Source organism: Tachysurus fulvidraco, chromosome 7, assembly GCF_022655615.1.
Source record: "Tachysurus fulvidraco isolate hzauxx_2018 chromosome 7, HZAU_PFXX_2.0, whole genome shotgun sequence".
NCBI classification, from domain to species: Eukaryota; Metazoa; Chordata; class Actinopteri; order Siluriformes; family Bagridae; genus Tachysurus; species Tachysurus fulvidraco.
This window is the reverse complement of record NC_062524.1, coordinates 1504054-1648232: the sequence shown is the minus strand read 5'-3', so window position 1 is coordinate 1648232 and position 144179 is coordinate 1504054. Positions and strand designations below refer to the sequence as shown.

General features: G+C 40.2%; 9 protein-coding genes, 2 long non-coding RNA genes and 1 pseudogene across 16 annotated transcripts; 7 read left to right on the top strand and 5 right to left on the bottom strand.

Annotated features, from left to right (window-relative positions):
- Nucleotides 1-24189: 24189 nt before the first annotated feature.
- Nucleotides 24190-26148, bottom strand: LOC113639262. The gene is made up of 4 exons (XM_027141004.2): nucleotides 26064-26148; nucleotides 25766-25788; nucleotides 25131-25615; nucleotides 24190-25027 (listed from the first exon to the last, which is right to left on the bottom strand). The coding sequence occupies exons 2-4, from the start codon at nucleotides 25786-25788 to the stop codon at nucleotides 24591-24593; spliced, it is 945 nt and encodes a 314-aa protein (XP_026996805.2). The 5' UTR covers nucleotides 26064-26148; the 3' UTR covers nucleotides 24190-24590.
- On the top strand, nucleotides 25963-29286 carry LOC113650537. Its single transcript, XM_047816082.1, has 2 exons — nucleotides 25963-26343; nucleotides 27927-29286. Exon 2 carries the CDS (start codon nucleotides 27943-27945, stop codon nucleotides 29284-29286), a length of 1344 nt encoding a protein of 447 aa, XP_047672038.1. The 5' UTR covers nucleotides 25963-26343; nucleotides 27927-27942.
- Nucleotides 29287-38875: 9589 nt separating this feature from the next.
- Nucleotides 38876-39975, bottom strand: LOC113650538 (DNA-directed RNA polymerase II subunit RPB1-like). The gene is made up of 2 exons (XM_027158934.2): nucleotides 39744-39975; nucleotides 38876-39427 (listed from the first exon to the last, which is right to left on the bottom strand). The coding sequence occupies exons 1-2, from the start codon at nucleotides 39745-39747 to the stop codon at nucleotides 38943-38945; spliced, it is 489 nt and encodes a 162-aa protein (XP_027014735.1). The 5' UTR covers nucleotides 39748-39975; the 3' UTR covers nucleotides 38876-38942.
- Nucleotides 39976-48497: 8522 nt separating this feature from the next.
- On the bottom strand, nucleotides 48498-53594 carry LOC113650551. The gene is made up of 2 exons (XM_027158962.2): nucleotides 53468-53594; nucleotides 48498-51232 (listed from the first exon to the last, which is right to left on the bottom strand). Exon 2 carries the CDS (start codon nucleotides 51217-51219, stop codon nucleotides 49171-49173), a length of 2049 nt encoding a protein of 682 aa, XP_027014763.1. The 5' UTR covers nucleotides 51220-51232; nucleotides 53468-53594; the 3' UTR covers nucleotides 48498-49170.
- A 134-nt stretch (nucleotides 53595-53728) lies between these two features.
- On the top strand, nucleotides 53729-55676 carry LOC113650552. The gene is made up of 4 exons (XM_027158964.2): nucleotides 53729-53747; nucleotides 54153-54187; nucleotides 54348-54832; nucleotides 54936-55676. Exons 2-4 carry the CDS (start codon nucleotides 54165-54167, stop codon nucleotides 55412-55414), a joined length of 987 nt encoding a protein of 328 aa, XP_027014765.2. The 5' UTR covers nucleotides 53729-53747; nucleotides 54153-54164; the 3' UTR covers nucleotides 55415-55676.
- A 13953-nt stretch (nucleotides 55677-69629) lies between these two features.
- LOC113650553 lies at nucleotides 69630-78851 on the top strand. 3 transcript variants are annotated; one of them, XR_007143565.1, is made up of 3 exons: nucleotides 69630-69922; nucleotides 74953-75112; nucleotides 77679-78851. It is a non-coding gene; the product is annotated as an uncharacterized LOC113650553 (long non-coding RNA). The 3 variants fall into 3 exon arrangements; XR_003442446.2 differs by having other exon boundaries at nucleotides 69631-69922; nucleotides 74943-75112; XR_007143564.1 differs by lacking the exon at nucleotides 69630-69922 and having other exon boundaries at nucleotides 74160-75112.
- A 2752-nt stretch (nucleotides 78852-81603) lies between these two features.
- LOC113650525 lies at nucleotides 81604-87758 on the bottom strand. 2 transcript variants are annotated; one of them, XM_047816475.1, is made up of 2 exons: nucleotides 87672-87758; nucleotides 81604-84077 (listed from the first exon to the last, which is right to left on the bottom strand). In XM_047816475.1, exon 2 carries the CDS (start codon nucleotides 84062-84064, stop codon nucleotides 82013-82015), a length of 2052 nt encoding a protein of 683 aa, XP_047672431.1. In that variant the 5' UTR covers nucleotides 84065-84077; nucleotides 87672-87758; the 3' UTR covers nucleotides 81604-82012. The 2 variants fall into 2 exon arrangements, with proteins under 2 accessions (XP_047672431.1, XP_027014721.2); XM_027158920.2 differs by having other exon boundaries at nucleotides 81604-84080; nucleotides 87672-87753.
- A 62-nt stretch (nucleotides 87759-87820) lies between these two features.
- LOC113650579 lies at nucleotides 87821-142529 on the top strand. Of its 2 annotated transcripts, none has more exons than XM_047816488.1 (4): nucleotides 87821-87951; nucleotides 88326-88348; nucleotides 88509-88975; nucleotides 141877-142529. In XM_047816488.1, the coding sequence occupies exons 2-4, from the start codon at nucleotides 88326-88328 to the stop codon at nucleotides 142353-142355; spliced, it is 969 nt and encodes a 322-aa protein (XP_047672444.1). In that variant the 5' UTR covers nucleotides 87821-87951; the 3' UTR covers nucleotides 142356-142529. The 2 variants fall into 2 exon arrangements, with proteins under 2 accessions (XP_047672444.1, XP_027014803.2); XM_027159002.2 differs by lacking the exon at nucleotides 141877-142529 and adding an exon at nucleotides 89079-89706 and having other exon boundaries at nucleotides 87826-87951.
- On the top strand, nucleotides 106218-111039 carry LOC125145228. The gene is made up of 2 exons (XM_047816489.1): nucleotides 106218-107564; nucleotides 109910-111039. The coding sequence occupies exons 1-2, from the start codon at nucleotides 107083-107085 to the stop codon at nucleotides 110220-110222; spliced, it is 795 nt and encodes a 264-aa protein (XP_047672445.1). The 5' UTR covers nucleotides 106218-107082; the 3' UTR covers nucleotides 110223-111039.
- Nucleotides 125462-126764, top strand: LOC113650580. Of its 2 annotated transcripts, none has more exons than XR_007143567.1 (3): nucleotides 125462-125605; nucleotides 125677-125797; nucleotides 126506-126764. It is a non-coding gene; the product is annotated as an uncharacterized LOC113650580 (long non-coding RNA). The 2 variants fall into 2 exon arrangements; XR_003442452.2 differs by having other exon boundaries at nucleotides 125877-126764.
- Nucleotides 132174-138708, bottom strand: LOC113650577 (annotated as a pseudogene).
- Nucleotides 138842-140739, top strand: LOC113650578. Its single transcript, XM_027159000.2, has 4 exons — nucleotides 138842-138924; nucleotides 139222-139268; nucleotides 139430-139914; nucleotides 140018-140739. The coding sequence occupies exons 2-4, from the start codon at nucleotides 139222-139224 to the stop codon at nucleotides 140494-140496; spliced, it is 1011 nt and encodes a 336-aa protein (XP_027014801.1). The 5' UTR covers nucleotides 138842-138924; the 3' UTR covers nucleotides 140497-140739.
- Nucleotides 142530-144179: the final 1650 nt, after the last annotated feature.

Sequence of the window (144179 nt, the reverse complement as noted above, 5' to 3'; positions counted from 1 at the left end):
CAGGTAGATATGCTAAGACTTGTGCTGCAGGTAGGCGTGATAGTATCGGGTGGTTGGTATGCAGTTAGGTGGGTGGGTTGAATAAATCTTTTAAGCACAAAAGGCACCTAAATGTCTAAACAACATGCAGCTAATTTTTCAGATTTAATTGTGTGACAAGGTCAACCCCCTGATGAGTCAGACACTCTACAAACTCGCCAGTGAAATATAATAATTGTATCAAGGCTGACAGATCTATATTTTGAAGAGTATTGTACTGTTTTTATATCTGTGTATTGACCTAGTTTCAGTTTCACGTTGATCTCACTTTTTTCTTTGGACTCTTCCCTTGTGTTTATGTGACTTCTGTCTTTTTTTGCTACTCTGGTTTTGCCTGCCGTTTTGGAGTGTTTGCTTTTTGTTTTATTAATAAGTGCCACTTATGGATCTCACTGCGCCTCTGTCAGTGGATTAGTTGCACCTGGCTGCTGTCCTGACCAGTTTGTGAAAAAAAGAAGATAATTGAGCAGAATGGTGGGTAATCTGAGAGAGATAAGCTGAATACAGACCACTTTTTAAATCAGAGGGGTTGTTTTGGTCATCATTGTGACCAAATATGTTTGAATATGTTTTGGTTGTTTTTAAAAAAATAAATAAATGCTTTTTTAAATAATTTTATCTCAGGAAAACTACCCCGATTGATGAAATGGTAAGAACAGAAGTGATTTGGGGTACATTTCTGTGATGATAAAATCCTCATCAACATGATTGTAAGCCAACAGGAAGCAGATGTTCATCACAGTTTACTACAGTCTACTGTTTTCACCAAATATACATTTTTAAAATATAAATCCATATTATTTGAGATGACTTTATAAATAAATATTACTCATGATCGACAGGACGAGCAATATTAAAGATCTGCAAAAATAAGCAGTGTAGCACAAACCAGTCAGAAGACAGATTTTTAATATATTTCTAAAGCTATCTTTTAAGTTTAATATTGATTTATTAAAGTGTGTCTTGCAACGTGAGGTAATTCACACATGATAACTTGCAGAGACATGTTTCCCCTCAGGCAACAGAATACCAAAGATTTTCTGGGAACTTCACAAAGAGTTTTGTAACTTAGTTCAGGAAACATTATTATTGATTCTAACAAACTAACACACTAAGTCCAGCTCGTTATTTTATTATCAACCTGAAGTGGTGTGTGTGTTTGTGTGTGCCAACCAAACAAACTCATGCACTGGTCCGCACACTGCCATGAAAAATGCCAAATGTTGACCCTCCACCTTTCATGTAGAACCAGTACCATTAAGAGCCCTGAGCCCAAGTTAACCATCAAATACCCACTGAATACTAGGACCTGTTAGACAATTTTAACAAAGAGAAAGCCACCAGTTACCACCACAGCAGGACGGTGCTACAGAACTATTAACCAAGAACTCACCTCCTAAGAGTAAAGTCTTTCTTTTTATCCCTGAGTGTAATGCGTTTTTTTTTTTTGTTTGGTTTTTTTTATTTGAGTTTTGCTTGAATTGATCAAAATATGCTTTTTGAAACATTGAGAGGTTTTTTTATGAATTAATATCAATCATTAGATAAGATTAGATTAGATTAGACTTTATTGTCATAACACATGTAGAAGTACAAAGCAATGAAATACAGTTTAGGTCTAACCAGAGTGCAGTAGTAGCAAGTGCAGGATATACAGTTTGTACAAGATTTAAATAAGTTAAATAAGTGGCAATATGGAGTAATTTACAGATGTGTGCATACAGTACTATGAAAAAAATTTACAGATTTACAGAAGGATATGTGCTGTAACAAAATATATGGCTATTATTATAAACAGTAATTTATAGATATGTATGTTCTGTGAATATAATATACAAATTAATATATATGTATAGATGAATATATATATATATATATATTGTATGAATATAATATACAGATTAATATACTGTATATGTGCTACAGTATAAACATAATATACAGATGTCTATTACTATAAAATAAAATTTACAGAATTTATAAACAAAATATATTGTTAATATGATAAACAGAAATATACAGGAGGATATGTACTATGATCATAATATAATATATTGCTGTTATTATGAACAGAAATTAGGTGTGTATATACAATTGTAAGGCAATGGTGAGCAGCAATGCAAAAAAGGAGAGCAAGTGTGCAAATGAGCCTGATTTTATGTAACAGTCCATTAGTGCAATTACAAATTGTGGGGTGTGATTGATCAAATGTACAAGTGATCAGAAGTTTTAGTTTAGACAGTCCATTAGCACAGTAGTGTAGTGTGAGGTGTGTGTGTGTGGGGGGGGGGGCAGTAGAATGAAGGACAGTAGGATCAGCGAGTGGCAGAGTTCTGTAAAGAGACTGTTTGTTGCGTGGAACGTGCTGTCAAGTTACATGAGGGAATGAGTCTGTTTGGGCACCCGGGTTCTGCGTGTGCTGGCTGGCTGGTGCAGGTAGATATGCTAAGACTTGTGCTGCATGTAGGCATTATAGTATCGGGTGGTTGGTATGCAGTTAGGTAGATGGGTTGAATAAATCTTTTAAGCACAAAAGGCACCTAAATGTCTAAACAACATGCAGCTCATTTTTCAGATTTAATTGTGTGACAAGGTCAACCCCCTGATGAGTCAGACACTCTACAAACTCGCCAGCGAAATATAATTGTATCAAGGCTGACAGATCTATGTTTTGTTGAACTGAGTAGTGTATTGTTTTTATATTCACTAGTATTATTTTTTTATTATCTGTATTTTTATTCTTATAATGTTTTTAATGTGTGCATTATGGCCATTCATAAAAATTGTTTTTATAAGGAGTAGTTTTTAAGATTTTTACATTTACAATTATGGCATTTGTTAGACATCTTTATCAGAGTTTATACTTTAGGCTTTTGAAATCACTGTCAATGGACACATCAATACTAGTTCACTAGGTTATGGGCTAAGAGTACCATCAGTCTAAAACTCTTTGGGGAGATAATATAGCAAGAAAAGCACAGACTACACCATGTAAAATAAATCGCTAATTTAATTTTGTACAGAGCTAGTGTGTCGATGTTTTGGTGGAGTAAGAATTCCAATTAGAATCTGGCTCAAAATATTTTACAGTCAGTAATTGAACCCATTGCTTTGTACCAAGGTGAAATCCTGCATGCAGAGTTTTGCAAAAACATCCTACAGGTACAAAGAAAAGCCCCAACTCTACATGCAGAGCTGAATTAGCCAATACTTCTGTAATAAAGCCCTGAATTACTAATAACTGAATGTTGAAAGATCCCCTTTCTGCCACTTCATCCTGAGACTTACTGACCCATCTGCATCTGATCAGCAAAACACTTTAATATTAAGACACACATAATCAGAAATAGATTACATAGATTATTGGACAGAACTAACCTAATCCCAAACAAAACTTGAAACCTGGGGGCCATAAATTGACAATACACTGTGGCAATGTACATCACCACAGTAAGCAACCCAACACTGAGGAAGAACCTGACAAAACACTGGGTGAGCAAAAGAGGAGAGCTGTCAAACACAGCAGCTCTAGAGACAATATACTATGTTCCAACTCTGACCTCAGAGACCTCAGTAGAGACAGAGCTGCATTTCCTAACCCAATGCAATAGATATATACTACTTCCAGTCATTAGGAGACATCATACCTGGGTTATAGAGCTAGAGTACAGTAGAATAGATAATCAATCTGTGCTGCTGGGAGAAAACATATATGATATACCTATATATACCAATATGAACACTTACGTCACACCCTCTCCCCGGCCTTTATTATCAGTATTGCTTCCGGAGTTATGCCGAGTGGATTACTTACCCCTGATTCCAGCCCAGTGCCGCACTTCTCAAAAACACGCACGTTTACTTTCTTTCACGGACTACCTCTCGTCAGTTCAGGACATTGTGGGCCGTGCCCTCAGAGCACACCACCAGATTATTCCTGCGTTTGCTGCAGATATTTGTGTTGGCTTTGCCTAGTTTGTTTATGATTAAACTTTGTTTGCTGCCACTTCGGCTTCCGCCTCTGTTTTCACATAACACCCCATCCTGCTCTGTGGGAAGAAGTGTGGCAGGTTTAAGAGTTGTATGTCATTTAACTGTGACATTCGGCATTTAAAAAAAAGTGTTATATCTCAACCATCTTGCGGCTGTCATACAGTATGTACTGTTTTTTGTTCCAAAAGCTGTTGTGACACTGCGTGTGGTACAAAAATGTCTTGTGAGGCATTGACAGCCTTTTCTTTCTCTTTGTGGCTTTTTGTAGCGAGATGACAGAGCAATTTAATAGTGCTTTTCAAGCACTGTTTTCTAGTTGGTGTTTCTAACAGAATGTCATCTACATACTGAAGCAACACAGATTTGTTAGGTAACTGCAGTGTGTCTAATCTATTCTTCAGTGCTTCATTGTAAATCGTGGGGGATTCACAATAGCCCTGACATAAGTGTGTAAAAGTATAAGCTTCACAGTTAAAGGAAAATCCAAACCAAAAGTTGACAATTTGGGTGTACCAGTACGCCAAAGAATGCATTGGCCAAATCGACAACAGAAAACCATGCACTGTCTGCTGGAATTTGGGACAAGATTGTGTATGTATTTGGGACATTTGGTGCTCGTTGAATCACACCATTATTAACCGCTTTCAAATCTTGAACAAATCCCTGCTCCTTTGGCTGCCCTGGAGCGCTTATTTTCTTTGGGCAGTGGTGACTTGGGCAGTGGTGGCTCAACTGGTTAAGGCTCTGGGTTGTTGATGGAGGATCGTGGTTCAAGGCCCAGCCCATCCAAAACTACCACTGCTGGGCCCTTGAGCAAGGCCCTTAACCCTCCCTGCTCCAGGGGTGCTGTATCATAGCTGCCTCTGCACTCTGACCCCAACCTCCTCATTTGGGGTATGTGAAGAAAAGAATTCCACTGTGCTGTAATTTATATGTGGCGATAATAAAGGCTTTTATGCCCCGTTCTATGTTCTACTGGGAATTGTGGGGTTTGCACAGGCGATGTCTCACATGGCACAATAACTCCAGCTTTTAACAGGGAGTTGAACACCAGTGTTATACTAATTGTAGCTTCTAGTTTTAGGGGATATTGAGCATTTTTTGGCCTTTAATCAGATTTTGGTGTAATGGTTAATGGAGGGCAAGTGTGGTTTTTTCCCAATCATGTCAGAGTGATAATACAGGTGTAGCTATGCCCAGTCCTCGTATCTGCCACCTCCACCGCTTCAACCCTATATGTGCAATCCCTGTTCTCATATTTACCAACCCACTTTCAGTGTTCAGCCTGCAGGGCAATGATTGATGAGGCACATGCTGTAGAAGACTTATGAACCCCAACTTCACTTTGTGCCCATATGGCGGTAATACCCAATACTCTCTGAGCATCACATGTGGCACAAGCTTTTAAATGATTCCCATCCCATGGCCCACATTCTCACCTATGCTTACATGGTCCTCTTCATTGGTGCATGATTCATCATCAGCGGGAGGCGGCCTTCCAACTGGATAAGGGTTTAGACCTTAAAGTGTATTACTTCGCCTTGTGTCATTCTATCACTTTCGCTCAAGCTTAGGGCACATAGCTATCTGCTCACAAAATATGTTACTTAGCAAGCCTTTTTGCAATTTGGGAGTCTTTGGCACATTTTTTCCTCTTCAACGTGAAGTCCACTTAAAATACTCTGTCATTCATAATCATACACATACATGTAATACATCATTCGAAACTGTGAAGTGTCTACTTTTATTTGAGTGCCTTCATAATAACAACAAAACACTGTGCTTTTGTAGAATAAAGAAAATAAACAGAGTGCGTCCTCTGCCATCTCGGTCTTGGTCACCACTTTTCACAGACACATAAATAAAACAGCCCGAATCTCAGCGAATACTTGCCTCAAATACAAGATAAATATATGCATAGAAAGCTTGAAATGTCTACTTTTTAATAAACAAATTCAAGTCATAAAAAATGTCCTCTGAGCACGCTGTTCATATGGAAATGAACTGAGGTGATTAGTGGGTAATCACGTACACACCCCCAAGACACAGGAATGACTCAGTACATGAAATCCAGGACCTGTGTGCTTGGAAATGCCTTGGAAATGTCAGGCATAATGTTCACTTGTGTGTTCAGCTGAAAAGGAACTGTTTCCTAGAGTGGCACAAAGATGTATAATTCTGGGTACTATGTGACAGAGTAGGTTAGTGGGCTTTTACAATCCTTAAACCCTTTTTTATCTTGCACTCTTCCTGTTGACACTTTTTTTTGTTGCACAGATTTGCCCTGATTGTGTCTTCTGTGTTATTACTAACTTCTAAAGTGATTTTGTGTGGTAGTTAAATATTCTAAATAAACTACAAATAAAAATATACAATAATTTATTTTGTCCTCACATTCTTTCTTGTAACTCCTCTCCAGTCACACACTTACCTGTAAGGCTCATTATGCAGCTCGTTATGCAGTTTATTATGCAGGCCTTTGTCTTCTCAGGTGTGAATCATACTAATATTCATGATAGTTGACACCTATCAGTCCTGTGAACCACTGTTCTGTATGTGTTTCATGGCCTTATTCAAGTGATTTATAATGTTTCATTTTTCACTACCCATGCATAAACATTGTTTTCTCAAAAACACAATCATGCTCATACATGCTGCTCACATATTATTCTAGTCCAGTTTTCTGCTGATTACAGTCATATCAGCAGTCAGAGTGGGAATTTTATCTCAAACTTGGTTTTCGGAGTGTTTTTCACCCACTCCTTGTAAGGGGACAAGGAGTTCTGTTCTCTTTATGGACCTATGCTCTGCAAACTAATGTTGCAGAGGGAGTAATGTTTATTGTTTATTTAGTACTTGAGTGAATTTTGAAAATTGTTTATTTTCAGTAATATTGATTGTTTAACATTTTAGCACTTAATGTTGACTGTTTATTTAGTACTTTAGTGAATTGTTTCTTTTATTTAGTAATTCATTCATTCATTTTCTATGGCTTATCTGAACTACAGTACCTCGGGTCACGGGGAGCCTGTGCCTATCTCAGGCGTCATCGGGCATTGAGGCAGGATACACCCTGGATGGAGTGCCAACCCATCTCAGGGCACACACACACACACACTCTCATTCAATCACGCAATCACACACTACGGACAATTTTCCAGAGATGCCAATCAACCTACCATGCATGTCTTTGGACCGGGGGAGGAAACCGGGGTACCCGGAGGAAAACCCTGAGGCATGGGGAAAACTCCACACACACACACAAGGCGGAGGTGGGAATCAAACCCCCAACTTTGGAGGTGTGAGGCAAACGTGCTAATAAACTAACCACCGTGCCCCGTTTATTTAGTAATGATTAGTGAAATTTTAGTGCCATCAACTACTGTGGATTGGTAATAGGTAATTTTTATTTTCTATAATTTCTTTCTTCTTGTTTTTTGTGATATAAGGAAAATTGGTTAAAGTAAGTGATGTTGGTACAGATTGTTGTTAATCGATCTAATATGCAGGTTAAACATTAGAATGTGAATTATAGGTACAAAAGCTAATGACCAAAGCAATTGTGTAATGGGTACTGGTCAGAAGTTAAATTGACATTTGAATGTTTTTGCTGTCTGGCAAAAGCAAGTAAGTAGATGATTAATAACGAAGTATAACTATTAAACATATAACCGAGAGAGCTAATTAGATGGGCTTGAGACTTGACAGTCTCAGAGGAGGGAGTAACGTTGAGATACACCTCAGAGGAGGAGTATGTGTGGCATAAAATAAAACATAAAATATGTAATCTACATAAATAACTTTACTTTGAACTAATATTAGACCCAAACTTAAGCTTTTAGGTGTAGTGGACAAAATAGTCAATCAATAATAATAATAATAATAATAATAATAATAATAATAATAATAATAATAATAATAATAATCATAATCAAGCAACAATAAAAATAATAATCACTCAGAGAAACAGGGATGGTATAAAAAAAAAAGTATATGAAAGAAATAGGCCTAGTTAATGTTAGTGTAAGAACAACCAGGGAAAGGAGAATTAGGATTAAGGGAAATAACAGAAGTATTAGAGAGAGGAGACAGGAATCTCAACTTCAAGACGAGACGGAGAAATGAATGGGAAGTAACTGGAACCGGGAGAAACAGCAGCAGCAGTGGGGTCATGGTGGCTGAACCCATCAAAGGCCCCACATGCACAGTTTACATTCCATGGATGTCTGAGTGCCTTGAGTAATGGATGTGGAAATGGTTTAAACTGGATCACTTTGGGTGGAAACATCACAGGTGAGTAAATGGTCAGAAATAGTCAGAGGTTAGAAGAGTGGTTGGAGGGTTCAGTGCTGTAAAGATGATCCAAGAATGCAAAGAATATCAAGATGGCAGTGCGGCAGTAGCATGTAGCGGCCACTCCGGAGTCAATTTGGTGCTATTTACATTTTTTATGGTTTTCTTTAGACTACCGGCCAATCTATTCTACACTGTTTGCTTCATGGACAATAAACTGGACTACATCTGACTTGAATGCACTACACTGTGAGAGTTTAGAAACTACTGCATGGTAGTTTTCATGGAGACGTTGCTCAGCGACAGAGTTCTGGTCGCCGCCATTCAGCTAGACGGGCTCACCTCATTTACCTCATTTTTGAGCGGTAAGACTCAGGATGGTTGTGTGTGTGTTTACATCAACAAGGAATGGTGTAAGAACTCTGTGTTAGTTATTGCTCATCGTTAGTAGAGTTTGTGACTGTTAGATGCAGGCCATTTTATTTACCAAATTAATAAATCACCTCGGTTTTCACTGTTGGAGTTTACATTCCACCTAGCACTAATGCTAAAGAGGCACTAAGTGATCTATACAGGGCTATTAGGGATCTGCAGAATGTTCACACTGACGGACTGTTTATCATCGCCAGAGATTTCAATCATGTAAATCTCAAATCAGTGCTGTCTAAATTCCACCAGTATGTGGACTTTGCAGTGAGAGGGGAAAACACGCTGGATCTGTTTACACAAACATTTCCAGCATGTATCGTGTGGAGCCACGCCCCACTTCGGCTACTCAAACCACATCTCTGTTATGCTACTTCCAGCATACAGACCACTCGTCAGATGCTCTAAACCGGTTCTGAAGCAGGCGAAAACCTGGCCAGCAGGAGCCACCTCTACTCTTCAGGACTGCTTTGAGTGCACTGACTGGAACATCAGGGAACGATTGGTTGCTCAGGGAATGCGCAGAAAAGCTAGCGGATGTCTTCACTGACATCTTCAACCTTTCCCTGAGCAGGGCTGTTGTTCCTACGTGCCTCAAGACAACCACCATTGTCCACATCCCAAAGAAATCTACAGTGTCCTGCCTCAATGACTATTGTCCCATTGCACTCACACCTATTGTTATAAAGAGCTTTAAGAAGCTTGTCATGAGGCACATCAAGACCCAGTTACCACACTCACTAGACCCCCTACAGTTCGCGTATCGTCCAAACTTCTCAATGGATGATGCCATAGTTGCAGCCGTACATTTAGCCCTCACGCACCTGGACAATAAAGACACTTATGTACGAATGCTGTTTATAAACTTTAGTTCAGCATTCAATACAATCATCCTTCACCACCTGCTTGGGAAGCTGAGCCTGCTGGGACTGAACATCACCCTCTACAACTGGATCCTGGATTTCCTGACTGAGAGACCTCAGTCAGTCTGGATCGGGAACAGCATCTCCAACACCACCACACTGAACACTGGAGCCCCTCAGGGCTGCATGCTCAGTCCATTGCTGTTCACCTTGCTGACTCACGACTGTGCAGCAGTGCACAGATCAAACCATATTATCAAGTTTACCGATGACACAACCTCATTAGCATGGCTCTCATCAGCAAGAACGACAAGTCAGCATACAGGGAGCAGGTGCAACGGCTAACTACCTGGTGTAGAGCCAACAACCTGTCTCTGAATGTTGATAAAACTAAAGGTTGGTTGTTAACTTCAGAAGAGCACAGAGAGACCACTTTCCGCTGAACATCAGCACTGAACATCTGATGGATCATCTGTAGAGATCGTCAAGAGCGGACCTTTGAGAGCATTCTGAGCAGCTGCATCACTGTCTGGTTTGGGAACTGCACCATTTCGGATTGCAAGACCCTGCAGCGGATAGTGAGGACAGCTGAGAAGATCATTGGATTCTTTCTTCCCTCTATCACAGACACTTGAAAGCCAACAGCATTGTGGATGACCCCACACACCCATCACACACACTCTTCACCCTCCTGCTGTGTGGAAGGTACCAAAGCATTGGGGCCTCACGACTAGGGACGTACCGATACCACTTTTTCTCTTCCGATCCGATTCCGATACCAGCGTTTTCCAGTATCGGCCAATACTGATACCGTTCAGTATCAGTATATGATTGGGAACAACTTTTAACTAGGGATGTACCGATCCGATATTTTGGACCAGTATCAATGCCAATCCAAGCAATTTGAGTGGAACAAGTTCCAGGGCAAGTTCTTGGTGATCTGTGACTGGGGAAGCATACGCAGTCACAGCGGAGACCAGTTGAATCCATTTATTTTGTATATTAACACAATACAACTGTGTATACATGCTTAGCTGGCTGTTGCAACTTGTAATTCTCTGGGTCTATCCTTAAAAGGGCTGTGGATAGGCCCTGCCATTTCATCAGACACTTGCAGGAAGCATCGGGGAGGTGCTATTTACATTTTTTGGCCACATCCAGCCATCCCAGAGGTCACCGTATGAAGAGGAGTTTAAAAGGGTTGAATCCAGTTGATGTCTGTTGAATATCCCTGATGGTGGAAATAAGGACGGAGTAGGTAAAAGTCTCAATCACTCCTTGTCTTCCACCTTCTGTAACATCCTTCTCTGCATCTGATTGAACAGCTCTACAATCTACAAGACGTTCTGTGGTTGATGAATAAATATCATCAGCTGTTTGACGTCAAACAGTCGACACAGATTCACTATTAGTTTAGAAATAAAGAGCATACCTTGGTCCATGAGCACATTTCCTGACCCAGCTGAAGAGCATGAGGAGCTATGAGGAGCTATGGTGATATTCCTGGAGGTGGCCTTCTGAAGTGAGACCAATTTGGGGTACCAGGTAGCTTAATCTACAATTACAAGGATGTACTCATAGCCCCAGACTGACTTTGATAGTGGCACAACGATGTCAGTGGAAGACATCCTTCCACTGAGGAAGCAGAGGCCGAGGGCTTAGTTTTGGACTCGTCGATCCCCCAAGCTGAGATCACTGAGGTAGTTCCTTGGTGGCAAGGCACCGGGGTTGGATGAGATCCACCCTGAGTACCTCACGTCTCTGGATGTTGTGGGGCTGTCTTAGTTGACACACCTCTGCAACATCGCATGGCAGCTGGGGACAGTGCCTCTAGACTGGCAGACTGGGGTGGTGGTCCCTCTGTTTAAGAAGGGGGACCGGAGGGTGTGTTCCAACTACAGGGGTATCACACTCCACAGCCTTCCCGGAAAAGTCTATGCCAGGGTACTGGAGAGGAGAATTCGTCCGATAGTCGAACCTTGGATTCAGGAGGAACAATGCGGTTTTCGTCCCGGTCGTGGAAGACTGGGCCATCTCTATACCCTCACCAGGTTGCTGGATGGTTCATGGGAGTTTGCCCAACCAGTCCACATGTGCTTTGTGGATCTGGAGAATACATTTGACTGTGTCCCTCGTGGCAACCTCTGGGGGGTGCTCTGGGAGTATGGGGTTCGAGGCCCTCTGCTAATGGCTGTCCAGTCCCTTTATGACCGGAGCAGGAGTTTGGTTCGCATTGCCGGCAGTAAGTCAGACTTGTTCAATGTTGGTGCATGTTGGACTCCGGCAGGGCTGCCCTTTGTCACCGGTCCTGTTCATTATTTATATGGACAGGATTTCTAGGCGCAGTTGTTGGGGACCACAGGATTTCGTCTCTGCTTTTTGCAGATGATGTTGTCCTGTTGGCTTCCTCAAATCAGGACCTTCAGCGTGCACTGGGACAGTTTGCAGCTGAGTGTGAAGCAGCGGGGATGAAAATCAGCACCTCCTAGGCCATGGTTCTCATCCGGAAAAGGGTGGCTTGTACCCTTCAGGTTGGGGGAGAGTTCCTGCCTCAATTGGAGGAGTTTAAGTATCTTGGGTTCTTGTTCACGAATGAGCGAAGGATGGAGCGGGAGATCGACAGGCGGATCAGTGTATCCTCTGTAGTGATACAGTAGATATACTGGTCTGTTGTGGTGAAGAAAGAGCTGAGCTGCAAGGCAAAGCTCTCTATTTACCAGTCGATCTATGTTCCTACCCAAACCTTTGGTCATGACCGAAAGGACAAGATCCCGGATACAGGCGGCTGAAATGAGTTTCCTCCGTAGGGTGGCTGGGCGCTCCCTTAGAGATAAGGGGAGGAGCTCGGTCACTCGGGAGGAGTCAGCTGAGGTGGCTCGGGCATCTGGTCTGGATGCCTCCTAGACACCTCCCTGGGGAGGTGTTCCGGTCATGTCCAACCAGGAGGAGGCCCCGTTGAAGACCTAGGACACGCTGGAGGGACTTTGTCTCTCGGCTGGCCTGGGAATGCCTCGGTATTCCCCAAGAAATGCTGGAGGAAGTGTCTGGGGAGAAGGAAGTCCTGCTTAGACTGCTGCCCAAGCGACCCGGACACGGATAAGCGGCAGAAGATCGATGGATGGACAATGACGATTCTCTTGAAGCTTGACAGAACACCAGGACCTGGGTGGCCTGTTTTGTCCAAGTAGCTCAGGGCTGGGAAGAACAGGGATAAGCCAAATGAGGAGCAGCCTGAAAGAAGTGTTCCATAACCAACACCTTTCTATCCAGAAAGGCCTCAATGTCATCTTCTGTTATTAGTTTACAGAGCCGTCTTTGAGCTTCGTGGCCGGGATTGGGGGAGGGGTCACCTAGCTCTTGGGTAGCACTTTTAACAATCATAGCCAGCTCCTGTGTCTCCGCATGCAGATAGAGGCTGGAATCCTACAGGTGCTGCAACACTTGCTGCTGGCGAAGCCCAGGGATTTCCTCCAATCTAAAAATGTATAATAATCTGTCAGATAAGAAAACCCAAACAACATTTTCTAGCTTATTAGGTACAATAGCATGGTCAATGGGGTCAAAAGCTGCATTAAGTTCATATCAGTAACAGGTAATTTACCACTTTAACTAGTCCTGTGGCTCTGTGATTTGATGAGGTCTAAATCTTGACTGTTACATATCTTGAATGTTATTCCTATGTAGGTTTGATTTTGTCTTATAATTGGACAGCTGACAGGGGTCAAGTTTGGGTTTTTAATCAGAGATTTGATAACCACTAGTTTAAAAGATTTATGCCTATAGGTTTAAATTTACAGCATTTGGCATGATCTAGTCATGGATGATAATTCTGGAAGACGACTGGGAAATCTCTCTGCAGTATCAAACATAAAAGTATTTTTAACACATTCATGTGTGTCATTTAAAATATTATGTCTAAGACAAATTAATATAATATAATGGTCTACTGCATCGTCTGGCAGGTCTACCTCTGAATGTATGTAACTAGTCTTCTAACATGTTATAATCCTTCGCATTCTCTGAAATCACAAAAATCAGGACTTCAGGTAGTTCCCAGAATATCAAAGTCTACTAAATGCGGTAGAGTGTTTTCGTATTTATATCCCTGCTGAAATTAATTTTCTTTATTGGAAATAAATTTTTGTGCTTATTTCATTTTCTTTCCACATTTCTCTTTCTTTGTCGAAAGGAATTGTTCTTGATTTGAGTCTATCCTGTTCTTTTAGTGGTCTTGACAGGATGAAGAAGACAAGATAGTTTGACCTGCTTGTCAGATTACTCGCAGGACACAGTTTCTCTTTGCTCATGTACAGGCTTTCTGACCATCAATGCTTGGATAAGAGTTGTGAGGAAGCAGCATTCTGGCATACCCCTATCTATGTTGATAAAACTTAGCCCCCGCCTTATCTCATACACCATAGCTTACTGTATTTCATTGCGTATATATTCTGCTCTGTCGCTCAGTTCTTTGAGCAGCTGTTTGGAATAAACCACATTTGATTTCACTCGTGTGGTTTGTTCTCTCAGTGCTCTGGAGCTCCTATTGTTTTGCAGAGGTAAAGGGACGCAGACAAGTGCGAGGAGGAATCTTTCTTACAGTTTGGTGACCCCGACGTGATACTCTCGATCAGGTAAGACATGTCTGATTGACTACCTGGTCGGCAGTATTACTAGGAAGAAGTTATCCCATTTTGACGGGATATTTATCCTTGGCTTCGTTTGAGAAGGCCAAGAAGGTTATCCTTGTTTTCGTTTGTGAAAGCCAGGAAGGTTATCCTTAGTTTTGACAGGAAAAACTAAGAAGAGTGCACTATATATATTTCCTCTCTTGACTTCTCCGTGCCTCTTTTCTTTGCCTGTTGTAATATTTTTTTTGTTCATAATGGGGAACTCCCAAGCCTATGCCTGGTGAAACACCGTATGATTGGATGATACGATGTGGTTTAGGATATTATGCACAACCATTTGTTGAATATTTGGCTGGCTGGACTGAGGCCAATCCTCAGATTCCACCATACTCAAGTGATGGTACCTTTGATCCAGGTTATTTAGCCTCCACATACCGCATGATTTTTGAAGGTATAGGAGATCCACAGTGGGAGTGTTGAACCGCCACCTTAATCTAAAGAAAAAGAAAAAAGGTCCTGTTGGCCTCTAATCGGCCTACCTCGCCAGATAACCATTACATTGTTCAAATGCTAATTAAGATTTCTCATAACTGTTAGCTTACAGGAGCAGATTATCTATTTATTCTCCAGAATAAATTAGGCAGCCAGTATAATGAAGAGAAATTGATCGAACAAGTTCCTGTGTTAAAACCTCAGAATGATGAAGTAGTAAATATAACAAAAAAGGAGGAAGAAAAAAGAACTCAAACTCAAGTTGTTTCCACATATTTTTGGAAGGATAATAAAGATGCTTTAGACCAATTGCGTCGGCAGCTCACTAAATATCTGCTTAATATTAAACATGCTAATCGTGATCTCTCTCAGGTTACTAACTGTAAGCAGGAAAAGGGAGAGTCCACCTCTGTGTTTTGGACTCGATTTAGCCAGGTGTGGCAACATTTAGGAGGTATGGAGCTCGACCTTTAACCTCCTTGGCCGTGATCTTATGAGTCTCCTGGGACTCTCTATAGCTTTTAGAGGTTCCCACATGACTGTACAAACTCTCGATAACTCTGTTCCGTATATTCTCACTCTCTCTGTGTACTTCCACATAACGCTGCTGCAGTTAACGCTGTCAGTTCTCTCCCTGCTCTCTCTCCCGCTCTAGAGTCTGTTCCTTCTTCTTTGTGGGCGGAACACAAGGATGACGTGGGCTGCGTTTCCTGTCCTCCTTATGAGGCCAGAATTAAACACCTTACACCTGTTTATATTAAACGGTATCCTCTGTCTCATGAGAAAGCCGCTGGAATTGACGTTATTCTTCATTCTCTTTTACAGCAGGGGGTGGTAACGTGTTGTGGAAGTTTTGAGGTTCGAGAGAATTAAAGCATAAAAATATCACACCAACAGGCACGGGCAAGAGTATAAAGGTTTTCACGGTTTATTGTTTTCAGCTTTGCAGAAGGACCCAACACTCTACGTGTAAAATCAGAGAGGAAGGGCCACCATTATTGATAACACCAGCATTTTATAGACAGGAATAAAATAAACAGGACATGTAAAACCAAAACATCATCCACCATTGGCTTAGAAGCATCGCCTGTTCATCTTCTGACCAAGCTAATCCCACGGGAACAGAAAAGGTCTCATGGGAAAGCTCTGATTAAATGCAGTTTTGGAAAGAAACAACTGAAATCTCTAGTCACAATAACTACCAGCCATGGGAAATACAGAAGCCTAGAAGGACAGATTCATGTGTTCTTCTCTAAAGTAAAAATTTAAACTTAAGTTAAAGTCTCCCAGAGCGCCCATCCTCCGCCACAGCGACCATTTGAACACCTTCAGATGGACTTTATTGAACTGACACCCAGTGAAGGGAAAAAATACTGTTTGGTGATAGTGGATATGTTCTCTAAGTGGGTGGAAGCTTTCCCCACTTCCAAACAGGATGCAAGTGCAGTAGCTAAAGCACTCCTGTCTGAAATTATTCCTCGTTGGGGAATCCCTGACAAAATCAGTAGTGACAATGGGACTCCATTTGTAAACCAAGCACTTCGACGGGTGGGAGAGTACTTGGGTATAGATCTCAGACAACACTGTGCGTACCACCCTGCCAGCGGAGGGGCGGTGGAGCGAGAAAATGGTACGCTAAAGAATAAATTGGCCAAGTGCTGTGATGAAACAGGTCTATCATGGGTAAAGGCCCTTCCCACTGTGTTATTATACATGAGAACGAGAACTAGAGGGAGAGTGAATTTAAGCCCATTTGAGATACTGTTTGGCAGACCCCCAAATACAGGAATTGAGCCTGGACACACACCCAGATTAACCACAAGCCAATGTGAAGATGAAATGCTGTGTTATTGTGCAAACTTGTCCTCTGTTTTGTCTAAAATCCATAGGCAGGTGAAGGAAGCACTGCCTAAGGTGACGCAAACAGATCTGGACAGTCTCAAACCAGGTGACTGGGTGGTGGTGAAGGATTTCAGGAGGAAAAGCTGGAGAGCCAGGCGGTGGCTGGGACCATTTCAGGTACTTCTGACCACGCAGACTGCGGTGAAGGTTGCAGAGAGAGCAACGTGGATTCACGTTAGCCACTGTAAGCGGGTTCCTGAGCCAGAGGAAAAACCAACACCCGACAGCTGCAAAGAGGAATGAGAAGGGGCATCAGGGCACACGGTGACGTGCTAGTAACCTCTCCCGTGAGCTCCAACTGACTTTCCATGACGGGTATAGTGTCTGAGTCAGAAGAAAACCCTGATACAACGCAGCAGCCGACACCGAGAAGGAGCAGCATCATCTGAAGGAGTAACATCGACACACACACACACATGTGAATGTAAACACAAATGTAAATGAAATTAATGAACTGAAAAAGGTAAATGTGAAAGACACTTACGACAGCAGATGACGACGGCATTACACATTTACGGCAGCCAGACTCCCACACAAACACAAATATAAGACCTGACTTGTACAATCGATCAACATTGATGAGTAAAAGCTCCTGTTAAGATGAGGAGCCTGTTTGACTATCACCCAAGAGTTTTAGGGAACATTGGCATCCTTATGATCTGCCTGTTAATTAGAGGGAATGCAGAAAAGACTTCCACCTTTGGTAGAAGTCGCAGAGACGTGCATGAAAACACTTACTGGCAATTTGCCAACTACACTGCCAAAATGATACAACACAGCACTACAACACAGCTGTGCAGTGCAGATCATGTGTGTTCATGTACTGTGTGCGTGTAGGGTTAGTAACATCATAGGCCTTATCCAAGAGTGCTTGATTCACTGAATTCACAGAAGAGGTGCTGAGTTCCCACTCATACACATACAACAGAGGTCTGGGGTCCCACTTAACGCCCTGAAATTCACCTATTTGACTTCTACACACTTTTAATCCGTTTGGGGTGCTAATTAGGTTTATTCCCAATTCGCAGATCAAATCCCTGCCCATCAAATTAATCGGGCAGCATTCAGAAAGCAGAAAAGAAAATGTGAATGACTGTTGGTTATTCTCAACACACCTTAAGGGTGCTGTCAATTTTTCTTTCACGATAATCCCAGACGCTCCAACTGAATTCAGGGATCTACCACTCATTTCTGGCATCTCACTCAACTCATGTAATTTGATCACAGAGTTTCCTGCACCAGAATCTACTAAAAACAACATGTCTTTCTCTTCTACATTCAATGTGTGCACTGGCATGTGCTTGTAGGCATCTAAACTGTATTTTGCATATGTGCCTTGTGGAGTATATTTCTTTTCAAGAAAATCAATAGCATTCAAAACCTTAAAATTTAAGTCGGAATCAGAAGTTAGCTGAAGCATTTCCTCATTGCATAGCATCAAAGATTTTGACTCACCCATCCCTTCAGGACTGACCTTCTCGACCTGTGATGTTGATGGTCATGCAGTTTCCTCATCATGTCTCTTAGGGCATTCCCTTGCCCAGTGATCTTGTCCTCCGCAAACAAAACATCCACTCTCTCCCCCTTTTTCTTTTCCGCCTCTGGCTCTTCCTCTTCCTCTCCCCCTTCCTCGATATCGCCCTCTTCCTTGATATGTGGAAATCCCTCTCCATTGTGTATGAGATCTCGTCATGGCTTGCATCATCGTCAGCTGAACTTTGTGTGTTTGTTCTTCTCTCTTTTTTCCCTGATCTTGCTTGGCTTGTGTGAGCAGCTTTTCCGCATGCAGAGCATGTTGTTCGATAAGGCTCAGCTTTCCAGTGTCCCACGTGATGCATAGGTTTTTCACCTTGTCAGATATTTCCGGAATCAGTCCATTCATGAAACTGTTTCTCAAATGCGCCTCGTATGCGGTCACTACCCCCTCACTCATATTCTCGGGGGCAGTAAGGCCGCTGTGCGCGTTGTGTACTTCCGTGAGGCGATGAAGATATTGCGCAACTGTCTCGCTGTCCTGTTGTTTGCACAGCGCAATCTTTGTCATATCCATCTTCACTGGAAAAGCTTCATAACACGCTTCACGTAATTCCGTTACGAAGTTATAGTACGTCGCATTCCTCCCGCTCTCATGATCTGGATGTCTCATGCACAGATTTTCATCCGGCCATTCATACTTAATCCGCGTTATGTCAGATGCTAGTTTTCTTCCCAGCAGGCGCCTCAGTTCAAGAGAGGTGGGACGAAATTCTTTGCAGAAACGTTCCAACTCCACACCAAACTCCCCCCCCCCCACTTCTCTCGGGTCAGGGAGGTGCTCATGAGCATGCTCAATGTCCTTTAGTGTCCACGGACGGTGTACTAACATAGGGTCTCCATCCGGCCCTGCTACTTCCACCATGGGCATTGTAATCACACTCTGAAGTTTCTCGTTGACCTCTGGAATCGAAGCCTCTTCTCTGACAGGTTCAAGATCCGTAGTCTCCTTTTGCTTGTCTTTCTGGCGTGTACGATCCGCGATCGGTGGAGAGGATGGGTCAGCCTTAACTGCCTTCGGTGGAGGCAGTGGACTCTCCTTCGGCTCCACACGAGCTGGCTCCGGATCTGCGCACACCTGTCGACATGACGCAGCCGCTGCCAGACGTGGTCGAGGAGGCGGTCCATCCAGGTCGGGATCATCTGAAAAAGACTTAAGACACTGGAGACTTTGTGAGTTACTTATTGTACTTTGTGTATTCTGTACATATTGTATAGATGCTCTCTTTGGAGTACATTGTGCTTTTTGAAACCTTTTTTCAGCCTCTAACTTCCACAAGTGAAAAGCTGTCCAGTTTATTTCTACCCTGCTCTTCTTCTTCTTCCCAACATTATCTCTTTCCATTTGGGTCAGGTTACCTTTCAGCAAATCTAACTGCTTCAAGCTAAAACTGCCGCCATCTGGGAAGCCACACTCCGTCACCCACCGCAGCAATTGTGACACAGAATCAGGACCATAATTATTTCTCATATAATTCACGTTAGGTCCAGTGACACACACTGGGTTTTTATTGAGCATGCTCTTAGAAATACTGTTGCCCATGACTATCTTAGTTTATTGTTGACAGTCTCTGCACCAGAAAGCCTGTGCTATGTGTGTGTGTGTTATCTTTTGTTTTGGCCTTTTCTCTTTTCCCCAAACCTGCTTTGCTCTCCGGAGAGTCTACACCGAGCTCGTCAGCTCTTAGCGGCGGGTTTTCTCAAAACCTCGCAAACAAGACACCTTTAGCACCTAATCCCAGATTAGTGCCGTGCTTTACTTTTGTATTTTAGGCCTTGCACTAGGTGCCTATCCAGGTCACTGACCTGTCGACAGATCCAGGTTTAAATCCTGTCTTTACAGCACTTTCTACACAGAGACAACCAACAATATTCACTATTCAACACTAATGAATTCAACTATGGTTTTCAAAATAAAACCCTTACAACTTTAGCAGATTAATCAGTGTTCTTTAACACGAATAAAAATAGATTCTCTCACCTTCCACACATCCAAGTACTTTTGATTCCAGCGTTGAGGCGGCTCACGGTGAACTCCCGAGTCCTCTCACGCTCATAGCCAATTTTGCGGTCGAGGTGAAGTTAACAGCCTTCAAGGCTCGAGCGCTGCAAGCCTCCCCGGGAATCCCCGAAGTCGACTCTCAAACGCGGAATCCTGCCGACAACGCCAGCCTTTTGTGGAAGTTTTGAGGTTCGAGAGAATTAAAGCATAAAAATATCACACCAACAGGCACGGGCAAGAGTATAAAGGTTTTCACGGTTTATTGTTTTCAGCTTTGCAGAAGGACCCAACACTCTACGTGTAAAATCAGAGAGGAAGGGCCACCATTATTGATAACACCAGCATTTTATAGACAGGAATAAAATAAACAGGACATGTAAAACCAAAACATCATCCACCATTGGCTTAGAAGCATCGCCTGTTCATCTTCTGACCAAGCTAATCCCACGGGAACAGAAAATTTCTCATGGGAAAGCTCTGATTAAATGCAGTTTTGGAAAGAAACAACTGAAATCTCTAGTCACAATAACTACCAGCCATGGGAAATACAGAAGCCTAGAAGGACAGATTCATGTGTTCTTCTCTAAAGTAAAAATTTCCACTACAAACATCATGTGTTAGTCCCTACAACAATCCAGTTCCAAAACCAGATGGCTCTTGGAGATTCACCCAAGGTCTGAGTAAAATAAACAAACTTGTTGTTCCTGTTGCTCCAATTGTCCCCGATGTATCCTCAATTATAGCCTCTATTCCATGTACATATAGAGTCTTTTCTGTGAGTGACATTTGCTCTGCTTTCTTTAGTGTTCCTGTAGGGAAAGGCACACAGCCACTCTTTGCCTTCACACACAGGGGACAGCAGTATACGTGGACCAGGTTGCCACAGGGTTTTTTCGACCACGGTCAAGAACGCCCTGTCAAGCCTCTGTCTTCCCCCAGACTCAGTGGTCTTACAATATGCAGATGACATCTTGGTGGCTGCGGCCGATTATGACACCTGCCAAGCAGCGACCCTACTCATACACCTGGCTGAGAAAGGTTTAAAGGTGTCCAAGTCAAAACTCCAGTTCTGCCAGAACACTGTCCGCTACCTGGGCTATGAACTCTCTCAGGGCTAAAGGAAGTTAACTGCTGAACGAATACAAGTTATCATGGACACTCAGCGGCCTGCCACTAAACAGGCTTTACAGGCCTTCCTCGGCCTCATCAACTACTGCCGCCAGTGGATCCCAGACTGCTCTCTGTATGACAAATACATCCTTCATCCGCACCTCTCTCATGGACTCCAGAAATGCAGGCTGCTTTTGAGGCCTTGAAACGGGCCCTGTGTACGGCTCCTACTCTGGGACTCCCCGACTACAGCCTCCCTTTCCACCTGTATGTTGCGACTCAGCCAGGAACAGCCTCTGGGGTGCTGGCCCAGGAACACTGGGGGGGTGGGGTATATGTGACCTTGTGCATTTCTTTCTAAATCCCTCGACTCTGTGGCTCAGGGTTTGCCTGCCTGTCTATGTGCTGTTGCCGCCTGTGCTCTGATGGTAACTGATGCTGAAAAGATCGTTTTATCTCATCCTTTGATCTTACACACCTCACATCAGGTAACACAAATTTTACGCAATTTAAACACACAGCACACGTCATCCCAGTGACGTTCAGGATATGAGACCGTGTTATTGGCCACTGAGCATTTAACTGTACGTCCATTATCCTCTCTTGACACTGTAGCACATGCCCTGCAGCTCCTTCTTAATGCACAGGATGATTGTATGGGTGACTCTGATCATGATTGCCTTACTAAAATAGTCAATGCCACTAGCATTCGCCCTGACCTCTCCTCCGTTCCCCTACAGACAGGTGATGTCCTCTTTGTAGATGGCTCTTGCTCCAAACCTAGTGATGGTGTTTATCTTTGTGGCTATGCTGTTTGTCGGTTACATAACACTGTCCATGAATCTTTTTCTCTCCCTTTCTCCTCTGCGCTGGCAGCTGAACTCTTCGCTCTCACTCGTGCCTGTGTTCTTGCTGAGGACGCTGATGTCACTATTTACGCTGACTCTCGTTATGTCTTCGGAGTAGCTCATGATTTTGGCCGCATCTGGCAATCTCGTGGCTTCACTGCAGCTGACATCTCCCATGCCTCATTAGTGCAGGATTTAATCACTGCCTGTCATCTGCCTCGTTCTGTGGCCATTGCTAAAACTAGGGCGCATTCCTCTGGTGACACCGATGAAGTGCGGGGGAACAGTTTCGCTGACCAAATGGCTAAACAGGCTGCGGCCTCACGCCCACTTCCCCCAAACCTATCTCCAACCATGGTCTCTGTTAACACCATGATCAGTGCTGTTCTACCTGACATGGATCTTCCTTCGCTGCAGGCTTCAGCTTCACCTGCTGACCATGAATTTTGGACTAGTCAGGGTGCGACTGATTCCTATGTTATTCTAGATAACAAGGGCTGTGTCTGTCTACCGCGACATTGTACTCCTTTTCTTGTCCGCGAGTTTCATGGCCCGACTCATCGCAGACGAAGAGGGGTGTTACAAGACTTATCTGAGGTTTTTTGTATTTTCCGCTTACACACAGACATGAATAGAATATTAGACGGATGTTTAATATGTGCGTAGAACAACATTTCAAAATCAGGTGCCACACATCAACACCTTCCCACGCCTGACACTCCCTTTGAAGAATGGCAGATCGATTTCACACACATGCCTAGACACGGTCCTTTCAGATATCTTTTGGTAATGGTTGATAAGTTCTCCAGATGGGTAGAAGCCTTCCCATGTAGTAAGGAAAATGCTAGAGTTGTGGTACAGAAGCTAACTACTGAAATAATTCCTAGATATGGCATCCCTGTAGGAATTGATTCTGACAAGGGAACTCCATTTACATCTAAAGTCACTCAGCTTCTGTGTAAAGAGTTAAAGATCAATTCGCATTTCCACATTCATACAATCCCAAACTTTGGAATAGTCTTCCTGATAGTTTTCAGGGCTCAGACACACTTTCCAAGTTTAAATGTAGATTAAAAACTCATCTCTTTAGTCTTTAGTACACTTAATACTTCCCAAAATATTGTGCTCTAATAAATCTGACCAAATAACATTATCATCTAGTGCTTGCTAATATTATGAACAGCAGCTAAGTTAATCCCATTCCACTGCTTCTCACTTTCTACCCATCCTGAGGCATCCAGAAATTATTGCAGCTCTGATTGTCTTTGTGCAATGAAGATTTTGGACCCCCACTGAGATGAGGCAGACTCTGTGAAAATCCTGAGGTATCTAGAGATTTACCAGCTCCATGCTTACCTACAAAACCATATATGGACCAGCAACCGCTTACCTCAAACCTCTTGTCACTCCTCGCACTGCACCTCGCACCCTCAGATTTAGTAGAGGGCAAGAGTCTTCTCTGTTCCAGCACCAAGGTGGTGGAATGAACTTCCCCTAGATGCCCAAACAACTGAGTCACTTAAACAACAGCTGAGGCATTTAAACAACGGCTGAAGACCTACCTCTTCCTAAAAAAACTAATATTTTTCTGAATATTTTCCTAAGATATTATTATTATTATTTTTTAATACTATTCCTCCCAGCAGAGTTTCTAGGCTTCTAGCATACTAAGTCTGTAACAGTAGTACATTACTCATAAGTAGTGTACCAGTGTAGATGTATTCATTGCTGGAGGCTTCAAAGCATTTTTGTATGTGTCTATTTATTTATTTATTTATTTATTTATTTATTTATTTATTCATTCATTCATTCATTCATTCATTTATTTATAAATGGTATATAAATACAACGATCAAGGTTATGTATATATAAAAATGTATATAATTTATTTTATCTATAAATAAAAAGTTTTAATCTAATTTAAATAATTTGAGGTCTGGCTTGGTGTGCATGGGTTGGTAAAATATTTCAATGTCAATTATTATATATTGATAATCTTTAATTATCTAAATCTACATATATTGAAAGGATGTTAAATAAAATCTTTTTATTTCATCATATTTGTTATAGTCATTTTTATTTCAATATTTAAACAGATTGTATGAAAGTACTGAAGTTATTACATGTAACATTGTTTTCCACTTAAAAAAAAAAACAGGACAGAAAAAAATCAGCATGCAAAATGATAACCTTGTCACAGGGTTTATATCACTTCTAGCTCACAGATTCATTGGTTGTTATTTACTGCAACATTCATTTACTACAACATCCATTTACTGCTTTTTATTTATGTTCATGTTTAGTGGTTTTTAATGCTCTTGAATGACATAGAATCTAAAAATTTTTTAGTACTTTATTCTTATTTGAACAAAATCTGAAGTGCTACAGAATATTTATTTTTCTGTGTAACTCTGTTCAAAACAAAAGAAACAGCATGTTATTGTGATATTGAGCTGTTCTCTTAGGTACAGATGGCTGCCAGACGTTGGTTGTTCTCCTTCATCTGATTGATGAGTCTTGGCAGGTCATTGCGATAGAGGAGCTCATTCCCTGTAATCGGCTCCTGGAGGATGGATCTGCGAGTCAGACCATCAGCCACACTGACCCTCCCACTGAGGACACCCAGAAGATTGACAGCTCCTCTCAAATTCTGTTGGAACTTAGCTACAGACTGACTCTGTTTCTTCACTTTCTCGATTCCTTCACCTATCTGATTTAGCTGGACATTTTTCTGACTGATGTCACGTTCGGTCTGAGAAATCATAGACGCGTAGTGAGATACTTTAAGTTCATAGTTTCTCACTTCATTCTCAGACTTTCTCACCTCCTCTTGAGCCACTTGGACAGATTTGTTTGCTTGATCCAGTTCAACTCCACCACCAATCATCATGGCAGGACCTGAAGAAACAAAATACAGAGTCAGAACAGACACTCACATGAAGGTTATGATGATGAAACAGTTCAGATGTCATTATTTTTATCTGTATGCTGTAAGTCTTACCTGCAATCAATCCAATGAAAGGTATAAACAACACTCCTGCCCCAACACCTGTGACAATTGCAGCATCCTGTTTCCTTTTCTTCTGAGCCTGAAGTGTGTTTATTGCTGAATTCAGATTTCTCCTGGTCTGATCCAGAGCTCCCTGAACTGCTCTGAGTAAATTTTCATTTGATTGCTTCTTTTGTTTCAAGTTGTCTAAGGTTAGATTTGTGTCATTTATCTCCTGCTTGAGTTTCCCCTCCTCTTGTATCAGCCGCTCTAAGTTTTCATCCAGACTCTTTAACCCTGAACTGGCTTCCTGTTCTGACTGCTTCATGAGCTGATGAGCCTGTACTATCTGCTTTCTGATGTAGTCGTAGTTGGAGCATTTCCCAGTTACAGGATCTACATGTGCCTCAATAAGAGCCTTATAGACTTCATTCAGGGAGGAGACCCCACCTTTCAGTGGAATGAGAACAGCTTCAGCTGTGTTCTTCAGAACAGCTCTAACAAAACAAAAGAAATAAACAAAACATTTCAACATAGAAAATCAAAAGTCCGTAAACAAATATTGGATTAATTTTTGTTTTGGTTGATTATTTTTAAGTGAATTAATTGTTATGAATCATTTTTGTTAATTATGGAATTCAACTCACTCCACTGATGAAAGCTGATTCATCTGAAACAGGAAGTAAACATGTTAAAGGGGAAAAACTCAAACCTGATGATAAGATCATTATAAAAATCTCCTTCAGTGTCTCTAGTCATATGTCATCTGTTACAGAATGATTTTTATTAAATAAAGTCCTCTATAGATAAAAAGGAAGATAAATAAAAACAAGTTTGAATGAATCCATGAAGTTATTATATATTTAAACACAGTAAAAAAAATAATAATAATTAAAACATTTTTTAAAAAGAATCCAGCACCTATAAAGCCTGAAACATGATTACCTTGTCAGAGGGTCTCCTGAAGATAAATCTGGAATCAGAGTGTGAAAGTTTAACTCTGTTGCTGTACTTTCTCTTCTGGATCACCACAGTCACTTATTATGTGAGATTTATAAGATGAACTTCTTTTATAAGTGCATCACAGGTGGGTGGGTGAAAAGGGGAGGGCAGATTACACATTATAAATACACCAGGGCTTGTATTCTTGAGGCAGTGCACCACTTGGATCACAGAGCAGACAGAGAACCTCCACACCTTCACTGAAGACTATCAGCATATCCAGGTAGGAAGAATCTGTTCTCAACAATTACTTTTAAAGTTTTGTCACACTGCAAACATTTAATCCTTTTATACAATTCAATTCAAATTTATTTGCCTAGCATTTGGACATTGTCTTAAAGCAGCTTTACAGAACATAAGAAACATCTCGCAAAAAGTTTATTATACAAATATTAATATTAGACAAAGTTTAAGACATTTAAATGTGTTGTATTTATCTACATATAAAAATATAAAATCTTTGTCTTACAGTTATGAATGCAAGAAACAGACAATGATATAGATGATAGATGCCATTAAATTCTTAATATTGAAGGTGTGTGTGTGTCTGTTTCTGTGTGTGTCTGTGTGTGTGTGCACATGCACTCATTATGCACATTTATGTCATCTTGAAATGTTTCTATTCTTGCTTTTGTAAGCTTCCACTTATCTCTTCAAAGCGATGTTTCCTCTCCTCACTTGGATCATAGAGTTTCTCCACTTTGAGAAGCCTATAGCTTGTCTACACCTTTTACTTCATCTCACTCTGAAACTTTATTTCACTCTGAGGCTCATGAAGTTTAATGAACAGGCCTTTAAAATCTATGTTCTGTTCATTTACTTTAATATTCTCTAGTGTAAAAGGTATTTATGAGTTTACTCTATATCATGTGCTTATGATACTATATCATACTCTACAACAGTATACTGTGAGGGCTTACTTTTAAAGAGGTGATGTTTCATTCATGCATCTTACCATGATAAAGTTCTGACTCGTGTGTGTGCTTTCAATTCCTTTTGGACAAAACATGACCCCAATATTTCCTGTGTGCTTTTGGGCTTTATCCAATAAATTTGTACTTAAACTAACTTTCCTTTTTTGCACATTTATATTGGGCAACTTCCTCTTAAAATTCATTCACTTTTTACAGTCAGTCTGAGTGGCTCATAGCTTTTGTTGTTCAATTATATTTTACTTCTTTAGTTTATATTAATTGTTGTTATTTAAAATTTCCTAAAGTCTAAACTGATGTCTGGTGTAGTTGTAATTATAGCATTGCTCAGTGAAGAAGCATGAGATCTGGGATTCTGGGGTAATTTCTTTTTTACAGCACATTTTAGCTGAATGCTATAAACAGATCTGATGAGAAATACAACAGTGAAACATCTGTACCACAGTTAAGCTTGGAGGAAGAGGTGTGGTGGTGCTGGGAACCATTTCAGCTGTTGGTCCTGATGAAATGTGCACTAATAATATAGTTTATAAAAAGCTGCACATAGGTTTACCCACAAGGCATAAACATAAAGAAACCAAGGGGTAAATGTATTCCATACTAAATCACTAACTATTTATTTAATCTGTTGTAATTTTCTGACCACTGATTTGACTTTAAGATACCTTTAAGATACCTTTAAAATATTAAATTAATGGTTCAGCACTGACATAACACCTAATATTTAACATACTGATAATCTTAAAGTGTCTATAATATTGAACACAATCACATCTAACTCGTCCAGTGTTCAAGCAAGTTGAGTGTTGAAGTGTTGAAACTTTTTATTAGCTATGGTGATGTCATTATTAATTTATTTTCTTTTTGTTTTTAGTAGGACAAAAGAAGCCATGGATTCGAAAATTGCAAATAAAACTCAAAGCCTCACCACAGCCGAAGAGATGAGGAACCAAACCAAGCTTGTGATGCAGCCGTACGCCAACTGGGAGGAGTATCTGACTCCTGCTCCTCTCTCCATAGCCATCCTGGGAGAGCTGGTCTTCATCTCCTCCAATACAGATTTCTCCATCAACAAGAACAAACCTATAGATGGCTACAAGTTCATCAAATACCCAGAGTCATTTCGTGCCTGCCTCATGCAGGTGTGTAACTCAGGCTGGTGCGCTTTCAATGAGGCCCATAAGAACATGGATCAGATTAGACTCCACACCATTAAAGTTCCTGATTACATGAAGTCAGCTGTGAAGATCCTGTTCCAAGGCAGTGATGAGGCTGTCGAAGCTCACCTCCCTAAACAGCTGGAGAACATCCGTGTTGTTGCAGATGAATGTCTTGAGCTGGCCGATTCAACAGAAAAACGGTTCACTGATGTCATCAACATTATCCGAGAACTGCTGGAAGCATGCTTAAATGCTGAGCACTTTTATGGAGAGGAGCTGGAGGAAATCAAGAAGAAACTGGAGGAAGCTAAGCTGAGGAAACAGTCATCAGAAGAAGCTGCTAAACGCTCAGAGAAATCAATTAAGGACATGCAAAAGCATCTGAATGAAGCCCATGAAAGTTACAGCAAAGCAATGGATTCTCAGTCCAGTTTTTACAGCCATGCTCAACTGGACAAGACCAGAGAGATGTATGAGAAGAGTGTAGATAACATGAAGAAGAACCAAAAGGAGCTGACTGACATCCTGATCACCATGAGGAACTGTGAGATCAAAGAGATAGACTTTAACACCACTATAAAAATGTTGGTTCGGGGTATGGATGTCATGGGGAGAGTGAAGGAGCAGTGGAAGGAGATGGTGCGCTTCTTTCAGATGGTGTCTAACATTGTGAAAATCAGTCTGACCCTTAAAGATTTTGTATCCACATCTGAGGAGACACAGAAGCTTTCCTACAACACAAAGCTCTTCTCTAAAGATCTGCTCTACAATCAAGCCTTTCAAGCCACTAACATCACCAACCTTGTCAACATGATCGCTACAACCTACACTGAGGTGTTCACCAAGCACATCATGTATTCTGTCAGCATTGTGGGAAAACTGATGGTCATGGACAAGGAAAAGCCAGAGTTTCAGTTTGAGGTTGGTCAGTTACGGAACGCCTGTGATGGGGCTCACAAAGCCATCTTAGTCCTTGTCCTAAAGAACAAGAGGGAGTTTGAAGAGAAGAGTCTTGCAAGACTGGAGAAGATTTATAAAGAGTTGCTCGCCATTCTACCTGCTGCTGCTCCATAAGAGATAAAGCGCATTCAAGCAGCTGTTAAAAGTGGATTCACAGAAGAAGATGAATCAGACTACGCCTGAGTGAATGAACAAAAGTTCTTCTCTACAATTATATCCTATAAAGCTCCTAAAGTATAAAGCAAGTGCCTTACACTGTAATTAGCACAGTGTTCGTATTCAAGCTTCTTGTCACATGTGATCATAAATATCATGTGAGCATCATATCATTCATTTTTTGTCACTTTTAATTAACTTGTTTTTTTTCTAATTACATTTATAATACAAATATAATACACATGTAATATTCTTGTGTATGTTAATATATGTGTATGTATTAATGCTCTGTCTTAACAGCAAAGTCACAAATTTATTCTGAATTCAATTCTCTAATACCACAATATAACGTATAACTTTTTCCATTAGCTTTGCATTTAACAAAAAAATAAAGATTTCTTACTTATGTGTATTATTTAGTACTCAGTAGTTTCTTAAGTGATAAATTTCTAAAATGAAAAAAGTCGTTTACTTCACCTCCTTCTTCAGGTTTACAATTATAAAGACTAAACTCTTATAAATGGATGTATTTATTATTTTTTCAGTGTTAGTGTTGATGTTAAATTGGTCCTCTATCACTGTACCAACCCAAATGTACCAGAAAAATCCACTAGAAGATTCTGACATAAAATAATTGCCTTACAATTTGGATTTGTTTGTTTGCACTTTACCAGAATAAACACTCTCTGCAATTTCATTCATTTCGTCTACTTTTCTGATTTCCCCTTGGGGATTAATAAAGTTCTCCACTAATAATACTTTGTTTTAACACGTGTTAAGCTATAGTAAGAGGGACTATACACTCTCAGATGAACCTCCAGTCTCCTGCATATGGGTCCATCAGAATAATGCAGGCATTCATGAAAATATAGAACTTTTCCTACTTTTATTAGTTAGCGTTCATGAGGTTTTGAACACCATACGTTACAACTTATTACACAACTTCCTGTGCATACTTTACCTGCACGTACAACGACTCATATGTCAGCATGCCAAATCCTAATAACACAATTACCTCCATAGACAAAATAAACACACAAAAATAAATCTCACACTATCACTATGGCAACATTTACCTGTATGTAGAAATGTTGAGGAACGTTGATAGTTAACACTAGGTTTACTGGATTTTTAATTTTCTGGTGCGGGTCCCGAGGTGTGATTCCCCCCTGTTGAGATTTTCACAGTTCTTCAGCCCTGCTTTTGTTGTGCAAACGCCCCCATCACCTGTGAGGCCTGGCTCATTTGCATTTGTTCACTCAGAATAGCTCAGATCCAAGGCAGGCCAAACCTCTGTCTGTGACGGAAACCTTCATGGCCTATCTATACAAAATAGTCTTGTCACTCCTCGAACTGTACCTCATCCCTCAGATCTACTAGAACTGCTTGACCCATGATCTCTCAGGTCAAGAGTCTTTTCTGTTCTGGCACCAAGGTGGTGGATTAACTTCCCCTATACCAGGGGTCGGCAGCCCGCGGCTCCGGAGCCGCAAGTGGCTCATCCCTCTGCTGCGGCTCCCTGTAGATTTGGAAAATAAATATTTAATTTAAATTTATTTTATTTTAGTTAGTTAGTTTATTAAAAAAATGTAGTTCTAAATTCTAAGATTATGATGCTCTCGTAACATTAAAATAAACCGTGTGTTTTTTTGTCACTCAAAATATGCGTCATAACTGCCGAAATCCGACACAGAAGCAGACGCAATTTTGGTTTGCTAAAAGTTAAAATTCTGATGTCATGAATATGAAGAGGACTCAATTAAACATTGAACATTTTATTTGAAAATAAAACCCAGCGTATTTTTGTTAAGTTTAGTTCAAACTGTTCAAAATATTTTTGTTTACCTGCAGAAATAATTTTTTTACTCGGTAGCAGTTCATTGATTGCATAAATGAACACACTACAGTTTTTTCTAAATGTGGTGTCTTCTGCTTATGCACTTGTATTTGTTATACTCCTGTTAAACAATAGGGGGGCAGTACGGGGAATGAAGGGATGAGATTTAAGGTGGCAGAAGAAGATAGTCGTGATTATGAGGATGAAGAGTGTTGCACGTGTGATGTGAAAAGAGATAAAGTAAAGAATTGTTCCCTTGACCTTGATTGCTTCTTTTACTAATACTACACATTACCACACTATACTTTCCATAAATGTAAAAAATGATATATGCAGCATTCTCTTCATTTTAGATGTCAAAAGGGTTTTGTGGCTCCCTGTGTTTTATTTTCTATATATATGTCTGTAGAGCCCTGCTAAAATAAGGGCCTAATAATTATTTAGTTTGTGTTTTATTTTGCAGTAAATCGTTAATTATTACTTTCAAACAGAAAAGAAATAAGTAAGGGAAATACTGTTATAAAAAAAAAAAGGGTTTTGTATTGACCAATGAGGTGGGTTTCTCGCTGACCTCTGGAGGTCAGGGGGAGGAGCGGTAAAGAAAAAAAAAGGAGGAAGTGAGTGAGTTGGTCGGAGGACACGAGGTGGCCGACAAACGTGTGCACATCGGCGGTTCGGGAAAAAAATACTGTGGCATTTGACAAAAACCTAACAACTGAGTTTGCAGACGACATAAAAGGACATCTAGCAGATAATAGACTGCTGAACAAAAATAAACCGGAAATGAACTCTGTGAGGAGCGCATGGTGAGAGTGGCTCCGCGTGCGTGTGTTCCCGCGACAGACAAAAAGGATATCAAGTGCTTTTCATCTGACTGCTTAACGGTTTGCAACGCGAATGGTCGTGTACAGTGTTTGAGCACCGGAGAAACTAAGGATACGAAATTCGACAGGAGATACCGCAGGCCACGTGGAGACTTCTACTGCATCTTGGCTTCGTTTTCATCGTTGGATGGTGGGCGCTTCTCTTTTGAGCTTCCATGTTCCATTGGATTACGTGAGTACTACAGTATAAAGTGTTCACCTGAGCTCCAACTAAGTGCACCAACGAGACATTTAAATCCCAGCTGGGTAACATTACATTTGTGGGGTTTTGGGTTGTTTTATTTACACTTGTTTCAGAGAATAAATGTTTGTTTATTGTTTCTACGTTACAATCCCCTGTGATTTGCTTCTTTAAGCAAAGAGGTTGGTGAAAGGCCTGTTATGTAACTTTTTTGAGAGTGATGCTATTGTAATTTACTATTAAGTGATTTATTATTATTATTTACTGTTACTATTTACTATTAGGTGGTTAATATTTTCTGAGTGATAGAAGAGAAATAAAAAATTTAAAGAAACACTGAAGTCTGAAGCCCGATGTTAAACACAGCAGTTTGAGTTACTTTGGTAGTACACATCACACCTTCGGTAAATTTAGATGTGCCTCTCACGTATAAAATCATTTCCCTAGACAGATCAGAGCCAGTTAATCGGTGAGAGGGCTACATGTCCAAATGGCTCTTTGAGGGTCAGGGTATATTCTGGCAAACGGTTTAACTATTGCGTTTTGCAATCAGCATAGCAAACTGTAGCACACACCGTTTACCAACACGCAATGGGTAACTCGCAAAGCACAATGTTCCTTCTGTTTACCCAGTGCAATACCATAGAAAGGAATTAAAAGTACGAGGCTCCAGGTGTAAGAAGCGGAACAACAGTTACAAAATTTCAAAGTTAAAGTTCATGCAAACAGATATTAATAGACAGGTTTCAGTCAAATATTTATGGTTTATTTAGCAAAATTCAGTGTTATAAACATACATCCTCTTCTATGTTTAATATTCTCATTAAAGTGAGCATCATGAATTTAGGAATCAAAATAATAAATGATAGGCTACTATATCTGTCAGAGGAAATTAAATTTATTTTTGTGCCCTTTTATTTATTCATTTATTTTATTATTTTTCTATGTTTGTGTTAGACAAATCCATCTGTGTGAAAATGGTATCACAAAAACAAGTAAATTAATGCTGAATAATAATAAATTACGTTTCGTAATTAATTATTAGTATTTCTCTCAATGGCTCTGATAGTCTACTAAACCGCATATGATTGGTCAAACGTAATAACCGCCCAATTTGAATTGAATTGAAACATTATAACAAACATGTATGAAGATGGACACATGGATATGAAAATATCAGATCATTTATCAGAGCTTGGTATGGAAAAGGGGGAATTCTGTTTGGCCTGTGAGAGGGCCAGTAACGTTACGCCTCATAGTGTTCATTTCACGTAAATACTTTGATAAAGCATTTCACTGAAATAATATATGATTGTTTATTATTACCATCCAGCCCATCCCTGCTAAAAAAACCCAGCATTGCTGGTCCAGCATAAGGTATGTTTTGCATGATGGGACCAGCTTGGGATGGTGGTATGCTGGTCCAGCATTAGGTGCTGGTTGCTGGTGTGCTGGCCTACCAGCCTGGGATGGTGTTGTGCTGGTCAACATATGTTGTCTATGATGCTAGTATAATCCCAGCAAGACCACAACAAAACCCATTTGTTACTTATCACATATCTTAGTGCATATTCCTAGTTAAATAAAGACCAAGACAATTTTTTAGAGAATTGTAATTCACTTTTAAGACTCTTCTCTTCAAACTCCCTCTTGTTCTTTAGGACAAGGACTAAGATGGCTTTGTGAGCCCCATCACAGGCGTTCCGTAACTGACCAACCTCAAACTGAAACTCTGGCTTTTCCTTGTCCATGACCATCAGTTTTCCCACAATGCTGACAGAATACATGATGTGCTTGGTGAACACCTCAGTGTAGGTTGTAGCGATCATGTTGACAAGGTTGGTGATGTTAGTGGCTTGTAAGGCTTGATTGTAGAGCAGATCTTTAGAGAAGAGCTTTGTGTTGTAGGAAAGCTTCTGTGTCTCCTCAGATGTGGATACAAAATCTTTAAGGGTCAGACTGATTTTCACAATGTTAGACACCATCTGAAAGAAGCGCACCATCTTCTTCCACTGCTCCTTCACTCTCCCCATGACATCCATACCCCGAACCAACATTTTTATAGTGGTGTTAAAGTCTATCTCTTTGATCTCACAGTTCCTCATGGTGATCAGGATTTCAGTCAGCTCCTTTTGGTTCTTCTTCATGTTATCTACACTCTTCTCATACATCTCTCTGGTCTTGTCCAGTTGAGCATGGCTGTAAAAACTGGACAGAGAATCCATTGCTTTGCTGTAACTTTCATGGGCTTCATTCAGATGCTTTTGCATGTCCTTAATTGATTTCTCTGAGCGTTTAGCAGCTTCTTCTGATGACTGTTTCCTCAGCTTAGCTTCCTCCAGTTTCTTCTTGATTTCCTCCAGCTCCTCTCCATAAAAGTGCTCAGCATTTAAGCATGCTTCCAGCAGTTCTCGGATAATGTTGATGACATCAGTGAACCGTTTTTCTGTTGAATCGGCCAGCTCAAGACATTCATCTGCAACAACACGGATGTTCTCCAGCTGTTTAGGGAGGTGAGCTTCGACAGCCTCATCACTGCCTTGGAACAGGATCTTCACAGCTGACTTCATGTAATCAGGAACTTTAATGGTGTAGAGTCTAATCTGATCCATGTTCTTATGGGCCTCATTGAAAGCCCACCAGCCTGAGTTACACACCTGCATGAGGCAGGCACGAAATGACTCTGGGTATTTGATGAACTTGTAGCCATCTTTAGGTTTGTTCTTGTTGATGGAGAAATCTGTATTGGAGGAGATGAAGACCAGCTCTCCCAAGATGGCTATGGAGAGAGGAGCAGGAGTCAGATACTCCTTTGAGTTTTCTTTGCAATTTGCGAATCCATGGCTTCTTTTGTCCTACTAAAAACAAAAAGAAAATAAATTAATAATGACATCACCATAGCTAATAAAAAGTTTCAACACTTCAACACTCAACTTGCTTGAACACTGGACGAGTTAGATGTGATTGTGTTTAATATTATAGACACTTTAAGATTATCAGTATGTTAAATATTAGGTGTTATGTCAGTGCTGAACCATTAATTTAATATTTTAAAGGTATCTTAAAGGTATCTTAAAGTCAAATCAGTGGTCAGAAAATTACAACAGATTAAATAAATAGTTAGTGATTTAGTATGGAATACATTTACCCCTTGGTTTCTTTATGTTTATGCCTTGTGGGTAAACCTATGTGCAGCTTTTTATAAACTATATTATTAGTGCACTTTTCATCAGGACCAACAGCTGAAATGGTTCCCAGCACCATCACACCTCTTCCTCCAAGCTTAACTGTGGTACAGATGTTTCACTGTTGTATTTCTCATCAGATCTGTTTATAGCATTCAGCTAAAATGTGCTGTAAATAGGAAATTACCCCAGAATCCCAGATCTCATGCTTCTTCACTGAGCAATGCTATAATTACAACTACATCAGACATCAGTTTAGACTTTAGGAAATTTTAAATAACAATTAATATAAACTAAAGAAGTAAAATATAATTGAACAACAAAAGCTATGAGCCACTCAGACTGACTGCAAAAAGTGAATGACTTTTAAGAGAAAGTTGTCCAATATAAATGTGCAAAAAAGGAAAGTTAGTTTAAGTACAAAGTTATTGGATAAAAACCAAAAGCAGACAGGAAATATTGAGGTCATGTTTTGTCCAAAAGGAATAGAAATTACACACACGAGTCAGACCTTTATCACGGTAAGATGCATGAATGAAACATCACCTCTTTAAAAGTAAGCCCTCACAGTATACTGTTGTAGAGTATGATATAGTATCATAAGCACATGATATAGAGTAAACTCATAAATACCTTTTACACTAGAGAATATTAAAGTAAATGAACAGAACATAGATTTTAAAGGCCTGTTCATTAAACTTCATGAGCCTCAGAGTGAAATAAAGTTTCAGAGTGAGATGAAGTAAAAGGTGTAGACAAAACGAAATTTGCCATGGTTCAATAAAGTTATTTGGGATATGATGAAAAAAACAGATGTGGCGCTGAAAAAATTTGTAAAATCAGGACTAACAACGGATCGATTTTCTTTTACAAATCTAAGAAATAAAGTTACAGCCGGGCTTAGAAAGGCCAAATCCAGTTTTTTTTACTTGAAAGCATTAGAAATGCACAAGGCAATAGTAGAATAATATGGAAAACTATTGTTAAATTGATTGGAAATGAAAAGTCAATGTGAGAATATTTGTCTCAATATTAATGGAAAAATTATTGATGACTCTTTTGCAATAGCAACAAATTTTAATGAATATTTTAATTGTCTAAAATTCAGTTCAGAATTTTCAAATTGTTCATCCCCCTCTCATAATCAATGACAACTCTTGTTTTAGTCTTAGTTCAATAACTAAAACTAAAGTAAAAATAATCACGGCGTTAAATAGCAGCAAAGCAAAAGATATTTATGGACTTGATACTTCTTTTCTGAAACAATATAAGTACATCCTCTCTGATCCACTGACAACAATGATCAATCAATCGATTAGTGAGGGTATTTTTCCAGCAGCTGGAAATAAACAAGACATGAACAATTACCGTCCAATAAGTATTCTGCCAGTTGTGTCAAAAGTACTCGAAAAGACGGTGGTGGAGCAACTTACCATCCACTTTGAATCACAAGCTCTCAAATCCCATGCAATTTGGCTTCAGGTGTAAATATTCTACTGACTTTGCATGTTGCTATCTCTTGGAAACTATCAGGGCGTATGTGGATCAGGGAAGAGTGGCAGGAGCGGTCTTCCTTGATCTGCGTAAAGCTTTTGATACTGTTAATCACCAGATACTTTATAGTAAATTAAATCAATATAGTCTCTCTGAGCCAAAACTGGATAAGATCTTATTTGAGTGACCGACATCAGTGTGTTCAAGTAAATAACAAAAAATCTGAGTTTAGAGCCATATTGATGGGTTTGCCGCAGGGGTCTATCTTGGGACCCTTGCTTTTTAGCATCTATATAAATGATCTCCCTAGAGCGTGTTTGGACGTTGACATAATCATGTATGCTGATGATACAGTGATCTTAACTTATGGGGAAAACGAACTGGAGGTTGCTGACAAATTATCAAAAGTAATGCAAAAAGTTATAGAATGGTTGCAGATGTCTTGTCCAACCTTAAATGTTGATAAAACGGTCTCAATGTTTTTCTCAAATAAACATAAGTTACATCTATATCAAATATTCAAGTAAATGGGCAAAAAAATAAAAATGTAAAGGAAACAAAATATATAGGTGTCATGATTGAAGCAAACGCCTCTCCCTCTGATCGCCAGCAGAGGGAACCTTCCGCCGAGTTTCCAGACTGCATCTCCCATAATCCTCTCACCTTGACTGATTACAACGCCAGCTGCTGCCAATCACCCACTTCCTATAAAGTTACACCTGAATTTGACCTCAGTGCGAAGTCTTAATGTGCTACGGCTGTCATTCTGAGCGGTCTCTTTTCCTGTGTCATTCTGAGCATTCTCTTTTCCTGTGTCATTTCTGTCTCTCCTACATTGCTGTGTTTGCTGGTTTTGACCCTTGCCCGTTGTACTACGAGTTTGTTAATAAAGCTTGCAAATGGATCCTCGGCTTCACGAGCCATCATTACATTAGGTCTAATTATTAATTTGAATCTAGGTTTTAAAGGTCATATAAAAAAAAAACTTGGTAATAAATTGAAATTTAATTTGAATTATAAGCATATTAGAAATTCATTAACTATGGAAGCCTCGAATATTTATTATAATGCTATGATTGTACCGCATCTACTGTATTGCATGTCTAGTTGGTCTCAGGCATGTAAAACATCATTAAAATTACTAGAATCATTATGCAAAAGGGCAATAAAAATTCATGATAAAAAGCCTCATCAGTACCATCATTGTAATATACTGAGTAAATATAATGTTTTGAGAACCGCATTAAAAACATAACCAAATTTCTGCTTTATTTTAAATGATCAATAATATCACTGCTCCCCCTTTGAGAAAATTTGTCACACTAAATTCAGATAGACTTAATAGAGCTACAAGATCGACAGTCAGAGGAGAGTGCAGCGTTCCAAGATGCAGAACTACTTATGGTCAACATTCGTTTTTTTATAAAGCAGTAAGCTTTTGGAATACTCTTCCAAATGATATTATTTTATGTACAAACTATAGCACATTCACACGCCTGACCAAACATTGGCTATTAACAAAGCAAACTTGTGAGCACTAAATGACTGTGATATGAACAATGTAGACAGTGAGTGAGTGAGTGAGTGAGTGAGTGTTAGATTCATGAAGTGGAGAGTGTTTTTAGTGTTTTTATTGATGTGAGGTGTCATAAATGTACATGAGTGCATGCACGCGCACACACACACACACACACACACACACACACACACACACCTTCAATATTAAGAATTTAATGGCATCTATCATCTATATAATTGTCTGTTTCTTGTGTGCATAACTGTAAGACAAAGATTTTATATTTTTATATGTGGATTGTTGTGAAAAATCCCAGAACCCAGCATTAAAAACAGAGTGACATGCCTTAAGGCGATTATGATTGGAGTCATAAGACACATGGGGATAAACCCCAGATGTTGTAATAATCTTAAGGTAATATATAACTAGAGAATAAAATAACCAAATAACCACACTTGAGTCAGAGGGTGGATAGAAGGTGATTTATTATTATTATTAAGGTGTTTATTATTAGACCTTAGTAAAGGGGAGTAGTAGGAGTGTAATCTGGAGATCCAGGAGTGTAATCTGGAGATCCAGGAGTGTAATCTGGAGATGCAGGGTTAGAATCAGAGGGAGAAGATGGAAAGGTGGGAGAGAGGGGACGAACATAGGCATAAGGAGGGGGGAAGCCGGGAGTTCCAAGCTCACGGGTGCAAGGGTGAGCATGAGGACAGCCATCAGTTTGAGATCCCCTGTCCACGAGGTTTACCAGAGTGGTTTGAGAGGAGGACATGAGAACAGGAGGATTTCTCACAATATGGGATGGCAGATAAGCATGCGCAGGCAGTTCAGGAGAACTGAGCTGTTCCAGAAGCGTAGTGAGCTCAGAGATGATATGACGCAGTTGGAAGCGGCGATAGCCGGCCATGGGGTCAGCAGGCGCAGGTCTTGGATAGGGAGAAGGACGAGGGTCCCGGCGGGTGTAGCCAGGCTGAATTGACCGACCTGGAGGTGAAGGATCTAAGGAGAGAGAAGAGTAACTGACTTAGTAGAGATAGAGGAAATAAAGCTTGAGATATGTATATGTTAGCAAGCCCAGCCAGGGGATAAAAAGACAGGCTGAGATCATAAACAATTTAACAGGCTTGAGGAGTCAAAGAACTCCACTTGTACACAAGCAATATTACAGCAGCAATAGCTTAGCAATAGTAACGTTATAGAATGACGAATAGGTAAGAGCTTTTTACATAATATCATGTGACATAGAATAGACTCATAGAGTGAATATAATCAGAAAACTTCATATACAGGAGAAGATAGCAAAAGGGAAACTTACTCATTTTAGTTGAATGCAGGTTTAATCCTCAGGGCAGATGTCTGTCGTAAAAGACTCAGAAGCAAATGGCAAATGTAACTTTGACGAGGGAATGGAGCCCCTTTTTGTGCACATTTGTAATAACAAATGTAAACTTGTTATGAAAAATGGGAAAGACAGTGGTTCTCAGACCTTGGCCCATAGCGATAACATGTTATGTAGAATGGAAAAGACCATTGTTCCCAGACCGTAGCTCATAAATTGTTATGGAAAATGAAGAAGACCATGGGTCTCAGACCTTGGCCCATAGCGAAAACATGTTAGGTAGAATGAAAAAAACAGGGGTCCACAGACCTAGGCCCTGAGAACTAAAGGGAAGAAAATCCATAAATGGGCATTTGGTGCTCATAAACATGTTGTGCAGACTGAAGAAGGCCCAGGTGTTTAGTCTAAAGTTATGCGAAATAAGGGAAGGAAAATCCATAAATGGGCATATGGGTGAAAGGTAATGGGAAATCAGGGGAAATTGGGTCCGGGTGTTTAGAGAACATAGTGGGTAATGCCGATAAAAACAGGTGATGTGGCACCTGGGACTCCAAAAAATAGTGGGAAGCAAAGCGGGGGCGAGGAGTGTTAGGATATATATATATATATCCGGGGCGAGCGGGTTAGTTCGGGGTTGTTTTTATTTTCGCAAGGACGTCGCGAGAGTTTTTGTTTCTTTCTTGATTGATTTGGCATGACATGCTCTTATGGGTTTTAATTTGTTACTTTTAATTTGGCAATAATTTGTTACTTTAAATTTGGCAATTTGATACTTTGAATTTGGCAACTACAATTTGTTGGCTGATTGACCACAATAAAGAAGTTTGCTCATTCTCATCCAGGCCTAAGGAGTTTTCTCAGTTTTTTTGTAGTAATTATAGAGTTAACAGTGAAATTTAACTAAAGGCCTAAGAGAAGAGGACACCCTGTGATGTGTCGGCTTGGAGACCGGCTCTGAGTTCCGACAGGATAAATACAACACATTTAAATATGTCTTAAACTTTTGTCTAATATTAATATTTGTATAATAAACTTTTTGTGTGATGTTTCTTATGTTCTGTAAAGCTGCTTTAAGACAATGTCCATTGTTAAAAATAAATTTAAATCGAATTATATAAAAGGATTAAATGTTTGCAGTGTGACAAAGCTTTAAAAGTAATTGTTGAGAACAGATAGTTCCTACCTGGATATGCTGATACTCTTCAGTGAAGGTGTGGAGGTTCTCTGTCTGCTCTGTGACCCAAGTGGTGCACTGCCTCAAGACTAAAAGCCCTGGTGTATTTATAATGTGTAATCTGCCCTCCCCTTTTCACCCACCCACCTCTGATACACTCATATGTGAAGTTCATCTTATAAATCTCACATAATAAGTGACTGTGGTGATCCAGAAGAGATAGAACATCAACAGAGTTAAACTTAAATTATTATTATTATTATTATTATTATTATTATTATTATTATTATTAATTTATTTTTTACTGTGTTTAAATACATAATAACTTGGTTTCATTCAAACTTAAATTCCAAAAATAAAATGACTGACATGAAGAAATAAAAAGAAAAACAGAACAATCTCATGTTTAAGACTCACAAAATAGTATTTTAGTGTGAAAGACTAAACTTTCTATTTATCATCCTTTTGATCTATAGAGGACTTTTATTAATAAAATCATTCTGTAACAGATGACAGATGTCTAGAGACACTGAAGGAGATTTTTATGATGATCTTATGATCAGGTTTGAGTTTTTCCCCTTTAACATGTTTACTTCCTGTTTCAGTGTAAAATGAATCAGCTTTCATCATTTGAGTGAGTTTAATTCCAGAATTCACAGAAATGATTCAAAACAATTAATTAACTTTTAAATGGAATTGCATAAAAATATTTTTAATTTTCTGTGTTTAAATGTTTTGTTTGTCTCTACAGAGTTGTGCTGAAGAACACACTGAAGCTGTTCTCACTCCACCGAAAGCAGTGGCGGAGTCAGAGGGGTGTCCGGGGTGGCACTGAACACCCCTGACATCTGATTGGCCACCCCAGGTGCCACCCCGAATTTTTATTTGATAGCATTGGAAGTTTGATGCTGATTGACATCTCATTTCACCTATCAAAATAAGTCTTTGTTTGACATTCGGTCGTGGCGCCGCTCAACATTTCAAATCCATCAATCAATGACAAGAAAGAGTTGAGAGCTAGAGAAGAATTCTGTAACAGTCTAATACTAAAACATCAAATTTCGGTAAGTTTTGAGAGTAAACATCAGGATTTAGTTTTCCTGAAAAATATTTCAAAAGTTATGTCGCTATATAAATTGATGTTAGATGCTATTAACAGATTAATCAGACAATAGAGATCGGTTCGTTCCCCAGTTTAGCCATAATATACATTAGGTTGACATTTGTGCTATTTATACATGTATACAGTGCAGTGTCTGTGTGTAAGTCTTTAACTGTTTAGCTAATATGAGGTAACTAGTTTTACAGCTGTCAGTGTTTAATGTTGTTATTAAACTATGCATCTGCTAATGTTACTCAAAAGATTACTGCAATTGCAGACAGCCTGTTAGCCATCATAAAGGTGATTAAAGTAGTAATTTATGCTGACAGTTGATTTTAAAGTGCAATTATTATCGTGGGATTTGTAGTTAAAGTTGAGTTTGAAATAAAACATCTGTATTTGATGAGTAAATGTATTGTATATATCCATGTGTCATATTTTGACCTGAAAATATTTGGAAATTTTCAGCACTACCTGATTATATAGGCCTATTTATGAAAGTGTGTTTGACATACACAAGATAAAATTATAACATAATATATTATAAATTATAAAGTATATTATGAGAGATATATTCTACCTCTAATGCGCAATTATGGGGTTCATCCATGCTCCTTGTTAGGGTAATTTGTTTCATAGTCTGATGACCCCGTAAAGTTGTGCGCCACTGACTGAAAGGTGGGGTCTCCTCCCTGAATGAAGTCTATAAGGCTCTTATTAAGGCAGATGTAGATCCTGTAACTGGGAAATGCTCCAACTACGACTACATCAGACAGCAGATAGTACAGGCTCATCAGCTCCTGAAGCAGTCAGAACAGGAAGCCAGCTCAGGGTTAAAGAGTCTGGATGAAAACTTAGAGAGACTGATACAAGAGGAGGGGGAAACTCGAGTAGGAGATGAATGACACAAAACTAACCTTAGACAACTTACAAAAAGAGAAGGAATCAAATGAATATTTACTCAGAGAATCTCAGGGAGCTCTGGAGCAGACCAGGAGAAATCTGAATTCAACAATACACACACTTCAGGATCAGGAGAAAAGGAAACATGATGTTGAAATGTCACAGGTGTTGGGGCAGGACTGTCAGTTATACCAGGCATTGGATGGATTGCAGGTAAGAATTACAGCATACAGATAAATATAATGACATCTGAACTGTTTCATCATCATAACCTTCATGTGAATGTCTGTTCTAACTCTGTAGTTTGTTTCTTCTTTTTTGAAAATTATATCACCAGTATTAGAAAAACAGCCTTTCTTCCACCTTAGAAATATCACCAAGCTGAGAAACATCCTGTCTGTATCTGATGCTGAGAAGCTAGTTCAAGCATTCATGACCTCTAGACTGGACTATTGTAATGCATTACTAGGTGGCTGTCCTGCATCTTTAATAAATAGGTTACAGTTAGTCCAAAATGCAGCTGCCAGAGTTCTCACTAGGACAAGAAAGTATGACCATATAACCCTGATTTTATCATCTCTACACTGGCTAACTGTTAAGTTTAGAACTGATTACAAACTGCTGCTACTTACATACAAGGCTCTTAATGGTTTAGCTCCCATGTATCTAACTAGTCTTCTAACACGTTACAATCCTTCACGCTCTCTGAGATCACAAAACTCAGGACTTCTGGTAGTTCCCAGAATATCTGTCTACTAAAGGCGGTAGAGCGTTTTCTTATTTAGCTCCCAAACTTTGGAATAGTCTTCCTGATAGTGTTCGGGGCTCAGACACACTTTCCTGGTTTAAATGTAGATTAAAAACTCATCTCTTTAGTCAGGCGTACACACACACACATAATACATCACATAATATTGTGCTCTGTTACATCAGACTTCCAAATATTATGAACAGCAGCTATGTTAATTCCTCTCCACTGCTTTTTTTCCTCCCCAATGTCACCTGAGTCACCTCAGACTTGTTCATTGGGATTATATCTAATATTAACCTAGAATTTTGTATTATATTAATCTTTATATTATTCTTTATAATATCCTTTTGTTCAATCTTTATGTTCTTTACAGCTGCTTTGAGACAATGTCATTAGTAAAAAGCGCTATACAAGTAAACGTGAATTGAATTGAAATAAAAGCAATTGATCACAATAATACAAATTATACAAATTATCTTTACACTAAACTTTTAAATTACATTAAACTTTTATATTCTTTATAATGACCTTTTGATCTATGTTTATGTTTACAGCCTGTAAAATTTCTAACATCATTCTACAAATACAAATAAACACACATGCTCTCTCTCTCTCTCTCTCTCTCTCTCTGTCTCTCTCTCTCTCTCTCTCTCTCTCTCTCTTTCTCCCTCTCAAACACACACACGCACACATGCTCACACACACATACACCTGAATGTATTTCTCCTATCCTATTCTACACACACTCACAAACACACACACACACACACACACACACACACACACACACACACACACACACCTGTATATATTTCTACTATCTTACTCTACACACACACACACACACACACACACACACACACACACACACACTGATAAAATTATACTGATGTACGTTGTACCTAAGGTGTGTTTTACCTGACGTACCTTAGTGACACATGTTTTCAGATTGCGTAGGGAACCTTTCCGTGTCCTAGTTTGCACGGGTTAGTGTTCAAAACACAAGATCAACTATCAAAGTTGGTCTTACCTTGAATGCAGGTGTCCTTTGAAGTCTCCTCTGTCTTCTAACGAAGGATCCTCTTCAAGTTCTTCTATCTAATCTACTGTTTGAATCTTTAAATGAAGGAGTCAGACTTTAAAATTAATTGTACTTGCAAAGTTTATCATTTGGAACAATCTTGGTAAATTTCAGGCAAATATGTGGAAGGAAACCTAAGTTATGACACATTAAACTTTCCAGATGAGTCCAATAGACCCCAGGTCTGCACAAGGGTTGTATAAATATGATATGTACTATGGCAATGACAAACCTTAGCACACAATGTTTTATATAAATTAAACAGACTATTTTGTATAGATAGGCCATGAAGGTTTCCGTCACAGACAGAGGTTTGGCCTGCCTTGGATCTGAGCTATTCTGAGTGAACAAATGCAAATGAGCCAGACCTCACAGGTGATGGGGGCGTTTGCACAACAAAAGCAGGGCTGAAGAACTGTGAAAATCTCAACAGGAGGGAATCACACCTCGGGACCCACACCAGAAAATAAAAAATCCAGTAAACCTAGTGATAACACATAATGTCGTATTAAAATCTTTTTTCTTTTGGAATCTTCTTCTAGCTGTCTAGGTACAGTGTCTGATCCCTTGGTGTCTTCTTCTAAACACTCATATTCAAATCATTCAACTCTTCAACCAACTCTTCATTCCTCAAGCTTCATTTTCTTTATTTTATTCAACAGTTGTTTTATTTCTTCTGTTTTTTCGATAATCTTCTTTTTTGCTTCTCTTTGTCTCTATGTTTACTTCTATTTGTAGCCTTGATCTCACTTTTCTTTTGTATGGGAATATGAGAGCAGGGTTTTGAAGTTGGACAGTATTGATAAGGTTCATCACACAGCTGAATACATTTCTTCCATCTTAGTACACACACACACACACACACACACACACACACGGTCATTCTCTAAAAAAAACACTCTCAAACACAAACACACTCACAAATGCACACACACACCTTCATGTATTTCTTACATCTTACTCTGCACAAACACTTACACACACACACACACACACACACACACACACACACACACACTGAAACACACACTCAAACACCTTCTCTCTCTCACACACACAGACACACACACACTCACACACACTCGAAAAATGTAGTTGACATGACGAACAACAGGGTAACTACTGGAAAGTTACTGGACATATTTTTGTTTTATATAGATGATATGAAAAACATGATATGGGTAACAGTTTTCTCATCACTTGGCCCAAGATGGAGATCTGGAGATACCTGAGATTACTGTGGATGTTAGAACACTGTGAATGTTAGATTACTGGATGTTAGATTACTGTGGATGTTAGATTACTGGATGTTAGATTACTGTGGATGACCACCTTGGACATTATATGATGGCTTTAGAACTACAATCACCAGAAACAGATTTTGCAGTCTCTATGAGTGAAAAGCAAAAATAGACTTTGTGTCACGCCCACCATGGACAATTCTGAAACGATACATTTAAATATATCTAATATTAATCTTGAATTTTTGTATTATATTAATCTTTATATCAAACTTTTGTTTTATGTTTATGTTCTCTAAATCTGATTTGAGACAATGTCAATTGTTAAAAGCGTCATACAAAAAAATTTGAATTGAATTGAATTCCCCCACAGACCACCAGGGGGCATCCTTACCAAGTGCGTGAACTTCTATTGTTTGCTTCATTTCTTTCTTTTGATTATTAAACACCTCCTTTGTATTTTCCATTTTGTCACTTTATATAAGTTCTGTGTTTCATTTCTTTGCTTTCTGGAGCTTTATGTTCATGCAGAGATAAATTTATACATTTCTAAATGAATAAATTAAATACTAATAATATATTTCTGTTAAGACTTTGAGACAATGTCTGCTGATAAAAGTGTTATACAAATAAAACTGAACTGAATTTAGCTGAATTAATGTTGTAACAAAGCAGCCAGTGACATAAGAAACATTGTTCATGTATCTGAGTGACAGATGATGTGTATAATATAGTTTACTGAATATTTAAAAGCAGACATGTGTATTTATGGAACTGTTTTAGCTCCAAAGCCATGGACAATGAATATACAGTATCTGACAGAAGTGATTACACTTCTCACATTTTTGTAAATATTTTATAACTTTTCATGTGACAACACTGAAGAAATTACACTTTACTACAATGTAAAGTAGTGAATGTTCATCTGGTATAACCGTGTAAATTTGCTGTCCCCTCAAAATAATTCAACACAGCCATTGATGTCAAAACCGCTGACCACAAAAGTAAGTACACCCCTAAGTGAAAATGTCCATATTGGGCCCAATTAGCCATTTTCTCTCCCCGGTGTCATGTGACTCATGTAGGGCAACCAGGGAGGTCAGGGTCGGCTCTACTCGTTAGTGTTACAAGGTCTCAGGTGTGAAAGGGGAGCAGGTGTGTTAAATTTGGTTATCGCTCTCACTCTATTATTCTGGTCACTGGAAGTTCAACATGGCAAAGAATGGCAAAGAATTCTCTGAGGATCTGAAAAAAAATAATTGTTGCTGTACATGAAGATGGCATAGGCTGTAAGAAGATTGCCAAGATCCTGACGCAGCACGATGGCCAAGACCATACAGCGGTTTAACAGGACAGGTTCCACTCAGAACAGGCCTCGACATGGTCCACCAAAGAATTTGTGCACGTGGTCAGGGTTATATCCAGAGGTTGTGTTTGGAAATAGACGTATGAATGCTGCCAGCATTGCTGCAGAGGGTGAAGGGGTGGGGTGTCACCCTGTCAGTGCTCAGACCATACGCCACACACTGCATCAATGGTCTGCATGGCTGTCATCCCAGAAGGAAGCCTCTTCTAAAGATGATGCACAAGAAATCCTGAAAACAGTTTGCTGAAAACAAGCTAAGGACATGGATTAGTGTGGAACCTTGCTAAAGATATTTATTAAATTATAATTAGTGCAGATTTTTTTTTTTTACAAACAAACAAATAAATAAATAAGCAAACAGAATCAAAATATAAGGTGACAGCAGAGGGTGCTGTATGGCAACATTTCACATATGGGACAAACACAGTATCTCAAAGACACACACACATGCGTGCACACACACACACACAATCATACACACACACACACACACGGATACATGCATAAACACTTGCAGTATTACTTTAGCAACAGTGTTATGTAAAAGTGTAAGTAAATGTGACTACAATAGACAGACAAACAGTATAAAAATCTGCCCTCCTGTCTGTACTTTAACCCTAACCTCTAACCCACCACACCCGACACCACCTCTTTTTGTGATAGGTTTGTCTATAGGTTTAATTTGGCAGTAGACTGTTTAACTATCAACATTCCTCAACATTTCTAGATACAGGTAAATGTTGCCATAACAATAGTATGAGATTTATTTTTGTGTGTTTATTTTGTCTATGGAGGTAATTGTGTTATTAGGATTTGGTGTGCTGATGTATGAGTCGTTATACATGCAGGTAAAGTATGCACAGGAAGTTGTGTAATAAGTCGTAACGTATGGTGTTCAAAACCTCATGAACGCTAACTAATAAAAGTAGGAATAGTTCCATATTCTCATGAATGCCTGCATTATTCTGATGGACCCATTTGCAGGAGACTGGAGGTTCATCTGAGAGTGTATAGTCCCTCTTACTATAGCTTAACAATTGTTACAACAAAGTATTATTAGTGGAGAACTTTATTAATCCCCAAGGGGAAATCAGAAAAGTAGACAAAATGAATGAAATTGCAGAAAGCGTTTATTCTGGTAAAGTGCAAACAAACAAATCCAAATTGTAAGGCAATTATTTTATGTCAGAATCTTCTAGTGGATTTTTCTGGTACATTTCGGTTGGTACAGTGATAGAGGACCAATTTAACATCAACACTAACACTGAAAAATAATAAAAACATCCATTTCTAAGAGATTAGTCTTGATAATTGTAAACCTGAAGAAGGAGGTGAAGTAAATGACTTTTATCATTTTAGAAATGTATCACTTAAGAAAGCTACTGAGTACTAAATAATACAAATAAGTAAGAAATCTTTATTTTTTGGTTAAATGCAAAGCTAATGGGAAAAATTATTCGTTATATTGTGGTATTAGAGAATAGTTTGAAGTGCAGAATAATTTTGTCACTTTACTGTTAAGACAGAGCATTAATGCATACACATATATAAACATACACAAGAATATTACATGCGTATTATATTTATAATATAAATGTAATTAGAAAAAAACAAGTTAATTAAAAGTGACAAAAATGAATGATATGATGCTCACATGATATTTATGATCACATGTGACAAGAAGCTTGAATACGAACACTGTGCTAATTACAGTGTAAGGCACTTGTTTGATACTTTAGGAGCTTTATTGGGTATAATTGTAGAGAAGAACTTTTGTTCATTCACTCAGGCGTAGTCTGATTCATCTTCTTCTGTGAATCCACTTTTAGCAGCTGCTTGAATGCGCTTTATCTCTTCTGGAGCAGCAGCAGGTAGAATGGCAAGCAACTCTTTATCAATCATATTCTGTCTTGCAAGACTCTTCTCTTCAAACTCCCTCTTGTTCTTGAGGACAAGGACTAAGATGGCTTTTTGAGCCCCATCACAGGCGTTCCGTAACTGATCAACCTCAAACTGAAACTCTGGCTTTTCCTTGTCCATGACCATCAGTTTTCCCAGAGAGCTGACACGATCCATGATGTGCTTGGTGGACACTTCAGTGTAGGTTGTAGAGATCATGTTCACAAGGTTGGCGATGTTAGTGGCTTGAAAGGCTTGATTGTAGAGCATATCTATGGAGAAGAGCTTTGCGTTGTAGGAAAGCGCCTGTGTCTTCTCAGATGTAGAAACAAAATCTTTAAGTGTTTTGGTCAGACTGATTTTCACGATGTTGGACACCATCTGAAAGAAGCGCACCATCTTCTCCCACTGCTCCTTCACTCTCCCCATGGCATCCATACCCTTAGCCAACATTTGTATAGTGGTGTTAAAGTCTATCTCTTTGATCTCACACCTCCTCATGGTTATCAGGATGTCAGTCAGCTCCTTTTGGTTCTTCTCCATGTTCTCTACACTCTTCTCATAACTCTCTCTGGTCTTGTCCAGTTGAGCGCGGCTCTGCTCTATGCGGAACCTGGCATTATCTGATGCCCTTTGTGAAGCTTTCACCTTCCCAGGTTTACTTTCTTCTTTATACATCATTGGTGGTTTTGGAGTCAGAGCAGGAGAATTTGTGACAGATTTACTTTTGCTGTCAAAACTGCGAGCTGATTCATTCAGGTTTCTGATCAGTTTAATCAACCCATTTATTTTTGCTTCTTCCCATTCCCCTTCTGGTGTATACTTTGCTAGTTCTTCACAGATATCGATGCCTTTGGTACAGATGTTTTGAGCTTCCTCTTTTGCTGTGCAGTTTGGAAATTTTTTTAAATTTTCCTCGATTCGTTTGAACTGATCTGCCTGAAAATTTGTCTTTGTAGTTTTGTGTTTTTGATCATACAAATCTTTCCAGTTAATTGTGTTTTCAATCACAAACTCTTGAATTTTCTCTGTGCATTTCAGGATTTCTGCCGATTTACTATAAATAGGAATTTCATCAAAGCTATCAGCTTCAAATTTTGGACTTTTAGACACATTTTTTTTAGGATCATTCTGTGATTCACTTTTAGAAAAAATGGACGTTACTCCATTAATAAGAGTTGTGATGCCCTCACATATGCCATTAACCAAATCCATTCCTATCATTTCCCATCCACTGGGCAATGAATCCATTGCTTTGCTGTAACTTTCATGGGCTTCGTTCAGCTGTTTTTCCATGTATTTCAGTGCTTTCTCTGAGCGTTTAGCTGCTTCTTCTGATGACTGTTTCCTCAGCTTGGACTCCTCCAGTTTGAGCTTGATTTCCTCCAGCTCCTCTCCATAAAAGTGCTCAGCATTTACGCATGCTTCCAGCAGTTCTTGGATAAGGTTGATGACATCAGTGAACCATTTTTCTGTTGAAATTGCCAGCTGAAGACAGTCATCTGCAACAACACGGATGTTCTCCAACTGTTCAGGGAGGTGAGCTTCAACAACCTCATCACTGCCTTGGAACAGGATCTTCACAGCCATCTTCATGTAATCAGGAACTGCCATGGTATAAAGTCTAATCTGATCCATGTTCTTATGGGCCTCGTTGAAAGCGCACCAGCCTGAGTTACACACCTGCATGAGGCAGGCACGAAATGACTCTGGGTATTTGATGAACTTGTAGCCAACTTTAGGTGGGTTCTTGTTGATGGAGAAATCTGTTTTGGAGGAGATGAAGACCAGCTCTCCCAGTATGGCTATGGAGAGAGGAGCAGGAGTCAGATACTCCTCCCAGTTGGCATACGGCTGCATCACAAGCTTGGTTTGGTTCCTCATCTCCTCAGCTGTGTTGATGCTTTGAGTTTTCTTTACAATTTGCAAATCCATGGCTTCTTTTTTCCTACAAAAAACAAAAAGAAAAGAAATTAATAATGACATCACCATGGCTGCCTTCTTGGGTGCCAGCAGAGAAAAAAATTTACACTTACAAACCACGATGCACAGAGACAACATCTGCGAGCTCTTACATTTGGTGGGTTTAGTTATTTGTTGGACACATGAGTAAAGATGGAGTGTTTACATCTGATACAACTAACAAAAAGTTTCAACACTTCAACACTCAACTTCAACTTGCTTGAACACTAGACAAGTTAGATGTGATTGTGTTTAATATTATAGACACTTTAAGATTATCAGTATGTTAAATATTAGGTGTTATGTCAGTGCTGAACTATTAATTTAATATTTTAAAGGTCTTAAAGTCAAATCAGTGGTCAGAAAATTAGAACAGATTAAATAAATAGATAGTGATTTTGTCACGAGGTGACACGGTGAGACAAAGGCGAGTAAGGATCCAAATGCAGTTTAACGGTTTTTACTAAACAAAACACAAACAAACACGCAGGCAACACGGAACAAACAGGAAACGGGAACACGGACATGCACACACCAACACCAAAAACGACCAACAACATTGACGTGAACAGACAGAGTATATATGGTGAACGAGAACCAATCCCAAAACAGAGACAGACAAGGACTAAGACAAAACACCTGGGGAAGAGAATGAATGTAATTAGTGTCCATGGTAACAGATAGGTGGGCGGGGTCAACAATTAACATCAGGGAGAGACGGCAGACAGAAACAAGGGGAAAACACAGACAGACACATTACAGATTTAGTATGGAATACATTTACCCCTTGGTTTCTTTTTATGTTTATGCCTTGCATGTAAACCTATGTGCAGCTTTTTATAAACTATATTATTAGTGCACTTTTCACCAGGACCAACAGTTGAAATGGTTCCCAGCACCACCACACCTCTTCCTCCAAGCTTAACTGTGAGACAGATGTTTCACTATTGTATTTCTCATCAGATCTGTTTATAGCTTCCAGCTAAAATGTCCTGTAAATAGGATATTACCCCAGAATCCCAGATCTCATGCTTCTTCACTGAGCAATGCTACAATTACAACTACATCAGACATCAGTTTAGACTTTAGGAAATTTTAAATAACAACAATTAATATAAACTAAAGAAGTAAAATATAATTGAACAACAAAAGCTATGAGCCACTCAGACTGTAAAAAGTGAATGACTTAAGAGGAAGTTGTCCAATATAAATGTGCAAAAAAGGAAAATCAAGCATTGCGTTAGTTCAGGCAGGCCACGCAGTAAGCTGCATCAGCTGCTTATCAGCTGTCCGCAAGGTGCACCAATCCGGCACGACTTCCTAATTTCCCTCCTTTAAAGATTATGTTCATTGATCACCTAATATTTACTGGTATGCTCCGGGATTCTGGGGCATTATGTTTTTGTGTATGTGTTCGCCCCGCAGTGAGAGTTTGTTTCATATGTGCTACTTTAAAAGATAGAAAGAAAAAAAAAATAATGATAATAATAATTAAAAAGAAAAAAAAATGAGGCTTAAGATAAACAGTAAAGACAACAGTTTATTTTGTTATATGAGTTTACTTGAAGTGAATAGGTGTTGAAGGATTTAAGTTTCAGTAAGATAATGCTAAGACAGTAATAATTTTATATTGTGTAATCTCAGTCAATACGAAGCATATGTGAAGGTATGCATGCTGTTCTGATTTACATTCCAGTAAGCTCTTGAAATCAAATTGTGTTTTCAGGTTGTTGGTTACTTGGGGAAAAAAAAAAGAGAAAAGATGTTGGGATGGTTGTTGTTGCAGCACGGACTGTATAAAGTGTGACACCAGTTGTCTCATGTTGTTTACATTTGAGAGTACAGAATGGGTTTGTTGTGTTAAATAAAACTAAGTGTTCGCAACTATATTGGTGTTAACCGTCCATTCTATGTATAAAAGAAGATAGAATGAAACAACTAGAAACGGAAGATGGAAAGGGAGTAAGTAGAGGTGGAAAGGAGAGAGGAAAAAGGGAGCTGGTATAAAGTTCCTGTGTTATTAATGTAGTTAATGTTTAAAAAAGGGGCAGCTCAAAAGTCTTATGTTTCATTTTGTTCTTAAAGATTAAAAGCACTTTAATGTCCATTGTTAAATGCGCAATACAAATAATTTTAAATTGAAGTGAATTATATAAAAGGATTAAATGTTTGCAGTGTGACAAAACTTTAAAAGTAATTGTTGAGAACAGATTCTTCCTACCTGGATATGCTGATAGTCTTCAGTGAAGGTGTGGAGGTTCTCCGTCTGCTCTGTGACCCAAGTGGTGCACTGTCTCAAGACTGAAGACCCCTGAGTATTTATAATGTGTAATCTGCCCTCCCCTTTTCACCCACCCACCTCTGATACACTTATAAAAGAAGTGCATCTTATAAATCTCACATAATAAGTGACTGTTGTGATCCAGAAGAGAAAGTACAGCAACAGAGTTAAACTTTCTCACTCTAATTACAGATTTATCTTCAGGAGACCCTGTGACAAGGTAATCATGTTTCAGGCTTTATAGGTGCTGGATTCTTTTATTTATTTATTTATTTATTTATTTATTTATTTATTTATTTATTTATTTATTTATTTATTTTTAATTATTATTATTTTATTTTTTTTACTGTGTTTAAATGTATAATAACTTGATGGATTCATTCAAACTTAAATTCTAAAAATAAAATGACTGACATATGAAGAAATAAAGAGAAAACCACCACAATCTCATGTTTAAGACTCACAAAATAGTATTTTAGTGTGAAAGACTGAACCATTATCCTTTTGATCTATAGAGGATTTTTATTAATGAAATCATTCTGTAACAGATGACTAGAGACACTGAAGGAGATTTTTATGATGATCTCATGATCAGGTTTGAGTTTTTCCCCTTTAACATGTTTAGTTCCTGTTTCAGATGAATCAGCTTTCATCATTGGAGTGAGTTGAATTCCATAATTAACAAAAATGATTCATAACAATTAATTCACTTTTAAACAGAATTACATAAAAATTATTCAACCAAAACAAAAATTAATTCATTTCAATTCTTTAAGGCTTTTTGATTTTCTGTGTTGAAATGTTTTGTTTGTCTCTACAGAGTTGTTCTGAAGAACACAGCTGAAGCTGTTCTCATACCACTGAAAGGTGGGGTCTCCTCCCTGAATGAAGTCTATAAGGCTCTTATTGAGGCAGCTGTAGATCCTGTTACTGGGAAATGCTCCAACTACGACCACATCAGACAGCAGATAGTACAGGCTCATCAGCTCCTGAAGCAGTCAGAACAGGAAGCCAGTTCAGGGTTAAAGAGTCTGGATGAAAACTTAGAGAGACTGATACAAGAAGAGGGGAAACTCAAGCAGGAGATAAACTACACAATACTAACCTTAGACAACTTTAGAAAAGAGAAGGAATCAAATGAATATTTACTCAGAGTATCTCAGGGAGCTCTGGAGCATACCAGGAGAAATCTGAATTCAGCAATAAACACACTTCAGGCTCAGCAGAAAAGGAAACGTGATGCTGAAATTGTCACAGGTGTTGGGGCAGGACTGTTACTTATACCAATCATTGGATGGATTGCAGGTAAGAATTACAGCATACAGATAAAAATAATGACATCTGAACTGTTTCATCATCATAACCTTCATGTGAGTGTCTGTTCTGACTCTATAGTTTGTTTCTTCAGGTCCTGCCATGATGATTGGTGGTGGAGTTGAACTGGATCAAGCAAACAAAGCTGTCAAAGTCGCTCAAGAGGAGGTGAGAAAGTCTGAGAATGAAGTGAGAAACTATGAACTTAAAGTATCTCACTATGTGTCTAAGATTTCCCAGACCGAATGTGACATCAGTCAGAAAAATGTCCAGCTAAATCAGACACGTGAAGGAATCGAGAAGGTGAAGAAGCAGAGTCAGTCTGTAGCTGAGTTCCAGGGGAAAGTGAGAGGAGCTGTCAATCTTCTGGGTGTCCTCAGTGGGAGGGTCAGTGTGGCTGAAGGTCTGACTCGCAGATCCATCCTACAGGAGCCTGTGATGAAGGTGATGGAGGATGTGATGAAGGCCATAGAGCAGATCACAGGGAATGAGCTCCTCTATCGCAATGACCTGCCAAGACTCATCAATCAGATGAAGGAGAACAACCAACGTCTGGCAGCCATCTGTGCCTAAGAGAACAGCTCAATATCACAATAACATGCTGTTTCTTTTGTTTTGAACAGAGTTACACAGAAAAATAAATATTCCTTAGCACTCCAGAGTTTTGTTCAAATAAGAATAAAGTATATACATTTTATGATTCTATGTCATATTCAAGAGCATTAAAAGCCACTAAACATGAACATAAAGAAATACAGTAAAAGGTGTTGTAGTAAAGTTTGTTAAATGAAACAATGTGTGAGCTAGAAGAGAAATAAACCATGTGACAAGGTAAGCATGCTGCATGCTGCTTTTTTGAGTTCTGTATTTATTTTCACTGTGTTTAATTATGTAATAACTTGAGCGCTTTCATTCAAAATGGTAAAATATAAAAATGAAATGATCATGAGAAATATAATGTAATAAAGAAGATCTTCATAATAAAAAAAAATCTTGTAAAGGCTCATAAAATAGTGCTTTAGTGTCAAGTACTGAACATGTTTTATTTTTATTTGATCTATAGAGGACTTTTTATTAAAGAAATCATTCTGTAACAGATAACAGATGACTAGAGACACTGCCCAGTCAGCAAACGAATCTGGCCCAGATTATTTACCCAGATGACACGTGACACACATAGTCTCGTATTGCCTTTATGACAATTTCTTTTTTTTTCCGATCAAATATTTCACATGTTGTAATTCAAGTTGTAGATGGTTGTTATGATTCAAGGCTTATAACGCTTTAAGCAACAAATCTCCAATGAGGAAATGTGAATGAAAATACTCCAGTAATTGTCTGTTGAATAAGTGGGCAGACGCAGTCTTGTTTGGAAACAGCCACTCGCACTGAACCCGGGTAAGCCAGCAGAGACAGTAAGTGAGAACATACTGTACATATGTATCAATAAACAAATATTTAAAAAAAAAAAACTTGTTTCAGTAGCACGTGAACGCAGTTTTAATCTAATTTAACTGTTTCATGTTGTAAATACAATAAACTAGCATGCCACTACTCCTGAAAAAGTCAGTCATTGTATTATGTCACTTGGCAGATTAGGGTTGTAACCATCATTTTAATGTTATTTGGTTGGAGCAAATGTCTGTAAAAGTATATATTAAATCACAGTGAAAATTATACATTTTTGTTTGACCAATATTTTAGAATTTCATTCGTGGTGTATGTTGCATGTTATGTTGTTGATTACTTTTCAATTATTTCTTCAGCCATGATTGCATGTATAAACAGTATTTCATTAGGTATTACATCAAACAGTTATTTTGAGTTAAAATCACAGAAATCAAATGTGCTTTTAATTATAATTAGTGGTTTTAATTAATCAAGTTTTTTTGCTTTTTCAGAATCAAACAGAGGCTATTTCATTTTCATTATAGTCTATTAAAACTTTTTAATAATCTGTATTTTTTTTAGGAGGAAAAACAAAAGGCTTCAGTAAATGGAAAAGTATGGAAAAGGTTTGGAAGTACAATGATAGAAGCAATTCCATAAGGAGGGCATTAAGATTAGTCAGTGAACTGATTGACAATAAGCAACATAGGGAGGTGGAGGTGGAGGACAATTTGGAGGTAAGTGTTTGTGTTGATGATTCAGGGAAATCATAGATGGAAATTAGTGATGAAGGTGGTGATCAGAATATTGAGTTGGATGTTGAAGATAAGGAAGTACACAAAGAGACTGCAGTTTCTGTTGAGGACCACTCTGATCTTGGAAAACCTTGGTCAGAGAGAGAGTGATTTGCAGAGTTCACTAACAGGTTGGGCAGTTGTATTTGGAATTTCACTAATTGCTTTGTCAGCGCTTCTTACCATTCTCAAAGTGGATGGATGGAAGAACGTTGCTGAAAACAAAAACAGCTACAGCATTAGCAGTGCAGCTGGTGGTGTGTTCCATTATTGTGGAATTCTAAATTCTGTTTGGAAAATCCTTGATAAAGTTTGGCATACTGTGCCAGACAAACATGTATTCAAATTCAATTGAATTCTGATACTCTTTAAGAGTAATGGTTTGCCGCAAGGTCACACTAAGGCACCTGTGTTGGTTGGACTCTTTTGTGGTACTTCAAAGCCAAATTCTTTGGCCGATTATCTTCATGATCTGGTTCAGAAGCTGAAAATGTTGAGAGATGGGTTTCTGTTCAGAAGAAAACTTTCTTTTTGCATGTTATTTCTGTTGTGTGCGATGCCCCTGCCCGAGCCTTCGTTTGAGATTTGAAGTCACACACTGCATATCATGCACGTGAGAAGTGCCACAAAAGAGATGTTTGGAAATCAATTTGAATGACATTTCCTGAGTTGAATGCAAAGTGCAGAACTGATGAGAGTTTTAGGCAAGCAACTGATGAAGAACACCACATCCAGCTCTCACCTCTTACAGACATTGGCATTGACATGGTCACTTGTTTCCCACATGATTACATGCACCTGGTTTGTCTGGGTGTAATGCGCCGTCTCTTAGACTTGTGGATCAGCACCACTGGTCCCTTGCACTGTCGCATATCATCCATTCAAGCTTCCATGGTGTCAGATAGACTTATTGCCTTGAGAAATTCCATTCCACGTGAGTTTGCTCGAAGGCCTCGGGCACTAGCAGATTGATGTAGGTGGAAAGCAACAGAGCTACACGGATTCTTGTTGTACACTGGTCCACGACCAGTGTACTGAACGATGTTCTACAGTATTAAAAACATACAGAGGTAACAACTAATTAGCCAAGTAAGAAAACGGAATAAACCTCCACAACATTTAAGTTATGAAACTTAACTTGCCCTTTCATCAAGTCTTTCTAGGAGCTGTTCCATGTCCTCTCCAAATGCAGCTTTTCTAGCTCTGTATACTTTAGGTGTAAATCTGTCTATGGCTGCTCTGAAGGTCTTTGTTCGTGATTCTGAAGAATTCCTCAATGATCTGTTAATAACAAATACATATTGTAGTAACAGTAACAAACCTTACAGTTTAAACAATATTAAATAGACATTATTTATTGTCTAAACGCCAATTAAAGCAGTGTTTCTCAACTCCAGTCCTTGTGACCCACCTACCAGAATGTTTTAGATGTCTACCTATATAAAATGCAGTATTCAACTTAGTTTTAATTATGGAAACAGAATTGTCCATCTCTTATATAGAAAGACAATGAAAATGTTCCGGGAGGAGGTTGTGAGGACTGGCTGTATTAAAGGACATCTTGACTGACTTGTGAAGACTTGACATTACATTTACATTTACTGTACAGCATTTGGCAGACGCCCTTATCCAGAGCGACGTACATAAGTGCTTAAATCTCTAACATTGAATACATTAATGCTGGCTCACTAGATTACATACTTAAGATACCATGAGTTTAAAACATTTGTTCAAAGTTACAATGAAAATGTGTCAAAGGTTTGTTTTTTTTTTTAAATGCAAAAGATAAGGAAAGAAGTGCTAGTTGAAGTGTTTCCTGAATAAGTAGGTCTTCAACCGCTGCTTGAAAATAGCCAGTGACTCAGCTGTCCGGACCTCTAGGGGCAGTTCATTCCACCACCATGGTGCCAGAACAGAGAAGAGTCTTGTAGTATACTTGCCTCTTACCCTGAGAGATGGTGGAACCAGTCGAGCAGTGCTGGTAGATCGGAGGTTGCGGGGTGCAGTGCGAGGAATGATGAGGGCTTTGAGGTAATAGGGAACTGGTCCATTTTTGGCTTTGTAGGCCAGCATCAGTGTTTTGAATCGGATGCGTGCAGCTACCGGAAGCCAGTAGAGGGATCGCAGCAGCGGGGTGGTATGCAAGAACTTTGGCAGGTTGAAAACAAGCCGGGCAGCTGCATTTTGGATCATTTGCAGAGGACGGATTGCGTTCATAGGTAGACCGAATGGCCTAATCCTTCTAATGTTGTAGAGAAGAAACCGACACGAGCGAGTCACATTAGCAACATGAGAGGAAAAGGACAGTTGATTGTCCATGGTTACCCCAAGGTTGTGAGCTGTGGCTGAAAGGGAGATCAGATCGTTGTGCAAGGATATAGCAAGATCATGACCTGGGGATGAATTACCTGGGATGAACAGCAGTTCAGTTTTGCTAGGATTGAGCTTTAACTGATGAGCAGTCATTCATGATGAAATTTCTGCCAGACATGCTGAGATCCGGTCAGAAGCTGTGGCATCTGAGGGTGGGAAAGCGAAGATAAGTTGTGTATCATCAGCCTAGCAGTGGTAATAGAAGCCATGTGATGAAATAACTTCACCAGGAGAGTGAGTATACAGGGAGAAAAGAAGAGGACCAAGTACTGAGCCCTGTGCGACGCCAGTAAAGAGTCATGATGTCACTCCCCTCCATGTTACCTGATATGAGCGTCCTTCCAGGTAGGAAGCAAACAAATCCCAAGACTCTTAAGGGTGGATAAGAGAGTCTTGTGGTTGACCGTATCAAACGCTGCTGAAAGGTCAAGCAGGATAAGGATGGATGTCAGTTTGGCTGATCTAGCAGCATGTAGCTTCTCAGAGACATCCAAAAGGGCTGTCTCTGTAGGGTGAGCTGCTTTAAAGCCAGACTGGTTGGGGTCTTGGAGGTTGTTCTGTGAGAGATAGACAATCAGTTGATTATAGACAATGCCTTCAAGAATTTTTGAAAGAAATGAGAGAATTGATACCAGTCTGTAGTTACTGAGGTCTGATGGATCCAGAGCAGGTTTCTTTATGATGGGAATAACCCTTGCTAGCTTGAAAGTAGTTGGTACCTGACCAGATGCTATGGATCTATTGACGACAGTGGAAATGAAGGGCAAAAGGTCTTGCGAGATGGTCTGGAGCATAGTGGTAGGGAGTGGATACAATGGGCAGGTGGTAGGATTGCAAGGACTGGATGAGTTGTAAAATCTCTTCTGCGGGGAATCCATACTCTGAGATGTAAGTGCAGTCAGGGCTGAAGTGAAGGTCCGGCAGATTTCCTCAATCTTCTCCTGGTAGAAAGAAGCAAAGTCTTCTGCAGTCAGGGAGGATGAATAAGGTGGAGTCGGGGGGTTGAGCAGAGAAGAGATGGTGTTTTGGAATTTCCGAGGGTCATGTGAGGAAGTTTCAAGCTTTTCCTTGTAGAAGGAAGTCTTGGCAGAGCTCACATCTGAGGAGAACTTGACAAGAAGTGTTCTGTAAAAATCAAGATCTGCATCAAGTGTGTGATTTCTTCCACTTTCTCTCTGATGATCTTAGCTCTCTTCGATTGTTGCACAGCACATCTGAAAGCCAAGGAGCAGAACAAGAAGTTTTCTTGCGTTTAGTGAACATCGGGCAAAGGAAGTACATAGCTGAGGAAAGAGAAGAGAGGAAAGTATCTGTGGCTGAGTCCAAGGGTAGTGAGGAAAAAGACTCAGTATCAGGAAGGGACGAAAGAGTGCCAGAAGCTACAGATGAAGGGGAGACAGAGTGAAGGTTGCGGCGAGTAAGAGCGAGGGGGTGAAAGGTAGTTTTAGGTAGGATAGGTAGAGTGACGGTGAAGGATACCAGTTGATGATCAGAGACGTGTAGTGGGGTAGCAGTCACGTCTGTAGCTGGAGATGGACGTGTGAAAACCAGGTCCAGGACATTGCCTCCTTTGTGTGGGGGGATGTAGCTGTTGAGTGTGAGGGAGAAAGAGTCGAGAAGAGACAGGAGGGAAGAAGAATGTAGCTTGTCAGAGGGGAGGTTGAAGTCACCAAGCACTGTCAGGGGGGAGCTATCGGAAGGGAAAGCACTAAGCAGTGAGTCCATTTCTTTCAGGAAGTCTCCTAGGGGACCAGGAGGGCAGTAGACAACAATGATAACAAGGTTGATAGGAGAGGTAACTGAAATGGCATGGAATTCAAAAGAAGAGATGGTTAAATGAGAGACGAGTAGAGGTGTAAAGGACCATTTCTTTGACAACAGTAAACCTGTACCACCACCCCTGCCTGTTTCTCGTGGTGAGTGAGAGAAAGCATAGGCAAAGGATAAAGCAGCTGTAGCAGTGTTCTGTGGGGATATCCAGGTCTCTGTTAGAGCAAGAAAATCAAAGGAGTAATGGGAAGTTAAAGCAGAGATAAAATCAGCTTTCTTTACTGCAGACTGACAATTCCAGAGCCCACCTACCACCACTGTTTGAGACTGACACAACAGAGGAGGGTAGATGAGGTTACTGGGATTGTAACCTCTTCTCTGTGGATGAGAGCATCTGCGAGAGTAGGCCTTGAGTACAGAGATGGGTTTAATGCACATATTTGTAGTCAGACAAGAGTGAGAATTAAGGTATGGTAGAATATATCAAAACAGTACTAGACACTAATGTTAGAGAGAGAGATACTGACAAACCTCTTCAGAACCTTCAGAACAGAACCTTCAATTTAAATAGGTAAGCCCTGACCCCAATCCACACCTTACGAGAGACTGAAACTACTCCTGATTAATCAGCTGAGAGAACAACAAAGACCAACACTATAAAATCAACAATGGTATAGAATATAACACAATTTGAAAAACAGTTTGGCTAGGCTACATCCCAATGATTCCTGAACGGTCTCACGGACAGCAAACAAAAGTAAAGGCAGCTCTTCGTCCCAATCTTTCCCTGATTCAACACAATATTTACTCAACATGGACTTTAAAGTTTGGTGGAACCTCTCCAGAGCTCCGTGGGTCTCGGGATGGTAGGCACTAGATACAACATGCTGGATTTTCAGTTGGGTAAGCACTTATTTGAACAGGCAAGACATGAAATTAGTTCCCTGATCCATTTGGACCACTCGAGGGAAACCAAAGGTAGAAAAGAACATGCCTAGAGCTTTCACCACTGCCTTCGCTTTTAATGAACGTAACGGTCCTGCCTCCGGGTAGGGGCTCTCCCAACACAGGGATAGGTTTAAGTGGTGCTGGCTGAATTATTTGGTTAGGTTTTCCTCTGACCTGGCACGAACGACAATATTGCTCCACGTCAGACTTAATACCGGGCCAGAAAAAATAACGCAAAATTCGTTGGTATGTTTTAGTAATGCCTAAATGTCCAGTGACATTATCGTGAGCCACACTTAAAACCTGGTTGCGTAAACATTTAGGTAAAATCAGTTGGTAGACAGTATCCCAACCCAAACCATCTGACCTTAAAGGAGTCCACTTTCTCTTTAACACGTCGCCGTCCCAAAAATAACCCACCGGTTTCTTTTCAATGTCTTTTAATAATACCACAACAGTTCTACAACGCAATAAAGAAGGATCTTCCTTCTGTTTAACAGAAATCAGAACCTTATCAATGGACAGCGGCCACTCTGATTCCGTTTCCGCACCACCACTCATAGACAGCGACTTAGGTTCGGGCAGCTCAGGTTTCAAAACAGAAACTTCACCTTTAACTCTATCGTCAGCTGCCACGCTAAATTCAAATCCTTGAATTCACACCGCTAAGTGAACGCATCATAGGATCAGACCCCGAAGCATCACTATTAACTTCGTCACCTGCTGCATTCATATCAACATCATTTAAACGCCTCTATACTAAACTCCATGTATATCAACCTACTACTGGATGACCTACTACTGGACGAGCCCCCAATTGTTAACCCCACCCCCACCCCCCCGTGTCTAGGGGAAAATCAAACACATTCAACAAACTTATTACGGGATAAGTTTAAATTTATTGAAAATAGATATGACAAGTGAATAGGAGCATCTCTTTGGGGTGTCCAAAAGGCCAAAATAACAAACAAAACAAGCCTCGAAATCAATAAGAGGAAGGGGTTAAATAACCTAGGGGAACATAAAATAAAATACATTAAACTTCCCTAACGAAAAACAAAGTACAAACCAGGATATCAAAATAAATAGGCTGAACACCCCTACGCTCCACGTGCTTAGAGAGTCACTTTGAGACCAAAAGAACATACTCAATAGGTTGTTCAGGAGGTACATTTTCGCTACAAAATGGCAAGTTTGATCATCGTCCAGAGGAGGGATCCCGGAGCTCTCTACCCAAACACAGCCGAACCAAAAATTAGCTCCATGTTGAATGCCGGAAGCGCCCTTATAAAGACCACACCTCTTCTGAACCACTAATCAAGAGAAGGGAAACCATCATTGGACAACCTATTAGAACATGACAGGGGAAAAAAAGAGAAAAGAAACAAACACATACCAAATACAAGAACTTAGGTCGTATCAGTGGGAAAAGCTGCTCTTTCCGAGAAATTTAAACCAAAAGTAAATTTTGCACCATGGATATCTGGTAATTCCTGATAAAGGAAGTAATTCTGGCTGTTTTTCTTACTTGATGTTTCGTAAAGGATGCAAGTCTTCACTGAAAGTGAAAGATAACTTGATTTTGAGAACAGAATGCTGAAAAAAATCTGATCTCTGACATTAATTTGGTGATCAGTATCTTTATGTGAAAGATTTCAAACCAGGAAAGATACTTATCTTGTAAAATGTTTGACATTATGAACAAACTGTTCTTTTGTTTTTCACACATGCTCACATAATAAGTGTACTATAATTTTTCCGAGATGGTTAAACAAAAAAATGCGCTTAAGGTGAAAAATTGGTGAGATGCCATCTGCTCTTACACAGTCTAGATGATTTATTTGCATTTCTTTCAGTTTCTCTGTGTTTATGAGACTGTTCTTCGTTCTCCCTCTGTGTGTGTGTGTGTGTGTGTGTGTGTGTGTGTGTGTGTGTGTGTGTGTGTGTGTGTGTGTGTGTGTGTGTTTGATCGATTAATGGTAACCGAGCAGAAATCCACATCAGATTAAAGCTGACTGAAGTGACTCAAGTTATACTTGATATGTTATACATTTTCAAATAACAACAATATTTTGTTTAATTCAGTCAGGACCACTTGAGTCAAAATAAAGACAATTCTTTGACATATTTAAAAAATTTTATTTGCAAGCTTATGAAATTTACATTTGGCGGTTTATGCAGTATGGCTCTGTTCATGCTTCTGCTCATGATCCTTTTCATGAGCTCCATGAAAGCTAGTCAGTGAACAGCAGCAGCTTCGTGGGGGGACAATCTCCCATTTAACTGGGAAAGCAGCCAGACAAAATCCCCCCCATTTAGACCACAGCCTGCATCAGTGACAACAGAATGACACTGATTAAGTTAACACACAGTTCCAAGGAGGAGCTAGGGGAGGAGGTGGGTTGCAGCAATGCAGAGGAAACAGCCAAGCAATTAAATAGGGCGCCCTGTTTGAAAGGGACCAATAGCGCACTTAGGAATCAGATCAGCTGATGGGCGGGGTTAGAAAATTGACATCAGCTGATAGCCGAGCTTGACTATGTGGCCTGCCTGAACTGAACGCTATATTTAATACAGTACTACAAAATATTTCTCATTCAAAACCAAGACACTAAAATGCAGTAATATGTCTGTGAACATCCTTAATTTAACAAATTTACAAAATAAATGTGTGCGTAAGTGTGTTTAAGTGATTGTTGGAATGTATTGGTATTGTGCATCTGGATATGCAGATAACTATAACAATTCTCCCACTTAAAAAGATGAGCAAGGCCTGTAATTATGAAAACAACTTTCAACTATGAGAGACAAAATGAGAACAAAAAAAATCCAGAAAATCACATTGTCTAATTTATAAAGAATTTGCAAATTATGGTTGAAAATAAGTATTTGGTCAATAACAAAAGTTCATCTCATTACTTTGTTAATTACCCTTTGATGGCAATGACAATGTTCAAAAGTTGTCTGTACTGTGTCTCCACAAGGTATTTATACACTATTGCTGGTACTTTGGCCAATTCCTCCATGCAGATCTCCTCTAGAGCAGTGATGTTTTGGGGCTGTTGCTGGGCAACACGGATTTTCAACTCCCTCCAAAAACTTTCTATGGAGTTGAGATCTGGAAACTGGCTTGGCCACTCCAGGACCTTGAAATGCTTCTTACGAAGCCACTCCTTTGTTGCCCAGGTGGTGTGTTTGGGATCATTGTCATGCTGAAAGACCCAGCCACTTAAATGCCCTTGCTGATGGAATGAGGTTTTCACTCAAAATCTCACGATACATGGCCCCATTCATTTTTATCTTTACACGGATCAGTCGTCCTGTCAGAAAAACAGCCCCAAAGCATGATGTTTTCACCCCCATGCTTCACAGTAGGTTTGGTGTTCTTTAGATGCAACTCAGCATTCTTTCTCCTCCAAACATGACAAGTTGAGTTTTTACCAAAAAGTTCTATTTTGGTTTCATCTGACCATATGACATTCTCCCAATCCTCTTCTGGATCATCCAGATGCTCTCTAGGAAACTTCAAACAGGTGACATTAATACAGGTAATGAGTGGAGGACAGAGGAGCCTCTTAAAGAAGAAGTTACAGGTCTGTGAGAGCCAGAAATCTTGCTTTTTTTGTAGGTGACCAAATACTTATTTTACAGAGGAATTTACCGATTAATTCATTAAAAATTCTACAATGTAATTTCCTGGATTCTTTCCCCCATTCTGTCTCTCATAGTTGAAGTGTACATATGATGAAAATTACAGGCCTCTCTCATCTTTTAAGTGGGAGAACTTGCACAATTGGTGGCTGACTAAATACTTTTTTGCCCCACCGTACATGGAGGTAGACAAAATGTTAGTGTGTATGTGTATGTGTGTCTTCCACTGTGTGTGACTTCCTCTAATCTCCATTAGTCTCTGTTATTTCCACATGCCTGCAGCCTGCAATGTTCTTGTTTTTTCAGCCTAATGTTCAGTTCCCCTTTTTTTTGCTGTTCCTAGTTTCGGGTGTGTGAGTGTATTAGCCCAGAACAGACTGGATTATTCTCACTGAAGAGGTAAAATGAGGTGCAAAACATGACAAGTTATTGTTTGTTGTATTGCTGTATTTCTATAAACTTGTTAAGTTGTTTGTTGTTTTGCATTGTTTGTGGAGATTAACAAATTAAAAGTGACCTTTACACCACAATTTCACTTTGCCTAATAGAAATATTTACAGAAGTTATCATGTGGCCCTCTGACACAATTCAGGTTTCTTATGTGGCCCCTGATCTAGACGATTCATTTATATTTCTTTTAGTTTCTGTGTGTTTATGAGACTGTTCTCTGTTCTCCCTCTGTGTGTGTGTGTGTGTGTGTGTGTGTTTGATAGAATAATGGTAACCGAGCAGAGATCCACATCAAATTAAAGCTGAATGAAGTGACAAGTTATACTGGCTGTATAAAGAAAAGGCTATAATTTAAGAAACATTTTCAAGTAGCAACAATATTTTGTTTAATTACTGCAGTACATTTGAACTACAAAATATTTCTTGTTCAAAACCAAGACACTGAATTCAGTAATATGTCTGTAAACTTCCTTAAAATCTTACCGAACTCTGTGTGTGTGTGTGTGTGTGTGTGTGTGTGTGTGTGTGTGTGTGTGTGTGTGTTTAAGAGATTGTTGGAATTTGGAATGTATTGGTATTGTGCATCTGGATTTTCAGATAACTCTGTGTGTGTGTGTGTGTGTGTGTGTGTGTGTGTGTGTGTGTGTGTGTGTGTGTGTGTGTGTGTTTACACATGTGATGTAGCTTAAGTGTGTGTGACAGACAGAGGGTAAGGAGGATGAAAATTAGTGATAGAATATTTTTGGGTCACACTGCTGCTCCTAACTCAAACAGTCAGACTCCAAACTCCACTATGGCCAAGACCAAAGAGCTGTCAAAGGACACCAGAAACAAAATTGTAGACCTGCACCAGGCTGAGAAGACTGAATCTGCAATAGGTAAGCAGCTCAGTGTGAAGAAATCAACTGTGGGAGCAATTATTAGAAAATGGAAGACATACAATACCACTGATAATCTCCCTCGATCTGAGGCTCCACGCAAGATCTCACCCCATGGGGCCAAAATGATCACAAGAACGGTGAGCAAAAATCCCAGAACCACACGAGGGGCCTGGTGAATGACCTGCAGAGAGCTGGGACCAAAGTAACAAAGGCTACCATCAGTAACACACTACGCCGCCAGGAACTCAAATCCTGCAGTGCCAGTCGTGTCCCCCAGCTTAAGCCAGTACATGTCTGGGCCCATCTGAAGTTTCCTAGAGAGCATTTGAATGATCCAGAAGAGGATTGGGAGAATGTCATATGGTAAGATGAAACCAAAATAGAACTTTTTGGTAAAAACTTGCACAGAGTTAAAGTGCCCTTTTTTGCCCCACAGTACATGGAGGTAGACAAAAAGTTTGCTGATGACACTGTTGTGGTGGGCCTGATCTCCAACAACGATGAGACGGCCTACCTACAGGAGACTAAAAACTTGGAGAGATGGGGCCAGGAGAACAATCTTCTCCTGAATGTCAGCAAGTCTAAAGAGTTGATAGTGGACTTCAGCACAAAGCAGGAGCGTTCATACCAATCACTAAACATAAACGGGATCCCAGTAGTGAGAGCGGACAGTTTCCGGTACCTGGGTGTTCACATCACACAGGACCTGTCTTGGTCCTGTCACATTAACACCCTGGTGAAGAAGGCCCGGCAGCATCTGTACCATCTGAGACGCATAAGGGACTTCAGACTACCCTCTCAGATGCTAAAGACTTTCTACACCTGCACCATCAAGAAAATCTTGAGGCTCCACGCAAGATCTCACCCCATGGGGCCAAAATGATCACAAGAACGGTGAGCAACTGGAGCACTGGACCTCTCTCTCCATCTCTACTGTTCTATACACCCCCCTCCTTTTGCAATGACACTTTAATTCTGGACTGTTACTGTCACTTTAACTCTGGACTTGCACAGCACAGTGCCACTTTATACACTTTATACACTCCACATACTATTTACACACCATACTGCACCTGGACATTCTAAGGGCACTTTAACTCTGGACTTGCACAGCACAGTGCCACTTTATACTCTATTTACACACCATACTGCACAGGGACACTTTAAGGACAATCTTCAAATACCATACACATCTATGTATAAGTATATTATGCATATGTATATACATTATTTCTTCATCTATATTTTCATATTTTTATATACTTTTCTCATATAGTTTATACTTCTTGCTTTTTTATACTTTTTTATATGCTTTATTGTTATACAGGACAGTTGCATAAAGCATTTCATTGCATATCGTACCCTGTATGTATGTGTATGTGACAAATAAAATTTGATTTGATTTGATATGTAAGTGTGTATGTGTGTGTGTCTTCCACTGTGCGCAACTTCCTCTAATCTTGTCGTTGCACAAGCAGTGCAACAGTCATTCCTTTAGTCTCCGTTATTTTCACACGCCTACAGCCTGCAATGTTCTTGTTTCTTCAGCCTAGTGTTCAGTTCCCCTTTGTTATTTTTTTGCTGTTCCTAGTTTCGGGTGTGTGGGTGTACAGAATGTTCAATGTTCATTTTTGTTATTCACAACATTTTTCTATTACAAACACTAATACACATACTAATGCAATGCCACTAGCTGGATCTGTTTAGTGATACAAACATCCGTATTCAACTGTAAACCTGAAGTGAGTGTAGCATGTACTAAAAGTTTGTCTCTTACCTGTCGCCCCCCCATTTTCATGATTTTCGCCTAGATGACATACCCACCTAAAATGTGGTACAGCTCCCATATACTTTAACACACAGAGGTGAGCCTGGTCTCATTGAAAAGAAGAGAGTCTCTAGTGTCAGGGACACAGAGTTACAGAGGCTAGAATGGAGGTTTTTATTTCCGTCTGAGTTGTTTACCTGATAAACTGATTACATACATTGCTGTATTTAATGATGGTAGGTAAACAACAACTGAGGGTCATAGCCACATGTCTTGGCTTTCACCAAAAAAAAATATGAAGTCAAACACTCAAAAATGGATTTTATATGAATATTTTTCAACGGACATGTCCGTCCATTCATGTTTTTCTTGTTCATTTGTTTACTGTATAACTTTGTATAAAAAGACTGCATCCTTAGTTCAAAAGTCCTATAACAAAGACAACCCCTCTGCATAAAAGCCTGATGTGAAAAATGCCTGTAAACTGACATCCTGAGGTGTGAGAGTGTGAAAAGTTCGAGAATTGCGCAATAAAGTTGAAAAAAATTAATATGCGCATGCTCATTGCACAGCCCGCCCTCACCAGATGTATCATGTTGCATCTCGTTGGAATCGTCTCCTTATTGGCTAAAGAGCTATGATGCTCGCGAAACATCAAATCGCTACTGGAGGGAGCAATTGTCAGTCAAAGGGAGGGTGTCCCACATAGCATGGAGAGACCTCATTGGCTTTTTAGCTGCCTATCTCTGCACCACAGGCACTGGTTGGCTCATGAGAGGGCTTGTTTGATTCGTTAGACCCTCGACTACAAATCTGACACGTTTTGTAAGTTTTGTAAGCGTCCAATGAGAAGTGAGAGTCCAAACAAAGGAAGGAAGTGAACCGCTGTTTACAGTTTCCGGTCAGAAACGTAATTCTTGTGAGGCGAGCAAAGCGTTTATGATTAAAAGGCTTACATATTCTAGTTCCTTGGACTCTTGGGATTTTTTACAAGCATTTGTTTTGGAAAATACATTAACATTAGTGACAATGTGAAGAAAGGGAAAATGCGTTTAAGGTAAGTAAACAAACCGAACTAGCGCCACCTAGTTCAGGTGGCTATCAAATGGTTAAATTACTATGACTGCTATAAATCATATTATGCTTTGTGTGTGCTTAATAAAATCCTGAGAGTCTAAGCTTTCAAACAGTATATAATTTAACCGAGTATTTAGAGGATTTAATGCTTACTAAAGTTACAATGAAGTTACAATGAAGTTGATGCAGTCTCGCCTCCTAGCGGTGGTGGCTCGTTCTTGTGACGGCGACCTGATAAGTGGTGGTTAATTATATCTAAAACCTTCTCTTCTCTTCTCCAAATTGTTGCCACAAAGATAGAAGCACACAGTTGCCTAGAATGGCTTTGTATTTTGTAGCATTACTTTATTCCTTCACTGGAACTAAGAGGCAAAAACAGTATTCTAGTATGACAAGGTTGGAACCTCCTGACCTCTTCATTAGTGCCTGAACTCACGAATACTATTATTGCTAAAATGGAAATATCCACAGACACAGATCCTGTTTTTCTTTCTTGATGTTTCTTTGATGTCGATATGTTATATAAATTAATGGTACTGATACTTCTCTTCTATATTTCTATATCAACTTCAAGACATTGCAAAAACTAAAGGTGAGGATTCTACAAATATATGTATAAATAAAAAAATTAAGAAATCTTTTTTTTTAAATAAATAAACTTTCTGTGGTAAATTTAGCTTTAACAGCAACGTTCTGTGGTAAATCAAGCTTCTACAATAACTACTGTGGTAAATTTAGCTTTAACACTAACTTTCTGTGGTAAATTTAGCTTTAACAATAACCGCCCGTGGTACATTTAGCTTTAGCAATAAACTGTGGTACATTTAGCTTTAACCATAACTTTCTGCGGTACATTTAGCTTTAGCAATTACTTTCTGTGGTAAATTTAGCTTTAACGTTAACTTTCTGTGGTAAATTAAGCTTCTACAATAACTTTCTGTGGTAAATTTAGCTTTAACACTAACCTTCTGTGGTAAATTTAGCTTTAACAATAACCGCCCGTGGTACATTTAGCTTTAGCAATAAACTTTGGTACATTTAACTTTAGCAATTACTTTCTGTGATTAAATTTAGCTGTAACAGTAACTTTCTGTGGTAAATTTAGCTGTAACAGTAACTTTCTGTGGTAAATTTAGCTTTAACACTAACTTTCTGTGGTAAATTTAGCTTTAACACTAACTTTCTGTGGTAAATCAAGCTTCTAGAATAACTTTCTGTGGTAAAATTTAGCTGTAACAATAACCGCCCGTGGTACATTTAGCTTTAGCAATAAACTTTGGTACATTTAGCTTTAGCAATTACTTTCTGTGGTAAATTTAGCTTTAACAGTAACTTTCTGTGGTAAATTAAGCTTCTACAATAACTTTCTGTGGTAAATTTAGCTGTAACAGTAACTTTCTGTGGTAAATTTAGCTTTAACAGTAACTTTCTGTGGTAAATTTATCTTCTACAATAACTTTCTGTGGTAAATTTAGCTTTAACAGTAACTTTCTGTGGTAAATTTAGCTTTAACAGTAACTGCCCGTGGTACATTTAGCTTTAACAGTAACTTTCTGTGGTAAGTTTAGCTTTAACAGTAACTTTCTGTGGTAAATTTAGCTTCTACAATAAATTTCTGTGGTAAATTTAGCTTTAACAATAACCGCCCATGGTACATTTAGCTTGAGCAATAAACCGTGGTGCAATTACTTTCTGTGGTAAATTTAGCTTTAACAGTAACTTTCTGTGGTAAATTTAGCTATAAACTCCGGATGGCCTGCGGGAAGAAGTTTCTCCTCATTCTCTCTGTGTTTGCTTTCAAGGAGTGGAAGCAGGACAGACGAGCCCTCCTTGGGTAGTGCTCGTCTGTCCTGCATAGGTCCCAGTGTTGTGTCAGGATGCTCTCAATGGTGCAGGTGAAGAAAGTCTTTAGCACTTGATAGGATAGTTTGAAGCCCCTTAAGCATCTCAGGTGGTACAGACACTGCCTTCTTCACTAGGGTGTTGATGTGACAGGACCAATACAGGTCCTGTGTAATGTGACCACCTAGGTACGGGAAACTGTTCACTCTCTCTACTGGGGTCCTGTTGATGTTTAGCGGTTGGTATGACTGCTCCAGCTTCATGCTGAAGTCCATCAACTCCTTAGGCTTGCTGACATTCAGGAGAAGATTGATCTCCTGGCACTATCTCTCAAGGTTTTTAGTCTACTGTAGGTCGGCCGTCTCATCATTGTTGGAGATCATGCCAACCACAACAGTGTCGTCAGCAAACGTGATGATGGTGGTGGAGTTGGAAGTGGCCACACAGTCATATGTGTACATTGAGTACAGCAGGGGGCTCAAAACACAACCCTATAGAGCTCCAGTGCTGAGTGTGAGGGTGGATGAGGTGTGTTTGCTCACCCATATGGAGTGTGGTCAATCTGTCAGGAAGCTGGAGATCCATTGACACAGCAGCAGGCTGAGTCCCAGGACCTCCAACTTAGAGGAGTGCGTGGAGACAATTATGGTGTTGAACTCTGAACTATAGTCCACAAACAGCATTTTGGCATAATTCCCTTTTCTTCAGTCCAGGTGGCTCATCATAGTGTGGAGAAGATGAGCAATAGCATCCTCATTAGAGTGGTTCTGGTGGTACACGAACTGTAGTGGATCCAGTGTATCTGGAAGATCTCACCAATGCCGTGCAGTTGAAGGTGAGACTGAAGTTGTGTGAAAACAAGCTTCTCCATCAACTTAGACAGAAATGACAGGTTAAATTATGGGACAGATGTTGGAGAGTATGGAAGGATCAAGGTTGGGTTTCTTGAGCAGCGGTCTAACAATAGCGTGTTTGAGAGCAGCGGGAATAGTACCCACCCTAAAACAGCTGTTTATGAATGTTCAACTCGTGGACAGCTTTTTTTGAGGTCCATCAGAGTAACTGCATCAAAGTTCTCTAACACACATTGCGCCGAACGAGTAGACATTGCAACAGTGAGGACTTGCGTAATGGTTTACCTAAGACAAAACCTTGTCCAAAAGGTTGCTTGAATGCGTTGCATATGTTTACAGATACGTCATTCAAGGTGACAGACACCGGATATATAACAGAATAGATAGTGCTGAATAAAATTCCAGTGCGGTGGCTATTGCTATTGATGAGAGCAGAAAGGTTCTGTCCTTTAGCTTCGAGAAGTCGAGAAGAGACAGGAGGGATGAAGAATGTAGCTTGTCAGAGGGGAGGCTGAAGTCACCAAGCACTGTCAGGGGGGAGCTATCGGAAGGGAAAGCACTAAGGAGTGAGTCCATCTCTTCCAGGAAGTCTCCTAGGTGACCAGGAGGGCGGTAGACAACAATGATTAGGTTGATTGGAGAGGTAACTGAAATGGCATGGAATTCAAAAGAAGAGATGGTTAAATGAGAGAAGAGGAGAGGTGTAAAGCACCATTTCTTTGACAACAATAAACCTGCACCACCACCCCTGCCTGTTTCTCGTGGTGAGTGAGAGAAAGCATAGGCAGAGGATAAAGCAGCGGGTGTAGCAGTGTTCTGTGAGGATATCCAGGTCTCTGTTACTGCCCAGATCATCCCCAGATCATGATCTTGCTATATCCTTTCACAACGATCTGATCTCCCCTTCAGCCACAGCTCGCAACCTTGGGGTAACCATGGACAATCAACTGTCCTTTTCCTCTCATGTTGCTAATGTGACTCGCTCATGTCGGTTTCTTCTCTACAACATTAGAAGGATTCGGCCATTTTTGTCCACACAGACTGCTCAGGTACTTGTTCAGTCTCTTCTCATTTCTAGACTGGTTTACTGCAATGCACTGCTGGCAGGTCTACCTATGAACGCAATCTGTCCTCTGCAAATGATCCAAAATGCAGCTGCCCGGCTTGTTTTCAACCTGCCAAAGTTCTCACATACCACCCCGCTGCTGCGATCCCTCCACTGGCTTCCGGTAGCTGCACGCATCCGATTCAAAACACTGATGCTGGCCTACAAAGCCAAAAATGGACCAGCTCCCTCTTACCTCAAAGCCCTCATCATTCCTCGCACTGCACCCCGCACCCTCCGATCTACCAGCACTGCTCGACTGGTTCCACCATCTCTCAGAGTACGAGGCAAGTATACTACAAGACTCTTCTCTGTTCTGGCACCAAGGTTGAGTCACTGGCTATTTTCAAGCAGCGGTTGAAGACCTACTTATTCAGGAAACACTTCAACTAGCACTTCTTTCCTTATCTTTTGCATTTAAAAAAAAAACAAAAAAAAATAACTTTGACACTTTTTTATTGTAACTTTGAACAAATGTTTTAAACTCATGGTATCTTAAGTATGTAACCTAGTGAACCAGCATTAATGTATTCAATGTTAGAAATTTAAGCACTTGTGTACGTCGCTCTGGTGTCTGCCAAATGCTGTAAATGTAAATGTACTGCAAGGAAATCAAAGGAGTAATGGGAAGTTAAAGCAGAGATAAAATCAGCTTTCTTTACAGCAGACTGACAATTCCAGAGCCCACCTACCACCACTGTATGAGACTTACACAGGAGGGTAAATGAGGTTACTGGGATTGTGACCTCTGCTCTGTGGATGAGAGCGTCTGCGAGAGTAGGCCTTGAGTACAGAGATGGATTTAAGGCACATATTTGTTGTCAAACAAGAGTGAGAATTAAGGTATGGTAGAATATATCAAAACAGTACTAGACACTAATGTTAGAGAGAGAGATACTGACAAACCTCTTCAGAACCTTCAGAACAGAACCTTCAATTTAAATAGGTAAGCCCTGACCCCAATCCACACCTTACGAGAGACTGAAACTACTCCTGATTAATCAGCTGAGAGAACAACAAAGACCAACACTATAAAATCAACAATGGTATAGAATATAACACAATTCAAATCACACTACTCTAGAACAAAGTGAGTTAAGCAGATAGTATACAAAAGACAGGAACCTACTTTACCAGAAGATAATATAATCAAATGTAGAGAGTTAAAGCATATTGAAGACGAATGTTTTGTTTTTGAGTGCCATGCAGAACGTGGACAAGTTGACAGGCGAAGATGTCACACGAGGAATTGGACAGAGATTTCCTTGGAAACAACCCCAGGTGGATGTTTCAGCGCTGCGGGGACACGGAAACGGAATGCCAGTGTTGGAGCCAATGGTATTGTAGCGATTTTGGCTCGCGAAGCAAGGTAAATATTTATAAGTAATTGTAATGTGTTATAGTGACTCCTAAATATTTTAACCTAAGTTGAAATTAACGGTAATGGAATTAACGTTACACTTATTTGGTCTGTTCGTCCTCCGAACAGGCCGTGTAACCTTTATTAATTCTATAAAGGAGGTATCTTCCCGGCCCAGGAAGGTTCACTCCCCTTTTACTTTACACCGTAATTTGAATTAAATTAACTTAATAGCGCATGTAGTTCAGACCAGATGTTGCAGGTACCTTACGTTTGTGAGCGATACTCAGAGACAATCACTTGTGACACAAAAATATGACATTTAATGAATGAGACAAACACAACATAAAACTAACTACACAAACAAACAAAAGAAATGGGGAAAACAAAGATGAAAATAAAAAAACAAAAGAAATTAAAATTGGGGAAAGGGAGGAAGAGACTGGAAAGAAGAAATTAGAGAAAGGAAGGAAAGGAATGGGAAGCTTAAACTTCAAAATTAATCACACCCTAACTGGGAAATCGTCACCGGAAACTTAAATTCACCTTAAGACTCAGTACAAGGTTCATACTTAAAATATGCATCTAAATTGGTTGGTAAAGGAAATGGTTACTTGCATTGGCTTAGTGCACAAGAGTCCGGATGCAACAGAGAAATCTCTAAAAAGTCAGTTAGGGTGGGGTCAGACGTTCTTCCAAGTTCTCCTGAAGATCAGAATAGTTGTCGTTCTTGGAAGTGAAGCTTGCTGGAACTTCTTTGAAGGAAGATGGAGTCGTCTCCAAGCTGTTCCGAAAGTCTGACCACGGATTGGTGGTGTTTTTTGACAATTTAAAGGTCGCAAACTCCACCCATCTTTGGGGAGATGGCCAATACTACGGCCAAGATTTCGGAGGGAAAAACTCCCTTTGTTTCAGGTGTCTGTGGGCGTGGTTTAGCTATCAAACTTTAGATGACTTTAAAGTTTTATCCAAGGTGTATTTAGACGGTATGGCACCTTTCATGCTCAAATAAAATACACCATTGTTTGAAAAACGAGTAACCGATAATTTTGTGGTCATTTGGATACTAAACATGAAGGGTAATGACGGTATAAAGGCAGCGGTACATTACATACACAGATCAGTAATCGAAGGGTAGCTGATGTTAATACGATATTGTGTTCTTATAAAGGCAAAGCATCAAAAATGAAACACAAAACAAAATGCACTTTCATTAGGGAAGTAAAAAGAAAACGATAGCTTCATAAACATTCTGACATCAGACCTTAAAGGGGCATACAGCATTAGAATAAGTATACATTAACATGCTATGATCAGAAATTAGAGTATAACTGATGTTAAATACAATGTTGTTTTCTGACACATGAATAAAATACACCCTTGTCAGGAAAGTAAGGAGCAAATCATTTTAAGTCAGTTAAGCCTTAAAAGAAGAAACACATTACAAAAGGGTTATAAGAATGAAAAACTTAGAATATCTTATCTTCGGGTTTTATTAGTAAAAGGAATGTCTCATTGTGTGTGCGTGTGTTTTGTATTGAGGGCCCCTCTGAGTTCAATCAGAGAAGCTGCAAGGGGTTATCTGGTCTTTGTGTAGGCTCCAGTCATTCTGGAGCCAGTTGAGTGTGTGTAAAACTGGGTTGCTCATCAGTTGATTGAAGATTAGATGCCAAAGTTTAGGGTGCCTGGGACCTGAATTCTAAATGACCTGTACCAGACACTACAGTATCTATGTAAATAAATATATAAAATAAACAAAAAAAGTCAAAGCGTAACTGGCAGCCGACCTCACCTGCGCCATATTGAAGACATGCTCATAAAAGTATGAATTTCCTCACATTTTATTTATATAGTACTTTTACCAACTGACACAGGCACAAAGCAGCTTTTTGGATGTCCATATACAGACCTTATACCTAACAAACAGTTTTAGAGTGGCTCATTGATAGAAAATTGTATATTCTATATTTCCTGAAAGGCAAACTGCCCTTGGCAGAGTTAATGTTAGCTAGCTGTAAATTCTTGTTTCATGTTTTTGCTACAAATGACTTGGAGTGATGTGTAAACTGTTGTTTCTAATTATCAAATATATTTCAACATTCATATTTAAGTTATTTATTCCATTTCATTTATGATGGTATAAAAAGGACCCGATAAAGATTTTTCCAAAAACAAGGTATAAAAATTGAAATGGTCAATTCCATTATGGCTCCAGTACAGGATCCAAAACAAGTATAGCACCATTTCCATTAAAGATAATGTGCTTTTGCCTCAATGTCATGTGTTTTTCATACAGTACATTCCTATCTAATTATTCATTTTTCATAAAAAATTATTCCACTAGTGCTTCTTGACACTAAATGTGTTTCAGTTACATTACTGGATATATATTTTTAATTTATGTGAACAAGGGTATCTGATTTATCAGGTTTTGATGAAACATGCCTCACTTTGTTAATTTTGTGCCTTCAGTTTCATCAGATATATTAATCCGGATTTTGTGTGTGTGTGTGTGTGTGTGTGTGTGTGTGTGTGTGTGTGTGTGTGTGTGTGTGTGTGATTTTCTGGGAACTAGCAACATCTGCTATTTACAGTAAGGTCCTGCCATGTTTATCACCCAGACAAGCAGATACAAGCTGATATTTCTATAATAGCCTCTAGCTGCCCCCACCTTACCTTACTTACCTTCCTCTCTCCCGCTGTCCCCTTACTGCACTCCATGCATCAGCAAAGTTGGTCAGAGCAACAGCTGCCCTCTACTGCCCGCTACCTGACTGATCCATCTCTCCCTCACATTACTGTCACACCTTACTTTGTTGTCCCCTAACACCCCATTTTACTGCCCCTCTAATTCACTCTACTGACCAAATTTTCACATTACTACCCATCATCTTACTTTCCCTGATACTGTATACCCCATAATATTAACCATCACCATACTTCTACACCCAGCTGCCTTCTACTTGCCTTACTGCCCCAAATCCATCTTACTGCCCCAGAGTTTAATGCCCCAGAAGACCTCCATATTAGAGCAAAAGAAAATCTGTCACAAAGTCTCCTGATCCGTCTCCCGAACCATGAATGCTGTAAGAAGAATTGAGTAATTCTGGGAAGGTGAAAGCTTCAGAAAGGGGATCAGAGAATGCCAGGTCAGTTTAACACCACTGTACAAATGCTGTTGAAGGGTGTGGGTGTGATGGTAATAGTGAAGAAGAAATGGGAGAATATGGTGCACCTCTTTCGGATAGTGTCAAACATTATGAAAATCCACCTAACAAAAACCCTGAGAACACGCACTCTACAATCAATCCTTTCAAGCCACTAACATTGCCAGCTTTGTCAACATGATCTCTACAACCTACACCGAGGTGTTCACCAAGCACCTTACAGATCATATCAACTCTCTGGGAAAACTGATGGCCATGGACAAGGAAAAGCCAGAGTTTCAGTCTGAGGTTAATCAGTTACAGAACTAATGTGATGAGGCTCAGAAACTCATCTTAGTCCATGTCCTAAAGCACAAGCAGGAGTTTGAAATTAAGTCTTGCAAGACTTGAGAAGATTGATGCTCAGCTGCTCACCATTCTCCCTGCCGAAGATGAAAATTCACAGATTAAGAAGAAGGGAAAGGTGGACTCACAGAGGAAGATTACATCTAACTAAATAAACAGCTCAGAACTTATTACAACCTATTGAGAAAAATACTGTCTGTAATACAGCCTGTAATTAAAGTTACATTTAATCCTCAGTTGTTCCTGTAATTAATTGATCTGTTTAACAGTTATTTCACACTTCACACCCTAGCAGCACTTCAGCTCTGAGTGCAACAACATCCCCAATGACGTCATTGTAAAGTTAAAGGATGACTTTCAAGCCTTCAATAGATATCTATATAATAAGTGCATGGAATTTCTGTGAGCCATGTCTACAGTCTAAATTAAATACCCACAATACACTCATTTTATATTTTGTCATCATTAGGCAACACATTTAATGTTATATTAATAATTTAACATATTTAATAAGCTAATACATTTAAAAAAATAAACTCAGTGTTCCTGAAACTGATGTAAGGCTGGTGTAAATGTATAAGCAGGTGAGAATTTGGTCCTACGGCACCATCTGCTGTTTTTTTAGTATTGGCACAATTTACTTTCAAAATGACATCAAAATGCCAAAAAAGACATCATCTTCTCGCGCAGATTGTGACGTTTCTTTAACACGTGATCCAGGGGCTCTATTAATAACCTGATCAACTGAAACATATGTGAAAATAATTTATTTGGAAACATTATTTGTGTTTAGAAATAGTTATGAGTTTGTCGTAATAAATCAGATAATATATACAATAATATTTGAGAATAATATGGTGTAATATAACTAACGACACTCCATATTATTATCTACAGTTTCTAGTTATTATCTAGTTTCTACACACTGGACTTTACCATCTTCTTCAGTTGGAACATGGTCCAGTTTCATTTTAGTTTACTCAGTTGTCAGGTATCTGAACACTCTGAGGTGACGTGACCACATCAATTCCTGGGCTGCTGGCTGCCTTAAGGGACAGTAATAATCATCTAACTGCTGCTCAGGGTGGACTCCAGGATAGAGGAAGACTGTGTGGGAGAGAAGGACTTAGTTATCACTTTTGCCTTATGACAAGGTGCTCCATCATGCCGGAAAATTGTTCAACAACAAACTGTTCTTGGATGGTTGGGAGAAGTGGAGGATGTTTTTGTACATTTATGTATTCATGGCTGTGTTCTTAGGCAAAATGGTAAGTAAGCCCACTGCCTTGGCTGAGAGGTGACAACACACATGAATGGTATCAGGATGCTTTAACCACTATCAGAACAATATATACAAGGATGATACAAAACTTTTCTACTTAATAATTTTATTCCACCACAAAGACTCTGATTCTAGCTCCTTAACCAGGGTAACTGACCAGGTCACGAGAAGTTTGTGTCATCAGAGCATGCGCAGAAGAAGTAATCGAATCAATTAATGTGTTTGTTGTTTCAGCTAAAAAGTAATTAGTTATTTTAACTTCCTGTGGATTTGGATCAGATTGATTTAATATAATTGATTTCTAAAAAAATTGATTTCGATTTATTTTAATCAGATTTCAGTTTTTTGAGTGTATCTGAATGACAGGTGACGTGTATAATATAGTTTACATAATATTTAAACAACGACTATCAAATTTTGGCCCTAATATTGTCCAAAGGAATCAAGAATGTTCTCAATTCTATAATAAATGAGTCACAATCTGGCTATTGAACTAATAAGCATATTTCAAATTATATAAGATTAGTATTTGATATTTTAGACTATTCAAATCTGATTGATGATTATAGTTTTTTTCTGTTTCTACATTTTTATAAAGCTTTTGATAAGTTAGAACACACTTCCATTTTTCAGTGTTTTAAAACATTGGGATTTTGGATATTATTCTGTAATACCATTAAAACCTTGTATACAAAGGTTTTTTCTTTTCAACAAAGTGAACTTTGAAACAAGCAAGCAAGCAAGCAAGCAAACAAACAAACAAACAAACAAACAAATAAATAAATAAATAACTAAATAAATAAATAAATAAGCAAACAGAATCACAACATAAAGTAACAGCAGAGGGAGCTGTATGGCAACATTTCTCAATATCAGACAAACACAGTATCACATATAACTCAGACACGCATGCAGAAGACACACACACGCGCACACACACACACACACACACACACACACACACAGACTCACACAGACAAGCTTGCCCACAAACACACACACGTGCCCACAAACACACACATGCATGCATACACACACACAAACCCATGCACACATACACACACACACACACTCACGCACACGTGCTTGCACACACACAAGCACATACACAGATACACACATACACAAACACTTGCACTATTACTTTAGCAACAGTGTTATGTAAAAGTGTAAGTAAATGTGACTACAATAGACAGACAAACAGTAAAAAATCTGCCCTCCTGTCTGTACTTTAACCCTAACCTCTAACCCACCACCCCCCACCACCCCTTTTTGTGATAGGTTTGTCTATTTGTTTAATTTGTCAGTAGACTGTTTAACTATCAACATTCCTCAACATTTCTACATACAGGTAAATGTTGCCATAATGATAGTGTGAGATTTATTTTTGTGTGTTTATTTTGTCTATGGAGGCTGACGTATGAGTTGTTGTGTACATGCAGGTAAAGTATGCACAGGAAGTTGTGTAATAAGTTGTAACGTATGGTGTTCAAAACCTCATGAACGCTAACTAATAAAAGTAGGAAAAGTTCCATATTCTCATAAATGCCTGCATTATTCTGATGGACCCATTTGCAGGAGACTGGAGGTTCATCTGAGAGTGTATAGTCCCTCTTACTATAGCTTAACAAGTGTTACAACAAAGTATTATTAGTGGAGAACTTTATTAACCCCCAAGGGGAAATCAGTAAAGTAGACAAAATGAATGAAATTGCAGAAAGCGTTTATTCTGGTTAAGTGCAAACAAATCTTTATTTTTTTGTTAAATGCAAAGCTAAGGGGAAAAGTTATACGTTAAATTGTGGTATTAGAGAATAGTTTGAATTGCAGAATAAATTTGTCACTTTGCTGTAAAGACAGAGCATTAATACATACACACATATTAACATACACAAGAATATTACATGTGTGTATTATATTTGTATTATAAATGTAATTAGAAAAAAAGCAAGTTAATTAAAAGTGACAAAAATGAATGACATGATGCTCACATGATATTTATGATCACGTGACAAGAAGCTTGAATACGAACACTGTGCTAATTACAGTGTAAGGCACTTATTTTATACTTTAGGAGCTTTATTTGGTATAATTGTAAAGCTTTTGTTTATTCACTCAGGCGTAGGCTGATTCATCTTTTTCTGTGAATCCACTTTTAACAGCTGCTTGAATGCGCTTTATCTCATCTGGAGCAGCAGCAGGGAGAATGGCGAGCAACTCTTTATCAATCTTATTCTGTCTTGCAAAACTCTTCGCTTCAAACTCCTTCTTGTTCTTGAGGACAAGAACTAAGATGGCTTTCTGAGCCCCATCACAGGCGTTCCGTAATTGATCAACCTCAAACTGAAACTCTGGCTTTTCCTTGTCCATGACCATTAGTTTTCCCAGAGAGCTGACACGATCCATGATGTGCTTGGTGGACACCTCAGTGTAGGTTGTAGAGATCATGTTCACAAGGTTGGCGATGTTAGTGGCTTGAAAGGCTTGATAGTAGAGCATATCTATGGAGAAGAGCTTTGAGTTGTAGGAAAGTGCCTGTGTCTTCTCAGATGTAGAAACAAAATTTTTAAGGGTTCTGGTCAGACTGATTTTCACGATGTTGGACACCATCTGAAAGAAGCGCACCATCTTCTCCCACTGCTCCTTCACTCTCCCCATGGCATCCATACCCTTAGCCAACATTTGTATAGTGGTGTTAAAGTCTATCTCTTTGATCTCACACCTCCTCATGGTGATCAGGATGTCAGTCAGCTCCTTTTGGTTCTTCTCCATGTTCTCTACACTCTTCTCATAACTCTCTCTGGTCTTGTCCAGTTGCGCACGGCTCTGCTCTATGCGGAACCTGGCATTATCTGATGCCCTTTGTGAAGCTTTCACCTTCCCAAGTTTACTTTCTTCTTCATACATCATTGGTGGTTTTGGAGTCAGAGCAGGAGAATTTGTGACAGATTTACTTTTGCTGTCAAAACTGCGAGCTGATTCATTCAGGTTTCTTATCAGTTTAATCAACTCATTTGTTTTGGCTTCTTCCCATTCCCTTTCTGGTGTATACTTTGCTTGTTCTTCACAGATCTCAATGCCTTTGGTACAGATGTTTTGAGCTTCCTCTTTTGCTGTGCAGTTTGGAAATTCTTTTAAACTCTCCCCGATTCGTTTGAACTGATCTGCCTGAAAATTTGTCTTTGTAGTTTTGTGTTTTTGATCATACAAATCTTTCCAGTTAATTGTGTTTTCAATCACAAACTCTTGAATTTTCTCTGTGCATTTCAGGATTTCTGCCGATTTACTATAAATAGGAATTTCATCAATACTATCAGCTTCAGTTTCTTTAGAACTTTTAGACACATTTTTTTCAGGAACATTCTGTGTTTCACTTTTAGATCCAATGGATGCTATTCCATTAATAAGAGTTGTGATGCCCTCAGATATACCATCAACGAAATCCATTCCTATCATTTCCCATCCACTGGGAAGTGAATCCATTGCTTTGCTGTAACTGTCATGGGCTTCATTCAGCTGCTTTTCCATTTCCTTCAGTGCTTTCTCTGAGCGTTTAGCAGCTTCTTCTGATGACTGTTTCCTCAGGTTGGATTCCTCCAGTTTGAGCTTGATTTCCTCCAGCTCCTCTCCATGAAAGTGCTCAGCATTTACGCATGCTTCCAGCAGTTCCTGGATAATGTTGATGACATCAGTGAACCGTTTTTCTGTTGAAATTGCCAGCTCAAGACAGTCATCTGCAACAACACGGATGTTCTCCAGCTGTTCAGGGAGGTGAGCTTCAACAACCTCATCACTGCCTTGGAACAGGATCTTCACAGCCATCTTCATGTAATCAGGAACTGCCATGGTATAAAGTCTAATCTGATCCATGTTCTTATGGGCCTCGTTGAAAGCGCACCAGCCTGAGTTACACACCTGCATGAGGCAGGCACGAAATGACTCTGGGTATTTGATAAACTTGTAGCCAACTTTAGGTGGGTTCTTGTTGATGGAGAAATCTGTTTTGGAGGAGATGAAGACCAGCTCTCCCAGTATGGCTATGGAGAGAGGAGCAGGAGTCAGATACTCCTCCCAGTTGGCATACGGCTGCATCACAAGCTTGGTTTGGTTCCTCATCTCCTCAGCTGTAGTGAGGCTTTGAGTTTTCTTTACAATTTGCAAATCCATGGCTTCTTTTTTCCTACTAAAAACAAAAAGAAAATAAATTAATAATGACATCACCATGGCTGCCTTCTTGGGTGCCAGCAGAGAAAAAAATTTACACTTACAGAGCAAACCATAATAAAATTTCTAAACCATGATGCACAGAGACAACATCTGAGAGCTCTTACATTTGGTGGGTTTAGTTATTTGGTGGACACATGAGTAAAGGTGGAGTTTTTACATCTGATACAACTAACAGAACTAACAAAAAGTTTCAACACTTCAACACTCAACTTCAACCTGCTTGAACACTAGACAAGTTAAATGTGATTGTGTTTAATATTATAGAGACTTTAAGATTATCAGTATGTTAAATATTAGGTGTTATGTCAGTGCTGAACCATTAATGTAATATGTTAAAGGTCTTAAAGTCAAATCAGTGGTCAGAAAATTAGAACAGATTAAATAAATAGATAGTGATATAGTATGGAATACATTTACCCCTTGGTTTCTTTTTATATTTATGCCTGGTATGTAAACCTATGTGCAGCTTTTTATAAACTATATTATTAGTGCACTTTTCACCAGGACCAACAGCTGAAATGGTTCCCAGCACCATCACACCTCTTCCTCCAAGCTTAACTGTGGGACAGATGTTTCACTGTTGTACTTCTCATCAGATCTGTTCATAGCTTCCAGCTAAAATGTCCTGTAAATAGGAAATTACCCCAGAATCCCAGATCTCACGCTTCTTCACTGAGCAATGCTACAATTACTACATCAGACATCAGTTTAGACTTTTTACAGAAATTTTAAATAACAACAATTAATATAAACTAAAGAAGTAAAATATAATTGAACAACAAAAGCTATGAGCCACTCAGACTGACTGTAAAAAGTGAATGACTTTTAAGAGGAAGTTGTCCAATATAAATGTGCAGCTGCATCAGCTGCTTATCAGCTGTCCACAAGATGCCCCAATCCGGCACGACTTCCTAATTTCCCTCCTTTAAAGATTATGTTCGTTGATCACCTAATATTTACTGGTATGCTCCGGGATTCCGGGGCATTATGTTTTTGTGTATGTGTTCGCCCCGCACTGAGAGTTTGTTTCATATGTGCTACTTTAAAAAAAAAGAAAAAAAATTAATAATGATAATAATAACTAGATTTGTAAAGTTCGTCGCGACAAACTTTGATGTTGGCTTTGACGGTGCAAGTATTCGCAAAGGCCGGTGCATTTTGGAGGTGAGTGGACAGAAAGATTGTGAAAGCTACTGGACCGCTAGAGTGCCAATACTATTGGAGGTGAGCGGACAGGAGCATGTGACGTGATCCGAATACCCGTGAGGTAGTTCCCCTCATTGTGCTGAGTGTTTTGATATGTCACATGTCAATGTTGTGCAAATGTTTGATTTTGCTTGTTTTGGGGGCGGGGCTACACGTGACGTCACGTGACATGACCAGAATACCTGTGGGTCAGTTACCCTCATTGTGCTGAGTGTTTTGATATGTCCCATGTCCATGTTGTGCAAATTTGTGATTTTGCTTGTTTTGGGGGCGGGGCTACACGTGACGTCACGTGACGTCACGTGACGTCACGTGACGTGACCATAATACCCGTGGGCCAGTTCCCCTCATTGTGCTGAGTGTTTTGATATGTCACATGTCCATGTTGTGCAAATTTTGCTTGTTTTGACCATAATACCCGTGGGGCAGTTCCCTTCATTCTGCTGAGTATTTTGATATGTCACATGTCCATGTTGTGCAAATTTTGCTTGTTTTTGGGGCGGGGCTACATGTGACATCACGTGACGTCACGTGACGTGACCAGAATACCCGTGGGGTAGTTCCCCTCATTGTGCTGAGTGTTTTGATATGTCACATGTCCATGTTGTGCAAATTTTTAATTTTCCTTGTTTTTGGGGCGGGGCTACATGTGACATCACGTGACGTCACGTGACGTGACCAGAATACCCGTGGGGCAGTTCCTCTCAATGTGCTGAGTGTTTTGATATGTCACATGTCCATGTTGAGCAAATTTTTGATTTCGCTTGTTTTGGGGGCGGGGCTACACGTGACCTCACGTTACATCACGTGACGTGACCAGAATACCCGTGGGGCAGTTCCCCTCATTGTGCTGAGTGTTTTGATATGTCACATGTTCATGTTGTGCAAATTTTTGATTTCGCTTGTTTTGGGGGCGGGGCTACACGTGACGTCACGTGACGTGACCAGAATATCCGTGGGGCAGTTCCCTTCATTGTGCTGAGTGTTTTGATATGTCACATGTCCATGTTGTGCAAATTTTTAATTTTGCTTGTTTTTGGGGCGGGGCTACATGTGACATCACGTGACGTCACGTGACGTGACCAGAATACCCGTGGGGTAGTTCCCCTCATTGTTCTGAGTGTTTTGATATGTCACATGTCCATGTTGTGCAAATTTTAAATTTTGCTTTTTTTTGGGGCGGGGCTACATGTGACATCACGTGACGTCACGTGACCAGAATACCCGTGGCGCAGTTCCCCTCAATGTGCTGAGTGTTTTGATATGTCACATGTCCATGTTGTGCAAATCTTTGATTTTGCTTGTTTTGGGGGCGGGGCTACACGTGACGTCACGTGGTGTCGAGTGACGTCACCAGAATATCCGGTGGGGTGCCAATACTTTTGGCAAAAAGTGGCTACTGAGGGTTTGGACATTTCATGTCAATACTGCAGTCATTATGGGATTCTACTTATTATTATACTGCATGGATCACAGAGAGAGAAGCCGTGCCTGAGCTCTGCGCACGCTGTGTGTGTGAGAACTTAGAGGAATTTTCGGAAAACCCCAAAAACTTCGTCCGGAGTAAGGTCCTAAAGAACCTGTCCGAGTTCGGTGTAAATCGCTCGAAAACTTGCCGAGTTATAAACCTCAAAACTTTATAATGGAAGTCTATGGGAAAAAAGGCCACTTTGAGCTTCAGTAAAGACAACAGTTTATTTTGTTTATGAGTTTACTTGAAGTGAATAGGTGTTGGGAAGGATTGAAGTTTCAGTAAGATAATGCTAAGACAGTAATAATTTTATATTGTGTAATCTCAGTCAATACGAAGCATATGTGAAGGTATGCATGCTGTTCTGATTTACATTCCAGTAAGCTCTTGAAATCAAATTGTGTTTTCAGGTTGTAAGTTACTTGGGGAAAAAAAAAGAAAAAAAAAAAAGAGAAAAGATGTTGGGATGGTTGTTGTTGCAGCATGGACTGTATAAAGTGTGACACCAGTTGTCTCATGTTGTTTACAACTAGGAACGGAAGATGGAAAGGGAGTAAGAAGAGGTGGAAAAAGGGAGCTGCTCAAAGCTCTGTACTTTTCTTTTATTAAGTAAATTCTGCCCTGTTCTATTTTACTTGAAATGTTCTTTTGCCTAAAGTTCCTGTGTTATTAATGTAGTTAATGTTTATAAAAGGGGCAGCTCAAAAGTCTTATGTTTCATTTTGTTCTTAAAGATTAAAAGCACTTTAATGTCCATTGTTAAATGCGCAATACAAGTAATTTTAAATTGAAGTGAATTATATAAAAGGATTAAATGTTTGCAGTGTGACAAAACTTTAAAAGTAATTGTTGAGAACAGATTCTTCCTACCTGGATATGCTGATAGTCTTCAGTGAAGGTGTGGAGGTTCTCCGTCTGCTCTGTGACCCATGTGGTGCACTGCCTCGAGACTGAATACCCCTGTGTATTTATACTGTGTAATCTGCCCTCCCCTTTTCACCCACCCATCTCTGATACACTTATAAAAGAAGTTCATCTTATAAAGCTCACATAATAAGTGACTGTTGTGATCCAGAAGAGAAAGTACAGCAACAGAGTTAAACTTTCTCACTCTAATTACAGATTTATCTTCAGGAGACCCTGTGACAAGGTAATCATGTTTCAGGCTTTATAGGTGCTGGATTCTTTTTTTTATTTATTTATTTATTTTTAATTATTATAATTTTATTTTTTTTGCTGTGTTTAAATGTATAATAACTTGATGGATTCATTCAAACTTAAATTCTAAAAATAAAATGACTGACATATGAAGAAATAAAGAGAAAAACCACAATCTCATGTTTAAGACTCACAAAATAGTATTTTAGTGTGAAAGACTGAACTATTATCCTTTTGATCTATAGAGGATTTTTATTAATGAAATCATTCTGTAACAGATGACTAGAGACACTGAAGGAGATTTTTATGATGATATCATGATCAGGTTTGAGTTTTCCCCTTTAACATGTTTACTTACTGTTTCAGATGAATCAGCTTTCATCATTGGAGTGAGTTGAATTCCATAATTAACAGAAATGATTCATAACAATTAATTCACTTTTAAACAGAATTACATAAAAATTATTCAACCAAAACAAAAATGAATTCATTTCTATTCTTTAAGGCTTTTTGATTTTCTGTGTTGAAATGTTCTGTTTGTCTCTACAGAGTGGAAGCTGTTCTCATTCCACTGAAAGGTGGGGTCTCCTCCCTGAATGAAGTCTATAAGGCTCTTATTGAGGCAGATGTAGATCCTGTAACTGGGAAATGCTCCAACTACGGCTACATCAGACAGCAGATAGAACAGGCTCATCAGCTCCTGAAGCAGTCCGAACAGGAAGCCAGTTCAGGGTTAAAGAGTCTGGATGAAAACTTAGAGAGACTGATACAAGAGGAGGGGAAACTCAAGCAGGAGATAAATGACACAAAACTAACCTTAGACAACTTTAGAAAAGAGAAGGAATCAAATGAATATTTACTCAGAGTATCTCAGGGAGCTCTGGAGCAGACCAGGAGAAATCTGAATTCAGCAATAAACACACTTCAGGCTCAGCAGAAAAGGAAACGTGATGCTGAAATTGTCACAGGTGTTGGGGCAGGAGTGTTGTTTATACCTTTCATTGGATGGATTGCAGGTAAGAATTACAGCATACAGATAAAAATAATGACATCTGAACTGTTTCATCATCATAACCTTCATGTGAGTGTCTGTTCTGACTCTATTGTTTGTTTCTTCAGGTCCTGCCATGATGATTGGTGGTGGAGTTGAACTGGATCAAGCAAACAAAGCTGTCCAAGTGGCTAATGAGGAGGTGAGAAAGTCTGAGAATGAAGTGAGAAACTATGAACTTAAAGTATCTCACTATGTGTCTAAGATTTCCCAGACCGAACGTGACATCAGTCAGAAAAATGTCCAGCTAAATCAGATACGTGAAGGAATCGACAAGGTGAAGAAGCAGAGTCAGTCTGTAGCTGAGTTCCAACAGAAATTGAGAGGAGCTGTCAATCTTCTGGGTGTCCTCAGAGGGAGGGTCAGTGTGGCTGAAGGTCTGACTCGCAGATCCATCCTACAGGAGCCTGTGATGAAGGTGATGGAGGATGTGATGAAGGCCATAGAGCAGATCACAGGGAATGAGCTCCTCTATCGCAATGACCTGTCAAGACTCATCAATCAGATGAAGGAGAACAACCAACGTCTGGCAGCCATCTGTGCCTAAGAGAACAGCTCAATATCACAATAACATGCTGTTTCTTTTGTTTTGAACAGAGTTACACAGAAAAATAAATATTCTGTAGCCCTCCATTCTATGTCATATTCAAGAGCATTAAAAGCCACTAAACATGAAAATAAATAAATACAGTAAAAGGTGTTGTAGTAAAGTTTGTTAGTTCACCCCAAAATGATAAATTTTATCCTGTGTCATTCTAAAACCCCAAGTGACTCAATTGTCTTCAGAACACATTTTTAGATATTTTTGATGAAAACCAGGAGGCTTCTTTCTGTCCCATTGACTTCAGTTAGTTTCACAGTTCTGTTCCCCAGAAATGAATGAAAGACATCAGCAAAAAGGTCCATGTGGCATCAGCCATTCAATAATATTATGAAGCGATGAGAACACTTTTGTATGCAAAGAAAACAAAACGAGCGATTTTATTCAACAATTTGTTCTCCAAGTATATTATCTAATATATAAGGAAGTCGTGGCCTAATAGTTAGAGAGTTTGACTCCTAACCCTAAGGTTGTGGGTTCAAGTCTCGGGCCGGCAATACCACTACTGAGGTGCCCTTGAGCAAGGCAGCATAAATGGCTGCCCACTGCTCCGGGTGTGTGTTCACGGTGTGTGTGTGTGTTCACTGCTGTGTGTGCACTTTGGATGGATTTTTGCTTCTGTGGACTAAGAGACCTTTCTAGATTATTCATTTGATTTGTACTGTTTCCTGGATCCGCGCTTCTTGATTTTTCTGTCAGGTCAGTTTTTTGTTTGAAGATTCCTGTAACCATATTATCTTGTTGGGGAACATTTTGTTTGATCTGTTATTTCTGTTTAGCCCTGTGACTGTTTCTGTGTTGGAGTTCCCCAGCAGAAGCACCAGACTTGCCCACCACTCTCTCGATCACAATCTTCTGCAGCCCATGAGAAGCAGTTACAGGATCTCACCAAACCACTCAAGAACTCATTTGGCATGCCGGCACTCTCTCCAATCCTGCTGCCTCAGCCCCCAAAACACATGAAACTCCTCTAGTCATGCCCCTGGTCCGAGAGCCACATCTGCTACCCCTAGAATGCTTCAGTGGTTAACCAGGATTGTGCCGAGCCTTCCTCATGCAATGTGCGTTCATCTTTGAGTTCCAACCCTCCTCTTTTCCATCCAAGCGCTGAGGAATTACTGGCTGCCGAACTTATTCGTCCGTCCTCCTCCCCTGCTTGAGCCGGGTACTTTTTCGTTGGTAAGAAGGATGGTTCACTGTGATCCTGCATTGACTCTCATGCTCTTAATTCCATAACTATAAAGAACCGTTACCCACTGCCTCTTATGTCTTCAGCCTTTAAACTGCTCCAGGGGGCCACTATCTTTTCCAAACTCGATCTATCATCTGGTGTGCATCAGGGAGGATGATGAGTCGAAGACTGTTTTTAACACTCCCACTGGTCACTATGTATACCTGATCATGCTGTTCAGCCCCACTAATGCCCCGGCGGAGTTCGCTGCGGGAAATGCTGAACCAGTACGTCTTTGTTTATCTTGACGATATACTCATCTTTTCCCGCACTCAGGAGGAATATCAAGTGCATGTTCCGACCATGCTGCAACGCTTGCTGGAGAATCATTTGTTTGTGAAGGCTGAGAAGTGCGAGTTTCATGTCACCCAGACCACCTTCCTGGGGTTTGTTCTTTCAGTAGGCAACATCCAGATGGATCTGGTTTGTATTACGGCGGTCAAAGATTGGCCGCGTCCTAGGTCACGCAAGGAGCTCCAAAGGTTCTTAGTTTTTGCCAACTTTTACCGCCGGTTTATACAAAGCTTCAGTGTGGTGGCCGCCCCTTCATTGGCTCACCTCCACTCTTCAGACCTTTACCTGGAACTCAGAGGCCAAGCTGGCTTTTAATAGGCTCTAGGAGCTCTTTACCTCTGCCCCATATTGACTCTACCCTATACAGCCCTCCAGTTTATTGTTGAAGTGGATGCTTCTATTCAGGGAGTAGGAGCCGTTCTCTCTCAAAGGTCATCCAAGGACAATCGGGTGCACCCTTGTGCCTTCTTTTCTTGCCATCTCACCCTGGCAGAATGGAACTATGCCATCGGGGACCGGGAGCTTCTGGCAGTTAAACTGGCCCTTGAGGAGTGGCATCACTGGTTGGAGGGGGCAAATCAACCTTTCATTGTTTGGACCAACCACCGCAACTTGGAAAATCTCAAAACAGCCAAACACCTGAACGCACGCCAAGCTCGCTGGGGTCTCTTCTTTGGTCGTTTTAACTTCACCCTGTCTTATCTGATTCTTCTTATTGGATTCTTCAACTTGGCATTGAGAGGAGGGTCCTTTATTCCTTCACTGGAAGTAAGAGGTACAAACAGTATTCTAGCATGACAATGTTGGAACCTCCTGACCTCCTCATACTACATTAGTGGTTGAACTCATGAATACTACTGTTGCTAAAATAGAAAAATCCACTCAGCCACATTCCAAAATCTATTGGAATGCTGTTCCATGTGTGTGCAGGTTGTTAGGAGAGTAATATGTGTGTGTGTGTAATTATATATATATATATATATATATATATATATATATATATATATAATGTACATAATAAATTAATTAAGCACAAGTCAGTAAAAACATTCATGGAAGAATGTCAGTAACTGTAGTGGTTGTGTGGTGTTATGCCCCCCCCCCAAGCGCTGAAATGTAGCTGTAGCGTTACGCAATCCAAACGCCATTACTTTATAATTCAGAAAATCATCCGGCATAACAAAAGCAGATTTGGCCACACGCGCCGTCAAGGGAACTTGCCAATATCCCTTTAGCAGATCTAATTTTGTGACAAAGCGTGCAGAGCCTACCCTATCGATGCAATCCTCCATTAACGTGAGCGGAAACTACTCTGGTTTCGTCACGGCATTCACTTTCCGATAATCCGTGCAAAATTGTTGCATGCCATCAGATTTTGGAACTAGTAAGCATGGTGAACTCCAGGCGCTAGAGCTGGGGACTGCGAGTACATTATCAATAAGATACCTTACCTCGGACTCCATAATCTTACGCTTAACCGGATTCACTCTGTAAGCCCCTTGCTTAATGGGTGGATGGTCACCTACATCAATATCGTGTTCCAAGACTTGAGTGCGAGTGGGAACATCTGAGAACAATCCTAGAAAAGAGTTTATCAGCTTTATTATGTCCGTTTGCTGAGGGGCGGATAGATGGATCAAATAAGAATGTAAGCACTCCAAAACCTTGAAGTTATTCAGTCTACCGCCTGAAACTAGGGTATCATGCAAGCTCAGCCCATCTTCATCAACATCGACACCACTGTCAGAAACAGTCACGACTGAAGCTACAGGAATGATACCAGAGCTTTTTGACTCTAGATCTTCCTCACGACTAACATAAAGCTTCAGCATTATATGACACACACAAGTTTTTCTCTGGCGATCAGGAGTTCGAACAACACAATTAGTGTCACTCAGCTCTTTATCAATGACATAGGGTCCAGAGAACTTAGCTTGCAGTGCAGCACCCAGAACTGGCAATAGAATCAAAACTTTATCACCATCAGAAAATGAACGAGCAACAGCATTCTTGTCAAAACACTTTTTCATTTTTGACTGCGTACCCCTCAAAGCAGTCTCAGCTAATTCACAAGCATTGTGCAAACATTCTCGAAAAGAGCTGACATAATCCAACAAATTACACTCAGATTGTTGCTCAGATAACCAGTTCTCTTTAAGCATTTTGAGCGGTCCCCTCACTGTATGTCCAAAAACCAGTTTGGCTAGGCTAAATCCCAATGATTCCTGAACGGTCTCACGGACAGCAAACAAAAGTAAAGGCAGCTCTTCGTCCCAATCTTTCCCTGATTCAACACAATATTTACTCAACATGGACTTTAAAGTTTGGTGGAACCTCTCCAGAGCTCCTTGGGTCTCGGGATGGTAGGCACTAGATACAACATGCTGGATTTTCAGTTGGGTAAGCACTTGTTTGAACAGGTGAGACATGAAATTAGTTCCCTGATCCATTTGGACCACTCGAGGGAAACCAAAGGTAGAAAAGAACATGTCTAGAGCTTTCACCACTGCCTTTGCTTTTAATGAACATAACGGTCCTGCCTCCGGGTAGCGTGTAGTCGTGCACATAAGGGTTCTCCCAACACAGGGATAGGTTTAAGTGGTGCGGGCTGAATTATTTAATTAGGTTTTCCTACGACCTGGCACGAACGACAATACTGCTCCATGTCAGACTTAATACCGAGCCAGTAAAAATAACGCAAAATTCGTTGGTATGTTTTAGTAATGCCTAAATGTCCAGCGACATTATCGTGAGCCACACTTAAAACCTGGTTGCGTAAACATTTAGGTACAACCAGTTGGTAGACAGTATCCCAACCAAAACCATCTGACCTTAAAGGAGGGATTCCGGAGCTCTCTACCCAAACACAGCCGAACCAAAAATTTGCTCCATGTTGAATGCCTGAAGCGCCCTTATAAAGACCACACCTCTTCTGAACCACCAATCAAGAGAAGGGAAACCATCATTGGACAACCTATTAGAACATGACAGGAAAAAAAAAGAGAAAAGAAACAAACACAAACCAAATACAAGAACGTAGGTCGTATCAGTGGGAAAAGCTGCTCTTTCCGAGAAATTTAAACCAAAAGTAAATTTTGCACCCTGGGTATCTGGTAATTCCTGATAAAGGAAGTAATCCTGGCTGTTTTTCTTACTTGATGTTTCATAAAGGATGCAAGTCTTCACTGAAAGTGAAAGATAACTTGATTTTGAGAACAGAATGCTTAAAAAAATCTGATCTCTGACATTAATTTGGTGATCAGTATCTTTATGTGAAAGATTTCAAAACCAGGAAAGATACTTATCTTGTAAAATGGGTTTGAAAGGGACCAATAGCGCACTTAGGAATCAGATCAGCTGATGGGCGGGGTTAAAAAATTGACATCAGCTGATAGCCGAGCTTGACTATTTGGCCTGCCTGAACTGACACTGAACGCTATATTTAATACAGTACTACAAAATATTTCTGATTCAAAACCAAGACACTAAAATGCAGTAATATGTCTGTGAACATCCTTAAAATACTTGGTATATATTTAACAAATGTACAAAATAAATGTGTGCGTAAGTGTGTTTAAGTGATTGTTGGAATGTATTGGTATTGTGCATCTGGATATGCAGATAACTATAACAATTCTCCCACTTAAAAAGATGAGCAAGGCCTGTAATTTTCAACTATGAAAACAACTTTCAACTATGAGAGACAAAATGAGAACAAAAAAAATCCAGAAAATCACATTGCCTGATTTATAAAGAATTTATTTGCAAATTATGGTTGAAAATAAGTATTTGGTCAATAACAAAAGTTCATCTCATTACTTTGTTATATACCCTTTGATGGCAATCACAATGGTCAAAAGTTTTCTGTACTGTGTCTCCACAAGGTATTTATACACTATTGCTGGTACTTTGGCCCATTCCTCCATGCAGACCTCCTCTAGAGCAGTGATGTTTTGGGGCTGTTGCTGGGCAACACGGATTTTCAACTCCCTCCAAAAACTTTCTATGGGGTTGAGATCTGGAGACTGGCTTGGCCACTCCAGTACCTTGAAATGCTTCTTACGAAGCCACTCATTTGTTGCCCATGCGGTGTGTTTAGGAGCATTGTCAGCCACTTAAATGCTCTTGCTGATGGAATGAGGTTTTCACTCAAAATCTCACGATACATGGCCCCATTCATACTTATCTTTACACGGATCAGTGGTCCTGTCAGAAAAACAGCCCCAAAGCATGATGTTTTCACCCCCATGCTTCACAGTAGGTTTGGTGTTCTTTGGATGCAAATCAGCATTCTGATTGTGACCAAATACTTATTTTACAGAGAAATTTACCGATTAATTCATTAAAAATCCTACAATGTGATTTCCTGGATTCTTTCCCCCATTCTGTCTCTCATAGTTGAAGTGTACATATGATGAAAATTACAGGCCTCTCTCATCTTTTAAGTGGGAGAACTTGCACAATTGGTGGCTGACTAAATACTTTTTTGCCCCACCGTACATGGAGGTAGACAAAATGTTAGTGTGTATGTGTGTGTGTGTCTTCCACTGTGTGTGACTTCCTCTAATCTCCGTTAGTCTCTGTTATTTCCGCATGCCTGCAGCCTGCAATGTTCTTGTTTTTTCAGCCTAATGTTCAGTTCCCCTTTGTTATTTTTTTGCTGTTCCTAGTTTCGGGTGTGTGAGTGTATTAAGGTATTAGCCCAGAACAGACTTGATTATTCTCACTGAAGAGGTAAAATGAGGTGCAAAACATGACAAGTTATTGTTTGTTGTATTGCTGTATTTCTATAAACTTGTTAAGTTGTTTGTTGTTTTGCATTGTTTGTGGAGATTAACAAATTAAAAATAAATTGCACTGATTCAGTATTTCTTGTTGTTTTCTTATTTGACCTTTACACCACAATTTCACTTTGCCTAATAGAAATATTTAAAGAAGTTATCATGTGGCCCTCTGACACAATTCAGGTTTCTCATGTGGCCCCTGATCTAGACGATTCATTTACATTTCTTTTAGTTTCTGTGTGTTTATGAGACTGTTCTCTGTTCTCCCTCTGTCTGTGTGTGTGTGTGTGTGTGTGTGTGTGTGTGTGTGTGTGTGTGTGTGTGTGTGTGTGTTTGATAGAATAATGGTAACCGAGCAGAAATCCACATCAAATTAAAGCCGAATGAAGTGACAAGTTATACTGGCTGTATAAAGAAAAGGCTATAATTTAAGAAACATTTTCAAGTAGCAACAATATTTTGTTTAATTATTGCAGTACATTTGAACTACAAAATATTTCTTGTTCAAAACCAAGACACTGAATTCAGTAATATGTCTGTAAACTTCCTTAAAATCTTACCGAACTGTGTGTGTGTGTTTAAGAGATTGTTGGAATTTGGAATGTATTGGTATTGTGCATCTGGATTTTCAGATAACTCTGTGTGTGTGTGTGTGTGTGTGTGTGTGTGTGTGTGTGTGTGTTTACACATGTGATGTAGCTTAAGTGTGTGTGACAGACAGAGGGTAAAGAGGATGAAAATTAGTGATAGAATATTTTTGGGTCACACTGCTGCTCCTAACTCAAACAGTCAGACTCCAAACTCCACTATGGCCAAGACCAAAGAGCTGTCAAAGGACACCAGAAACAAAATTGTAGACCTGCACCAGGCTGAGAAGACTGAATTTGCAATAGGTAAGCAGCTCGGTGTGAAGAAATCAACTGTGGGAGCAATTATTAGAAAATGGAAGACATACAATACCACTGATAATCTCCCTCGATCTGAGGCTCCATGCAAGATCTCACCCCATGGGGCCAAAATGATCACAAGAACGGTGAGCAAAAATCCCAGAACCACACGAGGGGCCTGGTGAATGACCGGCAGAGAGCTGGGACCAAAGTAACAAAGGCTACCATCAGTAACACACTACGCCGCCAGGAACTCAAATCCTGCAGTGCCAGTCGTGTCCCCCAGCTTAAGCCAGTACATGTCTGGGCCCATCTGAAGTTTCCTAGAGAGCATTTGAATGATCCAGAAGAGGATTGGGAGAATGTCATATGGTAAGATGAAACCAAAATAGAACTTTTTGGTAAAAACTTGCACAATTGGTGGCTGACTAAACACTTTTTTGCCCCACAGTACATGGAGGTAGACAAAAAGTTTGCTGATGACACTGTTGTGGTGGGCCTCATCTCCAGGAGACTAAAAACTTGGAGAGATGGGGCCAGGAGAACAATCTTCTCCTGAATGTCAGCAAGTCTAAAGAGTTGATAGTGGACTTCAGCACAAAGCAGGAGCGGTCATACCAACCACTAAACATAAACGGGATCCCAGTAGTGAGAGCGGACAGTTTCCGGTACCTGGGTGTTCACATCACACAGGACCTGTCTTGGTCCTGTCACATTAACACCCTGGTGAAGAAGGCCCGGCAGCATCTGTACCATCTGAGACGCATAAGGGACTTCAGACTACCCTCTCAGGTGCTAAAGACTTTCTACACCTGCACCATCAAGAGCGTCCTGAAGGGTAGCACCACTTCCTGTTTGGGGAACAGCACCATGCAGGACATACGAGCCCTCCGAGATGGTGGTGCGGTCAGCTGAACATACCATCCACACTGAGCTCCCTGACCTGCAGGACATCTACAGCCCTTGGTGCCGGACTAGAGCCAGGAAGATTGCAAAAGATCTCAGCATCACAACAATGGACTCTTTTCTTTGTTGCGTTCAGGGAAACGCTTCCTCTGCCTGAAAGCAAACACAGAGAGGATGAGGAGAAGCTTCTTCCCACAGGCCATTCGGAGTTAAAACCAGGAGACACCCAGGATCTAGCACTGGACCTCTCTCTCCATCTCCACTGTTCTATGCACCCCCCTCCTTTTGCAATGACACTTTAATTCTGGACTGTTACTGTCACTTTATCTCTGGACTTGCACAGCACAGTGCCACTTTATACACTCCACATACTATTTACACACCATACTGCACCTGGACATTCTAAGGACACTTTAACTCTGGACTTGCACAGCACAGTGACACTGTAATGTGTCTGTGTGTTTTCCCCTTGTTTCTGTCTGCCGTCTCTCCCTGGTATTAATTGCTTTGCTCCGCCCACTCATTGCTCACCATGGACACTAATCACATTCCATCTCTTCCCCAGGTGTCTTGTCTTTGTCTCTAATCGTCTCTGCTTGGTTATCGGCTCCTGTCCACTATATCTACTCTGTCTGTTCACTTCCCGGTTGTTGGTCGTTGTGTTTGTGTTTGTGTTTGCGTTTGCGTTTGCGTTTGCATTTGGTCTGTGTCGTTCTCTGTTCCTGTTCAGTGTCCCGATCTGTTTTGCCTGCCTACTGTTCGTTTGTGTTTTGTTTATTAAATCCTTAAACTGCATTTGGATCCTCACTCGCCTTTGTCTCACCGTGTCACATCGTGACAGAACGACCAACCACATGGATCCAGCAGAAATCCTGTTTTGTCTACGTCAGGAGGACGCCCCAGTTGAGGAATACACGGAGGTATTCTTGGACCTGTGCAACGAGGTCAACTTTGGGGAGAAGGCTCTCAAGGACATTTTTAAGTACGGACTAAGGGACATCCTGCGGTATCTGATGCCGTCTGCTCGAGAGATAAAAACATTCTCAGAGTTCGTCAACTTGGCGTTGCTCCTGGACGGGTCCACGCTGAGCAGTGTAGAGACGGAAGCCGGCCGTAAGTATTTTTGGGGGGGGGGGCAGCAAGCATCGGGGTCCGTGCGCCACAGAGTGGAATCAGCCACGGACGCCCGGATGCTCGACAGTGCCTCCGCCCAGACCAGTCCCGTGCACACCCGTGATTGAGCCAGTTCCCATGGCTACCATACCGGCGAGCTCGGCTGAGGTCTGTGCTAACCGGCTGGTCTCCAAACTGGCGGATACCCCGATGAGGTCGGCTCGGGCGGCCGGCATCCCTAAGCCGCCAGCTGGACCAGCCGGGTCGCCGGAACCAGCCGGGTCACCGGAACCGACCGGGTCGGCGGAACCTGCCGAACCGACCGGGTCGACGGAACCGACCGGGTCGACGGAACCTACGGAACCGACCGGGTCGACGGAACCTGCCGAACCGACCGGGTCGACGGAACCGACCGGGTCGACGGAACCTGCTGAACCGACCGGGTCGACGGAACCTGCCGAACCGACCGGGTCGACGGAACCGACCGGGTCGATGGAACCTGCCGGACCGACTGGGTCGATGGAACCGACCGGGTCGACGGAACCTGCCGAACCGACCGGGTCGACGGAACCGACCGGGTCAACGGAACCTGCTGAACCGACCGGGTCGACGGAACCGACCGGGTCGATGGAACCTGCCGGACCGACCGGGTCGATGGAATCGCCGGAACTGACCGGGTCGACGGAACCTGTCGAACCGACCGGGTCGACGGAACCGACCGGGTCAACGGAACCTGCTGAACCGACCGGGTCGACGGAACCGACCGGGTCGATGGAACCTGCCGGACCGACCGGGTCGATGGAATCGCCGGAACTGACCGGGTCGATGGAACCTGCCGAACCGACCGGGTCGACGGAACCGAGGTAGACGAACCGAGGTAGACGAACCTGCTGAACCGACCGGGTCGACGGAACCTGCCGAACCGACCAGGTCTACGGAACCGACCGGGTCGATGGAACCTGCCGGACCGACCGGGTCGATGGAACCGACCGGGTCGACGGAACCTGCCGAACCGACCGGGTCGACGGAACCTGCCGAACCGACCGGGTCGACGGAACCGACCGGGTCGATGGAACCTGCCGGACCGACCGGGTCGATGGAACCTGCCGGACCGACCGGGTCGACGGAACCTGCCGAACCGACCGGGTCGACGGAACCTGCCGAACCGACCGGGTCGACGGAACCTGCCGAACCGACCGGGTCGAAGGAACCGGCCGAGCTGACGGAACCCGCCGACTCAGCCGGGTCGACCGAAATGACTGAGTCAGAGAACGCGGTCGACATCATGACACCCAAACTACCTGAACTCTCTGCCTGGCCTGAACCTATGCATGTTTCTGTTTTCCTGTGTTTTGCTTCGCTGGACTTGCCAGCCCTTCTACCTCCTGTCCCTGTTCACAGGCCCAGAGCACCACCCTGGCTGCCAACTCCGTTCTGGTCTCTGGCTCCGCCTCCAGCACCACCCTGCTCCTCGGTCCCGCTCTGGTCTCTGGCTCCGCCTCCAGCACCACCCTGGTCTCTGGTCCTGCTCTGGTCTCTGGCTCCGCCTCCAGCACCACCCTGGTCTCCGGTCCTGCTCTGGTCTCTGGCTCCTCCTCCGGCACCACCCTGGCCTCCTGTTCTACCGGCTCCGCCCTGGCCTCCTGCTTTGTCAGCTCCGCCCTGGCCTCCTGTTCTCCCGGCGCCGCTCTGCCGGCTGCGCCCTGGCCTCCTGCTCTGCCGGCTCCGCCCTGGCCTCCTGCTCTGCCGGCTCCGCCCTGGCCTCCTGCTCTGCCGGCGCCGCCCTGGCCTCCTGCTCTGCCGGCGCCGCCCTGGCCTCCTGCTCTGCCGGCGCCGCCCTGGCCTCCGGCTCGGCTGGCGCCACCCCGGCCTCCTGCTCAGCGGGCGCCACCACTACACGAACTCGACCCGCCCTCCCACCCTGGATGCGCCTTCGCTCCACCCGCCTGAACTGGGTTTTGTGGACTTGGGAGCGTCTGGAAGCGCTCGTGGGGGGGGGGCTCTGTAATGTGTCTGTCTGTGTTTTCCCCTTGTTTCTGTCTGCCGTCTCTCCCTGGTATTAATTGCTTTGCTCCGCCCACTCATTGCTCACCATGGACACTAATCACATTCCATCTCTTCCCCAGGTGTCTTGTCTTTGTCTCTAATCGTCTCTGCTTGGTTATTGGCTCCTGTCCACTATATCTACTCTGTCTGTTCACTTCCCGGTTGTTGGTCGTTGTGTTTGTGTTTGTGTTAGCGTTTGCATTTGGTCTGTGTCGTTCTCTGTTCCTGTTCAGTGTCCCGATCTGTTTTGCCTGCCTACTGTTCGTTTGTGTTTTGTTTATTAAATCCTTAAACTGCATTTGGATCCTCACTCGCCTTTGTCTCACCGTGTCACATCGTGACAGACACTTTATACACTATTTACACACCATACTGCACCTGGACACTTTAAGGACAATCTTCAAATACCATACACATCTATGTATACGTACATTTATATATATGTATATACATTATTTCTTCATCTATATTTTCATATTTTTATATAGTTTTCTTATATAGTTTATACTTGTTATTATTTTATTCTTATTTTATTTCTTGCTTTTTTTTATACTTTTTTTACATTCTTTATTCTTATACAGGACAGTTGCATAAAGCATTTCATTGCATATCGTACCCTGTATGTATGTGTATGTGACAAATAAAATTTGATTTGATTTGATATGTTAGTGTGTATGTGTGTGTCTTCCACTGTGCGCTACTTCCTCTAATCTTGTCGTTGCACAAGCAGTGCAACAGTCATTCCTTTAGTCTCCGTTGTTTTCACACACCTGCAGCCTGCAATGTTCTTGTTTCTTCAGCCTAGTGTTCATTTCCCCTTTGTTATTTTTTTGCTGTTCCTAGTTTCGGGTGTGTGAGTGTATTAGTACAGAATGTTCAATGTTCATTTTTGTTATTCACAACATTTTCTATTACAAACACTAATACACATACTAATGCAATGCTACTAGCTGGATCTGTTTAGTGATACAAACATCCATATTCACATGTTAACCTGAAGTGGGTGTAGCATGTACTAAAAGTTTGTTTAATTATATCTAAAACCTTCTCTTCTCCAAATTGTTGCCACAAAGATAGAAGCACACAGTTGCCTAGAATGGCTTTGTATTTTGTAGCATTACTTTATTCCTTCACTGGAACTAAGAGGCACAATCAGTATTCTAGTATGACAAAGTTGGAACCTCCTGACCTCTTCATTAATGCCTGAACTCATTAATACTATTGTTGCTAAAATGGAAATATCCACAGACCCAGATCCTGTTTTTCTTTCTTGATGTTCCTTTGATTTCGATATGTAATATAAATTAATGGTACTGATACGTTCTTATATATTTCTATATCAACTTCAAGACATTGAAAAAACTAAAGGTGAGGATTCTACAAATATATGTATAAATAAAAAATTTAAGAAATAATATTTTTTTTTATCTTAAAAATAATAAAGCACCAGGTAATGATGGATTAACCTGTGAATTTTATAAATCATTTAAAGTATAAATTGTTGGAACATGAAGAAATGTTGCCAGCTATATTACAGGGATCAATTACTAACTCTTATCCAACTATCTAAGTGAGCATTATAATTTTAATAGTTCAATTAAACTTTGAGAATGTTTCTAGTTGTAATAAGCAAAAATGTCAAGGAAAGAGGTTCAGTATCTCCTCTATAATTTTTTGTTAGACATTCTAGTAATGTATCTCAATCATCAATCCATTTCAATGTAATTAAATGTTCCCTAATAGCAGATGACCCAACAAACAGAAAAAGAATATTTTGAGAATTGAGAAATGTGAGTTATTGGCCTTAAAAAAAAAAGATGTAACATTATCATTGGAATTATATGGAAAATTTGTAACTAACCACATAAATGAAAGAATATCTAATTTTATTTGTAAAAACACTTTATTTGTAAAAACACTTAGTAATTCACTTAATAATTAACTTAGTAATTCACTTAGTAATTCACTTCAATAAAGGTACTCAATTCCAAATTTAAGTTAAATATTATATTCCTGCACATCTCTCCTTGTTTTAATCCTCCATGAGAGCAACCACATAATTAGTCTGATTAATTACAGGTATGTTCTCCTTACTGTTTGCTCCTGCTGGCTCTGCCCTCTAATCACAAACCGGCACTCAGCTTTCTGAGTATCTCTTAACTCTTTGTATCAGCATATATTGTCTTCTGTTAAGTTAGGATTCTGACTTGTGTGTACCATCTGCTAAACTTGCTTTGTTCTAGAGTAGTGTAATTTGAATTTTGTCATATTGTATAGCATTGTTGATCCTATTGTGTTGGTCTTTGCTTAGACATTCTCTCAGCTCATTAATCAGTGGTAGATTCAGTCACCCTTAAAGTCTGAATTGTGATGGTTCAGCCCATGGGGAATAGGTCCACTCAACCAGCAGAAGTTAGAGGGGGAAGATGAAGATGCAGGTGTCTCTAAAGAGCCGAGAGAGAGAAGGATTTCTCAGGTCTCAGAAATCAAAGAGGTCTCAGAGGCATCAGTCTGCATGGTGACGAGGAGGCCGAAGTCAGCCCATCCTTCTGGAAGCTAAACAACATGACAGTAAACAATAACAATGATGCTGCACAAAGCATTATTTAAACAGGAGCTAGAATTCTATCGCATCACAGACCAAGCTTTTGAAGCCAAACAAATGGTGCCATCTAAGCCTAATAGTGAATTGAAACTACAAATCTACCTGAGGGTAAGGTGACTTGAGCAGGCCACCACCCACCCTGTTGTATTTTATAGCAACACTCGTGGGGGAAGGTCTTAGTTAGTAAAATGATATTGCAAGTTGGTGCTTTTTGAAAGGAATGTACACGTTAAGGAAACAACCGGTCGCTGACCACAGGGTTACCGGTTTTGTGAAAGAGGAATGGAAAGGAATGTTGGGTTTAAAGTCAATCAGTATGCCGTATTGGTGAAAGGCTTGGAAATGTATAAAAGCCCGCCTTGAATCACATTGTGTGTGCATTCTATTGTAGACAGGCTCAGTGAATGTTATACTCTGTGAACATCAGAGAACAAACTCAAGGTTACACTTAAAGAGTGTTTCTTGGTTTGTTATAATCTTTGCATTTTAATTACTTTTACATATTCTAATACTGTTTGATTATTTGAAGATTTTATTTGTAATTTTCTTTTTTACATATATTACACACATTTGTCTGTATTACACTACTTTTAATAAAAAACAAGGCCTCCCATTGTTTGGACCCTGAAAAGACAAAAAAGTCTAAGTCTGACTCCTTCATCTAAAAGATTCAAACAATGGATTAAGTACAAGAACTTGAAGAGGATCCTTTGTTAGAAGACCAAGGGACTTCAAAGGACACCTGCGTTCAAGGTAACTCTGATAGTTGATCTTGTGTTTTCAACACTAACCCGCGCAAACTAGGACACACTCCTTAGTGGGATTGTGGAAGGGTTTCCTACGCAATCCGAAAACATATATCACTAAGGGACACGTACGTCAGTATAAATTACTTCAAACTGTAAGGAAAATTCTAACAACAGATCTGATAAGAATTACATTGCTTTCACTATATTTCACTAAATAAAATGAAAGCATCTGTCCCACAGTTGTATCTGTTAATGCTTTAACTATCTGTTAATATTTAACTATACTGAACAAGATCAAGTAATTGCTTAAAATAACATAACGTCTTCATAATGTTTAATAAAATCAGTCTGGTATTAAATTATCAAATATTTACTTCAGTTAGTGTTATCAAACGTAAACATTCCACCTGTATTCGTGTGTCTAGCAAATAACTAACCCATCAAATGTCAGGGCTCTCAGCAGTTTATTTATTATGGTTTGTAATGTAAGCACATCATGGATCCTGTCAGCTCTCTGGAAAACTAATGGCCATGGACAAGGAAAAGCCATAGTTTCAGTTCGAGGTTGATCAGTGACGGAACTCCTGTGATGGGGCTCAGAAAGCCATCTTAGTTCTTGTCCAAAAGAACAAGAGGGAGTTTGAAGAGAAGACTCTTGCAAGACTGGAAAAGGTTGAGAAAGAGTTGCTCGCCATTCTCCCTGCTGCTGCTCCAGAAGAGATAAAAAGCATTTGAGCAGCTGTTCAACGTAGATTCAGAGAGGAAGGTTAAATCTAACTGAATAAACAGCTCAGTATCCAACTTTCAACAACTTTATCATATGAAAAAAAAAAAAAACTACAGCATGAAAAGACGTTTATTATACTATTATAGAATTGTTCAGATTTACTAATGTATTTACCTGAGCCACATGGACAGTTTTGTTTGCTTGATCCAGTTGAACTGCCCCACCAATAATCATGGCAGGACCTGAAGAAACAAACTATAGAGTCAGAACAGACACTCACATGAAGGTTATGATGATGAAACAGTTCAGATGTCATTATTTTTATTGTATGCTGTAATTCTCAGCTGCAATCCATCCGATGATCGGTATAAACAACACTCCTGCCCCAACACCTGTGACGATTTCAGCATCACGTTTCCTTTTCTGCTGAGCCTGAAGTGTTTTTATTGCTGAATCCAGATTTCTCCTGGTCTGCTCCACAGCTCCCTGAGATACACTGAGTAAAATATTCATTTGATTCCTTCTCTTTCCTAAAGTTGTCTAAAGTTAGATTTGTGTCCTTCATCTCCTGCTCGAGTATCCCCTCCTCTTGTATCAGTCTCTCTAAGTTTTCATCCAGACTCTTTAACCCTGAACTGGCTTCCTGTTCTGACTGCTTCAGGAGCTGATGAGCCTGTTCTATCTGCTGTCTGATGTAGTCATAGTTGGAGCATTTCACAGTTACAGGATCCACATCTGCCTCAATAAGAGCCTTATAGACTTCATTCAGGGAGGAGACCCCACCTTTCAGTGGAATGAGAACAGCTTCAGCTGTGTTCTTCAGCACAACTCTGTAGGGACAAATATAAATTACAGGCAAGAAAACAAGACCAAGCTGACTATTATTTTGAATAATTATTATGTTTAGAAAAAATTAAGTTTTACATTTTTTTGACTAATAAAAAATACATTTAAATATAATGTAAAAATAATGTATAATGTCATTACTGGTTTTTAACTTACTCTGGCAAACAAATTATACCCAGTGGCAAACAAATTATACCCAGTGAATATCAAAAGAAATATGATGGTTGTACAGGTTATAACAGACCTCTTCAGGGATAGTTTTCACATATATTAATTCATTCATTTACTACCTCTTATCCGAACTTCTCAGGTGTCATCGGGCATCAAGGCAGGATACACCCTGGACAGAGTGGCAACCCATCGCGGGGCACACACACACACACTCTCATTCACTCAGAACACACCAGAGATGCCAATCAACCTACCATGCAAGTCTTTGCACGGGGAGAACATGCAACTCCACACACACAAGGTGGAGGTGGGAATCAAACCCTGACCCTGGAGGTGTGAGGCGAATGTGCTTAACCACTAAGCTACCGTGCACCTGGTGGATTCTGGGCAAGGCGCTCTGAACTACTGAATGTGGAGTATGAATACTTATCTAAATTAGATTTTTAAAATTTACTTTAAAATATTTACAGAAAGTTAATCTTTTATTCTGAATATATTGTAGAGATGTTTTATATACACATGTGTGAGCATGAGGACAAGTGCTGTTTAATATACGAGCATTATTACTGAGGGAAAATGCACAAAGGTGACAAACGTAATTGATCCATGGTTTAGGGGATTGAAACCCTGTGATTGAGAACCTCCACTGAACGAGCCCAAAGGTGGTCCTGATCATTAAAGTATTCAATCTAAAGCCATGGTCTTAGTCTACTGCCTAGTGGATGGGAAATAATGGCAATGGATTTGGTTGAAGGCAAAGAAGCTGAAGAATACTAGAACCTGAAGCTGTTTGCTTTGATGAAACTTTTTTTTAGTAAATCTGCAGAAATCCTAAAATGCACAGAGAAAATTCAAGAGTTTGTGATTGAAAACACAATTAACTGGAAAGATTTGTATGATCAAAAACACAAAACTACAAAGACAAATTTTCAGGCAGATCAGTTCAAACAAATCGGGGAGAGTTAAAAAAAAAAAAAAGCCCAAACTGCAAATCAAAAGAGGAATCTCAAAACATCTGTACCAAAGGCATTGAGATCTGTGAAGAACTAGCAAAGTATACACCAGAACACAAAAGGGAGGAAGCCAAAACAAATGAGTTGATTAAACCACCAATGATGTATGAAGAAGAAAGTAAACCTGGGAAGGTGAAAGCTTCACAAAGGGCATCAGATAATGCCAGGTTCCGCATAGAGCAGAGCCATGCTCAACTGGACAAGACCAGAGAGACCTATGAGAAGAGTGTAGAGAACATGGAGAAGAACCAAAAGGAGCTGACTGACATCCTGATCACCATGAGGAAGTGTGAGATCAAAGAGATCGACTTTAACACCGCTATACAAATGTTGGTTAAGGGCATGGATGCCATGGGGAGAGTGAAGGAGCAGTGGGAGAAGATGGTGCGCTTCTTTCAGATGGTGTCCAACATCGTGAAAATCAGTCTGACCAAAACCCTTAAAGATTTTGTATCCACATCTGAGAAGACACAGACGCTTTCCTACAACGCAAAGCTCTTCTCCAAAGATCTGCTCTACAATCAAGCTTTTCAAGCCACTAACATCGCCAACCTTGTGAACATGATCTCTACAACCTACACATTTACATTTACATTTACAGCATTTGGCAGACGCCCTTATCCAGAGCGACGTACATAAGTGCTTAAATCTCTAACACTGAATACATTAATGCTGGTTCACTAGGTTACATACTTAAGATACCATGAGTTTAAAACATTTGTTCAAAGTTACAATGAAAAAGTGTCAAAGGTTTTTTTTTTTTTTTTTTTTTTTTTTTTTTTTTTTTTTTTAAATGCAAAAGATAAGGAAAAAAGTGCTAGTTGAAGTGCTTCCTGAATAAGTAGGTCTTCAACCGCCGCTTGAAAATAGCCAGTGACTCGGCTGTCCGGACCTCTATGGGAAGTTCATTCCACCACCTTGGTGCCAGTACAGAGAAGAGTCTTGTAGTATACTTGCCTCTTACCCTGAGAGATGGTGGAACCAGTCGAGCAGTGCTGGTAGATCGGAGGTTGCGGGGTGCAGTGCGAGGAATGATGAGGGCTTTGAGGTAAGAGGGGGCTGGTCCATTTTTGGCTTTGTAGGCCAGCATCAGTGTTTTGAACCGGATGCGTGCAGCTACCGGAAGCCAGTGGAGGGATCGCAGTAGCGGGGTGGTATGCGAGAACTTTGGCAGGTTGAAAACAAGCCGGGCAGCTGCATTTTGGATCATTTGCAGAGGACGGATTGCGTTCATAGGTAGACCTGCCAGCAGTGCATTGCAGTAATCCAGTCTAGAAATGACAAGAGACTGAACAAGTACCTGGGCAGTCTGTGTGGACAAAAATGGCCGAATCCTTCTAATGTTGTAGAGAAGAAACCGACATGAGCGAGTCACATTTGCAACATGAGAGGAAAAGGACAGTTGATTGTCCATGGTTACCCCAAGGTTGCGAGCTGTGGCTGAAGGGGAGATCAGATCGTTGTGCAAGGATATAGCAAGATCGTGACCTGGGGATGGATCACCTGGGATGAACAGCAGTTCAGTTTTGCTAGGATTGAGCTTTAACTGATGAGCAGTCATCCATGATGAAATTTCTGCCAGACATGCTGAGATCCGGTCAGAAGCTGTGGCATCTGAGGGTGGGAAAGAGAAGATAAGTTGTGTATCATCAGCATAGCAGTGGTAAGAGAACCCATGTGATGAAATAACTTCACCAAGAGAGTGAGTATACAAGGAGAAAAGAAGAGGACCAAGTACTGAGCCCTGTGGGACGCCAGTGGAGAGTCTGCGTGGAGCAGATGTCACTCCCCTCCATGTTACTTGATATGAGCGTCCTTCCAGGTAGGAGGCAAACCATTCCCAAGCTGATCCGCAAATCCCAAGACTCTTGAGGGAGGATAAGAGAGTCTTGTGGTTGACCGTATCAAACGCTGCTGAAAGGTCAAGGAGGATAAGGACGGATGATAGTTTGGCTGATCTAGCAGTATGTAGCTTCTCAGAGACATCCAAAAGGGCTGTCTCTGTAGAGTGAGCTGCTTTAAAGCCAGACTGTTTGGGATCTTGGAGGTTGTTCTGTGAGAGATAGACAGACAGTTGATTATAGACAATGCGTTCAAGAATTTTTGAAAGAAATGAGAGAAGTGATACCGGTCTGTAGTTACTGATGTCTGATGGATCCAGAGCAGGTTTCTTTAGGATGGGAATAACCCTTGCTCTCTTGAAAGTAGTTGGTACCTGACCAGATGCTATGGATCTATTGACGATAGTAGAAATGAAGGGCAAGAGGTCTTGTGAGATGGTCTGGAGCATAGTGGTAGGGAGTGGATCCAATGGGCAGGTGGTAGGATTGCAGGACTGGATGAGTTGTAAAATCTCTTCTGCTGCCACAGTTGAAAAATGTGACAACGAAGGTGTAGGGGAATCCATACTCTGAGATGCAAGTGCAGTCGGGGCTGAAGTGAAGGTCCGGCAGATTTCCTCAATCTTCTCCTGGTAGAAAGAAGCAAAGTCTTCTGCAGTCAGGGAGGATGAAGAAGGTGGAGCCGGGGGGTTGAGCAGAGAAGAGATGATGTTGTGGAATTTCCGAGGGTCATGTGAGGAAGCTTCAAGCTTTTCCTTGTAGAAGGAAGTCTTGGCAGAAGTCACATCTGAGGAGAACTTGACAAGAAGTGTTCTGTAAAAATCAAGATCTGCATCAAGTTGTGATTTCTTCCACTTTCTCTCTGATGATCTTAGCTCTCTTCGATTGTTGCGCAGCACATCTGAAAGCCAAGGAGCAGAAGAAGAAGTTTTCTTGGGTTTAGCGAACATAGGGCAGAGGGAGTCCATAGTTGAGGAAAGAGATGAGAGGAAAGTATCTGTGGCTGAGTCTAAGGGTAGTGAGGAAAAAGACTTAGCATCAGGAAGGGAAGAAAGAGTGCCAGAAGCTACAGATGAAGGTGAGACAGAGGTGTCCACCAAGCACATCATGGATCGTGTCAGCTCTCTGGGAAAACTGATGGCCAGGGACAAGGAAAAGCCAGAGTTTCAGTTTGGGGTTGAGCAGCTAAGGAACTCATGTGATGGGGCTCAGAAAGCAATCATAGTCCTTGTCCTCAAGAACAAGAAGGAGTTTGAAGAGAAGAGTCTTGCAAGACTGGAGAAGGTTGCTAAAGAGTTGCTCGCCATTCTACCTGCTGCTGCTCCAGAAGAGATAAAGCGCATTCAAGCAGCTGTTAAAAGTGTATTCACAGAAGAAGATGAATCAGCCTACGCTTGAGTATGTAGCTTATTTCACTCAGCACAACAAATGAACCACATAGAACATAAATATAGAACAAGGGAGACACACACACAAACAGACAGACACACACAGACAGACACAGACACACACACACACAGACACACTCACACACAGACACAGACACACAAAGACACACAAACATACACCTGAGTGAATGAACAAAAGTATCAAACGTGCATTATAATGTAATTAGCACAGTGTTCGTATTCAAGCTTCTTGTCACATGTGATCATAAATATCATGTGAGCATCATATCATTCATTTTTGTCACTTTTAATTAACTTGATTTTTTTCTAATTACATTTATATTACAAATATAATACTCACAGGTAATATTCTTGTGTATGTTAATATATGTGTATGTATTAATGCTCGGTCTTAACAGTAAAGTGACAAAATTATTCTGCACTTCAAACTATTCTCTAATACCACAATATAACGTATAACTTTTTCCCATTAACTTTGCATTTAACAAAAAATAAAGATTTCTTACTTGTGTGTATTATTTAGTACTCAGTAGTTTCTTAAGTGATAAATTTCTAAAATAATAAAAGTCGTTTACTTCACCTCCTTCTTCAGGTTTACAATTATAAAGACTAAACTCTTATAAATGGATGTTTTTATTATTTTTTCAGTGTTAGTGTTGATGTTAAATTGGTCCTCTATCACTGTACCAACCCAAATGTACCAGAAAAATCCACAAGAAGATTCTGACAAAAAAAATTATTGCCGTACAATTTGGATTTGTTTGTTTGCACTTTACCAGAATAAACGCTCTCTGCAATTTCATTCATTTTGTCTACTTTTCTGATTTCCCCTTGGGGATTAATAAAGTTCTCCACTAATAATACTTTGTTGTAACACTTGTTAAGCTATTGTAAGAGGGACTATACACTCTCAGATGAACCTCCAGTCTCCTGCAAATGGGTCCATCAGAATAATGCAGGCATTCATGAGAATATGGAACTTTTCCTACTTTTATTAGTTAGCGTGAGGTTTTGAACACCATATGTCACAACTTATTACACAACAACGTGTTTGTGTGTGTGAGTGTGTGAGTGTGTGTGTGGGTGCATGTGTGTTTGTGTGTATGTGAGAGTGTGTGGGCACGTGTGTGTGTGTATGATTTTGTGTGTGTGTGTGTGTGTGTGTGTGTGTGTGTGTGTGTATGTGTGTGTATGATTGTGTGTGTGTGTGTGTGTGTGTGTGTGTGTGTGTGTGTGTGTGTGTGTGTATGTGTGCATGGCTATCTTTGAGATACTGTGTTTCTCTCATATTGAGAAGTGTTGCCATACAGCACCCTCTGCTGTTAACTTATGTTTTGATTCTGTTTGCTTATTTATTTATTTATTTATTTATTTGTTTGTTTGTTTGTTTGTTTTTTTTATTTATTTATTCATTCATTCATTCATTCATTAAAAAAACAAAAAAAATCTGCACATATTTTAATTCAATTAATATCTTTAGCAAGGTTCCACACTAATCCATGTCCTTAGCTGGTCTTTAGCAAACTGTTTGCAGGCTTTCTTGTGCATCATCTTTAAAAGAGACTTCCTTCTGGGACGACAGCCATGCAGACCATTGATGCAGTGTGGGGCATATACACTCACAATTACAGACCTTTACAAGTACAGGACAGAAAGAGTTAGATAAGCTTATTACTACAGCTAAATAAACATATTGTGTGTTAGATCACATTCCACTAAATTACTGAAAGAAGTGAGCCTCTTCTTAATATTATTAACTCCTAGTTATCTTTAGGTTACGTCCCTAAATCCTTCAAGTTGTCATTTTAGATCCTAACAAACTATCAAATCCCTTTTCAAACCTTCACTTTGTCTAAAATACTTGAAAAGGTTGTGTCTGTTCAACTGAGCTCCTTCTTACAGGAGAACAACATCTTTGAAGAGTTTCAGTCAGGTTTCAGGCCCCATCATAGCACAGAAACTGCACTTGTTAAAGTTACAAATGACTTGTTCTTAGCTTCAGACCAAGACTGTATGTCACTATTAGTTCTACTTGACCTTAGTGCTGCATTTGACACTATAGATCACAACATTCTCCTAGATCACTGACAAAATTACACTGGAATTCATGGACAGGCTTTAAGTTGGTTTAGATCCTACCTGTATGATCAAGTCAAGTCAAGTCAATGAGCTTTTATTGTCATTTCAACCATATATAGCTGTTGCAGTACACAGTGACATGAGACAACGTTTCTCCATGATCATGGTGCTACATAAAACAAAGACAGGGATAAGGACATGTAAGTAGTCCTAGCCACATAAAGTGCAACTGTGCAACCTGGTGCAAATAGTGCAGGACAAGACAAATAAGACAGACAAGACAGTGCAGGACAAAAGACAGTGCAGACACAAAGTTATAAGACAATACAAAAAGTACAATAAATACGATACACAAAAAACAATAAACAGTAAACAGAAACAGCACCGACCGACTAGTGTAAATACTGTATGTGAATACTGAATGTTCAAACAATATTTCATGCAGTAACATTAGAATGAACAGTTTCTTAGCAGCAGGTCCTTGGGATAATATATGGAATTGTGCAAAAAACAGCAAATGACTGAAATATTGTATAGTTGTCAGGCGAAGTGAAAGAGGCAGAAGCCGAGGCACCAGCAAAACAGGGTTTAATGAAACGAGCAGGCAGAGTAAACACACTGGAAACAGTAAACAATGATGGGCGCTGGAATGGAGCGAATGTGGTGCTTATATAGGCCAGTGTAATGAGGAGCAGGTGTGCGATTTTGAAGGGCCCAATGAACCGAGGGCTCAACTTGCGGCAGGGCAACTTCAGTTTCAGGTCCTTGGTAGATAGCCACACCAGGTCCCCAGGACGGAAGTGTGGCGATTCCAGCCGCCGAGCGTCGGCGTGTCGGCGGGTGTTGCGGAGGGCTCGATGCAGCTGGGTGTGTGCAGACTCCCACACCATACTACTCTCCCGGAACCAGGAATCGACTGCAGGCACATTGCTAGGCTCGTCCGACCAAGGGAACAGGGGTGGCTGGAACCCCAACACACACTGGAAAGGGGTGAGTCCTGTAGTGTCCTGGCGGAGCGAGTTCTGGGCATACTCAGCCCATATGTAGACCATGATGAACCTCTGGAGATAGGGATGAAGTACCTCATTCATGAACCCCTGGAAGACGGCTGGAGCAATGGATAAGCCATACGGCATGACCCAGTATTCATAGTGCCCCAAGGGTGTGATGAAGGCAGTCTTCCACTCGTTTCCCTTCCTTATGCGGATTAGGTTGTACGCGCTACGGAGATCAAGCTTGGTGAAAGGTCCTCCAGAACAGCAGGCACAAGTGGGAGGGGGTACGGAAGAGGAGCGATTTGGGAGTTCAGCTGCCGGTAATCAATACAGGGGCGAAGACCTCCATCCTTCTTTCCCACGAAGAAGAAGCTGGATGCTGCTGTGTGATAAACCCCTGACGAAGAGCCTGCTGGAAGTATTCCTCCATTGCTTGGTGTTCAGGAGTGGACAGCGGGTACACACGGCCCTTGGGTAGCTTAGCACCAGGGAGCAGATGAATGCAGCATTTCCAGGGTCGATGAGGGGGGAGACAGGTGGCGGCCTGGGCACTGAACAAGTCCTCAAAGTCAAGGTACTCCTCGGGGATGTTCACCCGAGTTGTAGTCATAGCCTTCTCCACCCGGGTGGCGCCGATCATAGCCCCCTGGAACCGCATCGGAAGCTGGGGAGACAGTGCTCCTTACAGTGGAGACTCCACTCCAGGACGTCACAGGGATCCCAGGAGCACCTCGGCGCATGCTTTTGTAACCATGGTCTCCCCAGGATCACACTGACGGTGGAACACTCCAGGACCAGGAACCTGATCTCCTCTTGATGGAATAGCCCCACTTGGAGCGTCACTACCGGTGTGCTTCACCCACCCCTTTCCCCTTTGGCAGCCCCTCTCTCGGGGGAAGGGTAAGCGGTCAAGACAGCCTGGGAGATGAAGTTCCCCGCCGAGCCAGAATCAACTAGGGCACGTACAGAGATAGATAGAGTGGGGGTTAGAAGAGACACAGTGAGCTTGGATAAGGGTGAGATGTCAGTGGAGAGCTCAACAGTACTCACCACAGCACGAACGGGGTGTGTGGGGCATCGAGTGACAGAATGTCCCGGTGATCCGCAGTACAGGCACCTTCCCATGGCCAGGCGGCGGTCCCTTTCTCTCCGGGACAGTCTCTGGGAGCCCAGCTGCATAGGTTTGGCGTCCAGGACGGCCGGTTGAGTAGGAGTGGGAGAAGATGACAGGCTGCCAGGGATGACGGGCTGAGAGAGCCCGATGGATTTCTGGATGAAGCTCTCCAGCCCCACTGCTTGATCTCACAGTGAACACAGTCTGGTTGTGAGGGCCTGAATGCTTCGGTACCTTTTTCCAGACGGCAGGAGGGTGAAGAGTGTGTGTGAGGGGTCTGTGGGGTCATCCACAATGCTGTTGGCTTTGCGGATGCAGCGTGTGGTGTAAGTGTCCATGATAGAGGGAAGAGAGACCCCAATGATCTTCTCCGCTGTCTTCACTATCCGCTGCAGGGTTTTGTGATCCGAGATCGTACAGTTCCCAAACCAGACAGTGATGCAGCTGCTCAGAATGCTCTTAATGGTCCCTCTGTAGAACATGGTCTGGGTGGGGGGAGGGAGATGTGCCTTTCTCAGCCTTTGTAGGAAGTAGAGACGCTGCTGGGCTTCCTTGGTGATGGCGCTGGTGTTGAATGACAAGGTGAGGTTCTCCACTAGATGAACACCAAGATATTTGGTGCTCTTGACGACCTCTACAGATGATCCGTCAATGTTCAGCGGAGAGTGGTCGCTCTGTGCTCTCCTGAAGTCCACAACCACTTCTTTAGTTCTATCCACATTCAGAGATAGATTGTAGGCTCTACACCAGGCAGTTAGTTGTTGCATCTCCTCCCTGTATGCTGACTCGTCATTCTTGTTGATGAGACCCACCACAGTCGTGTCATCGGTGAACTTGATGATATGGTTTGATCTGTGCATTGCTGCACAGTCGTGAGTCAGCAGAGTGAACAGCAGTGGACTGTCCACGCAGCCTTGAGGAGCTCCAGTGTTCAGTGTGGTGGTGCTGGAGATGCTGTTCCCGATCCGGACTGACTGAGGTCTCCCAGTCAGGAAGTCCAGGATCCAGTTGCAGAGGGTGGTGTTTAGTCTCAGCAGGCTCAGCTTCCCAATCAGGTGCTGAGGGATGATTGTATTGAATGCTGAACTAAATGTATCAATACCATTTTGTAGAATTAAATGGTGAATCCTCCAGTTTATTGTCAGTTAATTATGGGGTCCCTCAATGATCAGTTCTAGGACCGCTGCTTTTCTCAATATACATGTTTCCATTAGGGAACATCATTAGAAGGCATGGGATTAGTTTCCATTGTTATGCTGACGATACACAGTTATATATCTCATAAAAACCAGATGAAATAGCTAATTTCTTTTAATAAAGTGTATCACTTAAAGAGATAAAATATTGGAATAACTCTAATTTTAATTCTGACTTATTTTTCCAAAAACCAGTACACAGAAACTCTCACACTTTAACTTCCATTTAGAACGATTTACTGTTACTAGTAGCTCAACAGTGAAAGACCTGGTGTTATACTGGACAGCAACTTGTCTTTAAAATCATATAACCCGTATTACAAACACAGCCTTCTTCCACCTTAGAAATATTGCCAAGCTGAGAAACATCCTGTCTGTATCTGATGCTGAGAAGCTAGTTCATGCGTTCATGATCTCTAGACTGGACTATTGTAATGCATTACTAGGTGGTTGTCCTGCATCTTTAATAAATAGGCTACAGTTAGTCCAAAATGCAGCTGCCAGAGTTCTCACTAGGACAAGAAAGTATGACCATATAACCCCAGTTTTATCATCTCTACACTGGCTACCTGTTAAGTTTAGAACTGATTACAAACTGTTGCTACTTATGCGTATAATTGCGTATAAGGACAGTATGTCCAGCTACAGACAGGCTCTAAAAGCTGCCAGGGCTGAGCATCTGAGCAAACTCATAGAAAATAACCAGAACAACCCCAGGTTTTTATTTAGCACAGTGGCTAGATTAACAAAAAAAAAACAACAGAGAACTGAACACACTTCCAAAGTTCACTAGTGAGGAATTTATGAGATTCTTCACTGATAAAATCGAAGGCATCAGGAATAAAATAGGTGACGCTTAACAGTCTTTCAAGTTGGCAGTCATTAGGCCACTCAACAAAAAACCTAACTTAGATCCAAATGAACTATCAAATTACAGACCCATTTCACACCTTCCATTTATGTCTAAAATACTAGAAAAGTTTAATTTCCACTGCTATGCTGACAATACACAGTTATATATCTCATCAAAACTAGATGAAATAGCCAAAGTGTCCAAATTAACTCAATGTCAGAGAGATAAAAGACTGGATGAGCTGCAACTTCCTGTTGTTAAACTCGGATAAGACAGAAGTACTACTTATAGTTCCAAAAACCAGTACCCAGAAACTCTTACAAATTAATTTCCATTTAGAGGGATGTACTGTTACTAGTAGCTCGACAGTGAAAAACCTGGGTGTTATATTAGACAGCAACTTGTCTTTTGAAAATAATATCACCCAGTCCAAAATGCAGCTGCCAGAGATCTCACTAGGACAAGAAAGTATGACCATATAACCCCAATTTTATCATCTCTACACTGGCTACCTGTTAAGTTTAGAATTGATTACAAACTGCTGCTACTCACGTATAAGGCTCTTAATGGTTTATAAATGGTAATATATGTAAAAGAAAAAGAAAAAGATTACAAATAAAAACTTCCTTCAAATAATCAAACAGTACTTTGAATAAGTAAAAGGTATTAAGATGCAAAGATTATAACAAACCAAGAAACACTCTCCAAGTGTAAACTTGCATTTGTTCTATGATGCAACTAAAGTATAACATGCACTAGGCTGCTTACAATAGAATGCACACTCAATGTGATTCAAGGCAGGCTTTTATACTTTTTTACTGTGGCCAGATTTGGCTGTCAGGTTTGGTTGGCTTTGTGCCCTTTAGATGGCTACCATCTTATTTCATAAATACTTCTTGGATTCTCAAACATATCTCGCCAGCCGACTCTGTGTGCGCTGATTATTTCTTTTCTTCTCTAAACTCACGGTTAACACTTCTGTATATGGTCATACTTCCTGCAACTTCTCAGGCTGTGATTATATGGAACTGAAGCTTTCTTTTGCCGTGGAATTTGACAGCAAGCTATAAAACACTGTGCATGCAGATTACTCCCCGCGAATACACAGAAGGCTTTACTCTTAATAGCAGGCCTTGAAACACGTGTGTGCAGATACTCTCAGTAATACACAGTAGGCTTTATAAGTGTTTACTACTAGAAAGTTTACAGTAAAATACACAAGATTAATCTAATCAACTCTATTACATGAGGATACATGATTATAAGTAAAAGAAAAGCATTTCAGAATTTTTCTTGAACATTCTGAAAATAAAACATAATAACACATAATGCATTATAGTCTTCTTTTTTCTTTTGGAATCTTCTCCAGCTGTCTAGGTACAGCGTCTGATCCCTCAGTGTCTTCTTTTAAACACTCATATTCAGATCTTTTAACTCTTCAACCAATTCTTCAACCTTTTGGATTTTTACATCAATCTTTCTTTGTTTCTTCCCCTTACGTTTAGCTTTTCTTTCCCTATTTCTCCTTCTCTTTGTATTATCTATGTCCGTCTGTCTATTGACGGATAAGTTAATAATTGGTCGTGGTGTACCTTGATATTTATTATTATTTATTTGCTGAGAACCAGTATTAAGAAAATCAGTATCAGGTATGTAGAGTTCTGTAACTCCATCCAGTACATGCCGGTGTCTGATAACATCTCTTGCATGCCTCTGGCCCACAACATCAGCCGTAATACATTATACATAATACATCCCATAATACTGTGCATTATTATATCAGACTTGCAAATATTATGAACAGCAGATATGTTAATCTCTGTCCACTGCTTCTCTCTTTCTACCCATACTGAGGCATCCAGAAACTCTACCAGCTCCGATCGTCTTCCGTGCGATGAAGTTTTTGGACCTCCACTAAGATGAGGGTGACTCAGTGAATCCTGAGGCATCTAGAGACCTATCAGCTACAGTTAGACTCTGCTATACTAAAAAGATGTGAACTCCATTTGATCCTTTGCATCTATACAACATCTGTTTGACTGTATTTTTATAATCACACCCTCCAGTGTCACCCATATGAGGATGGGTTCCCGGTTCCTCTCAAGGTTTCTTCCTTACCATCTAAGGGAGTTTTCCTTGCCACTGCTGCCTGAGTCACCTCAGACACGCTCATTGGGGATATATACAAACACATTGTGAACTAAATATATCTAATATTAATCTTGAATTTTGCATTCTATTAAGCTTTATTTTATTCTTTATATTAACCTTATGTTCTATGTTTATGTTCTGTAAAGCTGCTTTGAGACAATGTCAATTGTAAAAAGCGCTATACAAATAAAACTTGAATTGAATTGAATTGAACTGGTATAACTGTCACAGAACCCCCATTCTTCGTACACCTCTTTTGAGGGCATCCACTGGGTCTTGGGGCTGGCCTCAGGGTGGGTTCATTGGAACTCATCTGTGAGAGAAGAGTCTAGGGTGTCGTGCGCTTTTAGCCAGGACCTCTCTTCTGCACTGTATCCCTTCCAGTTCACTAGGTATTACAGTAAATCTGTGCCTTATATTGGAGTCTAACATTTCTCTTACAAGGTAGGTGGGTGCCCCCTCAATTCCGATGGGTGAGGGTGGTTCGGTGGTTGGGTCATTCCTGGCAATACTGCTGTGAGACAAAGAGAGACATGGCAGGTGTGGGACACACCTGCCATGTCTCGCTGTGAGACAAAGAGAGACATGGCAGGTGTGGGACACACGATATTGGGTCATGTATCCCTGAGAGTTGTGAAGAACAGTAAAAATCATTTACATTTTAAATTCTCATTCACACGTCCTCCTTTTCCACAAAACAATCCTGTAGCCGCTGGAGAGGTAGATGGTTTTATGTAGCCATTGCTCAAGGCCACCTTGATATAGCTTTCCATTGAGTTGTCAGGATCCAGCCTGGACTTTTGGCCATGTGCTTTTGTTTATGTTATGTGTCATTTGTCTGCCCCGCCCTTGTTTATTCCACCATGCCTATGCACACCTGTTCCTTAGGTTTTAATTGTCATGAGTATTTAGCCGTGCTGCGTTGCCTATGGCAGTACGGAATCCTCATTGTTTGTCATCATTTGTCAAGTTTTTGATTGGGTCTGTGGTCTAGTGGTGTTCATTTGAATTAATAAACCAGTTTATTTTAGCTATCCTGCATTTGGGTCTATTTTTATTTGTGCATCACTGACATGTGAAGTGAAGATGGAGGGAGAGGTGCAGTACTAGATACTGGGTGTTTCCTGGTTTAAACTCCGGATGGCCTGTGGGAAGAAGTTTCTCCTCATTCTCTCTGTGTTTGCTTTCAAGGAGTGGAAGCATTTCCCTGAATGCAACAAAGAAAAGAGTCCATTGTTGGGATGTCTGAGATCCTTTACAATCTTCCTGGCCCTGGTCCAGCACTGCATACTGCAGGTCAGGGAGCTCGATGTGGATGGTACATTCAGCTGACCGCACTACCCTCTGGAGGGCTCGCCTGTCCTGCATAGTGCTGTTCCCAGTGTTGTGTCAGGATGCTCTCAATTGTGCAGGTGAAGAAAGTTTTTAGCACGAGAGGACAGTTTGAAGTCCCTTGAGCATCTCAGGTGGTACAGACGCTGCCGGGCCTTCTTCACTAGGGTGTTGATGTGACGGGACCAAGACAGGTCCTGTGTGATGTGACCACCTAGGTACCGGAAACTGTTCACTCTCTCTACTGGGGTCCCGTTGATGTTTAGCGGTTGGTATGACCGCTCCAGCTTCATGCTGAAGTCCATCAACTCCTTAGTCTTGCTGACATTCAGGAGAAGATTGTTCTCCTGGCACCATCTTTCGAGGTTTTTAGTCTCCTGTAGCTAGGCCGCCTCATCGTTGTTGGAGATCATGAGGTCCACCAGAGTAACTGCATCAAAGTTCTCTAACACACATTGCGCTGCACAAGTAGACATGGCAACAGCAAGGACTTGCATAATGGTTTACCTAACAGACAAAACCTTGTCCAAAAAATGTTGCTTGAATGTGCTGCATATGTTTACAGATACGTCATTCAAGGCGACAGACACCAGATTTATAACAGAATTGATAGTGCTGAATATAATTCCAGGGTGGTGGCTATTGCTATTATGAGAGCAGAAAGGTTTTGTCCTTTAGCTTCCTTCAGTGCACTCTGATAGGTGGCAAGACTGTCTCTTGACAGAAGAACTTGCAAGAACATCTCCAATGACACCTGCAGCCTATGCTTCTTCCATTTTCACTCAGCCTGTCTACACCGGCACCTGAGGGCCTGAGTTTTATCATTGAGCCAAGGGTCCAATGCATTATTGGTCGACTTTACCTTGTAGGGCGCAACAGAGTCCATAATCTGCGAGCAGATGGTATGGAAGGAGGCGAGGAAACGGTCTGGGCAAAGAGGCAATGCCAATTCAGCAGTAGAGGCGAGATCAGAAACATAAAGGGCAGCAACAAAATCATCGACTGTAGATGATGTAATAATGTGACGTTGAGGGGGGCAGTAGACGTTGGTGCAGGTGGAACAGCACAAATGTCAAACCGTATGAGAGAATGGTCAGAGATGGGAAAATCCATGACCTCACAGGTTGACACAATCACTCCACGAGAGATAATAAATTCAAGAGTGTGACCTAACCTATGGGGGGGACAGGAAATGGATTGAGCCAGATCTAATGAGTCTAAAAGTGCCTTAAATTCATTAGCAGGTTTATCAGAGGGGCAGCAAACACGAATGTTAAAGTCACCACAGATTAGAATGTTGGCAAACTTTGCTAGAAACTCTGTGAGAACTCAAGTAAAAAATTATTTAATTTTAATTCAATTTGGGGCGGCCGGTAGATTACTGCACATAAAATCGGACAGGGTAATGTAAACACAAATACTTGTAACTCGAAGCTGGAATACCCTCTAGTGGACAACTGGCAGCACTTCAGGGACTGTCTATGTATGGTGGCTAACCCCTCACCCCTACACGTTTGCCACGGCGTGTTTAGGTAAAGGTAACCAGAGGGGAGGATTTCCGAAAAGGCGCTGATGTCACCTGGGAGAAGCCAAGTTTCGGTAAGGGAAAACAGATCCAGATTGTGAGAGGAGATGACATCATTGCATTTACCTTTACAGCATTTGGCAGATGCCCTTATCCAGAGCAACATACATAAGTGCTTAAATCTCTAACATTGAATACATTAATGCTGGTTCGCTAGGTTGCATACTTAAGATACCATGAGTTTAAAACATTTGTTCAAAGTTACAATGAAAAAGTGTCAAAGGTTGTATTTTTTTTTATGCAAAAGATAAGGAAAGAAGTGCTAGTTGAAGTGTTTCCTGAATAAGTAGGTCTTCAACCGCAGCTTGAAAATAGCTAGTGACTCAGCTGTCCGGACCTCTAGGGGAAGTTCATTCCACCACCTTGGTGCCAGAACAGAGAAGAGTCTTGTAGTATACTTGCCTCTTACACTGAGTGATGGTGGAACCAGTCGAGCTGTGCTGGTAGATCGGAGGTTGCGGGGTTCAGTGCGAGGAATGATGAGGGCTTTGAGGTAAGAGGGAGCTTGTCCATTTTTGGCTTTGTAGGCCAGCATCAGTGTTTTGAATCTGATGCGTGCAGCTACCAGAAGCCAGTGGAGGGATCGCAGCAGCGGGGTGGTATGCGAGAACTTTGGCAGGTTGAAAACAAGCCGGGCAGCTGCATTTTGGATCATTTGCAGAGGACAGATTGCGTTCATAGGTAGACCGAATGGCCGAATCCTTCTAATGTTGTAGAGAAGAAATCAGAGAGTCACATTAGCAACATGAGAGGAAAAGGACAGTTGATTGTCCATGGTTACCCCAAGGTTGTGAGCTGTGGCTGAAAGGGAGATCAGATCGTTGTGCAAGGATATAGCAAGATCATGACCTGGGGATGAATCACCTGGGATGAACAGCAGTTCAGTTTTGCTAGGATTGAGCTTTAACTGATGAGCAGTCATCCATAATGAAATTTCTGCCAGACATGCTGAGATCCGGTCAGAAGCTGTGGCATCTGAGGGTGGGAAAGAGAAGATAAGTTGTGTATCATCAGCATAGCAGTGGTAAGAGAAGCCATGTGATGAAATAACTTCACCAGGAGAGTGAGTATACAGGGAGAAAAGAAGAGGACCAAGTACTGAGCCCTGTGGGACGCCAGTAAAGAGTCATGATGTCACTCCCCTCCATGTTACCTGATACGAGCGTCCTTCCAGGTAGGAAGCAAACAAATCCCAAGACTCTTAAGGGTGGATAAGAGAGTCTTGTGGTTGACCCGTATCAAACGCTGCTGAAAGGTCAAGGAGGATAAGGATGGATGTCAGTTTGACTGATCTAGCAGCATGTAGCTTCTCAGAGACATTCAAAAGGTCTGTCTCTGTAAAGTGACCCCAATCCACACCTTACAGGAGACTGAAACTACTCCTGATTAATCAGCTGAGAGAACAACAAATACCAACACTATAAAATCAACAATGGTATAGAATATAACACAATTCAAATCACACTACTCTAGAACAAAGTGAGTTAAGCAGATAGTATACAAAAGACAGGAACCTCCTTTACCAGAAGATAATATAATCAAATGTAGAGAGTTAAAGCACATTGAGGATGAATGTTTTGTTATTGAGCGATCTGGTGTTACAAAGTGCCATGCAGAACGTGGACAAGTTGACAGGCGAAGATGTCACACGAGGAATTGGACAGAGATTTCCTTGGAAACAACCCAGGGTGGATGTTTCAGCGCGGCGGGGACACAGAAACGGAATGCCAGTGTTGGAGCCAACCAGCCGAAGCCATCGGTAGCATTCCCGCGATCTTCTAGCATTGTCACATCCTGGTTGATCTTGACCTCTCGGAGAAGAATCCAGGTGAGACCTCAGCCTGACATGTAACCCGCCTCTCCGACCGCATCTTCTGTGGCACTTCCTGCCTGGTAGCAGACAGACAGGGTGTCTCAGGAAAGGAGGAATTAATGTCAACAGTGGCAGTGGTGGTTTAAACGACTGGGTATTTAAGAGGCGATTAGTTGTGCAATGCAGTTCCATCAGCATGGTGCGATCATACACAGTTAATGACAAGACGGTAGAAAAAACATACATGAAAAAACAGAGGAGCAAGTGGCAGGTCAAACACAGCGGCGCCATCTTGGATCTAAGGGTCAGGAACTTGACACTTGCCCTGAGGTCGTCAAGCTTGTTTTCCAGAGAGTGGACATTGGCTAACAGGACACTACTTAAGGGAGCGCGATATGCGCGTGCCATCAGCCGGTTCCTGATGCCGGCTCCTTTCCCTCATGGACGCTGATACGGGTCACATCCTTTGTTTTTCCTCAGGATCTCGCTTGGCCAGAATGGGTCACGGTATAAAAGCAGCAAAGGGTGAGTAGATTGTACTTCAATAGATATAAGGGTGGCTCTGTCATATCTAATGATGACCATCTTGTATAAATATAATGGTATCTATGTAAATAAATATATAAAATAAACAAAAAAATCAAAGCGTAACTGGCAGCCGACCACACGGGTGCCATATTGGAGACATCCTCATAAAAGTATGAATTCCCTGACATTTTATTTATATAGTACTTTTACCAACTGACACAGGCACAAAGCAGATTTTTGGATGTCCATATACAGACCTTATACCTAACAAACAGTTTTAGAGTGGCTCATTGATAGAAAATTGTATATTCTATATTTCTTGAAAGGCAGACTGCCCTTGGCAGAGTTAATGTATAAAAAGTACCCGATAAAGATTTTTCCAAAAACAAGGTACAAATTCCATTGGTTAATTCCATTATGTCTCCAGTACAGGATCCAAACCCCGTATAGCACCATTTCCATTAAAGCACCATTTCCATTATATATATATATATATATATATGTACTAGGGCAGTCTAGGTACCACCCTATTAAACGCGGTTTTCACCTGAATGACAGGTACGACAGCCTATTGGCTGCTGCTCCGGGTGTATTTAAGGCGTAGTTTGTCACCTGGGTATGCATTAGTGATGGGAAGTTCGGTTCTTTTCCGCAAACCAGTTCTTTCGGACAGTTCGATTTAATGAACCAGTTCAAAAATCCAGTTCACCAGTTCTTTTATGTCCTGCCATAATGACGTCATTCACAATGACGTATGACGCAAATTCCATTATCCCGCTGCCGGCAGATATTAATACAATCAATTTAACACATTCGAAAAGTTCTTTGTAATCATAACTTTAGTTGAATACATTTCTTACATTTAAGTTTTGCAACTAAAAAACGCAGTACAGGCATCGATGTGCAAACGTGGATGTTTTACGTGTCTTAAAGATATAAAGTTAATAAACTAATCATCAATTTACAAAAAGCGGCATATAAAAAATACAGACTAACCTGCACAATAGTCAATAGTAAAATTAACTGACATATATTGAGTGACATATATTGATTTTTTTTTTTAATAAAAATGTTTAATAGCTTATGACTAGTTACTATGCATATCCCAATATGTACAATTTGCTCTGAAGGTTTACGCATGCGCAGCATCAGCAGTATGTCGGACGCGTCCGAAACAGTTCTCAGTTCAGTGTACTGATGATTCGCTGTACTAGTTCATCGGTTCTCGGGAGCGTCCGAAAGAAACAGTTCTTAGTTCAATGTACTGATGATTCGCTGTATCAGTTCAGTTATTCAAGCATGCACAGTATCAACAGCTCATTGGTTCTCGGACGCGTCCGAAACAGTTCTCAGTTCAGTGTACTGATGATTCGCTGTATCGGTTCAGTAATTCACGTATGCGCAGTATCAACAGCTCGCGCTCACAGTTCTCTCAGCACAACATGTCAGTTCAGTGTACAGGAGTTACATATAACTCCGGGATATTAGTTTATTTAGAGTCGGACAGACTGTCAGACATGACTGAAAGTGAGTAACTTTAGTAACTTGTGGATCAGCGCTGACTCAAGTCACGAACTGTTTAGAACGAATCAGTCCGATTTGGTGAACCGGTTCATCCAGTTCACTAAAAAGAACTGGTTCAAAAGAACGATTCGTTCACGAACTGGCCATCACTAGTAGGCATCATACAATCATTGTGTGGGTGCGCGCGCGCAGCTAGCGGGAGGTATGTATCCAGCTGTATGGCTAACGTTGCTGCTAGCGTCTGTGCACTATTTAAGGTGTATTTGTTTATAGCCAGGTTATGGTCCCGATTGGTACGACGTTGCTGTTGGGTACAGGCTGTCTTTCACTCCAGGTTGTGTGTGCTCTGGATTACCTGCATATTTGAAGTTCGTGCTTCACGCTCTACTTCCGGGTATGTACATTCAGTCCTTTTGAGCATTATCGGGGTGGTGTTTTTGACTATTGATTTTATTAACTTTTATTTATTTTAGTGCATCTGCTCGTAAGCACATCGTTGCTGTGGACTGCATGGCGAATGCTCCTTAGACCACGTGAAGACTGCACTGTTTTGTTCTGGTGCTATTTTTATGACCGTGACTGTTTATATTTGATTACTTTTTGTTTTTGTTTGTCACGCTCATGCTGGTGGTTTAGGTGAAGTGTGGTTAGTTCGAGCCGTCTTGAGCGAGAGGTTCCGTTAACGGTGCCTGCTCAACTTCACCGGTTGTTATATCGCCACCAACAGCGTGTTTGTTTTGTTTAATGTTGATTTTGAGTTTTCTGTGTTGAAGACTTCTTTCAGCTTTAAGTTTTTGTCCTTTTGTTAACTTGTTTTTTTTGTAATTAGTGTGCTTTAATTTGAAGACTGTTGTCTTCATGTGCATTGTTTGCTTTATTTTTTTCCTCTTGGTTGTGCTCTTCTTGTTTAACCCCTTGCTGCTCCATGGCATGTCTAGGTTTGAGCTGTTTGACACGAACCTAGTGTTATATTCTTCTGTCTGATCCTGGTGGCCAGTAAATTGTCCATTGTGTTCCCCTTTACGGGTGCACTTATTCTAATGCAAGTTGTTGGGTTGATTGTGAGTTGAACTAATTTTTGTTATTCTTTTGTTTATTTCAGGAGCTGGAGGCCCCAGTGAGGGAAGCTAGCTGTCTTGGCCCTGTGGTGGTGGTGTTTCTCACAGTGTTTGTTTGCCATTGATATCTGCATTTTCCTCACTTAGAGTGGGTGTGGTGTGAGTGTTTGGGAGCAGTGTGTCTTGGGATACTCAGTGTTCAGCTAGCTACCCTACTGGTAAGCCTCCGCCAGAAAGTTTCTTGTTTTTCTTTATTTTTTTTGTCTGTTTGGTCACAGTTTTTATTATTAATTATTGTGTAATAAAAGTATTTGATATTTGTATCCACGTCTCCTGCATTCAGTGGTAACAAACCTGTGTGCTCTATTTCTGGTATAAATTTCCCCGTTTTTAGAAACGGGGTGGCATAGTCTGCTCTAATCCTTAGTTGTATATGGTGTCAAGCCTTGCCATCCACGGCCCCGCCACATATATACATACATATATGTGTGTGATTTTCTGGGAACTAGCAACATCTGCTATTTACAGTAAGGTCCTGCCATGTTTATCACCCAGACAAGCAGATACAAGCTGATATTTCTGTAATAGCCTCTAGCTGCCCCCACCTTACCTTACTTACCTTCCTCTCTCCCCTTACTGCACTCTATGCATCAGCAAAGTTGCTCAGAGCAACAGCTGCCCTCTATTGCCCGCTACCTGACTGATCCATCTCTCCCTCACATTACTGTCACACCTTACTTTGTTGTCCCCTAACACCCCATTTTACTGCCCCTCTAATTCACTCTACTGACCCAATTTTCACATTACTACCCGTCATCTTACTTTCCCTGATACTGTATACCCCATAATATTAACCATCACCATACTTCTACACCCAGTTGCCTTCTACTCACCTTACTGCCCCAACTCCATCTTACTGCCCCAGAGTTTAATGGCCCAGAAGACCTCCATATTACAGCAAAAGAAAATCTGTCACAAAGTCTCCTGATCCGTCTCCCGAACCATGAATGCTGTAGGAAGAATTGAGTAATTCTGGGAAGGTGAAAGCTTCAGAAAGGGGATCAGAGAATGCCAGGTCAGTTTAACACCACTATGCAAATGCTGGTGAAGGGTGTGGGTGTGATGGTAATAATGAAGAAGGAATGGGAGAAGATGGTGCACCTCTTTCGGATAGTGTCAAACATTATGAAAATCCACCTAACAAAAACCCTGAGAACACGCACTCTACAATCAATCCTTTCAAGCCACTAACATCGCCAGCTTTGTCAACATGATCTCTACAACCTACACTGAGGTGTCCACCAAGCACCTTACAGATCATGTCAACTCTCTGGGAAAACTGATGGCCATAGACAAGGAAAAGCCAGAGTTTCAGTCTGAGGTTAATCAGTTACAGAACTAATGTGATGAGACTCAGAAAGTCATCTTAGTCTGTGTCCTAAAGAACAAGCAGGAGTTTGAAATTAAGAGTCTTGCAAGACTTGAGCAGATTGATGCTCAGCTGCTCACCATTCTCCCTGCCGAGAGATGAAGATGAATAGCTGTTGAAAGTGGATTTAACCTCTTACGGGCCCTGTGCCGTACACGGCACGGAAGTAGAAGTGACCACTAGGGGATGACCCAGAAACAAGCTTCAATTCAACTTTAAAGCATCAAATCCTCCAAAAACACGAAAAAACCTATTTACCTAGTAAAGTTTATACTCTCAATAATTTTTTAAGCCCACACACAAAGCACAATATGATTCACAGCCTTCATACAATTAGAAAAAAATTTCAGACAAAACTGACCTAGGTGGCGCTAGACCGGTTTTTCCCTTACCTTTAGACGTGTCTCTTTCTTCACTGGGGTAATATATTCCAACACAAATAATCCACAAAAATCCACACAGGTCCAAGGAATTGAAATCTGTAAGCCTTTTAATCCAAAACGCTCTGGTCGCGCCGCAAATATTCCGTTAGTGTTCTGAAAACTGGAAACAGAAGTGCGCCATCATCTCATTTTGCCGCTCTAACTCCTAATTGGGATATTCAAAAATTCAAAGCTACGTCATATTTATAGCCCAGGTCCTAACGAATCAAATAAGCCCTCATTTGAGCCAATCGGTGCTTGTATGGCAGAGATAGACGGCTGGGAAGCCAATGGTGGCATGACCTCATTTTTGGGAACCCGCCTTTGACTGACAATTACTCCTTCCAATAGCAATGAAATGGGCTGGGACCTATACAGCCGTTTAGCCAATAAGCAGACGATTCCAACGGTATGCGACATGCCTTACATTCTTTGCCTGTGTCTGCGTGAACTGGATGCGCAGAAGAATTGTTGCGTAATCCCTGACCTTTTGTCCCTCTCACAGCTCAGGGTGTCAAGTTACAGGCCTGTTTTCACACCAGAGTGATAGAGAGAGAGTCTAGGCTTATTTATGGCTTGTCAGACTGAGCCTGCAGCCTTTTATTTCAAAGTTATACAGTAAACAAGTACACAAAAACGCTGCACCAGACGACCATGGCCGTAGAAAAATATTCATATAAAATCCATTTTTGGGTCTTTTGACTTGAAATTTTTTTTTTGGTGAAAGCCAAGACATGTGGATTAAGATTAATCAGTTTATCAGGTAAACAACCCAGGCGGACAGGAAAATCTGCATTCAAACCCCTGTAACTTTGTGCCAGTAAGGCCTAGAATCAATCTGAAACTCATTTCTGAAACTAGAGAATCTCTTCTTTCAACCCCTGTGTGTCAAAGTATGTGGGAGCTGTACCACTTTTTGTTGGACAATGGATATAGGCGGAGGTCCGTAAGAGGTTAAAGAGAAGATGGAAGACGAATATAAATTCACAGATTAAGAAGAAGGGAAAGGTGGGCTCACAGAGGAAGATTACATCTAACTAAATAAACAGCTAAGAATCTTATTACAACCTATGAAATATTGGTTGGAAAATACTGTTTGTAATACAGTCTGTGTGTAATTAAATTTAATTTAATCCTCAGTTGTTCCTGTGATGAATTGATCTGTTTAACAGTTATTTCACACTTCAACTCTCAGTGCAACAACATCCCCAATGACTTCATTGTAAAGTTAAAGGATGACTTTCAAGCCTTCAATAAATATCTATATAATAAGTGCATGGAATTTCTATGAGCTATGTCCACAGTCTAAATTAAATACCCACAATACACTTATTTTATAATTTTATCATCATTAGGCAACACATTTTATGTTATTTTAATAATTTAACATATTTGATAAGCTAATACATTTAAAAAAAAATAAACTCAGTGTTCCTGAAACTGTTGTACGGCTGTTGTAAATGTGTATGTAGGTGAGAATTTTGGTCCTACGCCACCATCTGCTGTGTTTTTTTAGTATTGGCACAATGTTCTTTCAAAATGACATCAAAATGCCAAAAAAGACATCATCTTCTCTTGCAGATTGTGACGTTTCTTTTACACGTGATCCAGGGGTGTTTTCTGGTTGGGAAGCTAACCTCCATTAATAACCTGATCAACTGAAACATATGTGAGAATAATTTATTTGGAAATATTATTTGTGTTTGTCATAATAAATCAGATAATATATACAATAATATTAGAGAATAATATGGTGTAATATAACTAATGACACTCCCTATTGTTATCTACAGTTTGTAGTTATTATCTAGTTTCTACACACTGGACTTTACCATCTTCTTCAGTTGGAACATGGTCCAGTTTTATTTTAGTTTACTCAGTTGTCAGGTATCTGAACACTCTGAGGTGACGTGACCACATCAATTCCTGGGCTGCTGGCTGCCTTAAGGGACAGTAATAATCATCTAACTGCTGCTCAGGGTGGACTCCAGGATAGTCCACCCTGAGCAGCAGTTAGATGATTATTACAGGAAGACTGTGTAGGAGAGAAGGACTTAGTTATCACTTTTGCCTTATGACAAGGTGCTCCATCATGCTGGAAAATGCATTGTTCAACAACAAACTGTTCATGGATGGTTGGGAGAAGTGGAGGATGTTTTTGTACATTTATGTATTCATGGCTGTGTTCTTAGGCAAAATTGTAAGTAAGCCCACTGCCTTGGCTGAGTGGTGACAACACACATGAATGGTCTCAGGATGCTTTAACCACTATCAAAACAATATAAACAAGGATGATACAAAACTTTTCTACTTAATAATTTTATTCCACCACAAAGACTCTGATTCTAGGTCCTTAACCAGGGTAAATGACCAGGTCACGACAAGTTTGTGTCATCAGAGCATGCGCAGAAGAAGTAATCGAATCAAATAATGTGTTTGTTGTTTCAGCTAAAAAGTAATTAGTTATTTTAACTTCCTGTGGATTTGGATCAGATTGATTTAAAATAATTGATTTCTAAAAAAATTTATTTCAATTTATTTTAATCAGATTTCAGTTTTTTGAGTGTATCTGAATGACAGGTGACGTGTATAATATAGTTTACTTAATATTTAAACAACGACTATCAAATTTTGGCCCTAATATTGTCCAAAGGAATCAAGAATGTTCTCAATTCTATAATAAATTAGTCACAATCTGGCTATTGAACTAATAAGCATATTTCAAACTATATAAGATTAGTATTTGATATTTTAGACTATTCAAATCTGATTGATGATTATAGTTTTTTTCTGTTTCTACATTTTTATAAAGCTTTTGATAAGTTAGAACACACTTCCATTTTTCAGTGTTTTAAAACATTGGGATTTTGGATATTATTCTGTAATACCATTAAAACCTTGTATACAAAGTTTTTTCTTTGCAACAAAGTGAACTTTCAAACAAACAAACAAACAAACAAACAAATAAATAAATAAGCAAACAGAATCATAACATAAGGTAACAGCAGAGGGAGCTGTATGGCAACATTTCTCAATATGAGACAAACACAGTATCACGTATAACTCAGACATGCATGCAGACACACACACACACACACACAGACTCACACAGACAAGCTTGCCCACAAACACACACACATGCCCACAAACACACACATGCATGCATACACACACAAACCCATGCACACATACACACACACACACTCACGCACATGTGCTTGCACACATACACTCACACACACAAGCACATACACAGATACACACATACACAAACACTTGCACTATTACTTTAGCAACAGTGTTATGTAAAAGCGTAAGTAAATGTGACTACAATAGACAAACAAACAGTATAAAAATCTGCCCTCCTGTCTGTACTTTAACTCTAACCTCTAACCCACCACACCCCCACCACCCCGTTTTCTGACAGGTTTGTCTATATGTTTAATTTGGCAGTAGACTGTTTAACTATCAATATTCCTCAACATTTCTACATACAGGTAAATGTTGCCATAACAATAGTGTGAGATTTGTTTTTGTGTGTTTATTTTGTCCATGGAGGTAATTGTGTTATTAGGATTTGGCGTGCTGATGTATGAGTCGTTGTACGTGCAGGTAAAGTATGCACAGGAAGTTGAGAATAAGTTGTAACGTATGGTGTTCAAAACCTCATGAACGCTAACTAATAAAAGTAGGAAAAGTTCCATATTCTCATGAATGCCTGCATTATTCTGATGGACCCATCTGAAGGTTCATCTGAGAGTGTATAGTCCCTCTTACAATAGCTTAACAAGTGTTACAACAAAGTATTATTAGTGGAGAACTTTATTAATCCCCAAGGGGAAATCAGAAAAGTAGACAAAATGAATGAAATTGCAGAGAGCGTTTATTCTGGTAAAGTGCAAACAAACAAATCCAAATTGTAAGGCAATTATTTTATGTCAGAATCTTCTAGTGGATTTTTCTGGTACATTTGGGTCGGTACAGTGATAGAGGACCAATTTAACATCAACACTAACACTGAAAAAATAATCCATTTATGAGAGTTTAGTCTTTATAATTGTAAACCTTAAGAAGTAGGTGAAGTAAACGACTTTTATCATTTTAGAAATTTATCACTTAAGAAACTACTGAGTACTAAATAACACACGAGTAAGAAATCTTTATTTTTTGTTAACTGCAAAGCTAATGGGAAAAAGTTATGTGTTATATTGTGGTATTAGAGAATTGAATTCAGTATAAATTTGTCACTTTACTGTTAAGACAGAGCATTAATACATACACATATATTAACATACACAAGAATATTACATGTGTGTATTATATTTGTAATATAAATGTAATTAGAAAAAAAGCAAGTTAATTAAAAGTGACAAAAATGAATGATATGATGCTCACATGTTATTTATGATCACGTGACAAGAAGCTTGAATACGAACACTGTGCTAATTACAGTGTAAGGCACTTATTTTATACTTTAGGAGCTTTATAGGATATAATTGTAAAGAAGAACTTTTGTTCATTCACTCAGGCGTAGGCTGATTCATCTTCTTCTGTGAATCCACTTTTAACAGCTGCTTGAATGCGCTTTATCTCTTCTGGAGCAGCAGCAGGGAGAATGGCGAGCAACTCTTTATCAATCTTATTCTGTCTTGCAAAAGTATTTGCTTCAAACTCCCTCTTGTTCTTGAGGACAAGGACTAAGATGGCTTTCTGAGCCCCATCACAGGCGTTCCGTAACTGATCAACCTCAAACTGAAACTCTGGCTTTTCCTTGTCCATGACCATTAGTTTTCCCAGAGAGCTGACACGATCCATGATGTGCTTGGTGGACACCTCAGTGTAGGTTGTAGAGATCATGTTCACAAGGTTGGCGATGTTAGTGGCTTGAAAGGCTTGATTGTAGAGCATATCTTTGGAGAAGAGCTTTGAGTTGTAAGAAAGTGCCTGTGTCTTCTCAGATGTAGAAACAAAATCTTTAAGGGTTTTGGTCAGACTGATTTTCACGATGTTGGACACCATCTGAAAGAAGCGCACCATCTTCTCCCACTGCTCCTTCACTCTCCCCATGGCATCCATACCCTTAACCAACATTTGTATAGTGGTGTTAAAGTCTATCTCTTTGAACTCACACCTCCTCATGGTGATCAGGATGTCAGTCAGCTCCTTTTGGTTCTTCTCCATGTTCTCTACACTCTTCTCATAACTCTCTCTGGTCTTGTCCAGTTGCGCACGGCTCTGCTCTATGCGGAACCTGGCATTATCTGATGCCATTTGTGAAGCTTTCACCTTACCAGGTTTACTTTCTTCTTTGTACATCATTGGTGATTTTGGAGTCAGAGCAGGAGAATTTGTGACAGATTTACTTTTGCTGTCAAAACTGCGAGCTGATTCATTCAGGTTTCTGATCAGTTTAATCAACTCATTTGTTTTGGCTTCTTCCCATTCCCCTTCTGGTGTATACTTTGCTAGTTCTTCACAGATCTCGATGCCTTTGGTACAGATGTTTTGAGCTTCCTCTTTTGCTGTGCAGTTTGGAAATTCTTTTAAATTTTCCCCGATTCGTTTGAACTGATCTGCCTGAAAATTTGTCTTTGTAGTTCTGTGTTTTTGATCATACAAATCTTTCCAGTTAATTGTGTTTTCAATCACAAACTCTTGAATTTTCTCTGTGCATTTCAGGATTTCTGCCGATTTACTATAAATAGGAATTTCATCAAAGCTATCAGCTTTAGATTCTGGACTTTTAGACACTTTTTTTTAGGATCATTCTGTGTTTCACTTTTAGAAAAAATGGATGTTACTCCATTAATAAGAGTTGTGATGCCCTCACATATGCCATTTACCAAATCCATTGCTATCATGTCCCATCCACTGGGCAGTGAAGCCATTGCTTCGCTGTAAGTTTTATGGGCTTCGTTCAGCTGTTTTTCCATGTCTTTCAGTGCTTTCTCTGAGCGTTTAGCAGCTTCTTCTGATGACTGTTTCCTCAGCTTGGATTCCTCCAGTTTGAGCTTGATTTCCTCCAGCTCCTCTCCATAAAAGTGCTCAGCATTTACACATGCTTCCAGCAGTTCTTGGATAATGTTGATGACATCAGTGAACCGTATTTCTGTTGAAATTGCCAGCTCAAGACAGTCATCTGCAACAACACGGATGTTCTGCAACTGTTCAGGGAGGTGAGCTTCAACAACCTCGTCATTGCCTTGGAACAGGATCTTCATAGCCATCTTCATGTAATTAGGAACTGTCATGGTGTAAAGTCTAATCTGATCCATGTTCTTATGGGCCTCGTTGAAAGCGCACCAGCCTGAGTTACACACCTGCATGAGGCAGGCACGAAATGACTCTGGGTATTTGATGAACTTGTAGCCAACTTTAGGTGGGTTCTTGTTGATGGAGAAATCTGTATTGGAGGAGATGAAGACCAGCTCTCCCAGGATGGCTATGGAGAGAGGAGCAGGAGTCAGATACTCCTCCCAGTTGGCATACGGCTGCATCACAAGCTTGGTTTGGTTCCTCATCTCCTCAGCTGTAGTGAGGCTTTGAGTTTTCTTTACAATTTGCAAATCCATGGCTTCTTTTTTCCTACAAAAAACAAAAAGAAAATAAATTAATAATGACATCACCATGGCTGCCTTCTTGGGTGCCAGCAGAGAAAAAATTTTACACTTACAGTGCAAACCATAATAAAAAATCTAAACCATGATGCACAGACACAACATCTGAGAGCTCTTACGTTTGGTGGGTTTAGTTATTTGTTGGACACATGAGTAAAGGTGGACTGTTTACATCTGATACAACTAACAGAACTAACAAAACTTGCTCCAACTTGCTTGAACATTGGACAAGTTAGATGTGATTGTGTTTAATATTATAGAGACTTTAATATTATCAGTATGTTAAATATTAGGTGTTATGTCAGTGCTGAACCATTAATTTAATATTGTAAAGGTCTTAAAGTGAAATCAGTGGTCAGTAAATTAGAATAGATTAAATAAATAGATAGTGATTTAGTATGGAATACATTTACCCCTTGGTTTCTTTAAATGTTTATGCCTTGTATGTAAACCTATGTGCAGCTTTTTATAAACTATATTATTAGTGCACTTTTCATCAGGACCAACAGCTGAAATGGTTCCCAGCACCATCACACCTCTTCCTCCAAGCTTAACTGTGGTACAGATGTTTCACTGTTGTATTTCTCATCAGATCTGTTTATAGCTTCCAGCTAAAATGTCCTGTAAAAAGGAAATTACCCCAGAATCCCAGACCTCATGCTTCTTCACTGAGCAATGCTACAATTACAACTACATCAGACATCAGTTTAGACTTTAGGAAATTTTAAATAACAACAATTAATATAAACTAAAGAAGTAAAATATAATTGAACAACAAAAGCTATGAGCCACTCAGACTGACTGTAAAAAGTGAATGAATTTTAAGAGGAAGTTGCCCAATATAAATGTGCAAAAAAGGAAAGTTAGTTTAAGTACAAATTTATTGGATAAAAACCAAAAGCAGACAGGAAATATTGGGGTCATATTTTGTCCAAAAGGAATAGAAATTACACACACGAGTCAGACCTTTATCACGGTAAGATGCATGAATGAAACATCACCTCTTTAAAAGTAAGCCCTCACAGTATACTGTTGTAGAGTATGATATAGTATCATAAGCACATGATATAGAGTAAACTCATAAATACCTTTTACACTAGAATATTAATGTAAATGAACAGAAAATAGATTTTAAAGGCCTGTTCATTAAACTTCATAAGCCTCAGAGTGAAATAAAGTTTCAGAGTGAGATGAAGTAAAAGGTGTAGACAAGCTATAGGCTTCTCAAAGTGGAGAAACTCTATGATCCAAGTGAGGAGAGGAAACATCGCTTTGTAGAGAGAAGTGGAAGTGTACAAAAGCAAGAATACTTTGCAAGGTGACATAAATGTGCATAATGAGTGCATGCGCACACACACACACACACACACAAAACACACTCACACACACTCAGACACACACACACACACACACAAACACACACACACATAAACACACACACACACACACACACACATACTGTACACTCAGACACACACACACACTCAGACACACACACTCCATTATTAAGAATTCAATGTTATCTATCATCTATATCGGGCATCACCAAATGGCGGACCGCGGTCCGAATCCAGACCGAGTGACGGGTCTGCCCGGACCCGTTAAAATTCTAATATTATCATATTAAGCATATCCTTATTATAATCTAATCTTATAAGATTATAAGCAGTGGTGTAGTCTATGTGATACGCAGGTATACGCCGTATACCCACTAGGAAAGGCCAAGGATTTCCATATACCCACTAAAAAAGCGTGAGGTTACGTAACAATATCGTTTTGTGACAGAACTTTCATTCATAAATTCACCCCGCACTATGTTGCAAACACAGACTGTGGCTGCGATTGCGAATCACTAACGTTTTTGGACCATTGGGGCTTCCGTGGCCTGTGACCTGATCTGACGTCACCTACCAAGGAGGAAAATGAGTTGCTTGGCAGTGTTTTTTGGCACAAATTTGAAATTAACTAACTAATGTAAAAGAAGATATGAAACGAAAGCAGACCCAAACTACACTCTAGCCTGCGCCTAAAGCTACAGCAGCTTCGGGTGACATTTCACCCACAGCCCGAGTACAAATGTATTTATAAAGCTTTGTAAACTACCAGTTCATTCAGTTCATAATATTCTGCAATGAAAGAGTGTTGGTGATAAAACTGAACAAATGTTTATTGTTCACTCTTAAATGTACATTGTAAATGTACAGCTGATAAAACCTGTGCTCCAGGTCCCATATTCATATAACATTTAAGGCTAAATGTAGCTCTTAAAGGTATAAAGTTCACCCAAAAATGAAAATTGTGTCATTTTTCAAAATATCATCTTTTGTGTTAAACAGAAGAAAGAAACTCATACAGTTTTGGAACAAATTGAGGGTGAGGAAATAACACGATTTTCATTTTTGGGTGAACTTTATACCTTTAAGAGCTACATTTAGCCTTAAAGGTTATATGAATATGGGACCTGGAGCACAGGTTTTATCAACTGACTGTCTTTTGTTGCTTATAATAAATTTGCATGTTGATAACACATAAGCAGTCTTTAATAATGCTCTAAATTACATGTAGATGCATATTTATTATGCGTTAGTGAGTGTGGTGGTGCCTATGGGGTGTTGCTCTAGGATGAATGCATATGAGGCTGGGGGGGGCGGTCACAGTATACTCACTACAAAAAACTAGACTACACCACTGATTATAAGCTCTTTGATATTAATAAAAAGATAAATATTTCGTTCATGTGCAGTTAATCTAGTTATTACGACAGGAGCGTCATCAAAAGCCAAGCCAAAAACAGATTGTTTCTGTTCCATACTCCAGAGCAGAAGGGGGCAGTAATGAACCTAATTATGCTGGCAGGACAATTAAGATTCAAACTGCTGGCAGGACAGTTACATGCCCATTTCTCTCACTAGGAACGGAAGATGGAAAGGGAGTAAGGAGAGGTGGAAAGGAGAGAGGAAAAAGGGAGCTGCTCAAAGCTCTGCACTTTTTGTTTTTTGTTTAATTTTTGTTGTTTTTTTGTTTGTCTTTTGTTTAATTTTTAAGATTAAAAGCACCTTTATTTTATTCAAAAGATTCTGAATGTTTCACATTACTTGAAATATAGGCCCTAAGTTCAGGCTCCTCAAAGCTTTGTTTGTACTTTTTATTTATTTTATTCAGAAGAAATTCAGTGTCTGTTGTCTGTTACTTGACATGTAGTAAAGACAACTACAGGATTGTTTTACATCCAATTGCCAGACAAGTTCAGACTGAAAACACTTGAAATTTAACAATAAATTATATAGAAATTTATGTGCGTTATTGATTTTATTAACACGAGGTTACACTATTTTAAGTGACAATATAAGATTCTAACCTTTGCTGGGAGGAAATTTTAGTAACTGGACCTCTTTGAATTTTAATTGAATACCCCTGATCTATATCATTGTCTGTTTCTTGTGTGCATAACTGTAAGACAAGGATTTTATGTTTTTTATATGTAGATAAATACAACACATTTAAATATGTCTTAAACTTTTGTCTAATATTAATATCTGTATAATAAACCTTTTGTGTGATGTTTCTTATGATCTTTAAAGCTGCCTTAAGACAATGTCCATTGTTAAATGTGCAATACAAATAAATTTAAATTGAAGTGAATTGAATAAAAGGATTAAATATTTGCAGTGTGACAAAACTTTAAAAGTAATTGTTGTGAACAGATTCTTCCTACCTGGATATGCTGATAGTCTTCAGTGAAGGTGTGGAGGTTCTCCGTCTGCTCTGTGACCCAAGTGGTGCACTGCCTCAAGACTGAAAACCCCTGTGTATTTATAATGTGTAATCTGCCCTCCCCTTTTCGCCCACCCACCTCTGATACACTTATAAAAGAAGTTCATCTTATAAATCTCACATAATAAGTGACTGTTGTGATCCAGAAGAGAAAGTACAGCAACAGAGTTAAACTTTCTCACTCTAATTACAGATTTATCTTCAAGAGACCCTGTGACAAGGTAATCATGTTTCAGGCTTTATAGGTGCTGGATTCTTTTTTTTATTTATTTATTTTAATTATTATTATTATTATTTTTTTTTTTTACTGTGTTTAAATATATAATAACTTGATGGATTCATTCAAACTTAAATTCTAAAAATAAAATGACTGACATATGAAGAAATAAAGAGAAAAACAACAATCTGATGTTTAAGACTCACAAAATAGTATTTTAGTGTGAAAGACTGAACTTGTTTTTATTCATTATCCTTTTGATCTATAGAGGATTTTTATTAATAAAATCATTCTGTAACAGATGGCAGTTGACATACTGTTTAAGATGAATCAGCTTTCATCATTGAAGTGAGTTGAATTCCATAATAAACAGAAATAGTTCATAATAATTAATTAACTTTCAAACAGAAATACATAAAAAATTATTCGACCAAAACAAAAATGAATTCATTTCAATTCTTTAAGGCTTTTTGATTTTCTGTGTTGAAATGTTTTGTTTGTCTCTACAGAGTTGTTCTGAAGAACACAGCTGAAGCTGTTCTCATACCACTGAAAGGTGGGGTCTCCTCCCTGAATGAAGTCTATAAGGCTCTTATTGAGGCAGATGTTGATCCTGTAACTGGAAAATGCTCCAACTACGACTACATCAGACAGCAGATAGAACAGGCTCATCAGCTCATGAAGCAGTCAGAACAGGAAGCTAGTTCAGGGCTAAAGAGTCTGGATGAAAACTTAGAGAGACTGATACAAGAGGAGTGGAAACTCAAGCAGGAGATGAATGACACAATAGTAACCTTAGACAACTTTAGAGAAAAAAAGAAATCAAATGAATATTTACTCAGAGTATCTCAGGGAGCTGTGGAGCAGACCAGGAGAATTCTGAATTCAGCAATACACACACTTCAGGTTCGGCAGAAAAAGAAACAAGATGCTGAAATTATCACAGGTGTTGGGGCAGGACTGTTAGTTATACCAATCATTGGATGGATTGTAGGTGAGAATTACAGCATACAGATAAAAATAATGACATCTGAACTGTTTCATCATCATAACCTTCATGTGAGTGTCTGTTCTGACTCTGTAGTTTGTTTCTTCAGGTCCTGCCATGATGATTGGTGGTGGAGTTGAACTGGATCAAGCAAACAAAGACGTCCAAGTGGCTCAAGAGGAGGTGAGAAAGTCTGAGAATGAAGTGAGAAACTATGAAATGAAAGTATCTCACTACGTGTCTAAGATTTCCCAGACCGAATATGAGATCAGTCAGAAAAATGTCCAGCTAAATCAGATACGTGAAGGAATCGAGAAGGTGAAGAAGCAGAGTCAGTCTGTAGCTGAGTTCCAGGGGAAAGTGAGAGGAGCTGTTCATCTTCTGGGTGTCCTCAGAGGGAGGGTCAGTGTGGCTGAAGGTCTGACTCGCAGATCCATCCTACAGGAGCCTGTGATGATGGTGATGGAGGATGTGATGAAGGCCATAGAGCAGATCACAGGGAATGAGCTCCTCTATCGCAATGACCTGCCAAGACTCATAAATCAGATGAAGGAGAACAACCAACGTCTGGCAGACATCTGTGCCTAAGAGAACAGCTCAATATCACAATAACATGCTGTTTCTTTTGTTTTGAACAGAGTTACACAGAGAAATAAATATTCTGTAGCACTTCAGAGTTTTGTTCAAATAAGAATAAAGTATATAAATTTTATGGTTCTATGTCATATTCAAGAGCATTAAAAGCCACTAAACATGAACATAAATATATACAGTAAAAGGATGATGTAGTAAAGTTTGTTAAATGAAACAATGTGTGAGCTATAAGAGAAATAAACCATGTGACAAGGTAATCATGCTGTCTGCTGCTTTTCAGAGTGCTGTATTTATTTTTACTGTGTTTAATTAAGTAATAACTTGAGCGTTTCATTCAAAATGGTAAAATATAAAAATAAAATGATCATGAGAAATATAATGTAATGAAGAAGATAAACAAAAAAATCTTGTAAAGGCTCATAAAATAGTGCTTTAGTGTCAAGTACTGAACATGTTTTTATTCATTATTCTTTTGATCTATAGAGGACGTTTTATTAATAAAATCGTTCTGTAACAGATGACAGATGACTAGAGACACTGAAGGAGATTTTTATGATGATATCATGATCAGGTTTTAGTTTTTCCCCTTTAACATGTTTACTTCCTGTTTCACATGAATCAGCTTTCATCATTGGAGTGAGTTGAATTCCATAATGAACAGAAATAATTCATAACAATTAATTCACAGAATTACATAAAAATTATTCGACCAAAACAAAAATGAATTCATTTCAATTCTTTAAGGCTTTTTGATTTTCTGTGTTAAAATGTTTTCTTTGTCTCTACGGAGTTGTTCTGAAGAACACAGCGGAAGCTGTTCTCATTCCACTAAAAGGTGGGGTCTCCTCCCTGAATGGTCTATAAGGCTCTTATTGAGGCAGATGTAGATCCTGTAACTGGGAAATGCTCCAACTACAATTACATCAGAGAGCAGATAGAACAGGCTCATCAGCTCCTGAAGCAGTCAAAACAGGAAGCCAGTTCAGGGTTAAAGAGTCTGGATGAAAACTTAGAGAGACTGATATAAGAAGAGGGGAAACTCAAGCAGGAGATAAACTACACAAAACTAACCTTAGACAACTTTAGAAAAGAGAAGGAATCAAATGAATATTTACTCAGAGTATCTCAGGGAGCCCTGGAGCAGACCAGGGGAAATCTGAATTCAGCAATAAACACACTTCAGGCTCAGGAGAAAAGGAAACATGATGCTGAAATTGTCATAGATGTTGGGGCAGGAGTGTTAGTTATACCAATCATTGGATGGATTGTAGGTAAGAATTACAGCATACAAATAAAAATAATGACATCTGAACTGTTTCATCATCATAACCTTCATGTGAATGTCTGTTCTGACTGTGTAGTTTGTTTCTTCAGGTCCTGCCATGATTATTAGTGGTGCAGTTGAACTGGATCAAGCAAACAAATCTGTCCAAGTGGCTAATGAGGAGGGGAGAAAGTCTGAGAATGAAGTGAGAAACTATGAAATGAAAGTATCTCACTACGTGTCTAAGATTTCCCAGACCGAACGTGACATCAGTCAGAAAGATGACCGGCTAAATCAGATACATGAAGGAATCGAGAAAGTGATGAAGCAGAGTCAGTCTGTAGCTGAGTTCCAGGGGAAAGTGAGAGGAGCTGTTCATCTTCTGGGTGTCCTCAGAGGGAGGGTCAGTGTGGCTGAAGGTCTGACTCGCAGATCCATCCTCCAGGAGCCTGTGATGAAGGTGATGGAGGATGTGATGAAGGCCATAGAGCAGATCACAGGGAATGAGCTCCTCTATCGCAATGACCTGCCAAGACTCATCAATCAGATGAAGGAGAACAACCAACGTCTGGCAGCCATCTATGCCTAAGAGAACAGCTCAATATCACAATAACATGCTGTTTCATTTGTTTTGAACAGAGTTACACAGAAAAATGAATATTCTGTAGCACTTCAGAGTTTTGTTCAAATAAGAATAAAGTATATAAATTTTATGATTCTATGTCATATTCAAGAGCATTAAAAGCCACTAAACATGAACATAAATAAATACAGTAAAAGGATGTTGTAGTAAAGTTTGTTAAATGAAACAATGTGTGAGCTAAAAGAGAAATAAACCATGTGACAAGGTAAGCATGCTGCATGCTGCTTTTCTGAGTTCTGTATTTATTTTCACTGTGTTTAATTATGTAATAACTTGAGCGCTTTCATTCAAAATGGTAAAATATAAAAATAAAATGATCATGAGAAATATAATGTAATAAAGAAGATAAACAAAAAAATCTTGTAAAGGAACACACATAGTCTCGTATTGCCTTCATGACAATTTTTTTTTTTCAGATCAAATATTTCACATGTTGTAATTCAAGTTGTAGATGGTTGTTATGAATCAAGGCTTATAACGCTTTAAGCAACAACGAGGAAAAGTGAATGAAAATACTCCAGAAACTGTCTGTTGAAAAAGTGGGCGGACGCAGTCTTGTTTGGAAACAGCCACTCGCACTGAACCCGGGTAAGCCAGCAGAGTTAGTAAGTGAGAACATACTGTACATATGTATCAATAAACAAATATTTAAAAAAAACTTGTTTCAGTAGCACGTGAACGCAGTTTTAATCTAACTGTTACGTGTTGTAAATACAATAAAATAACATGCCACTACTCCTGAAAAAGTCAGTCATTGTATTAGGTCACTTAAATTAAATAGTTTTAGGCAGATTAGGGTTGTAACCGTCATTTTAATGTTATTTGGTTTGAGCAAATGTCTGTTAAACTATATATTAAATCACAGTGAAAATTATACATTTTTGTTTGACCAATATTTTAGAATTTCATTGGTGGTGTATGTTGCATGTTATGTTGTTGATTACTTTACAATTAATTGTTTAGCCATGATTGCATGTATAAACAGTATTTCATTAGTTATTACATCAAACAGTTATTTTGAGTTAAAATCACAGAAATCAAATGTGCTTTTAATTATAATTAGTGGTTTTAATTAATCATCAAACTTTTTTGCTTTTTCAGAATCAAACAGAGGCTGAAAAAAGCTTCTCTTTTTCTGCTATTTCATTTTCATTATAGTCTATTAAAACTTTTTAATAATCTGTATTTTTTTAGCAGGAAAAACAAAAGGCTTCAGTAAAGACACAGTATGGAAAAGGTTTGGAAGTACAATGATAGGAGCAATTCCATAAGGAGGGCATTAAGATTAGTCAGTGAACTGATTGACAATGAGCAACATAGGGAGGGGGAGGTGGATGACAATTTGGAGTTAAGTGTTTGTGTTGATGATTCAGGGAAATCATAGATGGAAATTAGTGATGAAGAAGGTGACCACCAGAAGATTGAGTTGGATGTTGAAGATAAGGATGTACACAAAGAGACTGCAGCTTCTGTTGAGGACCACTCTGATCTTGAAAAAACCTTGTAGTCAGAGAGAGAGAGATTTGCAGAGTTCACTGGCAGGTTGGGCAATTGAATTTGGAATGTCACTAATTGCTTTGTCAGCACTTCTTACCATTCTCAAAGTGGATGGATGGAAGAACGTTGCTGAAAACAAAAACAGGCTACGGCATTAGCAGTACAGCTGGTGGTGTGTTCCATTATTGTGGAATTCTAAATTCTGTTTGGAAAATCCTTGATAAAGTTTAGCATACTGTGCCAGACAAACATGTATTCAAATTACAATTGAAT

Coding starts and splice junctions, on each gene's coding strand:
- LOC125145228 (XM_047816489.1), top strand. CDS start 107,083: ATGATGTATGAAGAAGAAAGTAAACCTGGGAAGGTGAAAGCTTCACAA. Junction 107,565..109,909: donor ATGATCTCTACAACCTACAC/ATTTACATTTAC, acceptor TGAAGGTGAGAC/AGAGGTGTCCACCAAGCACA.
- LOC113650551 (XM_027158962.2), bottom strand. CDS start 51,219: ATGGATTTGCAAATTGTAAAGAAAACTCAAAGCATCAACACAGCTGAG.
- LOC113650552 (XM_027158964.2), top strand. CDS start 54,165: ATGAATCAGCTTTCATCATTGGA. Junction 54,188..54,347: donor AATCAGCTTTCATCATTGGA/GTGAGTTGAATT, acceptor TTGTCTCTACAG/AGTTGTTCTGAAGAACACAG. Junction 54,833..54,935: donor AATCATTGGATGGATTGCAG/GTAAGAATTACA, acceptor TTGTTTCTTCAG/GTCCTGCCATGATGATTGGT.
- LOC113650537 (XM_047816082.1), top strand. CDS start 27,943: ATGGATTCGAAAATTGCAAATAAAACTCAAAGCCTCACCACAGCCGAA.
- LOC113650579 (XM_047816488.1), top strand. CDS start 88,326: ATGAATCAGCTTTCATCATTGGA. Junction 88,349..88,508: donor AATCAGCTTTCATCATTGGA/GTGAGTTGAATT, acceptor TTGTCTCTACAG/AGTGGAAGCTGTTCTCATTC. Junction 88,976..141,876: donor TTTCATTGGATGGATTGCAG/GTAAGAATTACA, acceptor TTGTTTCTTCAG/GTCCTGCCATGATTATTAGT.
- LOC113650525 (XM_047816475.1), bottom strand. CDS start 84,064: ATGGATTTGCAAATTGTAAAGAAAACTCAAAGCCTCACTACAGCTGAG.
- LOC113639262 (XM_027141004.2), bottom strand. CDS start 25,788: ATGAATCAGCTTTCATCAGTGGA. Junction 25,616..25,765: donor AATCAGCTTTCATCAGTGGA/GTGAGTTGAATT, acceptor TTGTTTTGTTAG/AGCTGTTCTGAAGAACACAG. Junction 25,028..25,130: donor TTTCATTGGATTGATTGCAG/GTAAGACTTACA, acceptor TTGTTTCTTCAG/GTCCTGCCATGATGATTGGT.
- LOC113650578 (XM_027159000.2), top strand. CDS start 139,222: ATGGCAGTTGACATACTGTTTAAGATGAATCAGCTTTCATCATTGAA. Junction 139,269..139,429: donor AATCAGCTTTCATCATTGAA/GTGAGTTGAATT, acceptor TTGTCTCTACAG/AGTTGTTCTGAAGAACACAG. Junction 139,915..140,017: donor AATCATTGGATGGATTGTAG/GTGAGAATTACA, acceptor TTGTTTCTTCAG/GTCCTGCCATGATGATTGGT.